Source organism: Alligator mississippiensis, chromosome 9, assembly GCF_030867095.1.
Source record: "Alligator mississippiensis isolate rAllMis1 chromosome 9, rAllMis1, whole genome shotgun sequence".
In the NCBI taxonomy this organism is placed as follows: Eukaryota; Metazoa; Chordata; order Crocodylia; family Alligatoridae; genus Alligator; species Alligator mississippiensis.
In genome coordinates, this window is record NC_081832.1 from 56279655 (window position 1) to 56423833 (window position 144179).

Genomic DNA, 144179 nt, shown 5'->3' on the forward strand with positions numbered 1-144179 from the left:
TGGCCACCAGATCAGATTTAAGCTGTTTGGGGAGTAAATAGATTTACTTTAATGTCCTCTAATTGATTTCTGTACGAGTCTCCTTCAGTTTCATTGCATGGCTCCTATTTGGCCGTGTGTTGCTCCTGGGCTCCCACCTAGCCACCACTCCCCTCATTTCTCCAGCTGCAACAGCAGACACAATCTCTGGGCTGTCCCTCCCTCCTCTGGCCAGGATGTGTGGTGTGGCACACAGCACAAAGAACTGAAAGTGAGTCAAGGAATATATGGGCATGTTGTGCAGTGGGGGGAAGCCATGAGGGAGCTAACAGGCACATCCCCATGCACCTTAGTGCCCATGTGATGCAATAATGGGGCAGGCACACAGCACAGCAGCAGGGGTACAGGCAGCCTTGTGCAGTGTTGGGAGGAGGGTGCCCAGGCAAGCATGTGGTGAATTGTAGGGGTGTGGCATATAGCCCTTGGCTGCTTAGAAGTTGGACAAACCAACTTCTAACCAACTGCTGTAGTACAAACCATATCCCCTGTTTGCTTTAGCCTGATCAGGGCCCTAATATAGGCAGGAGAGCACATATTAGGTCTGTGTAAAGCTTCGGTAGCTGATTCGATTCAGAGGAGATTTGGCCTGATTCAGGGACTGAATCTCCAAATCCAAATCGAATCAAATCAAATCAGGAGAGCAATTAAAAGCTCTGAATCAATTCAAAGCATCCAAATCAATTAAAAAAAGGTTTGGAAAAGATTCGGCCACTTCAGAGATTTGGCCATAGACTAAACAGGCAGCTGTCAGCTGGGGGAGGGAGGAGGGAAGGGGCATGAGAGAGGGAGAGAGGGATTGAGGCTAGGACAAGGTGCCCAGCCAGGATAGGGGGACACGTTACTCAGGAAGGAGGGATAGGGGGGTGTAGGATGTGGGTGCAGCAGCACTGGGAGCAGGGGCTCTGCCCTGCTGGCACTTGCTCAGCCAGAGTTGGGGGGGGGGGGGGGGGGCTGGGGGATGTGGGTGCAGCTCACTCCAGGCAGAAGGGAGCAAGCGACAGCAGGGCATAGCCCTCGCTTCCAGCATTGCTGTGCTTCCTGCGCTCTCCACACCGGCTGGCAAGCAGCAGCAAAATATAAATCCCACTCCTAGCTCTGATGTGGGCGCGGTAGCACCGGGAGTGGGAGCTATACTCTGCCACCATCCAGAGCTAGCTGTGCCTGCATCGAACCTCCGCCCCCCTTCCCATGCTGAATGGCCAAGTGGCAGCAGGGCAGAGCTCCCATGGCTGCCCCCACTGAGGCAGGGGTAGGCACAGCCAGAGGAGCCACAGGAGAAGCCCCCACGGCTTCCCTGCCTGGTCTCATCCTCTGCCCAGCCCAGCTTCCCAGCACTTTAAAAAAAAAAAAGAAAAAGATCCCTGTACTCACCAGCTCTGGCAGTGGTGTCTGGGGCCTCTGACCGCTCATGGAAGAGCCCTCCCATGCAGCATGAGGCAATGGGGGGCAGTGGGGACTGCCACCTCCACTTGGCACCCATGGGGCAGCTGCCCCATGTTACGGGTGCAGCACAGCTTGGCAGGGTGCCACACGCTGTCTGGAAGCTGGGGCGGCTCCACGTGTCAGCTGGCACCACTCAGCCCCAGCAGCCCTAACTCCCAGACACCATGCAGTGCCCTGCCGAGGTGCCAGGTCGGGGGGGGGGGGGTGTGCCCTGTGCTGTGTGGGGGGCTTTGCCACAAGCGCTCAGAGGCCCCAAGGCTGCTGCAGCTGGTGAGTGCAAGGCTTTTTTCATTTTATTTTTATTTTTTTTTTAGGGCTAGGCTGGGGTCAGGCAGGCCATGGGGCCTGGCAGGGCAGCCATTGGGACTCCTACCACAGCCCCTCCCCCCTCTCCACCCAGGGAGAGGCAGGCACAGCTGGAGGAGCTGCTGGACAACCTGCAGCCATTCGGCTGCGCCTGCCACTCCCCGGCTGACTCGAATTACCGAATCTTTCCAAAGCAGCGTTGAATCTTCTGAAGCCAATTTGGCCGTATTCATTCAGGACAGTGATCCAAATCTCCAAATTGAATCACTGTCCTCCGAATCAGCAGAATCAAATACTTCCCTATTCGCACAGGCCTAGCACACATGCCACAGCAACTTAGGGTACTTTTATCTAGCCATTGTGACAACATATCTTGCAGCACCTCTGAAGGGATCTCAGGATCTTGGTTGATAATCACTAGGCTAAAGGGAGCAAACATAGCTTGGCAGGTACCACATATGTTATTTCACAAGCTTTTTCTCCCCTACCACAGGTGAGGGTCCTGGACCTAAACCTTTCTAGGCTCAAGGCACACTATGAATAATGCTAGCTTAGTTTCACTAGTTTGTTTTTTGACCATGGAAAAGTAATAGAGCAACTGTTCAGCTGCAAAGAACGCAGGCAAATCAGAATGTTTTTAACACTATTGTTTCCTATCTGAAATCTGTGTTTATCTTGTGAGTTACATTTGCATACTTAACAGTGCTAACTGTGCAGGGAAATACATGACATTCTTGAAAGGATTTCAAGGCACCTGGGGTACCACAGCACCCTGCCTGACTCATTTTAGGTGCACCAAGCAAGTAAGGCCAATTTTGTGATTGAAGCACTCAAGTTCTATTGTACTGTAACAACAGCGGAATAAGCACTCCTGCTCTAATTCACTTTCAATTGTTCCTTTTTTCTTTGAAACTTACTTTCTGGAGTTGACTTGCTTTTTTCATAGAAAAAAGTTTGAGCAAAATTTCTGACATATGATTTTTTAGTTATAAAAGTACTCTTTTACAAATAATTAGCATAAAGTCCAGATTGTATGAATTGGGCGGGGGGGGGGAGAAGAGTCCTACTTATTAGGCACAGGTGATTTTTACTAGAGATTTTCCATCCAAATCCTCAGGTGTACAGAGAAAAGCTGTCACACTCATCTCATGCTGGTTTCACACTTTACCATTTACCTTCTACCTTACTGCTCCTTATCTACATACCATAATGCTACTCTGGCCCCTTATACCATTCACAGTGCTTCCGACAATTGCAAATGAAGGTTTGCCATAGACTCCAGCGCTGTGGCTTGATGCATCCCATTGAGAAATAAAAGCATAGTTTGAACCTTTATACAGGGTGGGTAAAATATGGCCCACGGGCCACATTCAGCCCATGGTGGGTCTTTGTCCAGGCGGCAGCAAGTCTCTAGTTCCTGCCTGGCTCAGGTACAGTCCAGCCATGGTGTGTCCTGCTGCCCCCTGGGCATGCAGTGGGGCTAGGGTGGCTCTGCATTGGGACTGCCTTTTTAGGCAGCCCATATGACAGCGGCTCCTTTCAGCTGCCGCTACCACTGCCCCTAGCCCTTCGGTACCAGCGGGGACCCATGCTGCACAGCCCTGAGCCCATGTGCAACCTGCCTGTTCTGGGCTTACCCACCCAGGCTCAGTAGCGGTGATGGATAGGGACAGAAGCTGTTGCTCAGTGTGGGAGAAAAGTGGCCCCACCCTCTTCCATTGCTAGCTGTACCTGCTGCAGCTGCCCAGAGCCAGTGCTGGGCTGCCCTGTGTGTACACTGTGGTCACTGCCACCACTGGGCTGCCCCACAAAACAGCAGTCACAACACAGAGCAGATGCAGGACAGCCCAGCCTGGCCTTGGGGAAGCTGCAACAGGAACAGGTGGCTGTGGAAGGGGGGATAGGCTACTTTTCCCCTACACTGAGCAATATTTTCTGTCCCATGCTGCTGCTGCTGAGCCTGGGCAGGTGAGCCTGGAGGAGGTGGGGAGCATATGGAGTCAGGGCTGCACATCACAGGTCCCTGCCTGTACCATGGGGCTGGGGCAGCAGTGGTGGCATCCCGAAGAAGTCAGCCACCTTGGCTGCCGAGGAAGGCAGTCCCGATGCAGAGCCATCCCAGGCCCACTGCGTGCCCAGGGGGTGGCAGAATGCATCAGAGGCAGGTGGTGTGGAGCAGGAGCAAGGTAGGCTGGGTTGAGGCTGTGCCCAGGTTCCAGCTGATCTGCTTTAGCAGAGGTGAGTCCGGAGCAGGAGCAGGAGCAGGGCCAGGCTGGAGATGTGCACTGTTGGTAGTGGTGGGGAGACGCCACAGGGCACGCGTGAGCTTTGGGCTGTTGCAGGACAAGGGTTGGTGCTGACCAGCTCAGGTGGGCACATGTGAGGGGTCCCATGCACACCCCACCATACCCACAAATGCCATAGCCCCATCCTCTCCCCCACAAACCCCACATCCCTCCCCATATGCACCCCCCCACACACAAACCCATGCACCTCGGGGGGGGGGGGGGGCACTCACTGCTATGTACACACACTCCCCATGCACACACCCCCAGCCACCATTTGCCTCCATGTACCCCATAGCCCCCCCAACCCCATACCCTCCCATTCCAACCCACATTCACACACACCCCACAACTAAACACAGCCACACGCCGCCCACAAACTCTATACACACCCACTCACACCCCCAGCCCCTCCCAAACCCCATACCCAGCCACCCACACCCTCCCAGAGTCCCCAAACTCCATACCCAACCACACCCTCCTAGAACCCCCCCAAATACACATGAGTAAGACTTCATTTTGAGCTATTGTACAATCACCTCTACATACACCACACAAAACACAAATCAGGACAAAAATATTTTTAAAAATAAAATTATATTATTAATGTTTCATATTTAGTATATAACTTGTTTGGTTTTTTTCCTGTTCCAAGATGGCAAACACCCTTCCCAAAAGGAGTACTACTGAGGGCAAGGGGAAGGACTTCTGGTGGCAAAGGCAAGGGGTTAGGGGTGGGACTTCTGGTCCCAAGGTGGTGAGCAGGGAACAGGGCACCTGTCAAGGAGCAGGGCTACCCTTGCAGCCCTCAACAACTCACCAAAACTTGTTAAGCATCCCTCCAGCCAAAATAAATCGTCTACCCCTGCTTTACATGAATGTATGACTATTTACATATCACAAGAGAAAACACATGAGTGATCATGTGGCAAAATAGTTGCAGGTACCTCAAATGTTATAATGAGGATAAAAGGGCCATGTATGAAGCAAAGGCTGGATACTGTCTTTAACTATATTGGGAAGATGAGGATATTTTGGAATTGTATTTTTTTATTTTAATGTAAAGAAATCTGGGTCTATCAGAGTTAAATTCTTACACACACACCTTCTTACATAGCTTGGCTACACAGCAGCTTTCAGTCAGATTGCAAGGTGACTTAACATAAGTAGGGAAACCAAGACAGAGGTTAAAAACTAGATCCTGGAAAAGGGACTTAGATTCTCAAAATCCCTGCCTGACTACAGCCTACTTGGAGGCACCTAAAGCTTGTAGTCACCTAAGTTCCAAAAAACTACCCAACCACCCAAACAACTCTTTACTGCACATGCCTAGCAGGTGCCTCAGTCTTAAACATGGTAAGCACCTTAGCACCCAATTCATGCCCAAGTTCCATCAAGGTTCCTCTGCCTACATGGCCTGTTAGGTCACACTGGTGGGCATCCTGCTACTAGTCATAACCAGGGATCCTGGTTTTCGGTGATAAAAAACAAAACAAAAATCAAAGTCTCTGATCATTTTAACCACAGATTTGGGGATTTTTAAATGCCACCCCCTAGTCCTGTTGGTGTCCCTCACTCCCACCCCACAGCCCTGCTTGTGGTCCCTTCCCACATCCTGTGCCCCCTAGCCCTGTTGGAGGGGGCCCCCAGCTGCCAGGGCTACAGGGTCAGGGACCCAGGTCCGCAGCCCTGGTTGCTGCAGCAGAAGCATGAGCTGGCTCCCCGCTGCTGCTGACAGTCTGCTGTAGGCTCAAGCGGGGCTGGCTCCCAGTGGCAACATACAGTCCCAGGGGGCATGGGGGACCTGCGCCCCCAGATGTGTGGGGGTGGGGGTGTGGGCAGGGTGGGTGTGCACTGCCCCCGTGCACGCAGAGGAAATGGGGCCAGGGCAGTGCAGAGCCTTCAGTGGCAGGCAGCTTTTGTGCATGGGCCTGCTGTGCCAGTCTCACACACTGTGCTCTGAAGGGCCTGAAGGGCAGCACGGTGGGGAGCACAGCGTTTGTGACCCAGGGTTTGCAGCTAGCTGGGCACTCCAGCTGGGGGAGGGAGGGTCTGCAGTGTCCCCACTCCCAGCTGCAGTGCCTGGCCAGCTGCAAACCCCCCACTCCCAGCCAGAGAGTCACCAAGCTGGGGGCTGAGGAACCTGGGGGCTGAGGCAGTGGGGAGGTTTGAAGCCAGCCAGGCACTCTGGCTGGGAGGGGGTTTGCAGCCTACCCGCTCTCAGCCAGTGCCCAGCTAGCTGCAAACCTCCCCACTCCCTCAGCTCCTGGCCAGCTTCCCCCACAGCTCTGCCCCACAACCCCCAAGCTCCACTTACCTCCAGCAAGAAGAGTGATCCTGAAGCAGCCTCCGGTAAGTGCCAGTGTCGGGCCCCACCCTTCCCCCTCCGGGCAGGGTTCGGGGTTTCCTGCCCCTTTTGCAAACAGCTTTTGTAGGCTAGAACTCCTTCTGCCAGTCTGCAGAGCTCTCTGCAAAAAGGGGGTAATCCATAGTTTTCTGTTTTTCCACGGGAAACTGAAAACCTGGATCCCTTGTCATACTGCTGACCCACACTAAATTAGGTGCAAGTTGGAAGAGAGAAGGGGAACGGAAGGGAGAACATCTTACACCTCGCTGTTCAGAGCCTTTGTGTAGAACAGAGACAACTCCAATTCAGTTTTTCTGAACTTTAACACAGACCACTAGGTTAGAGAGAAGTAGGTTTTTCTGGGATTTGGTGTTTTTATTCTTTCCCACTGAAGCTGTTCTATTTGGCCCAGAATAATCAGAGATGCATTGAGTCAAAGACTGCAAGCCTACCATAGAGATTGAGTGGTGGGTAAACACAGGAAGCAGGAAGTGGAACCCAGCTCTCCAATGACATCTTTGACTTATACATGCTCAGTGGAACAGAGCCTGGAAGGCAAATCCTCATGAGAGTGTTAGGAATACTATCAGCGGGAGCCTAAGTGCCTAACTCCATCCGTGTTGTCTAGGGAGTCAAAACAGCTAACTCAGAACTGTGGATTGGCACCTGCCAGTGAGGTGCCTCAAAAAAAGGTGACCACTGCAATTTTAAATGGTGCAGTGTCCAAGTCCTTTGTGGATCTAGCTCCTGGTAACTGTGTGAAGGTTACACCACAAGCCAGTGTCAGAACCATGAATGCCAATGAGAGCATACCATCTCCGAAATACTCCTAATGACTTCCTGGGTTGAGTACAAACAATATTATTTTAACTCAATGTATCAAGTTTTTTTTATCATAAAATATTTTCTTCAACTGTTATGTCAAAATAGTATATAGGATTGAACAAGAAGCCTATGGTTGAACTCAGGTCTCACAAACCATCTGTTAATGAGGGCATTTGTAACAAAAATTTCCCACCCCAACCAAAAGAAAAATGTACATCTATGACAGGTGTGGCGAGTATGTGCACAGGCAGAGGTTGATGGAAAGCTTGGCCTTCAAGGTTAGAGATATGCAAAGCAGGACAAGATGTTTTCTTTAGTTTAGACAGCTTCCATTTGCTTATTTTTTCTGATGACTCTGGGGGCTATGACTCACCAACTAAGTAATACTGATCTAATCCATAAGTTAACAGCTAAAATGTACTTGCAGTATAACTCATTTCACAACTGTTGTTCCCAAAACACATGAACATTTTAAGAACTGCAACCAAATTGTACTGTTTTGTGCAATCACAAAAGTACTAGAGGCAAATTATAAAAAAAGATCAACACTGATGCCAGTTCCAGCTTTATATTTATTATACTTTGGAGATAATTTACTGTGTGCATAATCAGGATTTCAGATAACAAACAAGGTTATGACAAATTCTTATGACACACCACTTTGAATTAAAGGGATATAATTTAAAGCTGACCGTTAAAATAGTTGACTTCAGCTCATTTTTCTGATTCCTAAAGGCTGAACGTATTCCAGTTTTTCTACTTGATTTTACCTCAGAATTGTCAAAACTATCTAAAGTAGTTTTCCAGGCTCTCACTGAAGAAGCTGCAGCTGATTTCCAAATATTTTTCCCCCCAAAAGCTCCAACAGTTTCAAATCTTTAGGTATGGAAGTTCCCTCTCCAACTTGTTTTCTGGATGCTGAAGGCATACAAAGTCTGGACTTCTTTACTTTTCAGGACTTATGCAAACCTTTTTAATGTAGTTATTACACCAGTGTGATGTACTTGTATTGGGTGTTTAAACAAGTCAAGCCACAGAGCTGTAGACAAACTTTTTGAAATACCTTCCCCTCTCATTTACTATTTTACTTTGACTCATAATGACCTCCTTTCAACAATTCTCCTATAAGTCTTCCAGCCTAGACAGGATTTTAAATTTCAACATTACAAACACAGTAAGAAGAGAATGAAGCAGGAAAAATGAACACCACTTTGAGCCTTTACACAATAGAAAGCAAAGGAGGGCACAACTCAATCCCCCCCCACTCCCCTTCACAGATTATCTTTAAAATGACAAATGCAGACAATGTTTTGTACAAATATATGTAGCGGCAGGAGTCCCAAAGCCTGGAACATTGTGAAAATATAAATCTCAAGCATAAAAATTGCACTAAGTAACTGCAAAAATAAAGTTTCACTTTTTTTAAACATTTTGATCAAAGCTGAAGCAAAGCAAACATTAAAACTTGAATGATTCTCACTTCATTTTAACTCACATTAGAATAACAATTTTAAAATTAAAATACTGAGTCTTTTTTGACAATAAAGATGCTGACTATGGCCTTCAATGGGGATGCTGTACGTACATACACACACACCCCCCCCCAATGGTGTGAACCCTAGGGTCAGTGTATTTCAGCAAAAAGGAAACTTACAACTGATCTGTTTTATTCTTGGTTCCAAATGTTACTGATGACCATGTTTAGCATCAGATATTAGGTTAGACTAGCACAACAGAGAGGAAAAGACTAATTTCTTCAAAACAAGGTTCATCTTTTGCCAGAGCTATTATAGGCTAACAATTCCACTAGTGCAAGACCATATTTTTTTTTTTACCTGATTAAATGAAATCTCATAAATGTCACAATTTTTAAGAACACTCATACAAAACTATTCTTTAAATTTTCCTTTTTAAAAAAGTGCCACATACCAGACTTGTACTAAAAAAGGTACAAACTAATGGAAGACTGTCTGTCTCCATCTCTTGTCAACCAGAAAAGGCCAAAGTGATTCTTTGATCCCAACTCGAAATGGCGTCCTTTGACCTATGCCCAGCATCTCTAGCCTGGAACAGTCGAGCTGAGCATTTCTTGGACGAAGAGCCCCCACTACAGGGCTATCAGTAATCTTTAAACAAAGGAAAACAAGATACAGTTACAAAATACAAACAGTGGCCTTTATGTAACAATGAACAAAGGCATACCCTCAGATTTCATGGCTGCTTCCAGATTTGGGGCAAAAGGATTTTACCAGAAAAAGCAGTGTATTACAAACGCTGTAGAGTTGGCTTAAAGTACAGATTGGGTGCTTCAGCAGGTTTTTTTGGCACTTTTATCTAAAGCTGAGTCAATCAGCTATTACATAAAAGTGCCAACAAAACACCACTAAAGCACCCAATCTATATAGATGCTGCAGAGTTGTGTCCAAGTAATGTGCTGCTGCTTCTGGGCATGTGCTGGGCTCAGTGCAGGAGCACACCAAATTTAATGCAAAATGTGGGGTTTTTTGGTTCCTCCCCCTACCCCTTCATGTCTGCAAGCAGCCCATTTCTCCAACTTCAGCTGAATTTAAAGTCCATTTTCCCCCTTGTGTAATACTATAAGAATGAGTGCGGAGGAAATAGAATGTTTACACTTTGTGAAACTTCAAGGAATGGGGCTGTATGAATGGCCTTTTATTATCATACACCTTACATGGCTCTTTTTGAACTGAGGGGGAAAGGCCTCCGCCTGTCACTCACCTAGATAAATACATATGCGCAAGTACTTAATGATCTATTAAATCTAAGGTGTCAAAGATATGGTCCACAGGCCAAATTCAGCCCTCAGAGCTGTACAATTTGTAACACGGGTCTTGGACCTACCACATAGATTGCATGTGGCACATATAGGCCCTGGCACCAGCCCCAACCCCACGTGTTGTATGCAGTATGTATAGCCAGTCTGGCATGTGCTACACATGGGGGGGGGGGGTTGGACCCAGCACTGTAAGCACTGCACACAGCATAAGGGGCTAAGTTCCAGATGTGCACTGCATGTGTAGTGTCCATGTCAGTCTGGCCTGGGGCACCAGCTTTGTTGCTGATCTGGATTGGGCCCACAGGGCTTGCACTTGTTATGTGTGGCACTGGGCTCAACCAACTACATGCACTGCACGTGGCATGGGGACCAGCATAGAGCCAGCCCCATGAACCACAGCCAATACATGGAGCCAGTCCAGCGTAAGCACATCATGCAGTGTGCACCTCATTCTAGCTCCTTGCATGAGTCCTGAACTGGGGCCAGAGCACACTGCATGCAAGGCTGGTCTGGGGTGTACTGTAAACTACATGAGGGTGTACATGCCAGACCTGGCTCCAGTGTGTGGGACTGGGCTGTTGAGCCCAGACTGTCCTGTGCCCTTCATCCAGCTCAGAGGGCCAGATGAGTTTTACACTCCTACACTAAATTAATAATTATTTACTGCTGATTTAAAAATCAAACCCTCTACTACTCTATATTTTCTTCTAAACAGTGATCAGGAAATCAGGAGTTGTGGACATATGACAAAGAGTATCTATTTAGAAGTGAAAAATACTCTCTCTCTCTTTTTTTTTTTTTTTTTAAAAGGTGGCAGAACCTGCTCTAGCCATTACAGTTCTTGAGGAGAAGCAATTTGGAAAAAAAAATCTCAGACCAACCTAGTATTGTATGTTTAACATTTCAACCTTAGTTTTATTAACACCAAATCCCTGAACTTGGGGAGTGGATTTGTACTTAACTTAGTCTAGCACTTCCAATACAACCTCAGAACTTACATGCCGAATTACTAAATTATGTATCAGTACATTTGTAGACAAGTCTAGGTATGATACTTGCCAACTTTTCCTTAGAACTTTGAGGAACAAGATTGTTTCGTTTAAGTTTGTGTTTAAAGAAGCACACTTAAATTAAATCCACTACGTCAAATACCCCTGGATAATTCTCGACATTGAAGCTCTAAAAACAGACCATTTGAAAAGCAAAAACAGTAACTTAAATATGCAGACAATACAAAGATATCTTCAAAGTTTTCAAGATGTAGGCTACCTTTAAAGAAAAACAACAAGTAAAAATGAGTTAGAGGTTTATTAATTACAAAGTGGACCTGCTCCTAAGCATTTCATGTAATCCGTGAAACTAAGGTATGCCAAATCAAGTCTATAAACTGAATTAGAAGTTGGCTAGCTATCTACTGTTTAAAATTCCAGAAGACTCGGCTATAGGCAGCTGCCTCTTAACAGTCAGAGACTTGCACAGTTGGAGGTACTGTACTTATAGGCAACTTCAGCCCTATCTTTACAAAACATGTTTGGTAAGAAATCAGAATGCAGACAGCACTTCCATGGGACAGAATATATCTGACATCCTTAGAAGGACAGTGACAACTTGAGAATTTGGGGAACTCTTGCTTTTGTGGAACTAGGACAGCTAACTTGAATACTCAGTGTACAAACAATTTTCAGTAATTCAGAACTTTCTATACCTCCATACAGACTGAACAACAGAACTTACTGGTCTCAAGTGACTGCTAGGAAGATTGAAAGCATCTGCAATAGCACATGCCATTTCATACTTGGTCATCTGTTCATTACCAGACCAGTGGAATGTTCCTTTTACTGAAGGATCCTAGGAAATAAAAACAAATCACGAGGAATGAGGCACACTTACGGAAGTAACTTTTTCAAAAGAAAATTCAGGAATAGAGACAAAAAGTATATAGGTTGACATTTCCAATGATGCTAAACTGAAAAACAAGTTATAATAACTTACTGATATAGTTCTGGAGTGACTATTACAGAGCCAGGACCCACCTAGGGACTGAACAAAAACCAACATCCTGGGAACTGATGTGGTCCTTCTAAATCTGTCAGTAGGACAGGCTAAGTCCCAACACTACACATTTGGACCCGACTTTCGAGATGCTTAGTATTTCCTACCGAGGGGACTGAGATAATTAGAAATAGTTGAATGTTAAAAGCAGGTGCATGGGCCTACAAAAGGACACCTCAGAGAAACTACATTTCTGCCAGGTTTGAAAAAAAAGTTTCTTAAGAAGAAACTAACCAAGCAGGCATGCAAGACTTGAGAAGATTCCTACATTCTGCACAAAGGTTATGCCTGCATGTTGACTGACCAACTAACCCCTTAAAGACTAGGATCAACAGAGCAAAATTTCTTATCTTCAAATACACATTTCTGGGGACAATTTTAAGCCCTATAATGCATTCCAGGGCCAATATATTTGGAATCCTACTAGGATACAGTTCCCCAGACATCTTGTTTGCTATATGGGCTTCTCAGATGGATAAATGTGGGGCGTGATCAGTGCCAAATTACTCACCCAATATCTTCTGCTCATGCCAATACATGAGCTGGCAGGTGCTTGTGCATCTGGGGAGGTTCAGTACTATTAGTTTTGTGCATGAAAGCTTGGAACACAGGGAGTACCTATTTTAGGCAAGACTGAAGTGTTTGGTTTGTTACAAAGCTCTACCTCTCAATCTTACTGTTGCTTCTACATTTCTACACTGTGCTCAGCATCACAGGCATCTTAAAGAATTACACATTTATCACAAAGTTTAATCCATGTGTTTTGAATTACCTATATATATTTTAATAATCTGTCTAATAAGAGGTGTTTACTGTATGATGAAGTTACTTGCATTTTCTCCCTTCAAACTGAAAGATGTGCAGTCATTTGAATTTCTAAGAAATATGTATCCTGCCCCTTAAGTCCTCTCTTTAAGAGTCACAACAAGCATGGTAGGTCATGAAGAGCCAGTGAGGGGGGAAGGGCCATCAACTTCCCCATCCCTTGAAGCAGCAGCTTTGGCTCTGGCAGTGGGGAGGGCAGAACAGCAGCCACTGCAGCAGCACTGAAAACAACTGTGACTATCACCTTAGTTATTTTTGTGGCAAAAAAGTAAGATTAAATTGGTGTTTAAATGGCTGCTGAACATACTTAAGTGACAAAAAAGGTACATGACATCTCTCCACTCCCTGCTAACCTCACCGCAGTGAGCCTCTGGATACTGCTTCTACACTAGGCACTTTGATTGCCTGGGTACAATCTAGAACCAAAACTTTAGATTTGGTTTCAGCACTTAACTTCCCATTATGGTAGAAGCTATTAAAAAATCCAGACAAACAAAAACAACCCTCCCCCAACAAAATTAGTCAGCCTTGTTACTAGCCTAAAGGAGGCTCGTTTTCTGAAACTCTCACCAGCATTCTCTTCTCTGCTAGCTGTCGGCAAACACTGGCTACATCCTTGACGTTAGTGGGAAATCTCTGTTGCCAATGGTCCATATTGGCCGATTTATTACTATACTGCACTTTATCAAATATAATAGTCACAGCACTCTCATCCAGCCTCTCTACCTCTCCGTATAAAATAGGAATTCTAAGCACCGCAGCACCTAAAGGGGGAAAAGAAAAAAAATCTTAAGGAAATGTAAAAAACAATTTAAAAACACTCAAGTAATCAATGTCTTGAAAGCAACCTGAAGAAAATTTAGAAGAATTATCCAAGAAAAATTAACAAGTGTTTTAAAGAGTATGGTAAATATCATATCAATATAAAACTCAAAAGAAAGTGATTGTATTAACCATGCATCTTTGCAAGTTTGTTACCGTGTCAGCCGATCAATTTTGAAATATTAAGAATTCATGTAAAAGTGAGAATTTTGTATTCAGTAAATTAGCACTGGTTAAGGTTATACCAAATTTACATTCATTGTTATTTATATTGTTGAAATATTTATCCAGGACATTTATAAACAGAGAATATTAATTTGATAAGATGAACCAAGAGCTAAAATTGCTTACAAATAAATAAAAATAAAATAAAATAAAATAAAAATAGGCAGACCTTCCAGAGAACATCTCAACTTCCTCAGGATAAGACTGAGGGGAAAAAAAAAAAAGATTCCTAGACTAGCTTCTGAAGTATTTGGAACCACAAAAATACTGATTGAAGATACCGGAGTAACAAGTATAAGCACACATTCGAAGCAATTCCTCAAATAAACAACATCAAAACTGCAAGGAGCCCTTATACAGGAGTACCATTCAGGATGTGCTGCTAACTTGCCAAAAAAAGAGAGAAACAACCCTGACAAGTTATTTCTAACTTAATTTCTACATTTTGTGCACTTATTTCATATATTTTTAAAAGACATTACTTTCCAGTAAGTACACCTAAAGAATTAAAAATCATCCAGCAAAGCTAAGTAGAAGGCTGTTATAACCAAGTGTATAGGAGATGGGTATACTAATACCTCAAATCAGAAAGCAAGCCGAAAGCCCGGTAAAAAAGGAGGTCTGATATTTGTTTATATAGGACTATCCAAAGAGTTTCAGGTTTTGGGGCTTTAACTGAAAAAGAGAATAGGGAGTCATTTTCTTACTAAAATTTGATGGGCACTAAATAGAATAAGAACTGTTTCTCACAGGGAACTATGAAAGAGGAAAAAAAAATACTACTACAGAAGGAAGCAAATATTTTAGTAAATACACGGAGTTAACTTAATTCGAGAGGCTACTCTTCCACAGTTTAAAGCCCAGGAAAATTTGAAATCATGAGTAGTTTGGGGGGAAATGGGAAGGGCCAGGAGGTAAAAGAAACAAAGACCAGAACCAAGCTAGGTTTCTTTTGGTACTGAGACAGTTACCACTTGCTTTGAATGGGTCAGTTTTTTTGTTTCTAAAAGCTTTCGAAGGCTGTGGCAGGACAGGAAGACTGAAGATTATGTATTTAACAATAAATAAATAAATAAATAAAACAAGGGAAAAAAAACCAACACATCTTGGTAGGTCTAGTATCCCTCCTAAATGAAAGTGAAAAAGTATGTAAACATTGCCAGCAAGCTAGTAGTTAATAGCACCATTTGCAATAAGCAATGTTATTGCTTAAGGAAGATTTTTTTCAGGGAAGCTTGATTGATGTCTTTTATTATAGGATCACTAAGTTAGTGACTGAAAGGATGATCTACATACTTGAAATTTATTTAGTGATTGATTGTTGCATGTTTTAAAATGCCTTTCTTGAATGCAGTGTAAATTTTAATGACATTAAAGGCTGGTGATCATTGACTGAAAGACCATAACCAAAAAGTTACAAAACCAAAGCCAAGTTTAGTTGAAGAAGGGGTCTTGCAATATACCACATGTACCTGAGTTTGGTCTGGTCTTATCTTCATTACCAGTCTAGAAAAGGGAGCAAACACCATCTTAATGAAATTCTGAGAGCACTCTGAATTGGGCAACGTTATGAATAAGATGGGTAAAAAAAAAAATGTTGAAATAAACATTCATTTAAATGAAATAAGAAATAAAACTGTTTACATTGCTTAAAAAAATAAAGTTGAGAAACTGATGTTAAAACCTAATATAATATTTGAATAAATTATTAAAAAGGTGAGTATGTGTACTACCCAAGTTTAAAAGAAAAATCAAGGCACTGAACTGGTAGAATAATTTGCTGACCTGCCAAAACATCTTCAGATAGTAATAGCTTCTTGTGGGTGGCAAAGCTATTTTCTTTATTCAGCTTTCCTCAAAAAGCAGGAAAGCTTATTTTCTTTTTACAAGCAAAAAACTGATTATAAGATCTACCAGTTCTAAAACATCAAGCAAGATGCTAAAAGGGGGAAAAAAAAAGTCAATTTTCCTCATTGCACATACCTCCTTTTTTAAACAGATTGGTTTAAATGCAACCATATGTTTATTAATGACTTTACCTAAAGTATATATTTAATTGAAAATATACAACAAATTAACTGACTTCAAGTTTCAATCCAAAAAGAACTTAAATATAAGAACTAGTAAAAAGTTTAAACCAAAAAACCCCAAAAACCACATACCATCATCCACCATTTTCTATAACTCAAAATAATGCATGTAAAAGTTAAGAATCAAATAACTGCATTAAGCTACTTAAATAACAAATCCAAATAGAGCATCAATTTCCTGACTAGCAAAACAAAATGCTACACTTAGTGTAAAAGGTATTTTCAGTACTTCTGTGTAGTTACCAGCTGGGCACCATCTTTCTTACTTGGGGAATGTTTAAAAAAAATGAACAACCCTGGTTAAAAAAAACTCTCTGTCAGTATAGAAGAGCAGCATGAGAAGTTAATATACTCATTCACAACATACTACATTCAATCTGCAGGGAAAAATGGAATGGTTCTGCGTGGGCAGAAAGATACATTAGACATTCTTAAATTTTCCTCAAACCTAGATTTTATGTTTCTGCAACTGTATTCCTCTTGTATGATCCTGGGCTATGATCCTGAGCTATGAATATAGCTATGAATTAGCTCATATGTAACATAATGAGAGAAAACACTTCTAAAATTATATTCTTACCTTCATTATTTTCTAGGACTGCCTTTTCTCCCTCTAATTTAGTTTTACCATATAGATTCAGGGGATTTGGAGCATCATGCTCTTTATAAGGTGGATTTGTTCCATCAAACACGTAGTCTGTGCTAATATAGATCAGAAAGGCTCCAACTCCAACTAGGATGGGAATGAGAGAAGAGAAGACAGAAAGAAATTAGTTCTACAGTTTCAGTTAATGGGTGAAAATTGCTACTCGTACTACCAATATTTCTCTGTACTTTAAAATATTTAATACTGTATTATTTTGGGAAGTCAACCATAAATAGAAAGACACTTATGTTGATTCAAATTCCTCATTCGGTCCCTCATTTTATCACTTCACTAATGTACGCACACAGTTTCTGGGCTGGATTGCAAGCAAGTAAAAGCAGAAATGGAGCTTGAACGTTAAGTGTTATTTAGACTTGTATCACTGTATAAAATAACGCAGAATTCTGAGGGGAAAAAAAATGAATCCATATCAGTGTCTCTTTACCTGCTTCTTTCGCTAAGTTCCCTGCAGCAGACACATTGATCTGAGAAGCAGCATCTGGTTGACTTTCTACAACATCTGGCCTTCTCTCAGCAGCACAATGCACTATCACATGAGGCTGGAAATTAAAGACTCATTTTTAGTGAGGAACAGAACTGAAAAATGGCAATTGCCCTACCCACAAGAACAAGGTTCTTTATCTCAGAAAGGGTAAATTACATCTTCATTTGGTTATGACAGTGACCTATAACAACCAAAATATTTTATTAAGACATCTTGAAGAGCTTAGTTTCCAAAAACAGTGATAGAGAATTCAGTTGTTTCCAAATTTTGTAACAAGACCTTTTAATATTCCTTGATTCCCCCCCCCCCCCCCCCCCGTCATGACCACAAATAAAATTTGCTCACAGCAAGCTATTTTGTTCTTATCACAGCATTAAAAAGATATAGAATATGGGATTCAACATCCTGTCATCTACACAAACAACAGCACGTTAAATAATATTCTTAAAAAGCTATTAATGCAAATCATTTGTGTATAACTTGTCTACTTTGCAGATCAAGCACGAAAGCTTTAAAATAATTTTCTACACTACGTCACTTATTCTAGTGTTAGCTTTAAAATATTTACCAGATTTACCTGAATCCTAAACAACTTCTAACTGACCACAATATCTCTCCCCTTCCCCCCCGACAATAATTTGATTCTGTACTTGGACAAATTATAAAATTAGTTATAGGTTTCCATTTACAGAATCTAATTAGTGGAAGGTGTCATATTGAATGAAATAGTTTGAATGTTTGTAATAGTTGCCCATTAGCTAGTTTCAGGAAGAAGACAAGATTTATCTTCTTATCTAGGCCATTGTTTTGGTCTACGTGCAAAAGGTCCTGACTTTGCTCAAAGTCTTAACTCTTGAATTTTATCTTTAGAGGCCTTTAACAAAGAGAACCTAAAAACGACCCTTAAGCTAATATCCCAAATTCCGAGAGATCAAACCCTAGGGCCTTTTGACAAGATTGGGGGGAAAAAAATAAATAAATAAATAAATAATCAATTCAGCAATATGGAAATCCCCCAAAGTAATTAGAATGGTCAAGAAAGAAACTGATTACCAAGCAAAAGAATCTGTTGAGTAAGATCCAAGTCCAAATTTGGGAGTAGTGACAGGTTTGGGTAGGAGGGGCCCAGGACGGCAACTCACTCAATAAAAACTGTAACCTACTGTCCCAATTTGGAGGTAAACTCACTTGCAGAAAAACGAAGGAAGAATCGCAAGTGTAGGCCGGATCAGACTGATCACCCGAACCACCCTCCCTGTGAACACGGATCTCTTAGTTCACACTGAAGCTGCAGAGCGCCCGAAAAGGACTGAAGGAAGGGGACTTAGTCCTATCACTGCTGAGGCCAGCCCATTGAATCGTATTGCTGAGGCGAGCCCATTGAACCATACTACTGAGGCCAACCCATTAAATTGTACTACTGAGGAATGAAACCATATTTAGGTGTTTGGCTTCTCGGAATTCTAGGATTGTAAGTATATTATAAAAAATAATAGTATTGATTCAAATTTAACTTTTAGTTGTAACTGTAGTTGTTTTTGTAATACTAATTCTTATAGCATTGTTTGGGAAGGAAGTGCATTCAGAGCATTGTTTCTGATATATATAATTATTGTGTTCTTAATGTTTGTGGTATTTCTTAAAGCTAAGCAGTGTTATATGCGTAGCAAAGAATTTTAAAATAAAAATTGTGTTGTATGAATTAAGAGTACAATCATTGTGAAATCGTGCAATCAACTAACTACTCCCCCAGCCAGTGCATCAAAACGAATCAGTAAATTGTGTGGGATCTTCTCTATTCCATAACCCGCTAGAGACAGAAGGTTGTCTTAAAATTTGTCCCTCCGACTGCTGTGGCAGAGAAAGCAGTGGCAGTAGGTGAGGGGTCCTAAGATTAAAGCCAAAGCTAAGCCACCACCTGCCCTGGGCTGATGCTCAAATCCAGGGGAAGCCTGCCTCCTCCTCCTCCCCCACCCAGTCCCCTCTCCACATATTGGGAAGGGGAGGGAGGGGGGGGAACAACCCTAGTCTTAGACTTGAGTAAGTACAGTATTCTTTGGAGGCTAGGTTGAGAAACACTTTGTCTTGAAACAACAATATTTCTACAGTGAAAGAAATAAGGATTATATACAGTAAATTTTTTGACAGACAGTTATTCTTGTTATTCTATTATTGGTTATTCAGTTATTCTGATGCAAGCTATCCCCTCCTGTTTGCTGTGTATGAGGCTGCCAGGAAACATCACGCAAAGGACTTGGAACAAGGTGCCATCAGTATACCGACACCTGACTCGCACCCTACAGTCTCAGTTCCTCTCCAGTACCTGGTGGCAGTTGAGGACTAGATACAAGTGAACCAATTGAAGCTGAATCCAGACAACTTCTGTGGTTATGATGGTGAGCAGACTACTTGCCTAGGGTGGGCTTTGGGACACTTATTGATGACATTCACTCTCTTCTCACTCTGGTTTGCAGCCTTAGGCCGATACTGGATCCTCTGTAGGATTTGGACCTTCAGGTGGTTCTGGCAGCATCTAGGAGTGCCTTTTACCAATTCCACCTGGTGATAAGACTGTGAACCTCTTTCAGACTCAGATCTGGCCAGCATCCTCCATGCTTTTGTAAAGTCAAGGCCAGACTATTTGCAAAGTACTCTACATAGGGCTGCCCTCAAATGATTGCCTGAAAACTGCAACTGGTGCAGAATGCGACAGGGTGAGGGTGGGTCACCAGCACATTAACTCATGTTCCAGTCTCTACTGACTCCTAGTACCTTTACATGAACAATTCAGAAGTACCAGTTTTGATGTACAAGGCCCTAAATAGTCTGGGTCCTACGTACCTAAGGGACTACCTACTTCCTTATGCCCCACTGCAATCCCAAAGATCAGCAGGGAACAACTGGCTATTGGTACCACTAGTGTGCCATGCTCATTATCTCCATGTGTATTAACTTGTTATCCATTTTCCTTATAAACTTATATATTAGAAAAAACCTGCTGTTAACTACTGTATGCTATAGCTATTATGAGAACATACACATATGCATACAAAGAGTACCCTACCAGTTGAAGCAGAGAAGAAACTACACTATCTTCCAAAGCTCTGTCAGAGAATGGCTTTGTGCATCATGGAAGCCAAACAACACATACAAAAGCAACCAGAAAGCTAATTTCATTGCTAAAGGATACATATGGTGACACAGCACTACATCTACTGCTTCTTCTGGGACGCGCACTCACCTGAAAATCCTGGATGATGACATGAACTGCATCAGAGTCCAGAAGATTAACCTGTTCAAACTTGGGCCGAGCTCTTCTGTATCCACAACCAACCGCATGCCAGCTGTTTTCATTAAACTCTTTATACACAGCTCTGCCGAGAAGTCCAGTAGCACCCGTAATCAGAACACGCCTATTGGGAATGTCAACATCCTCCTAGGGAAATAAAGAATGGACATTTACTTTTGCCTCTTTCTATCCATCTTTTAAAAAAGAAATATTTGCACGTAATCACAATCAGTACTACTATATTAATCTTTACAAACATCTATGCTATCTATCCTGGTTGTTTTCAAAAGTTTATGTATCAAGTGACAGATAAAGATCTGCAAACTTTGGCAACATGGACATTTTAAAAATATTCGGAACTAAAATGCTGTTCCATATACAGTAAAAGTTCCATTAACTGGCACCTTACAAGCCGGCATGCTCTATTAACTGGCATGCCAGCTTGTAAGGTGAAGTGAAACCCAAAGTGCCCACTGCAGTACTTCCGGTTTCTCTGAGCCCCTGGCCCGGGGGCATAACAGGGTGCATGGGGCCCGCCTCCCCGTCCCGTGGGGCCTACAGGAGGGGCAGCGACACCTGTTCAGGACACTCAATTAACCGACATATTTTGTTATCCGGCATCCCCCATTCCCTGGGGATGCCAGATAAGAGCTTTTATGTATCATCATTCAAGGATCTGAAATACCAAACTCAAACAGGAAACTTGCATAAGTTTCCAGAAGTGAGTAGAAAGTAACAGAAATGAAACACTATGGATGGAGATTCATAAACAAATCAGAATTAGTAGCTCCAACTGTTCAACAGGTATGGATGAGTGAGGGATCCTTTTGAAGATGCAGCCCTTGGTGTTCTATTGAAGTAACTGTGAACTAAAATACTGTCTACATTTCAAAGTTCTACAAGCAGAGCTATATTGGGTAGAAGTGTGAAAAAACCACACCTTGCACCTAACTCAAGTGTGCTGGCAAAACGCTGAGCTCTTCCATTTGACCTTTCTGCTCAAAGTTTTTTCTCTAACTTTGGTGACAGAAAGACTCCTGTCACCTCAGCTGCATCAATACCCAGCCTCTGCTGTGGTAGATGTAACGGCAGCAACTACATGGTATAGATTAAGGCTTAGGGCCAAATCCTAAAATGAGCTCATCGGCTGCCTCAGAATCCATAAAGGCTTCCAGTGACTATGAAGGGACTCTGCATGGTTCTTGTACTTAAGAGGTTATTGTTTTAAACAAGTATCTGCCCAACTTTACAAGTTGCAAAATGCACTAGAAAAAAAAAGAATAGTTATTCAACCTAGTCAACCATATAAGACTCTAGTTGCCTACATGGAATGCTACATCTCAGTTTGGGCACAACTTACTTCAGTGCTTGAGAAGATTATCTACAGACAAGTTTACGTAAAATTATGTACGATTAACGACATAGAAACTATTCTCTCATGTCAAGCACTAAGGTTACAGAACCCAAGATTAAAATTGTAGCCTCAGTTTTCTGTTTCCAACCTGAACACCAAACAGGACTGAGGTCCAATGGAAGGAGTGGTGTGAAGAGACTCCATTGTGAGATATACACAAAAGTGGGCAGAATTTGGGTTGCACAAAACATTGTAACTCTGGAATTTCCTACTGTTAGAATACAGAACTTTACAACCCAAGAAATGTCCTTTAAAGTATTTGGATAGACAACTTCTGAGGATCTATTATTTTTTAAGGAAAAATGATGAAAAAGAAAATTGATAGGCAACCCTAATAACTTCTTTCAAGCATCACCATCAGCATTAAATGAATCCTAAACTCTGCTACCACTAACTACTATATCTGATGGCAGCAAGATCTAAACATCTTGAAAGAAATGGGCAGCAGAGCGTGGGAAGCAGACATCTAAGCAGCAGCCTATCAATCGGTCTCCTCCACTGCCAACCCAGAGACATATGAGGCTCTTGCTCTATGTTCTCCTGTTTCAAGAATGGGTTAAATTCTTGGTTGTTAGGGATGAAGCCCAGTCTGGGTTCCTCATAATAGAGCTGTTCCATACTATTAGTCCTATTTTGGCATCATTCTGTTCCACTTGGCCTCAGATATCGAGGTCACTTACTATGCATCAAGATGCCAATTTTTTGGTGAAGAACTGAAGTGAATAAATAGCAATTTTTACCAGGCTCGCTCTCAGAAGTTCCAATCAGAGTTTCATACGGCTAAGTAGAGGCATTTCTGTACCCAGAAGGGGATTCTCCGTCAAATACCAGATGCCTGCTACAATAAACTAAGTTGAGTGCTTTTCAAAAAGTTCACAAGAAACTTAGGTGATAGGCAACCTCCTAAATAATACGATTTGCAACTAGTCCAATTATAGTTTGGTATGCTCAAATTCAGTGAGACAACTGGATGATGTTCAAAGAAGCACTCTGGATTTACAAATCAAATACTGAATTTCAATTTCAATTTGACTTGGAAATTGAAAACACATTACCATAAAAATAAGGTGAAACCTCAACAAAACTAAAATTTAACAGAAAGAGCAATTTATTGTCTCTTGGTCTTTCTGACACAAATGACTAAGCAACTTTGTAACTAGGAAGGGCAGTAGGCATTTCCTATTGATTCAAAACAAAAATCACAGTAAAGTTAAAAAAAAAAAAAAGCTAATAATGGCCTCTCCCACAATAACGGTTACTTTACTTTTCTACATACATAGAATGCCAACCAGATGCAATGTCTGCTTTTTAAAACTGTTGGAGCTGCTGCTATACATGGCTTTGTGCCTATCAGCAGCAGCATAACTACTTTCTAGAGCATTCTCTAGAGTAACAACAGAATTAATACAACTCATCAATTTTTCCATTTCTTTAGAAACTGACTACAGCTGCTATGTTTATGGCGTGGTCTCAGCAAATGTTGCGTGTTCCACTTCCCTTGTTCTTCAAGGAACAAATCCTACTTGGCCATGCATTTTTCTAGCTTTGGGGGCATTCACAGATCTGTCATTCTGAAGTCTTACAGGAAGGGAGTTTTTCTCTGTATGATGCAACATAAGACAGCATGCACATATTCTAAAGCTTACATGCTGCGACACCCGAAGACCCAAGTTGGTATGAAAATCAGCTTCACTACTGCCAGGAACTCTAGATGTGCTTCACAATTCAGAAGTCAGTCAGTTGCATTTGAACACATGAACCTGAAGTTATTAAGAAGTTCCATTGCCAACTAATTTAAAAAAAATACAAATTGCTCAGGCTGTCAGATGAAGATAGGATTCATTCTGCCAGAAGTTCAATGCTCACTAAGGATAAAAGAAAAAAAAAAAAAAAAAAGAAGATGTTTAGAAGCCCAAACTTTAAAAAAAAAAAAAAACCCACCAAAAAAACTCCTTTAAATCAGAGGCTTCTCTTTGATTAGAAGAGTGAACAAATAAGGATACTAAAAACCCTGAGAAACAAAATGAGACATAACACTACTTTCTTTAGATATCACTTGAATGCAAAATAAGTAGAATCATGTTTTTTCAAAGATGAGACATAGCACATTTCAAGGTTAAAACTAAAACAGAAATGTTTACCTAGATTCAATCCAACTATCTAGACCAAATAAGAACAAAGAATTTGACAGCATGAACCAAGCTGAAATCAGATGAACGTTAGAACCCTATAAAGTTTCGATATTAATCTGACTTGGCACTGATAACATACAGCAATTAGATGTGCATTTACCATATAGCATGATGGGAAAAGGCTGGTGCTACATTGTACTTTGATGTCTCAGAACAAGGAAGTCATTTAAGATTATTGATACAAAGTGTTATTCAGCTCTTAGACTCAAAGACAGCAAGTTACCAGAAATTCAGAGATGAATTTAGAGAAGAACCAATCATGAGAAGGCTGTCAGACATGAATCCTGGTGAAAGACGGAACAAATAATAGGAAGTTTAGGTTGGATATTAGGATGAACTCTCTCACTAGGAGGGTAGTAAAACACTGGAACAGATTACCCAGAGAGGTGGTGACATCTGTCTTCGGAGGTTTTCAAAACTCAGCTAGACAAAGCTTTGGCTGGGATGATCTAGTGATGATCCTGCTTTGAGCAGGAGGTTGAACTACGTGACCTCCGTCCCTTCCACCCCTACTTTTCTATGATTCTATGAATGTGTCTAAACACAAACTGAAGGGAGTTTTGACCACATTTATTTAGAAAGATCCAAGAACATATCTATCAGCATGCCAGTACTATGCAGAATTTAAAGACAGGTCCCCCTGTAACGGATAATGCAAGCCCTGCAGCAAAACTAACACAAACCAAATCAGTTTATGCTGAATCAACAAGAAAAAAACACCCACATCTTCAGTATAAGACAGTCACACAGGCCTAGGTGGACTTTTAAAGCTGGGAAGAGGCCTGCATGGAGAGCACTGTAGTTTGCAAAGCCTTGAAACTGGAGAAGATAAGCACACAGCGAGGTCCAAAATACTCAGTGGAGTCAGACCCAAGGAAGAGATCTCGCCAGGGCCGCTACCCAGCAGGGCCGGGTGGAGGAGGAGCAAAACTGCTCAGCTGCTCCTCACCCTCGGGGGAGCGAGCACGAGTCAGACAACCCCGGTGCGCTCGGCGAAGCGCCCGCGGCCCGACACGGCCGCAGACACGAGCGGAGCCGCCAGACGTCAAGTGTCCGCGCAGCTGAGAAGGAACAAGAGCCGCGACACGGGGGTGAAGCCAGGCTCCAGCCAGGGCCCTGCCCCCCACACCCTGGGGGGGGGGGTGCTCTCGGTCCCCGGGCGCTGCCCAGCGCCGGCTCCGGCCCAGGGGCCCGCGGGGAAACTTCCCCGCAGACTAAGCAGTCCCCGCCCCGCCGCGCCGCGCACCTCCACCAGCTCGCAGCGCCCCGGCACAAAGCGGATCTTCAGCTCCTTCTCCCGGCCAACCATCCCCGCCGGCCTCGACCCGCTCCGCCGCTTCCCTCGGGCCGCGGCCGAGCGCTTCCGATCGCCCCTCAGCGCGGCTGCTGATTGGCTGCGCCGCCGCCAGACGCTGAGCGGACGTGCGGCCCCGCAGTTTCCTTCCGCCACCTCATTGGCTCCCGCCCCGCTGGCGCAAGTGCATGCGCATAACTCCTTGCTCCGCTCGACTTAAAAACATCGCCACGCGCTGGGTGATGCAGCGGCTTAAAAGGGCAGCGGCGGCTTCTGATTGGCCAGCTCCGATGAGCCGATCTGTCTCCGCCCACCGCTTCCCCCTGAGGCGTCGTTGGCTGGTGCTAGCTCGGGTCGGGGATGGGCGGGGCAGAGCCAGCTCCTCCCCATCGCGAGTCTCGGCCCCGCCCCTGCGAGATCACGTGACCCCGCCCCGCCTCCCTCAGCTCCGCCCCTGGCCCGGGCGGTGACACCAGCCTGCGGGTAGAGCCGCGCCCTCCGCCCCCGATCCAAATGTTGGCCCCCGGGGGAGTTGCTGCCTGAGCCTCCCTGCACCTTGCCCAGGTGTGTCCTGGTGGGGCTGGGCAAGGTGGCACAAGGCCCGTTCCCCATGAGAGTGGTTCCAGACCTCCCCTCCTCCCCCCTTGCACACACACACACACACACACACACACACACACACACACGTACGTACGTAGCTGTGCATATGGGTACGCATACACATGTATAGGTACACACTTGCAATACACAGATGCACACATGAAAGGTGCAGACCAGGGTGGGCAACTGTCCGTACAGGCAAGTGGAGGCCGCTGTAAGAAAAAGGGCAAAACCTGCCTGCCTGCCTGTAAAATGGAGCGTCTGTAGAAGCGAGCGAGCTGGAGCCTGATTGAAGATCCCTGTGCAGAAAGAAGCTGGAGTCAAGTCTGAAGGCAGCAGAGTAGTGCCAGTGGTGCCTGTGCAGGGAGCGTTTTCTCAGGGATTTCTAGCCACTGGGAACTTGGATAGCTCCCTCTGTCCCCAGCCACGTGCTCCTGCTGCATCCCTATAACTGCTGGGCTGCAGGGAGATGCACAGTAGTCCTTTTGGGGTCTGTGCCAGGATCGGGGCAGGGCGGGAGTGGAGTGGGTTGGAGGCTCAGGCTGGGGGTGGGTTGGGGGCCAGCAGGGTGTGGGCAAAATGGCAGAGCTGGCCAGCAGCTGGACTCTGTTGCCCAGCAGCCCCTTCCCATGTCACTCTGGCTGGTTTCCATGGAGACCCCAGCAGAGACCAGCGCTGGCAGGACCCAGGGCTGTGCAGGGAGCTGCTCGGTGGCCTGAGCTAGGATCTTGCAGTGGTGACAGTGTGGCCCAGGGCTGGGGCACAGCTGCAATCTGCTGTGTGCACACCCCTGCCTAGGCCATGCATCAGTGGACTGCAGCTCTGCCCCTGCTGTCACCAGAGCAGCTCCCTGCCAGCGCTGCTGCAGCTGGTTTCCATGGAAATCCTGGCCCCACACTGTCGTGGCACCACAGCTGCTGGGGTCTATATGGAAACTAGCCACAGCAGGAGCTGCTGGGAAATGGAGTCTGGTGTGGAATGTGGTCAGGAGGGATCAGGGTTTGGGATGAGTATGGGACCCCAGGTAGGAGCAGCACAGCATAAAATTGATGCTGTGGTCCAGCGGGGTTATCCCCCCCCTCAAATATATATTTTTAATGGTAATCTGCAAACTTTTTGCTGACAACCAAAACTTTATTATGTAGAGGGAACCTGGCCCTTGTTCAGGGCCTGGTAGCAGGGTTATATTTTCATTATATAAAACATACACCAGTTAAAAATGGTGTTACTAAGATGTTCGCAGATTGTCAGTAAAAAAAAAAAAAAAAAAATCTTGGATTGGCAACCCGGCCAGGGACTGTGGGCCTTTACAGTGGTGCTGATTAAGCATGTGATGACAAGGTGGCATGATGGTCTATGAGAAATTCTGAAATTTGTTAAAGGTCTGCTTTTCCTACTTTTGGGAACCTCTGTTATTAGCAGTTACAGGGTGCCCAGTTTTAGCAAGACCCAAGTTCATTAAAGCTTTCATTATCTAACCATATTATTTAGCATTAGACAATACTTCAATGTGCTGTTTCCTCACAGCATTGTGGAGCTATTTTCAGGCAATATTTCATGCATGTCTAACAGAAGAAATATTTTCTAATATCAAGATTCTTTGTAAGTGAATGTCTCTAAAAATCATGGTACACAAAATACTTCTGCTTTGGCTAGCTAGCATTGTACTTAGGTAGCTAGCATTGAATGCAACTGTATTCCCATTGTAAGTTAAAAGTATTTTTAAATGTAGCTGAAATAATTTAATTCAATGTCTATGCATAAATATTTAAACTGAGTGAATTTCACTAACTATTTTTAATTACTAATATTAAATATATTAAGGTTAGAACACAAAATAATCAGAAAATACCAAACTAATGTTGTCTGGACAACCTGTTTTCTGTCTCAGTATCTGTGCAAATGATATTCATTAGCTACACAATAATCTTTATCCCTTGCAGGATCTTTATCTTATTAAGTACAGGGGAAGAGTATTTCATGAATCAGGTAGTCATTTTTTAATAGAAAGTATCTGTTTCTGATGGCAATAAGCTGCTTAAATTTCAAACACAGATTGTCTGCCAACAGTTCCAATGAACTATATATGCTGTTCAGTTGCATTTAGGGTTGATATTAATTAGCAGTAGGCGGGGGGGGGGGGAGGGTTAGTATAGTTGGAGCCAAAGAAGAAAAACATAGTAACAATTTTTCTTTACAAAATAAGAGAGAATAAAATTACCCTGATAAGTTAAAATAACCCCCTAGCACAGGACAGTTCAGTCAGTGGCTTGTGGGCCACATGTGGCCCTTGGGCTCCTGCAGCTGCCTTTCCCACTGCTGTGCAGTGTGGGAGGACCTGGGTGAGAGGCCACATGCAGAGGTCTGTGCAACCTTCCTATGGCAGGGGAGGATCCATGGACTGGTTTTCAGAGGGGACTGTGTGCCACCACCAGTGCTACCTGTGTCATGCAGGGAGAATCCCAAAGGGCTGGGCAGTATGGCAGTACACAGCAGATGCCATGTACAATCCCTGGCCACATGTAAACCGGGAGCCCTATTTTAGCCTATCACTGTTTCTGCTTAAGTAGTGGGAGCAATCTTGTCAACTCCAAGTATTCCAAAAATCATGAATCAGTCCACACAAAATTCAGGAGAAACACCTCTCAAAACCCACAAAATTTAAATACACATACATATTTAGGGCAGACTTGAGTTCCATTTTAAAGCTTTCTTCTGCAGTCACCAGGGCCAGGAACATTTTTTTTTGGAAAGATGTCTATCTTAAAAAAATTAAAAATTCTAAAATCTGGAGTTATAAGAAATCACTTAACTATCGTGGGACTTACTACAATTGAGAGAAGTCAGCAACGCTTCATAGATCCAGCCTCAGGACTGTTTACTGGTAATAAATTAAATACATTTGTTTCCAGTGCAGAAGAATGAGAAGAAAATATCAGCTGAAGTTTAATCACTCTCAGGAATAGGTGATTCTGAAGCCTGTTCTTCAGGGATGAAATAGGAAGTCTGATTTTGAATGTTGTTATCTTTGGATTACACTGAATGATCTCTCTGCACACAAGATTTAAATGGTTGTTTTTCAAGCACAGACAGGGGTTGAGGGCTCTCCCAGTCAGGACAATGAATTCTGTGGATTTCAAATATGTATCCCACTTTGTTTTGCCAAATACACCTGTTTAATCACCAGAGATCTGGGTTTTCCATTCCCCACAGAAAAAACCAAGAAAACCACAGATTTCCCATTTTTATCAGAGAAACCCATGGATTTCCCCTTTTAGCAGAGAAACTCATGGATTTCCCCCTTTTGGAAAGAGGTCTTCAGGCTGGCTGAGTTCCAGCCTGCAAGAGCTGATTGCAAAAAGGGTGGGAAAGCCCCAGCCCTGCCTGGAGGGAGATGGAGAGGGGGAAGAGCAGGGCCTGAGGCTTTTAGTCCCAGGTCTTGGATCAGGCTCACTCCCCTTCTGGAGCCTGTGAAGTGGTAAGTGGGGCTTACAAGGGGTTGGGGGGGTTGTTGGGCAGGGCTTGGGGGGGAAGCTGGTGGGTGGCTGAGGAGTGGAGAGGTTTGCAGCCAGCTGGGAGCGGGGATTTTACAGCCAGCTGGGTGTGGGGGTTTTGCACACCCCCCAGCTCCAGCTGGAGTGCCTAGCTGGCTGCAACCCCCCCCCGCTGCTGGCTGGAGTGCCAGGCCAGCTGCACGTGGGACCTGAGTGGTACTAACAGCCCGACCGGGCTCAGCTCCTCCATATGTAGCTTCCCTGAAGGGCCGATAGCATGACTTGTGTGCAGCCGGCCAAGTGGCCATTTCCACATCTTTCCGCAACACCTCCCTGATCCCTCAGCCCCCAGCCAGTTCCCCACGGGAGTGTGCCCAGTGTCCACACACACACGGACTTACAGATGCATACACACATGTACACATAGCTGTGCACACAGGTATGCATACACATGTATACATGCACAGGTGCACACTTGCAATACACAGATGTACACACGAAAGAGGGATCTGGGGGGGTGGGCTTTAATTTTAATCACAGATTTTGGGGGTTTTATCAGAGAATTTGTGATTTTTTATCAGAGAAAACCAGGATCCCTGTATCACATTATAAGATTGCTAAGTACAAATTCTATAGGCAATACAGATTCTGCCCATAGAACTGGAAAGGGTAATGATGCCTCCACTTCTATCCTTGTATTTTGGCTAGTTTTTTTTTTCCTACTCATAAACAAAGCTATTTTTAAACATTAGACTGCAGTAATCTGTTATCTCAAGCAAAGGTAACCTCAACGAACAGTAACTAGGGATAATGGATCTGAGCCTACAGAAGGACTAAATTCTTTCAATTCTCAGCGTTGTTAAATGTTGCTCAACATCTAAGAAACAACTATAATCTCCTTGACATGCAAAACTATACAAACCAAGTTAAGTAAGTGGCAGGTATTCCTATATTTTGCAATTCTGAAAGTTACCTTCAGGATTACACAGCCCGTCAAGCACTTTGAATAAAATCTACTTCAAGATATATTCTACAAAAAACAGCAAAAATCTGCCAAACCTTTTAATCATTTACCAGCATTTTGTTCTAGTGTAAAGCGACCACCACTCTTGGATTTTCTGCAAAAGTCTACAGTTTGAAGAGAATCATTCCAGATCTAAACCAGATAGTACTCTCTCAGGGCATTTCAATCCTGCAGTTGTATGGACCCTGAAACTTATAAACACTTATCAATTTCATAGCTGCCATCAATAGTAAAGGAATCAGAATTCGTGGCTGAGGTGATATCTTTTATTAGACCAACTAGATACTTGTAAATATATATATTTGCAAGCTTTCAAGCATAGGGACCCTTCATCAGGTGTAGGAGTTTGCAAAGATTGTAAAAGTTCTCTTAGGTAAATATGAAAAGTGTAAGTAGTAAAGAGTACTTGTGGGTTACCTTGCATTCAGGCAGCTTTACCCACAAACTAATTAGATCTGCCTCTCAGTGCAGCCACGATAAACATAATCAGAAGTGGTGGAAATTACGGCTGATTCCAGAGGCCTGTAGAGAATTTGAGACTGTCCCAGATTTTGCTCCCTAAATGTTGGTCACTATATTCAGATATGTATGACCTATTTTATTAATCTCTAGGCTTGGTTGTATCACTTACTTTGCCATCATTAAGCAAAGACAAATTGGCATTTTCAGGGTGCAGAATTTTCCATATGAGACGATGGGCAGCTTTTTGAGAAAGCATATTTGGTAAAATTACATAATTGTACAGCAACCACATGACACACACAAAAAAGACCAACCACACTGATCTTGCAAAAACTCATTCACATGCTTTACTTTACTACTACTAAAGTTAGTAAGTCTAAGCATATACATTGCAGGACTTAGGCTAAGACATTTTTTGGCTACATTCAGGCAAATCATGGTTTTCATCTCCCAAAATTACTACAGCTTATCTAACAATGCTGCTGGTCTGATGAAAACTAAAGAGGAAAACATTACTGATATTTTTGGATCAAAGAAATAAGGATAGACAGAAAAAAGAAGGAAAACAAAAATTTGAACTGCAATATTCAGGTAAACATAATTAGAAGAAATTCTAATGCTAATTCTATAACATGAACAGATGCAGGGATCTCTTCTTACAGGAGGACACTGACATTTACAAGAAAACAATATATGCATAAAAATAATATCAAGTTTTTCTAACGTCAGTTTCTTCCTCATAACTGCTAATTTATTTATTCCTTTACTAAAAGGAAAAGTCACAAAATGCTGTTTCTTTAAATTCATTTATATTTAAAGCGATAATAAGGACTGTTGATAAAAGACAGTTCTGAAACTTCTATGAAGCCTCTTCTGTATGATGGGAGATAAAAGATAGTAGAAGGCAACAAGGTTTTAGTGCCTGTCTCTTTTTACAAATCAGATGAAGTTATATTTTCCCTACAGTTAAGAAAAAAAAAAAAAAGGTTTAAACACTGATTTTTGAAGACCAAAACCTGAAATTGAACATTTTCTAACTTATAGACATACAGGAAAAAGTAACACATTAATACTAAATGGAGTGTAAAGCTAGTATCTACTGTATTATACTTAGAAGCAATTGTACTACCAACACACTTCATTGACTCTGGATTTGTATTTTATAATTGAACTTTAAAAAAAACAGGAAGAGGAAATATCTTTAAATCATATTTTATAATTTTCACTGAAATTCAGTAGCTTTTATGTATATCTATCTAGCCTACATTTCTTACTCAGTGTACATCAGTATACGCATGCTTCCATCTTGATAGTGTAATTGGTTGAATATCAGAGTCTGTGGAGTAGCAATTCAATTACAGTCCATATTAAAACAAGTTAAAGACTTTTAACTCAAAGATGCATCAAACAGGATACAGGTTATCGATTTACTATTTCAATTTATCTTGGGTACTGGCAAACAGTGCAATTAAAAAAGCCCCCCTTCTCTCTCCCTCTTCCTTGCCTCTCACCCCCAAGGCTTCAGTAATAAATGAAAGTATTCTATTGACCTTCTTAATAAATATTCAGAACCTTACCTGCTCCATTTCCACCAGCATTTCAGGCATTGCCTCAAACTACAAAAGAAACAAATAAATTAACAGGCTTGGAAATTCTCAGTTCTGCAGAATGCTGGCTCTCCTTTGTCTTGTCTTTGCCTGCAGAGAGCACATGGATAGGAAGAAGTAATAGCTCTGTTGACCTTTGAAATCAAAATGCTAATATGAGCCCAGATCACGTGTGTGACAGTCAGCCTGCTGAGAAATACTGCTCATAAGCTTAAGATACCCAATAAGAACTTGAATTTTGATTTCATGACAGTCGATGCAAGCTAGCACAACCATTTATGTGCACAGAAAATATTAAAGGAAATAGCTTTCTGTTGTGATCCTATGCAATTTTCCTTTTGTAGGTGGTTACCTAGTTTGGTCAAATAGTAGACTCATGTCGCTCTTGTCTTAAATGTAACTGTAAATGAGTGCCTACCTACCTACCTACCTGCCTGCCTACCTACCTACCATAGATTTAACTAGATGCACATGTCAAAACATATATTACTTTTTAGATGTATATTTATATTAATACATTTGCATATGCTACAGTAATTGATTCCCATTACCTTTACAAAATTATTTAAAATATAAATCAACTGCTGACATTTGAGGATTTCCTAATTTATTATGTTCCTAACCTATTATTTTGAAGATCTATGGAATAGTTACCTCTTTAAAAAAAAAAAAAAAAAAAAAAAGAAGAGCCCATGCTACTACCAGCAGGGTTAGGCCAGGTGGATTCCTATGTCCCACAGCTACAGGGAGGGTGCTAGGAGAGGGTTCTTTAAGAGCCTGGTCTGCCAGCGCCCTCAACTAAGCTTTTACAGCCCAGTCTTCCCTAGCCATCAACACAGTCCAAGAATTTCCCTATTCTTCAACACTAACACTTACATTGGCTCAAGCAACTCCAACAGCCTCAGAGACAGCCAAAGGCAGGAGACCCCTAGCAGCATAACCACATGGTCTGGCTGTAAGAGGATGACAGAGCAAAGTGGGAAGCCAGGAATAACCCAGGGAGAAAGGAAAAGATGCAGAGGTGGTCACAAAACACAGAAGCACAGGCCAGGAAGAGAACCACATCAGAAAGAAAGAATAAAAGGCAGGCAGAGGGAAAATGGAAAGGGAAGGGCAGAAATTGGGCTGAAACACCAGAAGGGGAAGACACAGGACTTGGGAGCAAGAGGAGGCAATGAAGGAGGAAATGACAGACCAAGCAGGGGGCTAACTTAAGACGGCGGCCGGGGTGGTGTTAATAACCAGAGAACAACAGGTTGGGGAGAAGTGCAGCAGGAACAGGAATGACTGTGTAACCCGGGTGGTACACAGAGATGTAACCCTTCTCCAGTTGAAGGGATCAGAGTGGGTGCCAGAGCACCGTGGGAGGAGTAGCTGCCTAGGGTGCACAGCTTTCTTCCTATTCCCTGTAGAGTAGAGCCAGGATGCCAGTTAGGACTGAACAATATACCCTTTAACGAGGGGGACAGGGTTTAGGACATAACATAGATACAAGGGGGTATAGTGTACCCGGGGGGACAGGTGAACTTGGCAATGGTTAGGCATACTCATTCAACTGATAGGTTGCCAAAAAATGAGATGCAAGTTAACAAAATGAGATGCAGGTTAACAAAATAAGAGATGTAGGTACCCCAGAGGATGGGAGAAAAGGGATGAGGAACCCACCTCCCCAGTGGGGATTCCCTCTCCCCGACCAGTCACTCCTGAGTGGCCTTGACCCAGAACTCCTCTCCCAGGTGTGGATTCCTTCAATCAACTTACCCCTCAATTGCCTTACCTAGGAATTGAATCCAGGTCTTGTGTGTGGTAGGAGGGGATTCCACCCCTAAAGCCATAGAAGCCTAAACTGCCAGCTGCAGCTCAGGCTTTTGTCCTTCAGGGAGCCTCCCAGCATCAGCCATACACCCCACTGATCTATGCATGGGGAAGCTGCCCTTGCAGCTCCCAGCCAGGATCTTTGTGTGCCACGCTGCGCGTCGGGACCAACACCCTGCCGCTTCAGGACTCTTCTGGGGCAACTGCTCTGCCCCAGCTGGTCAGCTCTACCAGGTCTTCTTACATCCTTCCTCCGTCCCGCGTCGGACTGGTCTCTTTTTCCTTGAAGCCAGGCGTACTGCCCTTTTATCCTCTGGAGGCCCCCAACCCAAGCTTTCAAACGGACCAAACCAAAAGCAGGGGTTGGGGTCTAGAACCAGGTCCAGTTCGTTGCCGTGCCCCAGGCAGGGGTGGGGGGAAACAAAAAGGGGGAAGGGCAAATTTCGTTCAGCTTTCAGGGGCACCGCTGGTAAGTCTGTCACAAGTGAACACAGAAGGGACGTGGTGGAATGACAGGACAGAGGTACAAGAGCCAAAGTGGAAAGTGAAGGACCAGGGGACTCCAAGCGATTAGGTAGGATAGACCTGAGGGGACAAAGCAGGCAAAGAAAACCACTGAGAAGGGTCAGACTGAGCCAAAGGGTAAAGGAAGAGGCAGAGAATAGACAGGGAGCTACTAAACCAGGTGACTACAGAGCAAGTGAGTAAGTGAATTAAAGCCTACCAGATGACAGAACCATTGAAAAGAAGGCTGAACGAAGGCTTGACAGACAAAAGGAAGAAGAGATCAGAAAAAAGGCAGAAACCAAGACCAGGGTTGGAAGAAGGAACTGGGTACAACTAACCAACGGTGGGAGAAGGTTGTGAAGCTGTTGGCTACAAAGGACCAACTCACGGGATCATAATAAATTCTAGATCATTGAATGGGATGTGAAGTTATCCATAAAATCATAAATGCAAACTTCCAGTTATGGGTGATACTGGTCACTTTAGCACACACACACTCACTCATTCAAACCCATGTAGTATAGTGTGTAGTGGCTGCTGTAGTGATTGTGGGCACTGGTGTCAGTATATCTACCTATGCGAGACCCTGGAGTCTGCTGTTGGTGGTCAGCTTCCTTCAAGGTGATGTCTTCTCCAGAAGGGGGTCACCTGCTTGTCCTTCTGTCTTGGTAGGTCAGGTGCTGGATGAGAGGGTAACACTTCACTGCCTTTTATTCCTTTCTGGCAGACTTGTGTAATCCCCAGCATCATCTTGGCTACCCAATCTGGAGGTCGCTGTCCCACGTGGGTCTTGAGTAGTACCTGACAGCTCTTAGTCACAGGGGTCTCTGCTTGCTGGTACCTGAAGTTTTGGGAGTCCACGCTTGACTTAATGGTTGTATTGTCATGGGTTACAGGAATAGTCCATAGGGTGAGTGCTCAGTTCCAAGAACCAGTTCTTTGGCTTGATTAGCTTAAAAATGGAATTCCTCTGGCTAGGCTATTGTCCACTGATGATCATTCACTCAACAGATTTTATCACTTTACAATTACAATTTCAATGAAGTTTTAACAATGGTCCAGGGTGTAACTTCATTCTACAGGGAGTACATTCCTTAAGAATTTAAAAGTATAAAATACAAAATGCCACGGTAAAGACGAGACAGATGAAATATAGAAATGCACTGAAAGAAATATATAAAAATGCAATGTGAGGTAGTGAGCATCAAAGGCTACGGGGGACAGTATATTTACAGTCTTTGCAGTGGATATTTTAGTTTTGTTTTCTTTAGTGACACTGAGCTTAATTGATATGTAGATGTAGTTTCTAGGTTCCTCCTACAGAAAGCCACTTAAGCTTTCTGGCTTGCTCTGAGCCTTGCCACACCCATGCAATGAGTGTGCTAGGTCTCTGCCACTACTTAGAAGGAAAAGTAATGCACAAAATGAGGGGTGCAGACAAAAAGGGGCTTGTTATATCCATATCCAGAAGGGAAACGTAGAAAGGGGGCTTTCTGCTACAAAGCAAGGTAAAGGGGGACAACAGACCCCAAACTTAGCTTTACTCATATCAGGTAACCAAGCCAGATTCCCCCAGGAGAATCCTTAAATTATACCCAACCAAGTCAAGCCCCACACCAGAACCAAGTCACACCCAGCAAGGTAGGAATATCCACCTAATCCAAGGCCACAAAAGGGAGGAAGAGGCCAAGACTAGAAACAAGATAGGACCAGGGGCTGACACAAAGAAGGACTATACAGGCAAGAAGGGAGAAGTGAGGCATGAAGTCCCAGGGAGGGGGGCAGGGGGGAAGGAAACAGCAAAAGGAGGTTTATGAGACAGGACTGGTAGATTAATGCACCAAAAGGACCAAAGCAGGGCAGCAGTCTTTGGGCAGAGATCAGGAAACAGAGATTGAGAAGCAGAGTGGGACAGGGAGGAAGAGGCATGGCATAACAAGGGTCAGGGTGGCCCGAGAACAATGGGGATGCCACGTGCATTGCCAGGCAGCTGGGAGAGCAGCTCCCACAGGTAAGTCTGGGTGCAGGGGAGGAAATCGAGGTCCCCATAGGGAGGAAGGGAGTGAGTTGGGCAGGGTAGGTCTGGGGCTGAGGGGATTGGGGCCCAGGGCTGGACTGCATGGCCACAGGGCCCCAGTGGGGAGCAGAATAGGGCTGCAGGTAGCTCGGCCAGGGTAGGGCTGGTTCCCTGACACCGAGTGCTCTCCCAGGCTTGGGAAGGGACTTGTGTCCCCCAGATCTGTGTGCAGGGTGGGAGCCGGCTGCCTGTTGCAGGCTCAGGCTCCCCACCCTGCTGCCCTCTCCTGGAGCCTCTGCAGGCCAGTGGGTGCAACCCAGCACTACAGGGCAGAATGGGGCCACGTGGGGAGCTCCTTGCTGTTGTGAGCTCTGCACTACTGTGGCAAGGCATCTGGCAGCAGCGAGAGGCACAGCTCCATGCTGCTACCACACAGGCAGGGGACACTTCGCCACAGCTGGAGCCGTGATGCAGTTGCTAGCCAGGCTCCACATGGCAGGATTGCCACTGCTGCAGCCCCAGGAGGCCCTCAAGCCCCAGGAGGCCTAGTACTGGCCCCAGCCTCCCCTACCCACTAGGGGTAACTTGCTGCGTACCAGAGCGCGTGTGGCCCAGGCTTTCCCTGGGGAAACTAGCACAAGGTACACCACCCCTAGTTGTCCCCAGGGAACCAAACATCCATGGCTGTGTAGACACAGCTTTTAAGTGCCAATAACAGATTGTCTTCTGTTCTATTTTTTTCTTTGAGTAGACAAGAAGTAGATGTTAATATTTATTCCTTTTGAATGGACCCTCTGTTCCTCCTTTCCATCGATGTTACAGAAGATGTTGAATGCTTCCCCTTTTTTTGAACCAGTATTAACCTTAATATTCTAAATTCCAATAGCCAGAAAGGTCATAGCAGGAGTGGAAGAAGCTAGAGGGGCTCCCACGGGCAACAAAGTCTTGATGACTGGATCACTGCAAGGGGCAGAGCTGCACTACTGCTGCAAGGCAAGGCGGAATTGTTCTGCTCTGCTCTGTCTGTCCATCCATCAATATTTGCACATAGCTCCTTCTCATGACAGATCTTCAAATCAAGCTCATAGTTACTTAGATTTTTTTAATGGACAACAATTTTATAAATGTATATATTTTTACAGACTTAATGGAAAAATGTTTTAGCCCTTTTATTTTTTTTAAGCAGGCTATCCATATATTTATGGACAGTTGGCAACCCTGTACTAAGTGAAGTCCAGATTGCACAGAAAGAGGATAGGTTGTGGAATATACATATACACAAACTGTCTTAAAAAGCATCTGACAATGCAAGTTAAAAGGAGACTCTTTCAACTGATAATCTACATGTATTTCACTTGTGAAGACTCTATAATCATTACCAGGGATAGGGAAACACAGCCCAGGTTTAATATGAAAGCTCAACTGCATCTTAGAAAGCAGACTTGCATGTTGTGAAATCACATCTATAAGGAAAGCTGAAAGACTGAAAACACTAAATCACAGGATTTCTCCCTCTGTGTCAAAAGCCACTCAAAACAAATGTTTTCATTGATAAGAATTTGAGAGAACTGGGCTTGAAGCACAGAAGATGGTTTTCTTCAAACACATTGTCCAAATCCAGATGCAGATCTCTTAGGCTAGGAACAGACATTGCATTTGTCCATGGACAAGCTCTGCCCATGTTTCTCCTGCAACAGAAATATCTCGGAATTAGCACATACACATCACCCTTCTAGTCAGGGTTTAGTGAACTGCTGAGTGCACTGCCACTTTTCTGCCATTGATTCAATGATGCCATTCCAGCATAATTTTTCAGACACACTTTGCCATGTCTTTGGATACACTGTTAGTATTTCTTATCCCACAAACCGTTTTAGTATGTCCACTGTCCTGGGATAAAATAGTTGATCCTAAGATAAATATTTACCATGTTTGTAGATTTATTGGAGATAGTAAAGAATGTGAACATATTTAATATTTTTCATTCTAAGGATAGTGAGCTGCTAGTTGTTAGATGAGCATTTATTAGATTAACAAATAAGTTTACTCATTTAACGGAAGCAAAACAACATACCCATGCTGAAGAGCAGCTTGTTCATCTTCTAAAATTTCATGTTAGATGTTATTGTTTACGGAAGTTTTTAATTGTTAATTAAAATATAATCTCACTAACCTTGGAAGCAACCGTCTGGACCAATTACAAATCAAGAAGCTACTTCCCTCTAAGCTTCTTTAGCAAGCGTGGCATTAGTAACCAAGGTTAATGGTGATCTCTGGATTGAAGTTTAATAAGATGTTCAACACTAATGTCTAGAATCCTGTGCCGATAGCAGTTTTGTAACATAAGCATCACACTGCTCGTTTAGATTTGAGGCAACCAAATCTGATGCCACGCCTCCCTCCTCCCTGTCCTGATGAATTATAATATAATAAAAGCCATGGCACTTCCGGCTGTGTGTCTGTCTGTCTGTAATGCTCCAGTCCAACTGGACATGTGCAGCTCGGAGCCTTATTAACAAATAGACAGACAAGTAAAGGCAGTGGGGCATGGGCACTCCTAATACTGGGGGGGACACCAGCGGCTGATCACTGACCAGGGGGCCAGTCAGAGGGTGGGGGAGAAGGGGAAAGAGCCATGGTGGGGGCAGGGAGAGGGCTGGCACTGGGCACGGATCAGGCTTGGGGCCAGGGTCTGCTGCACCCGTACTGCTGCCCCTTCCCCTGCGCCAGCGGTCACTGCCTGGCACCAGTGTCCACTGCCCCTCAGCCCTGCACTGGCCCCAGCCCTGCACCACCCAGGGAGGCCCAGGACTGGAGCTGGGCCAGCCTCAGCTGTGCTGCCGGACCAAAGGAGACGGAGCCCCCAGGATCCCCACCCTGCCCAAGTTGTCCCCAGGAAGAGACCAGCGGCTCCTGCAGAATCACAGTGCCAGGGAGCCAAGGGGGGCACACGTCGTCGTCCCTCCCCCCGAACTTTGCACAGGGCAAGGGCATGCTGCAGATGCGAAGTGAGCTGGGCTCTGCCTGCTCTGAGCAGGATGCAGCCTTTGAAAGTGGCGTGCCGCCATGTGCATCCTGTCGCTGGGCAAGCCGGGCAGTGAGGCACATGGAGCTGTGCCACGCTGCTTTTGAAGGCTGCAGCGAGGCACAGAGCAGGCAGAGCCCAGCTCATCTCACAGCTGCAGCCTGCCCTTGCCCCATGCAAAGATCGGGGGGAGGGGGCAGGGGGATGGGGCATGTGCCCTCCTTGGCTCCCTGGCACCACCACTTTGCAGGAGTCACTGGACTCCTCTTGTCACACAACCCAACCTGGCCCAGCCGGGGCTCCGTTCACTGTGAATCTCCCTGCTTGCAGGCATGTGCCATGGGAATCTCCTTGCAGAGGATTCTCACAAATTATGTCTAGCTCACTGTCATGCATTGATTCAGGGCATGTCTGCCTGCTGGGGGTTCCTCAATTGACAGGTGGGTGCCCCGAGTCAGGGCACAGCAGCGAAATGCACAAGCCTCAGGAATCCTCTGCAGGGGCATTTCTCGGACAAATGTCTGCAAGCAGGCCACAGCAGTGTGCTTATAACAGGATTCCTGTGGTATGCAATAAGCCAGGGGCGGGCAATTATTTTGAGTGGAGGGATGCTTACTAAGTTTTGGCAAGCCATCAAGGGCCTCATGACAGGCAGCCAGATGCAGATAAATATTACATTTTCTAAATTTTTAGGGGCCCCATGGGCCAGATAAAATGGCCTGGCAGGCTGCATCCAGCCTGTGAGCCGCATTTTGCCCACCCCTGCAATAAGCAAACTGACCAACCTTGGATCACAGGACCATTCTAGGACACTTGGAGCATAACATGGTGCCAGGACATCTGTTCCAACTTATGCCACCATAAAAGTTTATGGCAGCTTCCGGTTGCACCCTTACATAACCCAAATCTGATATTGCCACCCCCTCCCTGTTCGATTCACTGCATCTACCCCAAGCACTAGAAGAGGTTATGAAGTGAAATGGGAGACTTTTACTAAACTGTGCAGCATTAAGAGAAAATTACATCATGCCAAGAGATTTATCCCAACCTGGTTACCTGTGACCTGACTAATTAGATCTGTAACTCAAAGGCAAAGTTTCTTGTATTTCTGTCATTCCTTTACAAGATAGCATACGACCCAAACTAAGCATTTACGTCAGGAGTGAACTCAAGGAGAGTTTGCCAAAGAGGCAGCCAAAGGAAGAGGTGCATCCCTATTAAACAACAGCCTAATAACTAAAGCACTCATACAGAAAGACACCCCAGTTTAATATACTTTTTGGCCTGGAGGCAGGGTTCAAACATGCTTTTTCAAACTCTCAGCAATGTATTCTACTTACAGGCTAGGTCAGGTGGTAGTATATTGAGTCCACACCTTCTCATTGCAGTTATGCCCCTATGCAGATGAGATTGATGAGGCTGCAAACAACAAGACTATGATCCAGCGATTTAGATGTCCATCAATTGGCAATGGCTAGAAAATGGTATTTAGAGGTTTGCTTTTGAAAATTGGCTTGTATGTAAAAGTAGATATGCATTTGAACAATGGTTCAGGACAATGACAAGGGTTAATTGATTTCTAAAAGCCTGTTTGTGATAAAGTTCTTTCAAGGCCCACTGTGCAACACAGGCAAGCAGACATATGGGCTGGGAAACTGAAGACATGTACCACAGTGTTCCATAACAGCCATAAGGGACTCTGCCACATTGGCCAGGCCCTTAAGATTTCCAGTTTTGGTAGATGTATCAGATAAGGAGAAACCAATAAAGCCCAAATTAGGATGTGTGCATGTGATGGATTTGTGAAATAAAGGAATATGTTGACAGGACAGAATGTGAACAGTATGACAACCACAGACACACCAATCAATGATGCCTAGGAGATGGAGTCAAAGGAGAGAAATAATACAAAAGGAAGGATTTCACAGCAGCAAAGGGTCCCCCCCAAGAGGAGAACCCGAGGCCACCACGGACAGAGGGCACACCGCCATCCCATCTCACTCTCTCACCCCAGTGATGGTGAGCCTTCAACCTCCAGGCTGCTAACATCTGACATTCAAGAGAGAATCTCAGAGTGAAGCTCATGTACTGGCCAGATGTATCTTGCCTACGTGAATCCTGGGACTGGTAAACATAGAATTGTTTGCATTATTCTTATCTGCTATCACTGTATGTCAATAGAATTGGGACGCGTGGTTGGTCTTAAGATTTTGGGTCTACCTGGAACAAGGTATCTGGGTCATAAATCTAGTGCCAACAGTTGGAAGAAAGTAGTCCTAGATTCCAATCCCTGCTCTCAGTGCCATTTATGCTGTTTAGCCAATACGTGTAATATCTAACAGTCCTGGGATCAGGGACTCCCCTCACCACTGCACTGGAGCATCAGTCTGTCAGGCTTTCTTTCTGGGCCTATGAATCTTGCACTCTAGGATGCAGCATTACAGGGCCCCACAACACATTGCATCTATAAGTGTTAAGAGGCCAAGGTGTCATCATATAGAATATTTTTATGGCTTGTTTGTATGGCATCTTCAATTGAAGGTCTGGCATGTCTGTGGATTACCTTGGGATCCTGAATCACCTCTGGTGTGGCCTTGAGGATGAAAAATGAGCTGCAGATACCCAGCTTTCAAATGGCCAGTGCAGTGGGAGACTGGGATCGTGATCTTGACTTCCCACTGCACAGTCAAGTATAAAGTACCTGACTGGGATCTGATATCGGTTCCCAAGAAACATGTGTCCTGCCATGAACACGTGGCACAGCAGGAGGCACAAGTGTTGGGATCAGATCCCAGGGCACCTTTAAATTAACATGTGCCAGGGGACTGATTCAACAGGAAAGGTGGAGAGTGCCTCTAGCCTGGTGGTTGGGTTATTCTCTTGGGAAATGGAAGATATGGATTTGACGTTAAATCCAGGTCTTTCTCTGTGGGCAAATGCTTAGGCAAGAATAGGGCATTCTTGAGCTTAGGGCAAGGAAAAGTTCATGCAAAATACTCGCTGATCGTTGTACTGTTAGTATTTTTTTCTACTTGTGGTTGATCTAAGACTTCAGACCGATTCATTTTAAAATATTTTATTTAATGAAAATATAGCAAAAGCTTACAGCTCAAGTTATTTAAGCCTCAAATTACCTTTTCATAGTTTCATATAAGAAGTTTTATAGAATGAGATCTTTACACACATTCCCTTTAAAATCTTCCATCCAATAAAGAGAGACTCCTCCTTTATGTTCTTTCCCACTCCAAGTCATATGTTTAAAAATTGAAGGGGTATATATCATTTATGACAGTTAAAGACTGGAGAGTTTAACATTTGTGCACGATGACCGATGTCTTTTGAGAAAGAAACCATGTCCTCTGAGAGACGGGAATACAGACAAGCCAAAGAAGATTTCCCCACCCTCACCTGTTTGTACTGAACTTGACCAGAAAGACCTCTTTAAAAAGATCAACGTCTGAAAATCTTGTCCTAAAAATGCTAGTTAGGTGGTCTTTTTTGTTGATGTGGATCACACTAGAAACTGTCCAGTGATCAACTGTGCAACTTGATTTTGCATCTGTTCTTTGTTTTAGGAGTCACATGTGAAACAAGACACGCAAACAGAATACCTGGACAGTTAAACAGCTGACACACCAAGCCCAAGCCCATTTTGGATCAAAACAAGCTATGCTTATTTCATTTACTACAGTTGTTACCTTTTTAAACCACCTGTTCTTCTGCAGGGCCATATATTCCACCTTACACTGTTAAACACAACAAGAAAAAGTACTTAAGCAGTTTAGGCTGACTTGACACCACCCTGTTCCACACAGTGAAGAGGTAGCTGACCAGGGAATCTTTGAAGTACGTAATTATCCACAGCCTTAGATGTGCCAGGGTATAACCTAGCATACATGGTTAGTTTAAACTCTAACACTTGATTTTTATTTTAAAATAAAGTCTTGGTTAAGCTGTTTTGTAAGTGTTCATATTTGACCCAACATACAAATTCCATTTTTCACCACTTCATAGCATGATTGCTTGAATCTTCACTGTAACATCTAAGTTTCCTGGCAAGTATACAGATTTAACTTCTATTGCTGTTACCTGCAACAGAGAAGCTGCAATGAGCACTTGCGTTTAAACACTGTTCACCACAGAACTCACTTAACTTTACAACTCGGTATTCTATGCCATTACTGAATTCTGATAAGTTTGAGTTGCCATTTCACCTCAAACACAGAAGGCAGTTAATATAAAACCTCCAAAGTCTTGTTTTGGCTAAATTCAAGACAAAGTTCCATACAACCATCAACTGAAAACTCACACTCACCTTCCTTAAAAGGAGTTTTGGGAGCAATATTTTCCTTGCTATCATGCTGGAAAGCTTTAGAAGGATCAAAACGCTTGATGCCCTGTATTGCATGTAGTTGGTCTTGAAGATCTTTGTGAGCTTGTTTTTCCTTAGCTACTTGTGTACGCAAGTTTGAAACCTCCTGAAATAGCAAACATGAATACTTTAAAAGGTCTAGAAATGCATGCGGGGACATCCAAGTTTGTAATAGTATGAAAGTTAGGATGCTACAGAACACTAAACTTTATGGTACCTGGAAACTTTAATGAATTATTTGCATCCAACAAGGGTGTAGCAGCTTAACGTACCATGGTTGGTTTTTCTTGCCAAAATAAAAATTTTGGGGAGGTTCTAGTATTTTACAACACTTGCTAAGTAAATGCAATTATTCTACAAGAGTATGTAGGGACACATTTATACTAGAGGCCAAGCTGAAATATTTTTTATTGAAAGTCCATTAACTCAAAGTAGAGAAGTCTCTGGGTTAAAGGAATTTATTCCAAATATAGTAAAGCCCACTCAAGTAGAACTTAACTTTATGTTAACAAACTGATGTGGAAGTTTTAGGATGCTGAAGTCTACAACAATAGTGACATACTGGTTTGCAGGAATCAATGTTATGCTTACTGGGCGCTTATCAAACATGAAAGCTGACGAACCTGTTTAAGTTGGATATTTTCATTTTTTAGTTTCATAACATGCTTGATTTTCTGCTTTTGATTCTGATGGCCCAGTAGTTTAGCATATGAATCACTTAGTTTGTTTAGTTCTTCTTGGGCTGCACCATGTTCATTCAGGAGGGCATTCTTCTCTGCCTCAAATGCATCTAGCTGTTGCTGAAATAAAGTTGGAGTGAAAGATCTTACAGTAAGTGAACTCAACATATTGCTGCTTCAGTTTTAGTTAGAGAATAGTTAGCCTTTCCTCTTAAACTGCAACTTAGTTAAGAAACCCATGATTAGGTAAGGGATACTTAGCTGCTTAAATTGTAACATAAGTATTTAGTTAGGAAAGTACAGGTTTCCCCTCGGTTTATGCAGTACATGTGCTCCTGGAAAACTGCATAAATCAAATTTGCATAAAGGGAACCCAGTTTATAATGTAAGAAATAGGGATACATTCCTACGATGGTAAGGGAGGGAGTAAGGTTGGGACTGGGGAAGGGGTGGGGGGAGGGGTGCGGCACAGCTTGTGTCCCACTCCCAGGGCTGCAGCAGGGAGCAAAGCAGAGGGAAATGTAAGTGGGTACGGAGTGCAGGGTGCAGCTATTACTGCTACATGCACCCCAGGAGGGCTGCAGGCTGGGGGGCTGCACCAGGCTCTTACTGGGGGGCACCTGCCCCCAGATGTGCACACAGGACTAGGAACAGGCTGCTGCTGCAGGTGGGGGCCAGCAGCAGCACCGGGCTCTTCCCATTGTTTGGGGCGGGCAGCAGCACTGGGAGTGGGGCTGCTACTACCCCAAGATTCGCCATAGCCCCCATCAACCTGCCCTTCCTGTGCCGCTGCCGTGTGCTGGGAAGAGTGCGGTGCTGCCAACCCCAGCCTGCAGCAGATCTGAGGGCACACACCCCTGGGGAGAGCCTGGCACAGCGCCCCCAGCCTGCAGCCCTCTGGGGGTGCTTGTAGCAGTAAGAGCTGCGCCCCCTTCCCTATCCTGCATCCACTTACAGTTCCTTCCACTTCGCTCCCTGCTGTAGCCCAGGGCCTCCACTTTTCCCCACTCACTCCAGCCCCTGCTGCAGCAGCCCCAGGAGCAGCGGACGCCAGCTACCTGCAGACACTGGGCTGCACCATGCCAAATCCCCTGGGGCCCTGCTTGTCCCCACTCACCCCAGCTCCTGCTGCAGCAAACCCAGGAGCAGCGACACCACCTGCCTGCACTACGGTATGGTGCAGCCTAGGAGCTGGGTTGGAACCCCAGGGGGGTTCAGGGCATGGTGCACGCCAGCAGCTGCAGGCAGCTGGCATCAGCTGCTCCCAGAGCAGCTGCAGGAGAAGCAGGGTGAGTGGGGCCCTGGCCCCAGGGCCCTTTCCCCTCCACCCACAGACTTACCTGCTTGTGGGGAGGGGCACCTATGCTGATTGCATAAATGCGAATTTACCTCACATATAACAAATTTTAAGTATAAAACGAGTCACTGCATAAGAGCGAATTTGCATATACAGAACCCGCATAAAATCAAGGGAAACCTGTATTATGCCAGTTGAAAGTGACTTAGCATCTTAATAGTTGACTTACACAATGATGCAAGACCTCCAAGTTTCAAATACTGTTTTGCACCACACCAAGGAAGGGACTAACCTGAAAAGGTTTGGTTTTATTATGCAAGTCTTCATAGAGAGTACGCCAAGTTTGTATCTCTTCTTTCAAGCCAGCTGCCACATTTTCATCTATAGTTTTCCTGAATAAAGATACACAAGGGAATTGTACTTTTGCAGTTAATAGTATTCTGGCTGAGCTTCCCTATAATGAGTCTAGTTTTAGGTGTATTACTATAAACTTATTTGAAACAGGATTTACCTTGATCTCTCCACTTCAAGCTGTTTCTTTAACTCTTCAGTTTGTTCTTCCATTTTCTCCTGAAGGTTAGTTATCTGTGCATTGTACAATTCATTAGCTTTCTTTATTTCTGCTTCTTTTAAGGCCAACTTTGTCTGAGCATCTAGAAGCATTCTGGGAAGGAGAAAATGATAATGAACTACTGTCAGATTGTCTTGCTGTCTCCTGACTTGACAGCATTTACTAAAAGAGTTGTCTGAACGTTTACACTAGCAGCATTGTCCGAGTAAGCAGAGTACATGAGAGTTCAGGGATACAGTTAGTTCACTCTACACTCTTTATTGCAATAATAATTCAGGCAGTGTCTCTTTAAGGAGAGAACAAGCAATATAATTCCAGAAACTTTACTTTAAAAGTTTACAAGAAGGAATGTTCAGCTCAGTTAGCTTTTAACTGAAGATAGTTCTTTTTGTCTAGTAGTTGTCCAACATTTTAATCTGATATTAGAACCAGAAATTGCTACCTACTCTGTGGGCCTCAACAAATAGCTAGCCAACTTGGACAGAAAAAGCGTAATTGAGTTTTTTATACAAGACAATACTAACATTTTGTTCTTAAAAATCCTTAAATAAAGCCAGCAGGAATTGCTTTAACCTCCATGAAATGCTAAAGTTGACTCCCAAATTCATACTAGTTTGTTATATTTTAACATGAACTCATTGACATATCACCTCAACACACTGGTGCATGCAGTGTCCGTTCTGGCCACTCTGGGATCCGTGCTGCATACAACTGCTGCTCTAGCTAGCCCAGGACCCACACTAAGCATGATGTCTGCAAGCCCCATGCACCCAGGGGCTCAGACTGAAGACGCATGCAGTGCAGTCCCGAACCAACTAGGGGTTGCCACATGCAGCACAGATCAGGTAGTGTAGGATGAGGGCACCTGGTCCCAATTCGGCCTGTGGGCTGGCCCTGCACTGCTCAGTTTGACACCCCTAGCTTAAATGTAGCCTGATCTCAAGTCTTAAACACCCTGAGGCTTAAGTTGCCTTAAGACCTCAAACTGCAGAAGTTGGATTAATAAAATCATGCTGCTATTTTAAAAGTTCTAAGAAGAGGTGACAGCAGGATTACAAGTGCCCAGTTCTGCATAGCCAGTAGAAAGGAAAGTAGATTTCACCTGCCCTCTATTTCCGTGTTCAGCTTAAGACCCCTGGGGAATTCAGCATGAAAAAACACCCCACCTAGTGCACGCATGAACACACACACATGGCTCTCACAACAGTGGAGATGCACAGTGAGATCTCATTGCAGACCACACCCCAAATCCAGGATGCTCCAGAGGCCCCAGGAAAGCTGAGAACTAGGTAGCAATTTATCTCACCAGATGATGTGGAAGTTCCTAGCAATGACAGAAGCCTTCTGCTAATTTCTGCCAAAAGTAATTTGGGATGGTTGTTTATATTTCTGAACCAAACTTCAAGGTTGTTTTCCATTCTCTTGGCCAGTGATCCAGATGTAGTCTGCAACACTGTCCAGGTTGTGTCTGTTGGAAGCTCTGTCTCCAGCAGGTGGATTCTCTATGTCCTTTAAGAGTTGTTGTACTTTAATGATCTATTTGATGGTTGCATTCTAATACTGGCTGTTAAGATGTACATAGTTATCACATCTATTTGGTTCAGTAGGTGTCTGATACTTTTCATTGTACAATTAAGTTGTATGGGAGTCTAGCTGTGGCCAGAGTTTTAACTAACTTGGGGCAAACTGCTTGTTGCTTGTTTGTGAGGTGGCAGTTAAATGCTTGTGATGCCTCCAAGAAAAAGGCCCACTGATCAAGTTATGGAGGGATTTTTAAACTATTGGAAGAGTGTTTATGACTCAACTGGACTGACTGATTTCCCCATAAGTTCAGACAGTCTTATGGGTTCTGCATGAAGACATTTTCAGATTCCACGGGGGTCTACCCTCCAACTTCACAGCACAAAATATGTGAGAGCTGTCCAACTTCTGAGCTACAGGGGTCACATGCTACATAGGCCCCCTGGCTCCTCACTGGCTGCACCAACCTGCCCTGAGGGGCAGAGGCTGGGACTGGAAGCAGGCAGAGAGAGTGGAAACCCAGAGATCCAGGCTGCAGCAAAAGGAAGAGGGACAGAGGGGGAAAATGGTGCCAAGGGGATGCATGCAGGTGGTAAATTAACTCCTTGCAGGCTGCATACAGCCCACCATGAGGCCTGCATTACAGCATCATTATTTGTGGTTCTTGTTAAGAACAGAAAGCCATAAATACATCATATGTACCTTCTTCAGTTTAAGGAGTATTCAGCTCCATACCTTGCATATTCTTCCTTGGCTTTATCTTTAGCACGTTCTATCTCCTGTAGTTGTTGTTGGGTATCTTGACCTATTGTCTCCAGTTCAGCTACTTTCTCCTGCAGAGATATATTCTCCAGCCGGAGACCAGATATTTCTTCAGCCATAGATAACTTGTAACTAGAATGAAAGCAGAATTGCAGTAAGCATGTTACTTGAGTCACAGCCCATATTTTACAGTGTTCAAATCTGTTGAGGATATTAAAAATCCACCATGGGTTTATTTGCTACAGTTTTGATACAAGATGTTTTTGAGATACAAGATACTGTTAGAGCTAACAGACTGTTAGAGTTGTAGTAGGCAAGATAGGCAATTATCAGTCCTGTAGAAAAACAGAACCCTAAGGCTTGGTCCACAATTATTTCCGGCAGGAATTAGCAGAAGGTCAAGAATTAAATTAACAGTATCTTCTGTATTGAGCTATTGCTGCTGTCAAATTTTATTTCTTCTAAGAGCTGAATGTTGGCTAGAAGACCTTTTGAAAAAGAATCTTCCCACCCCCCATGCACACCAACGTCCTATTTTTTCCAATTCTCTTTAAGTGCTTTAGGTAAGATTTAATCTTTGATGGTAGCATGCACAATGAAACAAGTCTAATTTATCATGCGTAATTGCATGCTGGACTAATATGTGTTTAGTTGCTGCCTACAATTAATACATTGGCATAAAAGTTCTTATCCTACAACTTAAACCCACGAGCATGTTCTTGTCCTCACTATCTTATAAAGTTTTAAGATGACAGTTTGACTGTATATTAAATCATCTTAAAATACTTTGCAACATAAGCAAGTTTCATCTTGCTACTAGTACTATATTTACTCAAATATAAAACAAGGTTTTTTCTACCAATCAGCATGGGGAAAAAAGCCCTCATCTTACATTTGCATACAAGAAAGCCTCCTCATAATACATTGTCTATCATTAAACTGCTGCCAGAGGCCGTACGTGCTCAATAATGGAAGCCAATTATGAACTTTATCCTCCTGGTTACGGGTGACGAGCACAGGAGGAAAAGATGTATTGAAGAGGTAAACGGAAGACTGAGGAGTTGGGGGACATCGAAGTTCACCGGGAGGACAGGCAGACAACCATCAGAACAAACCCAGGAGGGGACAAGCACATAATCAGTAAGTTAGGAAACAACTGAACTTACCCCTACCCCAGCCCAAAGACAGGACTCTCCTAAGCATACAAAGAAGCCTAGGGCTTCCAATTGCAGGCTCAGCTGCCTGTACACTACAGCCAGGAGCATGGGGAACAGGCAGGAGCAACTGGCCCTCCTGCTAAGCAACAACAAATATGATCTCAGCGATAACGGACTTGGTGGGACTCCACCTATGACTGGACCACAGGTGCACATGGCTATACCTTGCACAGGAGGGATCATGCAGAAAGGAAGGGCAGGGGTGTAGCTGTCTATGTCAAGGAGCAGTACACTTCCCTACTAGCTGACACAGGCACCCAAGGAAGGCAACTTGAAATCCTCTGGGTTAGAATACGGGGAGAATGTGGTGAACGGGATATCACTGTAGGAGTCTAACACAGACCTCCTAACCAGGAGGAAGAGCTTGACCATGAATTCTCTAGGGAACTAACAGAGGCTGCACACACACAGTGCATGGCTGTCATGGGTGATATCAATCACCCTGACATCTCATGGGAGGAGCATTCTGATCAGTTGTGCAGCTTCCTCACCTGCATTGATGAGCTCTGACTCAAGAAGTCCACAGGCCTAGCCAATAATACTTGACACGAGGCAAGGCACTGATAGATCTGGCCAAAGGGGATTATCTAATTAGCAACCTGAGGATTGAAGGGAAGCTTGGTGACAGTGATCACAAATTGATCACCTTCCTTATCCATCACAAAAGCTGGCAATGTAGAAATCTTTGACTTTACAAAAGTTGACTTTCACAAGCTCAGGAGGTTGGTTGTCGAGGCCCAGATAGATCATGATCTGACAGGGAAGGGTGTCCAAGAAGAGTGGTTGCTCCTTAAGGACACGATTCTAAAAGCACAAGGGAAGTCCATTCCGGCTCACAGGAAAGGTAGTAAAAAAGGACTGGGAAACTCCCTTGGCTAAATAGGGAATTCATGGACCTCCTCAATCTTAAAAGAAAACCCTATAAGGGATGGAAGACAGGAAATACCTCTAAGGAAGATTATGTGTCACTGGCCTGCACCTGTAGGGAGCGAACCAGAAAAGCTAAGGCCGATACCAAGCTCAGACTGGCTACAGGAATCAAGGACAATAAAAAAGTCCTTCAGATACACAGGACATCAAAAGAAAAATAAGGGCAACACTGGACTCCTGCTAAATCAAATGGGGCAGCTGACAACCGATACCCAGGATAAAGCTAATCTCCTCAGTGGTTATTTTGTGTCGGTTTTCCATCAGCCCAAGGGGGTCACCCTGCCTGACAGGACACAGGACTACGAGAGTATGGGTGACCACACACCTACATTTAGTGACCTTGTGGGGGAACACCTTAGGAGGCTGAACATCTGTAGCATCCTTAGCGGGCCCTGATGGAATGCACAGAAGAGTGCTAAAAGAACTGGCCGACATCATAGCTTGACCATTGGCACAGATATTTGATAACTCGTGGCACTCAGGAGAGGTTCCTGAAGACTGGAAGAGAGCCAACGTGGTGCCTATCTTCAAGGAAGGAAGGAAGGAAGATCCAGGGAACTACAGGCCAAATCAGTTTGACCTCAATCCCTGGTAAGACCTGGGAAAAAAATTATCAAAGAATCCATCAACAACAGGCTGACAGAAGGAGCCGTTCTGAGACAGCCAACACGGCTTTGTTTTGGGTAGGTCATGCCTGACCAGCCACATCTTCTTCTATGACCAGGTGACATGTCACCTAGATGCAAGGGGGGGGGGGGGGGGAGTGTTAGAGTTTGATGTCATTTACTTGGATTTCACAAAGGCCTTTGACTTGGTCTCTCATGATGTCCTCATGGCAAAACTGAGGCCTTGACAACCTTATGGTCCAATGGCTGTAGGATTCTATTACAGACCTCCTAAACAGAAGGAAGAGCTCAACCATGAATTCTCTAGGGAACTAACAGAGGCTGCACACTCTCGGTGCATGGCTGTCACGGGTGATTTCAATCGCCCTGACATCTCATGGGAGCATTCTGATCAGTTGTGCAGCTTCCTCACCTGCATTGATGAGCTCTGACTCAAGAAGCCCACAGGCCTGGCTAATGATACTTGACACGAGGCAAGGCACTGCTAGATCTGGCAAAAGGGGATGATCTAGTGAGCAACCTGAGGATTGAAGGGAAGCTCGGTGACAGTGATCACAAATTGATCACCTTCCTTATCCATCACAAACGCTGGCGATGTAGAAATCCTTGATTTTAGGAAAGCTGACTTTCACAAGCTCAGGAGGTTGGTTGTGCCTTGAGAACCTTATGGTCCAATGGCTCGGGAAGTGGCTCCGTGGTCAGACCCAGAGAGTGATTTTTGATGGAACCAAGTCAGCATAGCATATGGTGACCGGTGGCATCCCTCAGGGTTCAATACTCAGACCTTTATTGCATCCAACTCTGGGCTCCACAGTTTAAAAAGGACGTGGAGAAGCTCGAGAGTTTAGAGGAGAGCTACATACATAATAAGAGGCCAAGAGAGCAGGCCACATGAGGAGAGGCTGAGAGGCACAGGTGTACATCAGGACCTGGGAGAACGTCTGTTCACCAGAGCTCCCCTATGGAAAACAAGGTCCAACGGTCACAAACTGCTGGAAGACTGTTTTAGACTGGACATAAGGAAGAATTTACCATCCGAGTCTCCACCAGAAGTGGTGCAAGCACCTACTCTGGACACATTCAAGATGTGTTTGGATGATTATCTGGCTGGGGTCCTCTGACCCCAGCTGACTTTCTGTCCTTGGGCAGGCTGCTGGACCAGATGATCTCATGAGGTCCCTTCCAGCTCTAATGTCTATGAAATCTATGAATGTACCCCACACTGAGCATGTCTGTAAAACACACACGCCATTCTGGGCAAACATACTGATGGGAACCTACCACGAGGATAGGTTAGTACAGTCCATCTGAGTAAGATATTGTATCCATTGTGCTCAGTCCCCTCAACAATGATTTTTTCAACTGTTAGCGAACCACTGCAATGAATACTTAACTTTCTCTTCACTCCCACAGCCAAGCAGCACATTTCAATCTCACTTCCAATGGTTTCTGTTTCTTCATCAGCCTTAAATGCCTGGCAAACATTACCAAATGTATCTAGATAAGAAGCTCTGTTGCCCCATGTGTCTGCCTCTGGCATGTTTATGGATTATTATAAACCTACGATCTGTGAAGCGGAGACAGACCAGGTGGTCCCACACCTCATCTGCATATACATTTTTGAAAGATTCCAGGATGTGTGACACGAACACCCAATTCCAGGCATGGGCTGCAGCAGAAAGAAGTTGGGAGAGGTGGCAAGGGGGTAGGCAGAGCGGAGGAGGGCAAGAATGGGCCACCTGACCCCACAGATTGAATTTTCTCTGCTGTAGTAATGGGAGGGGGCAAATTCAAGGCAAGCTTCAATATATAGTTTCTATGCCTGGAAAAATCACAACACATTTATAAGTTTTCCATATAGAGAATGTAGTTATTGGGAGGGTTTGTCCTATTTCTGAGTAAATACAGTGTTTGCATCTTCAGGTGAAACCAACAGTTTCCCCTATAAGCCAGAGCATGTCAGAACATTCTTCATGAGCATCATCACAATGGAATAACAAGATACATGCCACTAACAGTTTATGTTAACTTCTAAATAAGGTATGATTTGAATAAGAGAGCAACATATTTTGTTTCAAACTACACAGGAAACACGAGACTTTCAAGTACCTTTCAAATTCAGCAATATTCTCCCCAAGTTTACGAAGTGTGTTGCTGTGCTCTTCTTGCATCTGTCTCATGGCACTGATATGCAGGTCATTGATTCTCTGAAGCTCAACATTCTTCCTGAAAAGAGAATTTAACATTCTGTTCTGGAGTCTAAGCTGTACTGGCTATAGGAAAAGGCTTGCTCTTTTAGCTTTCTCTTATAACTCATCCAAACCAAGTTTTATCTATCTGTATATATTGGCACCAAATTTCATGAGTGCAAGCAACATGAAACATTCTAGCAGTTTTGACTTAAGTTTCCTTAGCTACTGTTTTAAATTTCTAGTCTGTAGGATGTGATTCTTTTTACACTGGAGTAGAGTGTTTGTGGTAAAAAAAAACCCCTTACTGACAAGTCTTAGCTATGATCATCCAACTCAACTTGGCTTAAACTCATTCCAGACTTTTCCCCGCCACAAAACTCTACATACAAAAACAGATTTTAGGAGCTAAATCTAGCTCATTAGACATGTTAAGTTGTATACGTTTGTGTACAGAACCTTAGCTTTGGTTCTCTGCCATTATTTTTCTTCCCCCAAAATAACTTGGGTCTGACAGTTCAATTTATACCTATTCAATTTCCAGTCTAGAAACCAATGGCAAAGAGTAAAACTAATTAATGGCTTAACATTTTCCCTGTAAATAAATATAGTTTGATTTAGTAAGCATCATGGTATCCCTCCTATATATTAGGAAAGTAAGGTTTTAGTGATCTACTTAGATCTTGTTTACCCATTGCTCCATCAGGTTGAGTGTTTGACCACATTTATACGCTCACTTTCCAAAAGCTTAGTTTAGTATTTCTATTTCTCTGATTAAAAGCAGTTAAGAGTTACTATTTTCACATACCCTCTGAGTTTTGCTTGTATCTGTGCTAGCTCTTCAGCTCTGGATTTGCATTCTTGTTCCAGTTGTTTTACCATTTTTTCAGCCTTTTCATCCTTAGCATGCAGTTTATCCAGCTCATTCACTGCTTCTTCTAATTCTTTTTCTAGGAGTCGTCGCTCATTTATCGCCTCCTCTTGAAACTCAAGCAACTTCTGGTGCATAGAAGCAGCACACTCCTGCAGGAACAGAGTACATAATCGTAGGATCTACCAGTTTCTTACTAAGCAAAATGTATCCATCCACATTATCTTTCATGCAAAGATAAGCTCTTATCCTAAACATAGACAAACTGACAGCTAACTATTCTGCTATAATTATGATACTGTAACACCTCCAGAGAGGTGCAACACCTCCAATGTTTCTAGAATAAGTATGATTCCCTTCCAAGTTAGCTATGCCACTATAGATATGCTGGCTAGTTTTCCATACGTAGACAAACTCTAAGTTGCCAGTATATTTGTCCTATGTTTTAAGTTTAACCACCAGAGGAATTCAGTGCCTTCCATTAGATGAGATCAGATCCTTATGTGGTCTACCTTCTCTTGTTGCAGCTGAGAACAAGTGTCCTCCTGTTTCTGTTGCAGCTTTTGGTGTTCTTGCTCCTCTAGACTCAGTTTCTCTCTCAAGCTTTCTATTTCAGCATTCATACTTTGCTCTTTTTCTTGGTTCTCAGTGAAGAGTTTCTCTATGGAAAATAAGTTATCAATATATCAATCTTAGAGAAATAAGGATTTGTGCCCTATATGCCTCTGTTAGTGCAGTCTTGAGGTTCTGGAGGGACCCTGTAGCCAGGTACTAGTTTCCTGCACTGTCCCGCTTCTTGTTTCAAGAAGCAGACTTAGTCTCTCACAGGATGATTCCTCATTCCCACAAGCCTCAGATCAACCTCCCCTTACATCAGATTCCACAGCTGGAACAGGGGAATCCTTTCCATGTCCAAGAGGACTCCCTTTGGGGTCATTCCAATGTCTGGGTCCCCTCTACAATAGAGGCACATCAGAAATATCCCTTGTTTCAAGATTATACGTTGCCATGGGCAAGCCGTAAGACAACAGAACAGCAAAAGGATATATTACAGAGAGGGAAAAAATTGCCATTTCCCCCCCCCTTAATCATTGTTTTTTTTCATTCTGCCTTCAAACTAAGTGGTAACATGTCCCACCTTCTTTCCAGACTACTGCAGTCCTTTAGAGCAGTGGTTCCCAACCTTTTTTTTCCCCAAGACCCACTGCTGGGAGAGGAGTGCAGCGGCAGTAGCCCGGGGATGGGAGAGCTCCCAGCATGGCTCGTCTTTTGCGTGCGGCACCACTGGCATTGCCCCTGCAACCCTCATCTGGGTCACAACCCGTGGTTGGGAACCGTTTGCTTTGGTCTTCTCAGCATTTCTACAGATCAGCTTCCCTACTGACTCTACCAGCTCTAAGCCAGGGGCCTGGACTCCCCCCACAAGGCAGAAGAAAATCCAAAGACATCCCTTGTCTAATAGCATCCCTCATACCTAAGAGATTCCGCCTAAGGACCTCCAAGTCACCCTTCTTGCTTCCTTCTCCCCCCCACTTCCAATCAGTATTGTTCTATCTTCTGAGGAAGTTTCTAAAGGATTTGAGGATTCTCTCTTGCCTGTGGATTCTGGAATTCCTCTGGAACGTCTGACCCCCTGAAATATATGGGGCTCATGTTTCTCAATGCACTTGCTACTTGCCCTAGATTGAATTAAAAAAAGTTGCATTTGAAAGCTTGCATAAAATCTGTCCCAACCATGCAGTTGGTCCAATAAAAGATAAATCACTTACAAAAATCCTTTCCTCTCTCTTCTCCTTATAGGCAGATACTGCCAATATTTTGGTTGCTTAACGCAACAATACACTTTTACATGCATTGTCTGGGAGGGGCTATTGCTCTTGTTCTTATTCAAACGATTGGCCAATGATACTTAATTGCATCCCTTGTTCATTAGGCATGCACGCCACAGATCTTTTGACATGTAAATAACTAACTGTCAGCAGTGGTAGCAATTCCTCAAACATTTTTCTAGTAATTAGGGAAGGCACTTGCCAAACTGTAGATGACTGAGGAAACTGAGCTGAGATCCACCTGTTTGGCTACAGAAGTGGCAAATAGCACTAGGATCTACTCCTTCCTCCTGGAATTGTCAGATCACAGCTCTTTCCCTTTGTCTCATTTATCTGCTTCTACAGCGAGTTCTCTCAAAATGATCAATACTTTGTCTTACATTACAGCACCACCGAGGGGGATTCAGTGCTTGAGTCTCCCAGGTACTGATGTTAATATAGTGTTTCTTCAGATTATGCCTTCAAAGTGTCCCTGAATCTCCTCTCTTGCCCATCTCTATAGCAGTGAGCTGGCTATAACTTCTTGATTAAGCTGATACAACTGCAACAATGGATATGCGTGGCATAACCTAACCCATACAATGGTATGAATTTTACAAGTGAATACAGCTTTTTTTTTAAATCTAAAGATAAAAGACCAAGCACAAAGTTAGTTAAATCAAAATTGGACCAAATATCTCAGCAGGAAAGAGCCCCCAAATCATTTCTGCATTTGAAGGGAGTTTGTGACACTCTCCCATCATGGTAGATTTAAAACTACTTTCCCCTACCTGAGCTAAATGAGCCTTTTCTCATCTGAAAATTCCTTTACCCTAAGTTTGAGAAGACAATGTTTATCATTAATGATAAGCAATAAGGAAGCTTAAAGATACTATGAAAATCTGCCTCAGAAGATACAGTGATATATGGGAATGAGGAATTCTGAAAATGCTGTGTACTGTGTTGTTGCTTAGAGAACGAGTCTCAAACCAGCAGCTACCAGATCAGAATTCTGGTAGACTGGGAACACTTAATTTGTGTGGAATGAAGAGCAACTCCATAGCTACCCATCCTTCCTCCAGCAATCCTTCCTTGCATTTTATCTCCTGCCAAGGGAATATATTAGTTCTTGATAAAGAATGAGTACTCATTGGAATCAGGTTTTATGTTCAGACTTGAACGTAAAATACTTTTTTTTTTAAAAAAAAAGAAGCATTAGAAGCTCACCACATACGCTCTAGTTAATTATGATGTGCAAGAAACTGATGCCCCAGCTCACAACATAATCAAACTAAAATACCTTTTTCTTGTTCAAGCAGCTGGCATCTTGCACCTACTTCTCTACTGAGTTTAGACAACTCCTCCTCTCTGGCTTTAAGGGAATCCTTTAGGATTACAGTTTCCTGGTCCTTCTGCAGTAGTATCTTCTCCATATGGACAACATCTAGTTTGTACTTCTCTACCTCTTCTGCAATAATGCTGTAGGAGAAAATCCAGATGTCTATCACCAACGCATTTTAAAAAAATATTGTTTACGTACCGGCACAATATGCAACAGGACGGATTAATTTAAATCAGAACTAGCAGTTGAACTAGGATTTAGATTAAAAACCCTGTCAGTTGATTTCAATCAATTTTAATCTTGTTTTTATATTTGCATTTTGGTTATTTTCCTCAGGACATTTTTAATTTGGTAACTTTTAAGACATGCTGACTTATAATTATATGTATTAGCTATAATGTAGTAGTATATCATGTTAAAACACATTACTATTATACACATTTATTTAAAGCAGTTATATAGTTGAATACTTATTCAGATCCTTATTTTACATTTGTATTATGTTCAAAATGGCAGCTGATTCATTTCTTAGTTCTATAGAATTCGCTTGTGATTTGTGCCAAGACATTTGGAAGGAACTGAAATTCAGTTAAAATTAATTCACATCTTTAAGTTTTCAGTTGCCTTAAATGTATTCAGTAAGAAAGATATCCAGAAAATTTAAATCAAGCTGCAGTTAAGGCTCCTTATGATTTCAATTAATTGTTTCTATACTTCAAGACTTGTTTTAGAACCAACAGGGCTCATCTTCTCACTGCATTTTTATTCAGAGACTAAAAAGAAAAACAGGTCTTTATTTTTTCAGTCATGACTAACCTAGTGGAAGCAAAATATTCTCTTTTCACTCTGTATGCAGAAGAGGCTACTGCAGGAGTTGATTTGCTTGAAACAAATTTGGATCAAGTATTTGGTTACTGATTTTTGTTAGTTGTTTCTTGACTTAACAACAAATAGCACATTTTAAATAGCTAAGCCATAATATAGGTTGTCATAAAGAAACAACATTATTTCAAATGAAACCAAACTGATTTGTATCCAACTTGTTTTGTACTATGATGCTACACCTGTTAGTCCAACTAACTAAGCTATAGAGTTGATACCTCCCTCATTCCCCACCCCAGGGAAGAAGAATCACAGGTTTTACAGCATTCCTCTACACCAAGTTGTGTGGCAGCACTGAGTTATACCCCTCCTCCAACGAGATTAGATCCATCTCAGATTTACATCTGAGCGCCTTTGTTGCTTCCAAAACTCATACCGTTAGCTCTTAAATAAGGGTCATGAAAATGGGATGGTTTCTCAGCAGATGAAGTTTCCTTGACCTAGACACCAAACTCTTTCTAGCATATGAAGGAAACTAAATAATTTCTGCATAAGAGAAGAAACCTTGCTTAACTCGAAATATTTCAACACGTTTAAAGTTCACAAAACTAAAGAAAAGGACTAAACTTTCTATACAATTATTTGATGATCCTTTCTTATGGAAGGGAAACATATGCTTATTTTTTGTGCAAGTTAATCCATTTACAAATAAAATTAAACATTTAGTCTCAAGTCTTTAAATGATGCTTAAATTTTGTTGATATTTTACTTGTCCAGCCAGACTCTAAGCCACGTAGGTTTATTACCTGAGTTCTGTAATATATTCCAAGAGTTTCTCAGTATCAGACTTTTCTTCTATCTTCTCTTTCTCAGAGGCAGATCTGAAATAAATGTAGATAGTGTACATGTATGACAGCTGTCAAATATTTAGGAGCAGCTCAAAGCTCAAGACAACTTAAGACTAGAGCATTTTCTACCTATGTATTTCTAATATTATGGTAGCCAGAAGGTCTCAAACCAGACTACATCTACAAGGACACCAAAACTGGCACGCATTCAGAATGTGTTGGGAGTGACAGAATTTCTTTCCTCAAAGTCAGGCAATTCTCAGAATGCCTGTGTACATTCCCCATTTTACTGGAATGGCGGCATAGGGTACAATCAAACAATTCACGCGAAATTGCAAAGAAACCAATAGCTCAGCCACATATTGAACTTAGGGTTGGAAGGAACATCAAGAGGTCATCTAGTCCAACCCCCTGCTCAAAGCAGGACCATCCCCAACTAGATCATCCTAGCCAAAGCTTCGTCAAGCTGGGTCTTAAAAGCCCCCAAAGATAGAGATTCCCTTACCTCTCTGGATAACCTGTTCCAGTGTTTACTACCTTCCTAATAAGACATTCTTCCTAATATCCAACCTAAACTTTCCTTGCTGCAACTTGAAATCTCTAGTTTGGGTCCAGTGCCTAACAAAATTAAGCCATCACTCCTATGTAACCACACATGCTAAGCTTGCTTTAACTCCTGCTGTTAGACAAAGGGCTACCTACTATATATATGTATGTATGTATGTATGTATGTGTGTGTGTGTATACACACACACACACACACACACATATATATATAGTAGGTAGCCCTTTGTCTAACAGCAGGAGTCTATACACACACACATATATAGTAGGTAGCCCTTTGTCTAACAGCAGGAGTCTACACACACACGCACACAAAATTACTAGCCCAATACCTCCCTCTGTCAACTAAAGGTAATCTCTCTCTATGTGTGAGAGAGAGCGTGAGCGAGCGAGCCTTTAGTTGACAGAGAAAGTTATTGTGCTAGTAAAGGAAAGGATGCTTTATTTGATATGAGTTGGAAGACATGGTATATAGGATAGCTTGTCCTTTAACAAAAAAAAAAAAAAAAAAAAAAAATCAAGATAAAAGGGACAGCAACTATCAATTACCAGTATGTAAAAATATACCTACTATTAAAATTAGGCCCACCCTGAATTGGTAGGGGTGCACAGGCAGAGATTTTCAGAGCCAATACCGATAGCCTATTTTTAAGGAGTCATATTGTCTGATACCAATATGATTTCTGATAGCCAGCCCGGCAGCGTGGAGAGCTGCCTCCAGCTGGTAAGTCTGGTATGGTGGAAGGGGAGGAGGGAGGGAGGGTGTGGGGCTGGGGCAAGTGCTGCCCACCCAGGGCAGGTGCAGCATGGAGCTGCAGCACATCCAGCACTCACTCAGCAGCTCTCAGCACTTGTCTGGGAGGGTGTGGGGGTGCATGTGCTCCTGGATCTGCGCAGGGCGGGCTGGTGCTAACCCAAGCTCTTCCCAGCAGGGTGGGGCTACGGAGAATTTGTGGCTGCAGCCCCTTCTCCCCCCCGTAACCCTTTCCCAGTGCAGCCCCCACTCCCCACCAGGAAGAGCTTGGCACAGCCCCAGCCCATCCCGTGAAGATCTGGGGAAACATACCTGCCAGATGAGTGGCAGAAGCCGCCAGACCAGCGGCTCCCAGATGAGCAGTACGCAGCAGCGGAAGCTGGCCCCATCCTCCCGGCGCCCCCCAAACCATGGCTCTGTGCTGCACCCGCCCGGGCAGTGCTTTCCCCAGTCCCTGCCCCACATCCTCCCTCATTGTGGGGGCCTTGATCTGCCCGCTAGCCCCTTCCCTCCTCCCTCCCCTTCCACCACACCAGACTTACCAGCTGGAGGCAGCTCTCCAAGCTGCCAGGCTGTGTTCCTCGCCACCTGTGTTATGCTGCGGCTGTGTGCATGCACGGGCCATTTATCAATGATAATTTGCCTGGTCTGATATGGCTGATTTCTGATATAGTAAGTTTTCTTTATATCGGTGCTGATCCGATATCGGACCAATGTATCGGTGCACCTCTATGAGTTTGTACAACTACTCTTTTGGTATTAAGGTAATACAATTACTAGCAACTAGTCAAACTCCCTGGTTCGAGTATCTTTTCTTCCCCTGAGCAATTTCTGAATGCTAATTTATTGCCATATCACAGTCCTACCATTAAGCATAAGAAACAGCAATCTGAGTGAAATCTGAAGATAATTATATTTTTTAATACTTACAGCTTTTCTTTCAACTGTGCTACTTTTCCTTTAGACTGCTCTAGATTCTTCTGGGCTGTCTGTAGCTTCATTTCCATGTCTTCCTGCTTTGCAAGTACATTCTTTAAAAAGTGAAAACAAAAACAATTACAATTGATTAATAAATGTAAAGGAATTTACAGTGTAAAATGTAACCAGCAAGTTACATTACTCAGGTACAGTAGAAGCTTATCTAGCTCACACCAAATGCAATTCATCATTATTCAGAATTTAACACTAATGAGAACTGCCTATAGTTGTGCCAAAGTAGGACTTCTAACTCAAAATGCCTATGAAGCATCAGGCATCCATTAACAGTTCCTGCAACATATGGAAAAAGTGACAAAAAAAACCTGTCAAACCACTAGGCACCACTTATTCTGGGAAGGAGCTAAATACAAAGAAAATCTAAGCCTCTGCACTACTGGGATTCCATTTTTGCTTCTGGTATAGATTGCATTGCAAATCTTAGGAAGCTACTTAAACTGGGTAGTTTTACATTTCTGTATAGAAGAGAGTAGGAAACCTCCTCCTGCAAGGGAGTTAGAAAAGCCTATCATGCTCAAGTAATTTGTAATTCATTTAGTCTACAGGTCACCCTGTTTTTTTGTTCCAAGAGAGATCAGTGTCAGCCATTTCATTACTGTAACTTACCTTATTCTTTGCATCCATTTTGGTCCTGAGTTTCATTAACTCCATGCAAAGGCTGCTCATTTTCTTCTGTGTACCATCTTCTGAGAACTTGATTAGAGATAATAGGGAAGTGTTTAAGTTAAAATTAAAACAAATTTACATGTTCGTTTATTACAGTCTTCTTCTGCATGAAGTCCCTGGTACTGACGTTCCACTAAGAGAATAGGTACATTTCTTGCTCCTAGTTTCATAGTTGGTAGGGTCGGAAGAGACCCGAGCAGATCATCAAGTCCGAATCCCTGCCATGGCAGGAAAGGAGTACTGGGGTCAAACTAGCTTTTTCCAAAGCTGCAAGTGAAGAACAGCACATAGTACAATTGCTTTAAAGGGCAAGCCATGAGCAAACGGCTACATGGCTATAAACTTTGATAGTATTTCTCATTTAAGTCATGCAATGTAATGAGAGAGTTCTATGAAAGTTTTTATATTTAACCAAGTCCATTTTTCATACTGAACTTAGAGAGGAGTATATCACCTTTTGAGGTCTCTTCGAGCCTTACTTCCCCATGATTTTAGCTAGCCTGCATTGCTGGCATGGACCTTGCTGTTAAACCTGAAGCAATAAATTCAGAGTATTCCTAAAACTAGAGTCAACACAGCAAGTAATCAATCCTGATGAGTGACTTTCATTATAGTCAGCAACATTTTTGACTGGATTGCCAAAAACATCTCAGCCTCCACCCATGCCTTGACTGGGCATGCCAGAGGCAGGCAGTGAGGGAGCCAAGGGGTCTGGTCCTCATTGCTGATGGCAGATGCATACACACCTACCTGCAAGCTGGCAGCAAGGGAGGGGCTGGGGTTGTGCTGCCACAGGCCCTTCCAGGCCATGCATCCCAAGGTACACGTGTGCAGTCACTGGTGCCACAGAGGTGGTACTATGGCTCTGGACTCTGGTGCAGCTATCTGAAGCCTTCTCACTACCTGCTGTAGCTGCCCAGAGCCTGGGAGGCTGCAAAACAGATGCACTAGGCTCCAGAAACCAGGCTGGGCTCCATGGTGGCAGCTGCACACGTGCCTTGGGCCACACAGGCAGGAAAGGGCCCGGGGCACACTTAACAGTACTATTGTGTGGTACCCTACTGCATCCTCAAAAGGATCAAGGCAGCCCAGGGTCCCGTGGCACCCTGATTGAGAACCACTGGTTTAGAAGTGGGTGAAAATCCTAGCTCCATAAATCCTGAAGTGTAGGGCAACTTTCTCAAGTAATTTCAGCGGAGCCAGGATTTCATTTGCTACTTTGTAACCTTATACCTGCCTTCCCTCATCTCTACTTCATGATGAACTCTGCCAGCCTGCTGAAGAAGAAAGTATTCTTAAAAGCATTCATCAGATGTCTCATTTTTTGGAATGCAGACTTGTTATACACCTGCCCCACAGGCTCAAAACAAACACATTGATGTAATAACACCTAAACTACCCCAACCTTGTAACTGGGATTAAGGTACATGAGAAAAACAAGGACAAGTGAGTGAGCGAGCACAACAGAAATGTTAAGTTAATTTTGTTAGTCTGCATTAAGCTCCCTTTAAATGTGTAAAACGTTGCTGCAAAGGGGAGGAGTTAAAATTGTTCATGTGCAATGGGAATAGGACAAGTAGCAATGGTGTTAAAAATTGCCAGAAGGAAGATTTAGGTTGTTATCATGAAGTCCTCTCCAAGATAGTTAAGAACTTAAAAAGATTACCTATAGAGGAGAAAGTTAGATAAGCAACCTCCACAAATATTTTAGTAGAGCTGATCTTGCCTAACTACAAAACAAAAGACTAGATGACCAAGGTCCTTTCTAGGCCTTTGTTTTATTTTGTTGAAGTTATTAAAATTCCTACTGTGTTGCCATATAGTAGCACAGATGAGCACACTCCATTCATACAGATGTATGCTTCCGTTTGTGAACTCTTCCACCTTCTACTCCCCATCTAAGAGATAAGGCCCACATGCAGAAGAGACTCAAACATATTAACAATGCTTGTGATATAGATACAGATTCCTGGCACAGGAAGTTATTAAATCTAAACAACAGTCCCATACAAACAAGCAGCTACTCAGTGGTGATGCGTAGGGAGGTGCACGTGCACCTCCTGACAGCCAGTGCTCCCTGTTTAGGTGACGGACAGGGGAGGACAGAAGGAAGAGCTGGTGCCCCCCTGCGAGCACTGGCTGGGGAGTGGGGGTGCCAGGAGAAGTGCTGTTGGTGGGAAGCATGAGCAGTGTGCCTGGTGGGTGCAATCGGCTGCAGAGGGATCCCACCCCCCATCGCTGACTGGCTGCTGCAGGGGCACGTGGTCCCCTGACTCAGGAAGCACCAGTCACCCATGCAGCTACTTATTCTACTTACTTTTGATTTTAGTAGTTCATTGGTTCTTGTTAACTCAAGAAGTTGCTTTTCAAGCGAAGCAACATTAGCCAAGAGAGATGTTTTCTCGCGGACTGCAACAGTCAATTTTGCTTCAATCTTTGTGAGATCCTCCTCTAGAGTCAGAAGCTTTTTATCCTGCTCTCCACGTTCTTTCACTAATCCACGAATCTAAAATGAGTTATTTCTTAGTTATTTTTTCCACAGTTAATATTTCCAGTTATGCTTGTTCTGTTCTCATTATCCCCCAAGATGTATTTGTTTTTACTGTTAGAAAGATCAGGTAATGGACACAAAGCTGAAGGCACTTCACTTGTCTTTAAACTCAATAGATTTTATATCCTTAACACTTCAGTAGCTTGGTTTTCACTATCCAGATTGTGAAATTTATTTCACCTAGTAAAAATGTAGTTAGTCTTGGCTCAAAACCTACAGCGTGGGCCAAAATGCACTTCTGGAGCAAGCGGTAGGAGGATATTCTTTGCTAACCTGACCCCCGGCTCATAACGTTTCAGATAGACCCTGATGTTAATGGGAAATGTTTTATTGCTCCCAGCCTTACCAAATAATTCTGAAGGGATCTCAAGCTTCAGCAAGTGAATAGTACATAGACTAGAAGCCTTTGAGTTCTCTAGAAAGAAGAGATTTCAGCATGGGATTCATTTTCATTTATATGAAAGGCTAGTTAGCGTTCAGTTGATTTGCCCCACGAGTAGTTTTTACTCAGAGTTGGTAAACATTTGCTCAGGAAATTATATACAGCAATTCATCAACTACTTTGAATTTAAATCAGACGTGACAATAAATAAGAGGTCTGTCGGTAGTTTTTGTTTCTTACACGGCATTTCATTAACGAATACACACATTATGCTCCCTCCCACCACATTCCCTCTTAAGTTATTTGTTCATACCTCTCTCTCTAGCATCTTCTGCTTTCTCTGCTCTTTCAAAAGGGCAGCCTTCTTTGTAGACTTCAGGACTCCACTAACTGGCTTTGGAAAACAAGGTAAGTTTGAGAGGATATTTGAAATGAGCTTCATGATGCACAAGGAAATTTCTGCAAGGAATTTAACACAGAAACTAAAAACATTGAAGTACTAACTTTCCTAAAGACACCATTGAAGTAATTAACCTGTAAAGCCTTTTGCCACAATATCATTAGGCCAAAAGGACAAGGAACTATTAAATAGGATAGCATGCAGGAGAACATCTAGTATTATACTACAGAGAAAAGCATTTGACAATTACAAATCTTCATCTTTGAGCAACCAAAATTAAGCACAGACCATTTTAAATTCAGGTAGATTTTTCCATTGCAAGGTTTTTTGGACATTGCTCAAAATAAACTATTAGGGGTAAATGTGAAAAATGGCAAGCACGAACCAGCATAAAATAAATAAAATTCCTTATGACTGTTGATTCATGCATCATATAGAAAGCCTAAAGCTCCAGTCTTGTTTTCAAAACTTTCCCTGTGCCAAAAACACTTAATTTACTAGCTCAAGTTTAAAAAAAACCCCTGCACTTAAAATCACCTATTCTCTCCCCTGTGGCATAGCAATTTGGTTTACACGAATGGATGTGAACACGCATAACAGACTGTTATAAATGTTGTTTAAATTGCAAGTGTACAGTTGTACAAACCAGTTTAGAACACATTAAGCTTGCCTGAATGTTTCAAAAGTACACATGGATTTTCAGGTATTATTTTGAACTGATCCTTTGAACTGGTCCACTGTTTTGTGCAGAAATGAAGCTTTGTGGTGACTAGTTTCTGCTCAATCCTCCAGGCATTCCACACTGTACCCCTAAACCTTGCATGGCAACTGGCTGCTCAGGAATGCAGCCAGAACTCTACAGACCCAACCTCTATTGACTACTCCTGACCACAGTATCGCAGACTGATCTTGGGAAGAGGAACCTGAAGGAAGCCATTTCCAAGCATTTGGAAAAGAAGGTGATTAGGAACAGTCAGCATGGATTCACCAAGGGCAAGTCATACCTGACCAATCTGACTGACTTTTATGACAGATGACTGGCTCTGTGGATGTGATACACCTTGACTTTAGCAAGGCTTCTGATACAGTCTCTCACAACATTCTCTCAAACAAGCTAAGGAAACATGGGTTGGATGAATGGATTGTAAGGTGGATAGAAAATGGTTGAATCATTGGGCTCATAGGATAGCAGTCAGTGGCTTGATGTCTAGTTGGTAGTCAGTATCAAGTGCCCCAGGGGTCGGTTCTGTGGCTGGTTTTGTTCAATATCTTCATCAATGACCTGGAGATGGCAGTGAACCTCAGCAAGTTTTCAGACTACGCCAAGCTGGAAACTTAGTAAATAAAGCTGGGCTAGGATTCAGAGAGACCTTGACAAAGTTGAAGATTGGACAAAAAGAAATCTGATGAGGATCATTAAAGACAAGTGTAAAGTCCTGCACACAGGACAGAACAATCTCATGCACTGCTACAGGCTAGGCAATGAACTGACTAAGCAGCAGTTGTACAGAAAAGGACCTGGGGGTTTCAGTGGACAATAAGCTGAATATGAGTCAATAGGGTGCCCTTGTCACAAAGAAGCCTAACTGCATACTAGGCTACATTAATAGCATTGCCAGCAGATCAAGGGAAGTGGTTCTCTTCCTGTATTTGGCACTGCCGAGGCCACATCTGGAGACCTGTGTCCAGTTTTGGGTCCCCCCACTACAGAAAGGATGTAGACAAATTAGAAAGAGTTCAGCAGAGGATAATAAAAATGGTTAGGGGCTGAGGCACATGACTTATGAAGAGAGGCTGAGGGAACTGGGCTTATTTAGAGGCTGAGGGAACTGGAGAAGAGAAAGACTGGGGTGGGATTTCATAGCAGCCTTCAACAACCTGAAAGTTGGTTCCAAAAAAGATGGAGCTAGACTATTCTCAGTAGTGGCAGATGACAGAACAAGGAGCAGCAAGGGACAGTTAGATTAGATCTTTGGGAAAAAAAAACAACCTCTCACTAGGAAGGTAATAAAACACTGGAACAGGTTACCCGGAGAGGTTGCAGACACTCCATCCTTGGAGGTTTTTAAAACCTGGCTAGACATATCTTTGGCTGGGATGATCTAGTTGGAGATGGTCCTGCTTTGAGCAAGGGGGTTGGAGGTCCCCTCCAAACTAAATTGTCTATGATTCTATTCCTAGACCTATGCTTCTAGGGGCACAGAGGCTAGGTATTCTGAGACACCCCACACACTAAAGAGAAGCAGCACCTGAACTGCTGTTCATTGCCTGCTCCTTCCCAAGAAGAAGCATGCAGCTCTCCAGCTCCAGTCACCCACTTACTCAGGCAACAGTGCAAATAGTGGCATAGAACAGGGGTTCCCAAACTGTGGTACACATACCCCTGGTGATATGCAAGACATCTCTGGGGGGTACATGGGAAAAATTGCGTAATAGATTTAATTTTCATTAAAATAATAATTAACATTTAAGGGATTAAAACATATGCTGGTAGGGGTATGCAGGCAGTTGGCAAATCTGGAAGGGGGTACACAATAAGAAAGTTTGGGAACCTTTGGCATAGCAAATAGAATCTTACCACTGTTCCAAGAGAAAGGAACTTTCTTCTATGTGTGGGAGAAGGCATATTTTCACTGTTCAAATTCTGTTGATTTTCCATTGTCCCTGAACAGAAAGTTTTATCAAATTAGATTAGAAGCAAACCATTGGGGGGGGGGAGGGGAAAGGACATATTTTTTGAGTTCATCCACCTCAAATCCCAAGTCTACTTATTTTTACTAGTCTACATTCAGCAAGTGCATACACCAGCCTTATACGTCTGGGCACTACAAGAATCAGATCGGTCCTTCCAACAGGTAGTCCATTCTAAAAGTGTTGTTTTATTTTTCCCTGTCCATACTCACACACTGCTACACTGCAATGAGGTGATAACTTCAAAAGAAAAACAATTACTGCAAACACATTACACTAAGGGGTGGTGGAGGCAGGGTGGGAAGAAATCAGTGAAGCAGATGCATGAAAAGCCACCAGGGAAAGAGATACAAAGAAGCATACTTTCAAATTGTCAGCAGCCCTCTAATAATCAGCAATCATCATGGAGTAAAAAGCAAAACACTGAAAAATCTCAAAACACTAAAAAAAGGAAAGCAGCAGCATTTGAGCACCTACAATTTCTGTTTTGCAAGATCTCCAAAACTTCCAAAGCTTGCCAAGTGTCAAGCCATGGCACTGCTTACCTTTCTGTTTTCTGAAGTGGGATTTGTCAGAGATCATAGGGCCTTTTACAGCATCTGAGGAATCGACTTCATGGGACCCTAGCAATGGGATGCAAGTTAAAAAAATGACAGTGATGTTTGGCACAGCAGAGAACACTGGAATAACCTGACAGGGAGAGAATTAAGTTTGTGGATGGGTTGCCACAATGAACAAATGTATTCAGTGCCCCTTCGGGTGCCTGTAGATGTGCGGAGATGCTGCTTTTACTGTGCTGGAATTACTCCAGCAGCCTCCACGTCTTGCGTATCCACCATCTCCGTGCATCAAAATGGCCCGAATGAGCTTTAGTTAGAGCCACTGGTGCTATTTTGAAGTGCAGGATACTGAATACATCAGATGCTGTGGGTGCTTTAGAGTGGCTCTTGAAGCTGCTCTAATTAAAATGTCATGTGTCCCCCCCGCCCGTGTCAAGTTCATCCTGTTGAAAAATTTTCCTCTCTTGCGAGAGCAAGGCACAAATAAAAGAACACAGGCAAGTCACAGCATCACAGAGAAGCGGGGCTGGAAGAGACCTCCAGAGATCATCTAGTCCAGTGTTTCTCAGCCCGTGGGTCGTGGCCCAAAAGCAGGTCGGAAGAACATATGAAAAGGTTGCGAAGAAACTTTTAAAGGAGAATCCATTTTTAAGGAGAGAAACGTGGGAAGCTGCAGCTTTTCCCTTACAGGCTGGCACTGTTGCAGCCTTCAAGAGGCTGCTGCCCACGCCCCCACATACACTCCCCCACACTGGGGGTTTGGGACAGCGGGTCAGGGCTGGCCACTGAGGTTTACAAATAGCACTGGATAGGTTGAGAACCATCGAGCTAGTCCAACTAGCCCGATCATCCCCATCCAACCTGCCCCTACAACTACACGTTAAACTCTAGGGGTGCCGTGTTGTGGGGCGGCAGCAGCGAGGCTGCGCCGGGCAGTGCTTGGGGGTCACGAGGAGGAGCTGAAGGAGGCGGAGCGGGTCCGGCCCCGACGACTGGGGAGCACGTTACAACGCCACCGTCCCCCGGCACGGAGGAGCGGACGGATCTGAAATCAACCCGGGCAGCGCCGCGCCCCCTGCCAGGAAGGGGGAGACGGGTACAGTGAAATAAAAGGAAAAAAGAACCGGAGGAAAGCAAACCCCGCCCGGCTCCCCCAGTTTTGCAGGCGGCCGCGCTCACCCCGCGGGCAAGGCAAGCGCCGGCAGGCGGGACTCACCCGCGGTGTCGTTGAAGCGCCGCAGCGGCGCCTTGGGGAAGGACATGACAGCCCCGCAGCAGAGCGCGGCGCACCTGAGCCACCGCCGACCCCGGCGCCGGATTCAAAGTGCCTAACCGCTCTCCCAGCAAACCCCGGCGCCCAATCACAGCGCTCGACCTGTGAGCCGCTCGGCCAATCGCCGCTCCTTCCTGCCGCCGGCTGGAGCACGCACAGGAAACCACCCGGAAGTTGGGGCTTAGCGCCGTTGTGCGCCTGCGCGTCTGGCCACTTCCGGTGTCAGGGGGCGGCCGCGCGGGGTTGGATGTCGGCTCCCTTCGAGGAGCGCAGCGGGGTGGTGCCCTGCGCCACGCCCTGGGGCTGCTGGTACCAGACGCTGGAGGAGGTGTTCATCGAGGTGCAGGTGCCACCGGGCACGCGGGCCAAGGACGTGCGGTGCTGCCTGCAGAGCCAGCGCCTGGCGCTCTCCGTGCAGGGCCAGGACGTGCTCCAGGTACCGCGGGCCCGCGACGGAGGGAGGCCCCGTGGGAGACGCCCCGGCGGTAGGGTTGCCAACTCTCCAGGTTTGCCCTCGCGTCTCCGGGAACGAGATACAAATCTTCAGGAGGCTGCTGAGAGTCACCCTGGAGATCAATGATAGGGCATTCATTCAGATAAATATTCAATGTTGAATCTGATTTTATACAGTATCCCAGTGGGTTTTTGAAATGTAATAGTAACATGCGCTTGCCTTACTGGTGTGAAGTCTGTGCACTGTAATCAGTAGCTGATATACACAAGCACATGGGCACGTTCGCATTGTCACGGGCGCGTTGATGTTCAGAAACCTCTCGGAATGAATTCAAACAGAGTTGACAACCGTACGGGGTCGGTGTAGGCTCCCGAAGAGCTCCACAGGCTCCGTCGCACCACGCCACACAGCTTCCCAGACAGCAGCTGTAGGATCTGTGTGGGGAGAGGGGGAACCCCCTCCTGGCCACACGGGCCCATACTGTGGCACTGTACTCGGGCAGGGGGTGCCTTGGGAGCGAGCAGCCTTCACGAAGCTCCGGAGGCCGCAGCGCTCTGGCCCCGGCCTCAGTAAGCGCTGCTTGGAGTGGAGGGAAACAGCCTGGGCTGACTTGTGCCAGAAACAGGGTTGAACCCCTCCCCACCGGACTTATGAAAAACAAAGATAGAGAAACCTTACTGGGAAGAAGTATGTGACCTGGGTGTAGCTGCCTCCCTTCTGTTCAGTTGGCAACAACCCTGCAAGCGCTGAAGGGCCCGTGAAGCATTACTCACTCCAGATGAGGCCCGTGCGCTGACCCACTGTTGTAGGCGCCCAGTAGAGCACAGCCGGTATAGGGCTTTATGAACTAAGTGTTAACACTGTATCATTTGCTTCTCCTTCTGAAGTGTCTGTACTGTGCTAGCCTGCTAAATGTTTCAAGTAGGATATGTAGGCAAAGTCCCTCTCTTTAAGCGCTTAACTATAAGAAGGGTATTGTTATAAAAAAAGCATTGTAAAATATTAGGCAGGCAAGGTACTTTGGGTAAATCTGATGTCTTTTATTAGACCAACTCAGATAGTTGGAAAAATTCTTCTTTGCAAGCTTTCGGGTACAGTTATCCTTCATCAGGCAGAGGAAGCGTCTGCAGATGGTCTGTGTTCTTCCTGGATAGAGTGGTAAAGCAGCCAGAGGCCAGTAGGTATGCAAGAAAGCCAGTCAATTAAAATGTAAATTGGGTTGGTCAGTGGGTAAGAGACAGGTGGGGGGGAGGGGAATGAATGTAGCTGTAGTCAAAGGATGGGGAGGTGGGAAGGGAATGAGAATAGCTGGTAAAAAGTAGAGGGTTTACCTGGAGAGTTGAATGTTAGGCAGGTTATAATGTGTCAAATCCAATGTCTGTATTTAATCCATGATTTTTTTTGTATCCAGTAAGTTGATGAAGTGAAGTTTGTAGGCTCATCTGTGAAAGGTGTTTTGTAAATTCCCTTTGAGAATTAGAACTGAGATTGGAGAGAGAATAGTTTTCTTGTGAGAAGTGGGCACCCACAGGTAATTGATATTCTTTTTTTTGACAGATTTTCGGTGTGCATTCGTTTTGGTGCACAGTTGTTGTTTGGTTTCTCCTACATATTTTCCATCAGGGCATTTAGTGCACTGGATGAGATATATAACATTTCCGGAGGTACGGGTCTAAGATCCTGGAATGTTGATGGTTCTATTGTGACATGTAGTAGTTGTGGGGGTGGTGGAGATGCGTTGGCAGGTTTTACATTTCTTGTCATGGCATGGTGTGGATCCGTTCACCATGTTTTGGGTCATAGGAAGTTTGCTTCTGGTGATGAGGTTGGCAAGGTTTGGTGCTTGTTTAAATGATAGAACGGGTGGTTCTGGGAAGATCACTTTAAGAATAGGGTCTCCTTCTAGTATGGGTTGCAATTGTTTGAGAATTTTCCATATAGGTTCCAGGGAGGAATGATATGTCATAACCAGTGGTGTGTGATTTATGGGGAGTACTGCAGCAGTTCTTCATGTGGTATCCGGATGGCTCTTTCAAAAGTACAGTCTATCTCTCTGGAGGAGTGTCTTTGTTATGTGAAAGCCTTTTGAGATGTGTGAGGTGAGGATCACAGGTGTTCTCAGTGCAAATTTGGTGGTATCGGAGAGCTTGGCTGTATATTACAGCTTTCTTGGTATGTTTAGGGTGATTAATGGTTCAGTGCAGTCCGTGGGTTTCTTGTATATGGTGGTCTGTATTTTTCCATTTTGGATAGTGACCATCATGTCTCAAAAGGAAATGCTGGTATTGGAGTATTCCAGAGAGAGCCTGATGGAGGGGAGATGATTATTGAATTTCTGATGAAAAAATCAATTGCAAGTTTTCAGTCCAAATGATAAAGATGTCATCAATATATCTTAAGTATAGCAAGGGTTTGATGGTGCAGTCCTTGAGGAATTCTTCTTCTAGGTAGTTCATGAAAAGGTTGGCATACTGTGGGGACATTTTGGTACCCATAGCTGTGCTACGGTCTGGAGGAAGTGTTGGTTATTGAAAGTGAAGTTGTTGTGTATGAGGATGAAGTGTATAAATTGAAAAATATCTTTGAGTCTGTACTCTGAGTTGTAATCTTGCTCTTGTAGATATGGAAGGCAGGCATTGTGTCCTGATTTTTAGTTGCTATTAACTATTTTAGCAATTACTAATAGCAACACTCAAACTGTAGCAACACTCAAATTTTGATACAGCATAAATCAATGACTGTTTTCCTCTGAAAGCAGACTTGCTTTTTTCTTGGTATTTTTCATTAGCATTAAAAATTGTATCAGTTTTATGTAACGTTATAATTCTTTTTCAGGGTAAACTCTTTGACTCTACAATAGCTGATGAAGGGACATGGACATTAGGTACGAATATGCTTAAAATGAAATATTGAAAAGAGACATTTTTTGTTTGCATCTCACTGTATTTTAAAAATCTGGCTTTGAAAAACAGGCACATACTTTTATTTTTTGTTCTGCTTTCTTCAATAGTGTATTTTTCAGCTGTGACATAAGATTGGCATGTAATTTAACAAAAAATGATGAAATGTAAAATACAGTTAGTCTGACTCTCCCTGTGCAAAAGTGCTTAATACACATTATGCCAAACTAATGGGAATTAACTAGTCTGTTGATAGGAAGATCAGGAGTCACATGCTGTGGAGGAGAGAGCTTGTAATTGACTTAGATAAAATAACTTAATCTTGTACTTGTATGAAGCATGAGTTGTACACCTAAATGTATAGATTGAGGCTGAAAGAGAAATCCCTGGAAAAATTGGGTTCGAATTCTCTAGTGGAATAACTGTTAATTTAAAAAATAACCAGCACGGTTTATTTATATACAGCAAAAGCTTTGTTATCCGGCACCATGGGGAATGGGGGGTGCCGGATAACAAAATATTCCAGTTAACTGAGAGGCCCAAACAGGTGTCTTTGCCTGTTTGGGCCGCCGCCCTTCCCGCCACATCACAGACCCTCCCGCCGCATTGCTGACCTTCCCACAGGCCCCGAGGGACAGTGAGGGCGGCCCCCATGCAAGCTACTATGCCCCAGGCCATGGGGGCTTGGCAAAACCAGAAGTGCCATGGTGGGCACTTCCGGTTTCGCTTTTACGTTACAAGCCAGCATGCCGGCTTGTAAGGTGCCGGTTAAGGCAGCTTTTACTGTACTGGCATAATAATTAGTCTGGGAAAAGTTTCTTCAAGAAACATGGGGCATATAATTACTGTTTTTCTTGTTGGTTTCTCACTCATCCTTTACCACAGTGTAATGCTTTATCCTCAACCACAGTAGTTCTTTAACTGCTGTTGCTTGTGATGGAGATGGGAAGTTACAAGATATAAATTCCCTCTTTAAAGAGTTAGGATATGCTTGTAGGACTTGGTTCTAGTGGTGAACAGCAGATGCCCCACAAGAATTCATCTTAACTTGAAATTGTTGAGTTTTCGAATTGCATTATGCAATTTATTATTGCATTCTATAAGATTTTCAGGAATGTCTTCAGGAGGCATGTTTCGAGACCCTTCTTCTAACTACTTGTTTTCGGGTGTGGAGAATGAACCTCCTAATCCAAAACCAGTACTGATTCATAGAATCATAGGGGAAGGGACCCCGAAGAATTTTCTACCAGGTCAAAGGCTTTCATGGTTTAGTATCTTAGAATTTAGATGTAAAGGAGATACCATGTGTACCGTAATCTAAGCAACTTTGAGTTTAAAATAACCTGCTGCCAATAATTAGCTTCTAACACGGGAAATGCATTAATGTGTTATAATTTTCCATGTATAGAATCTGATTATTGGAAAATCAACTTAAATTCATCTCCTTTCTCCCCCCAACCCCTGGTTGCTGCAGTGAGGCAGGCAGGCAGGTGATGGGGTAGCCTGTGTCAGGGGAGTGAAGTGGCCTGTACCCTGCCCCCCTGACTGCTGCTTACCTTCAGTCATAGCCCTAGCCCCTGCTTTAGCCCCTACCCAGTCAGGCAGCAGCAGCTGTCCTAGACCCAGGGTCAGGGACAGAGCCAGAGCCATGGTGGAAGCTTGTCTTGCCACAACTACTGCTGCTTAGACAGATTGGGGCTAGAACCAGAGTGTGATCCATGACCCCCAGCCAGAGCTAGGCCAGAGCCATGACCAAGGGTAGCTGCATGTGGAAGGGGGATAGAGGCAGTGTGGGGGGCAGGCAAGGGCCAGGGTGGTAGTTGCTTGAACCCTAAGCCCAGGTTGGAGTCAGAGCCACAGCAGTCACCTGTTGCCCTGCTTTGTACTCTAATCCAAGACCAGCAGTTTCCCCTCTGCCCCATCCCATGTTGAAAATTGAGAGAAGGAAGTCCTTGGATTTGTGTAAATGTGATGCTGCATCAGTAAGCCCATTCCCTGCCAGTATGTGATTTCTGTGCAGTACATGCATTTTGTAGTACTATACCCATTAATCTAGTTCTAAGTAGGGTCTCGGGTGGTGTGGGCTTTAAGGCGCAAAATTGACAGCCCAAGAGGTCACAAATTTGAGGCCATTGCTGAAGGCTTATAGCGCATGCAGCCTGTCAGATTCTAATGAAATCTGCAAATTCTGTTAAATACTTTGTCACAAGAACACGAAAAAGAAAAGGTCCTAAATGTCCCAGGCAGTCCTCTACGTCAAGTTGCTTTCCCCTGTAATTGACTTGGCTGTACAGAAGTCTTTCCCTACTGACATTCAGCTGCATCCTTTTCTTAACTTAATTTTATCACACTATTTTACATCTGTTCCATCCAAAATAACTTCTTGCCATCCTTTTTGTTAGCCATATTCAAGGCTCTTACCATGGGGTTTTTTTTGTACAAATGAATTATTTCACAGAAGTGATGGTTATTTCTATTTTTCTCTTTCAAAGAGGACAGGAAATTAATACGTATTATTCTAACCAAGACTAATCGAGATGCTGGCAATTGTTGGGCTTCTCTGTTAGAAAATGAGTATGCTGCTGATCCTTGGGTACAAGACCAGATGCAAAGGAAACTTACGCTGGAGAGATTCCAAAAAGAGGCAAGTCAGAAGATAAAAATGACTGCTTTATTTGTTTGTATGCAAGTTATGGAGAGTCCCTGTTCCCCCGAGCACTGCCACGAGTAACAAGGAGTAACGGCCACAAGTTGGCTAAGAGTAGGTTCAGGCTAGACATCAGGAAACACTACTTCAGTCAGGGTGGCTAGGATCTAGAACCAAATTCCAAGGGAAGTGGTGCTCACTCCTACCCTGGGGGTGTTCAAAAGGAGGCTAGATAATCACCTAGTTGGGGTCATTTGACCCCAGCATCCTTTCCTACCCACAGCAGGGGGTTGGTCTTGATGATCTGCTCAGGTCCCTTCCAACCCTACCAACTATGAAACTATGGCCAGGAAAAGTAGGAGAGATTCTTTTGTTGTCCAGTTACATTCCTTTGGGAAACGAGTTGTTTTAGCTCAATCACGTTAGTCTTTCTATGTGAAAACCTAAAAAAAACCCTTAAAAAAAGCCCCCAAAACCCTCCTATTAGGATTTCAAAAGCTGTTGTTTTTGGTCAATAGTATATAACTGGCTTAGGTTCTTTGGGGTTTAGTGTTAGCAAACATTGCTGTTAACTAACTGTAGAACCAGGATGGTCAACCTGTGGCATGTGTGCCACAAGTGGCACAGGCAGCTGCTGTGTTTGCCTGTCTGACACTTGAGCCCCAGGCTCTTAGAGATGGTGTTGGACAGCAGCACTGAGAGCCAGATTAACCTTCCCCTTGCCCAGCAGCTGCTACCGAACTTGGGGATTTGTACCCTGGCTTCCTATATACAACAGCAATCATAGTAGCAGCATTCTGCCCCCACTGTATTCTGCAGGGTCTTGTGGAAGCTTTCTGGCACCCCAGGTTACAATTCTATCAAGTTTGCCTTTGGATGGGGGGGAGATCAAAGGAGCACTATCAGAGGGTTGGGGGAAAGGGCCTTAAGTTGTGGCATGTCTACCAAAATGGTTGGCCACCATTGCTGTAGGAGAATAGAGCCTATAAAAGTAAACAGTGTGCTGGTCTCCAGACATACCTGTATTTAAAGATTTATTTCTTCCAAATCAAGCTGCTATGCCTACATTAATACAGGGTATATAGTAAAAGCTACCAGTTTTCCAAATGGTAAAACCTCAGCTGCAATGACTTCCGTTTGTTTTTTTGAGCAGATCTAATACTAAAATCCTTTTCAACATAGTGACATCTACATATGACATTTAACCATCTTTTTGTAGTAGCATTAGTAATTTGTGGTAGCAGAGTTGTCGGATTAGAGTTTATTGGTTAACTGCTATGTCAGAAAATATCTGCATAATTCTTTTTACTGAAAATAAAATGCTTTTTAATTACAAAAAAAAAGTTATTTAGGACTGCAGGAGCTTATCTTTTCAGATAAGTGATTTAAAGGAATACTATAAAATTCAAAATGTACTTAAGTTTACATCCATTCTCTGAATTTTACATATTTTCTTGATGTAGAGATCTAGCTGCCTTCTAAACTAAGGCTTTCTAATACTGCAAACTAATTTTAGTGATAAGCTGTCTAGCCACTACCAATCCCAGCATGCTTTTAGTTTATAATTGCTTATGCATGTGTGTACATTTTTGTCTCTTCTTTCTCCCTGAAGAATTGAAACTGCTAACTTTCAAAAACTGTTGTCAGTTTGGAAGAGTGTTGGAAACTTTCATCTACGTACTCATTGAATATTAACCCTTTTACAATTTTTTTCTTCCCCAAATATAGAACCCTGGATTTGACTTCAGTGGAGCAGAAATTTCTGGCAACTACAGCAAAGGAGGACCAGACTTCTCTAGCCTTGAAAATTAAATTATTACTTTCAACTGGGTTTAATGGTACCTGAGAGAATTCATTTTAAACTGAAGGGTTTGTAGCTAATGAAGACTTCATTTATCTACCCAGTGGAATGTGCCTGAAGCAGTTAGTCTCTAATGTGCTACCCTGCCTTGCTTTCTGCCAAATGGATAGACAGTTCCTTTCAGTGGGGTCTAGGCAAACAGCAAATGGTAAAAGGGTTCCTGTTGACTTGTGCTAACTTGCTAAGAAGAAAATAACGTGCACACTTGACAAGCATATTATTTTAAATGACATAAACAGAAATATTTTTAGAGAAGTGCTCCATCTTAAATTGGAGTCACTGTTATCAGGAAACCACTCTTATGAATGCGAGTTTTCAACAGCTACTATTTTCTTTTCAAGAATAAATTCCACTGGTAAACCGCTTAGCTGTGTGTTCCATAACTAACTTCAAAAAGTATGTTTGTGGCTCTTGCTGGGTAAGCAGCCAGCTGATAAGTTAAGAAGTTTGATTGTAAAGCTGGTGGCAGAATGAAGAGTATTACTCCAGGCTGTAGAAATTCAGATTTGACATTCTATTCAAGTGTCATATATCACCAAGGGATGAGTATGATGGCATCATGACTTGAGTAGAAGTACGTTTAGATATGCTTACTGTCTATATATTGTGTGTGTGAAGATGATATCTGAAAGGGTAGAACACTGAGAGAGATGGCCACACTTAAGCTGTTAACTTGTGTATCTTACTGAATAACATGCCTGTGTGTAAGACAACTAATGTGCACTCATAAATTTTTGTACACAATCTGAATTAAAAAATATAAATTTGTAATGATAAGTTTGTGCTGTTGTTCAGTGTAATCCCCAGGCAAATTATGTATTTTCAGGACCCAGTCTGGTAAGTTGACTGTTATAATGCCCATTGGGTACATATAGACTATCCACTTCTAAGGGTAGAAGGTAGAGAGGCCTACTTAAGTTGTACCATGTTTTAAATATTAACAAATAGACTGTTATTTTCCAGGTAGAGTCTCTGCCAGCAGTTTATCCATTTAACCAGATTAAAAATGGTTAGTAATCCATTTAACATGGGGCAATGAAAAGAAGGAACATGGTTTCAAGCAGATAAATCTAATGGGGGGAGGGGAGGAGTGAAATAACAGTAATGCAGAAGGTGAGAATTAGTTCCAGCAAGTATGGTTGAGTATAACATGGTGCTGTATTTTATTGACCCCTAGTTAGTAACAGGATTCAGTACACTCTATTGGTAACAGAATGATGTTGGCAATCTGTAGCCTGTAGCTAATATTCCTAAGCAGTCAGTAAGTATAGTGTTATAGTCTTAGTTTTGGGGTGGATAGAACTAATGAAAGTACATTATTAAAATTTTAAAGGTAATTCTTTTAAAATTCACACAAAAGAAACATACTGTATTTAATAGAAAATAAGGCTATTTTCCATTTAATTGGTGGGGGCAGGGGCAGGTAGTTTATGTGGTTGTGATATTGGAGCTGCTGTCGTGTCCCCTCCTCCCCCCCCCCCCTTACCTCCAGTAGTGCCATTTGCCTGTTAGTAGCTTCAGCTCCAACCCAGCTTGGGGCACAGAGCATGTGCTGCCTTCATCCTGTGCCCAGCCATGTAACTCTGATCCAGTTCCATGGCTAGAGCTGGAGTTGCCAATGCCACTGCTGTGGCTGGAGCCCTGACTGAGGGTAATGGCAACAGTGGGGGAGGGGTTGCAGGATCACAGGGTGCAAGATGTTGGGCAGGGGGGCATATGCTGGGGGTGCAGACAGCAGGAGGCAAGTAGTGTGTGTGTGTGGGGGGGGGGAACAGGTGGGAGGGGGCTGGGGTCAGACTGTTTTACTCCCTTTCCCACTCTACTACTGTTCATCTCCTTCCCATTGCTTTTCCTGCTCCAGCAACGAGGGGAATGAATTTGACTAATAGTTTCTAATAACTAGATTTAGTACATAGAAAATTATAACACCTATACATTTCCAGCTGTGGAATCTAATTAGGAGAGGGGTAGTCTTAAATTCAAAAGTCATCTTGGATTTGTGTATGGTATTTGAATGGTACAAGATGCAGATATTTAGCAGCAATGTGGCTTTTCTTATAATTCTAGTTAGTTATGTCCTACCTAATATAGAGAAATCCTTTTAAAAGGAGAAAGGGCTATACTATTCCATACCTGGTTATATCAAGTCAGTCTCTACCTTAACTTATTTCCCAGATAAGCACAAGATGGACTTACGATGATGCTTGATAAAGTGCAGTTGATAGTGTATACCTATGCACTTTCATTGGAGTTCAAATGCTTTCTTTCCAATTGCCTTTCAGAGGGAAAGCCAAGGGTAATACGAGCTTTCAGGGTAGATGCATAGTTAACCAGCAATATAAGATCTAGACAGCTGCATTGGTGATCAAATTCCCTTCTCTGTGGGATAGGGTAAAAATACTTGATCACTACTTTGGAAGGCTACTAACAGCTGTAAAAGCATCAGAAAGGGCATGTTGTGGAAATTTTTTGGGGTCTGAGCTCAGGATCTGTTCATTTAATCAAGGCCACCTTGTTGCAAGCACCTTAAGGTTCACAGCTGTTCTAAGTCAGTCATTTTACTAATCATAGAAACAGGCGCATGCACAAAGCTTTCTATTACATTCAGTGATTGCCCTATGAAAGTAGTTGAATACCATGTAAGACTAGGGGGACAAATTTAAAAGATTCTTTACTTTCAGAGGGTTCATGAGTGCCAGTATGTCCTGCTCCAGATATTTCTCTCTGCTGCATTCACATGCAAAAAGAGCTGGTGTAGTGCAGCAACTTAATTCTAGATGGCAGAATAAAGACTGCAAAGATCACATAAAGTACTGGCTTTATCTTGCTTATATTTTTGCATAGTGTAGGAGATGCATTTTAGTAGGCCTAAGATCTGGATTTCTTACCTAAATGTAATCTCATTTAGCTTTTCTGTCTTATAAAACATAGCTACATTTCACTGAGCTCTTTATGTACAGGTTCCCCTCACTTTGTGGGTTCTGCATGTGCAAATATCTTATAGAATGACCCTTTTTATACCAAAAATTTGTTATATGCAAGGTTAACTCACTTTTATGGGATCAGTGTAGTGGAAGCCCACAGTCAACTGCTTTGTGCAGGGCATTATGGGAGTGGTGCACACCAAAATATAGTCTCCTGTGGGGAATAGTGTTCATCCCTAATTGTAACACATTTCTGTTCTTGCCATCCTCATGATAGTGCCCTGTGATTGTGTGTACTGTCTGCTGTTGGCGAGTACCAAAATTGTTTTGCAAAAGTGGTAGAAATGAGTCTGTAGAGTTGAAGTCTTGGAACATATTCCTATTAGCTACATTGTAAATTGGATTCCCTTTATGCAAGTTTGCATTATACAGTTTTCCAGGAATGCATGTACAGCTTAAAGCAAGAGAAGCCTGAACTGTATAGTCAAGAAGAAAGATATAGTCAAGACAACTGCATCTCAATAAAATTTATTGAAAAGGTACATTTCTTAGCGTGGCATAACTGCACTTTTGTTAAGGTTTGCACAGTACACTTTCAGAGTTATTTCCATACAAAGTTGTCTTCTTTCAAAAGTCAGTCAGTAGGTAATACAATGCACAGATAGCATTGTTAACAACAATGTTCACTGCAGTCATCTCAAGTTCACATTAAAATAAAATGCTCTGCTTTTCCTGTACAGTTTTGGTTGAATGTGTTCTGTTAAAGGTTCTACTGTAGTTTTAGACTGAGGATATGGTTTAGAGAAAGAAGAATAGATACTGGTGCACCAGCCCCACTCCTAGTCCTATGATATGCTCTGATCTTCACAAGCTTTCTCTTCACTATCCATCAATTCATATTGCACTCAGTGTTAGTGATCTACAAAAAAGGTCTTTTTTCACAGTACTCAGATCACTATATCAGGTTCAGCTGTTCACATGTTACAAAACACCAGAGTTGTTCATTTTTCTTCATGTTAAAGCCAGACATACCTCAACATTCTGTATGTAAAATGTCTTGGCACAAGGCTTTTGTTAAACGAAGAGTACAGCTTTATTCTTCATTTAAGGTAGTATATGCTATTCAAACTGATAGTTACAGATATAGATGCAGTTTCTTAGTTCAGTAGCTAGAGGTAAGGTTTGTTCCAAATACACCCACTTCCACAAAAAAAAAAAAAATAAATAAAAATAATAATAATAATAATAAAATTGCACCTCTGAAATACCAGAATACACCTCCCTCTTGATTGGCTGACTGTAAGAAATGCTTATCTTGTGTGATAAGAAAAAAAATGCTGTATCCAGGTTAGGATTTAAGCTTTACACTCAAAAACAGTAATACAATTAGTGCCAACTGATCAACTGCACAGGGTCTGAAACCGATTAGTCATCCCTGTTAAGTTACAGTTCTCTTTTGGTGCGACTGCCAAGGAAGAATAGTTGGGGCCTCAAGAAAGACCTTAGCATAAGGTTCCCTAAAGTAGTAAACTCTCATGTATCTATGCACCGCAAATCTCCACCATAAATTCAGTGCATCACACTTTTAGAAAGTGATTGTAAGAATTACAAACTATAGCTATAATGAGACTACCCACTTGCACACTTGAATGAAGCATTTGGCTTGTCTGTCATTTTGCACCCTTTGATCTTCAGTAAGTAAGTACACTGAACTTACAGTAGTTTCCCCAGTGACCTTCAAATCCTAGAGGACAATGCTACAAGATACTGCACATGTAAGTAAGTTAAGTCTTCCAAGTAGGAGGTTTAAGTAGAGGAGCATCACTTTGACAGAATTAACTGCATCCAGTTACAGTAAACCCTGGTTAGACTATGTAAGTTTATCTATGAGTTGAATACCAACTAGTAAGAGGTTATTAAATGCTTTAAAATTAACATGGTACCTTACTCTCAAGTACAACTGAGGTGCAGATTTTAGTCTTATCCTTCAGGACTATTTTACTACTCACATTACTCTTGTAAATTCTACATTAAGAGTACCTTTGCTGGAAAAAACAAAAACAAAAAAACAACCCTCTTTAGTCCAGGATATTGGACAACTGAAATATGCAGAAATCTAAGAATTGAACTCCTGATGTTAAGAGCCATGGTGATTCAGGTATTGGTTCTCAATTTTACAAGTGAACTCTAAACTAGTCACTTGTAAGAAATGGTCATCTTTCCATCTTAAGATTCCTGTAGAGAATGAGACACAATTGAAAAAGCCATTACATATAATGAATTATGGGGTCTTAAAACAAGCTGGGAAGGGGGAGAAAAGAGGAGGATGGCACAGGACTTGAGAATCCTACCTATCCTGCTTCCCCAAACTACCAGTTGAGGTATGACAGTATAGGTGGAAGAGCCAGTTACCTTACTATTATGTACAGATTATGATCTGAGTGTAGTGGATGTTCTTGTTTCGAGATAGGTTTCAGCTGCTAATACCATGCTTAAGATTCACACTCAAGTAAGCTGTTAAAAGTTGCTCCCCATCCCAAAAGTTAAAAAACAAAAAACCACAAAACAACAACTTTGAGCCTTTAGCAGTTTACTGTTTATAAAAACAAACTAAATAGGATCTCTTGGTCATGGAGTCTAGCTCCATGCTATCACAGCAGAAAGCATGCAGCTGTTCCAGAATGACTGACATATGCCATTTTGCTAAAACCAGATAATATTCAATGACTATACAAACTGTTAAAAACAGTCACTTTATGTGACAGTTTGGAGTCTTGTATAGCCAGCATGTTTAATTGTAATGATGCACAAGCAATAAAGGTAAGTCATATCGATGTCAGAATGTCGCACTACAATTTGGGTGGTATAATACTCCTTACTACCTAGATTGTTACTGGCCTGAAAAAAAAATTTGCATTTGAAAGTTGTAAAAAACAAACAAAGAAACAATTTCTCATTCTTTGGCCTCTAGGCACACTAGGAACATCTAGTTTGTTGGACTAGAACAAGAGGACCTGCATTCACTGCCTGCAGGACAGGCTGTTAACCTGCAGTTCAAGTTTTAATTCTTAAAGGTAAACTGGTATATTGACCTGTTACTGAAATAGATATGCACCTTTCATTTCAGTTTCCTTGTATAGGAAAAAGTGAACCAAGGTGACAGCATGGCTGGTTTGTAGAGTTCCTGCTCTAGCTATACTCACTTGGGTTCTACTGTTAGCTCCACTCACCTATGTTCCACTGTTTTGTGTAGAGTGGGGCACAAGTGTCTGAATTAGTGCATTCTAGGTACAGAAGCATTATGTGCAGGAAGTGGTACTGTGGTTTTGTATCACATGCTGCCTTGAGTGGACAGGTAGTTTCTTTGCAAGTTTAGGCTTGAGACGGTCTAAAGATATAGCAGCCTGCTTATGAAAAGAGCCTGAAAGGCCATTTAAAAAAAAAGTGTTTAGAGGAAATGAGAACTCATTCATTTGAAAACCAAGTTGAGTACCTAAGCTGTCTGAAACATTAAAGAGAAACCCCCAAAGTCATAAAAAGCATAACTGCCAAGAAAAGTTGGTTACAAATTAATTACTTGAAAATCTAAGTCTGAGAGTATTTAAGGAAAAAAAAGAAAAAAGTTACCTATTAGGAGCCAGTTTCTGGGATGGTGGGGAGGTGTGTTATTCTGTCATAGCTATGCTTTAGTTGCCGTGCTGTACGTCCTGATACAATCCATTTTAACTTCTGGACATTTGGTTTGCAACATTTGCTTGAAGAATATTCTGTAAGGCACTTTAATACCAATTCCTTCCAAAAAGCCAGATCTCTGTCACTTATCTAAACAAAGTGAGACTACAATTAATCAAGTACTTAAGTCACAGTTAGTGATATAACTGTATACTCTCAAGCTAATAAGGGCCTTACACACTACAGACCAATAGACACACTAGGGGAAGAAATAGGATATACTTTGGTACTGCGGACTGTTAAAAGCACTTTATTTTTTTTTGAAGGCCCCCTTAATTGGAAGTTTTGCATGAAACTACTAAGAGCTAGATATCAGTAACATAACCCATTTAGCTAGACTTGAAGCTAGAGAAACTTGTGCAGGCTAGGGCTCAAGTGTGTTAGTCCAGGATTAGACATCCCATTTTTAATGTCTTTTAGGACCATCCAGTGTCAAGACCAAGATTATTTTAAGGAACTAGTGCAGTTTTTTCCTGCTTTATTTGGATTTGTAATGTTCTATGCCTCTAACAAAAGAGGTTCTTGGGTGTGATTAGTGGATACCAAATAAGCTTAAAGAAATGGCAAAGCTGACAAGACATCTTTCTCTTGTCTTCATTTAGACAAAAGTGTTTCCATGGTTATTATTTTATGACTTGGATGAAAGGATTCGTGTCATCTGACTGCTTTAGGAACTTTTCAAATGAATTGCTGAAATCCCTCCATCAAGGACTGTCTGTACTATAGATTCTTTAGAACAGAGCTGTTAAGTTATCTTTATGTAAATTTGTTGAGACTGTTTGTCATCTTCGCTTAATATAGTAAACCTTACCTTGGAATGGGTCTGAAGGCACTTTAACACCTCTATCAACTCAAGTAATTTTTTTTCTTCGATCTCCAGGGCCATTATAGATAATGCCAAAACAGAAGGCTGAGGGGACAGAAAATAATTAAATTAATTCTGAAGACTGAAGCTTAGCAGGATCAGTTAAGTCAGTATGGGTACAAGCATTAGCAAGACATACCTTGGCTTTAGAGAACATTATTCGGCAGTGACATGCTTTAAGCTGGGCTTCCAGTCTCTCAAAATTAAGGTATTTACTCCTGTAAGAAGGTTGAGTTGGTTTAGTTTTATGCAGCATAAAGTGTCCTTTCTAGTTGCGTAGATTAAATAAAGACAGTTGAATCTTTAGAAGTTTGCAAAGTTTGCTAAGGTGTTGTATATCTAAAAGTATTTTCTTAGGCAACATTTAAAAACTCAATTTCTAGGAGTCTGAAACCTTTTCTCTTGGACTGAAAAGAAACTGGTATGCAGTGTCACTTTAAAATTAGGTGGCAAAGTATTTAAACTGTATATGTTCTGTACATTTTCTGTTTGGAACAGGAAGGCAATGGGTATGGATTATTTTGAAGTTTAAACATTATAGTTGAAGTTGGGGGGAGCAAGTCTATTAAAAAACAGCGATTCACCTGAGCCACGGTTTACTGCTGCAATTTAAAAGTTATTTTAAGGTTTCCTAGCCTGTTCCATTGAAAAAAGTCTGGATTGTCCCATTTGTCCAAGCAGCTATTTCATCCTTTACCTTTCACAGCTTAAGTTCCCATGAATGAGTGAATAATAGATCTGTAGAAACTGAAAAGCTGTTGTAGCTTTGACTTTCCAAGATAGCTTCTCCAATACAATTTTTTCCATTCTCATCATATCAGAAACAGTGAACCTATACTGGCTTATTCGAATCAAGTCAGTAGCCAAAGGAACATTTCTTTCCTCTTCTGTTGCTTTCACAGCCAAGTAGAAACAGCTCAGTCCAACACAGCCTAAGTGTTTAGGCTGTACCTGGGAGTGGAGGGAAAAAGCCACACTCAATTTCACATACTGTAGCTAAACCTTAAAAATTTCACACAAAAGACTAGATGTCCAAAGTTGTACTTTTTCACCTTGCTTTCCAAAGACAGTAAGGCATTCAGAAGACATCATAACATTGTATTTGCTTCATTTTCCTAAATTACTAGGCTTTGCCATACCAACTTTGATGAAAGGATCAGGTCAGTCCAGTGCTCTTCAAGAGTTTTGGCAGAGTCAGATATTTTGGAGGAAGATTTAAGAAGTTGTTTTGCGGAGACTTATGGAATGGAATAATGGAAGAAGTTTACTCCAGTGCAAATTATCACATGCCTGGAAGTGTAGATTTAATTGAGATGATTGGGAGGTGAAGCACAGTTTAAAGGTGTTTCAAGAATTTAAAGAGACTTAAATACAGAAAGCATTTAAGTCTAAATCTTCCAACCTCTTTCTGGTTTAGAAATATGCAGGTTTTGTGATATGCTAAACCAGCTCAAGTGCAAGTTTTAAGATTCTGCTTTCCTCTCATCTATTACAGCACTATGGCATCCCTGATTAGTGATTCATAAATTTAAAGGAGAGGTGACTTCTTTTAGCATAATAAGATTCAGGCTAGTTTGTGCTAGCCGTTATTGGTTGGGTATGTGGGAAAGAAGGGATGGGTGTACCCTGAACTCACATCTAGAAAATGCCTTATGTCACCCAAGGTCTCAACCAGTACTTTACAGATTTAAAGTATTATAGCATATTCCACTTAAGTGCATTTGATAAATGTGTAATAATGTCAATCCCAATCCATTATCTACCATTTATCTGCATATCAAATTAAGTACATAAACCACTGGAGTGCATAGGAACTCTTGGTGCTGCCGCCCACTTTGCAACTTAACTGTAGAAGTGCAGAGTTTATGAAACTGGCTAAGGCCTGATCATTTCAGGGCTGCCATTAGAGGCTCGGAGGCAGTGGTGCTCAACCTGCTTGTCCGCTAGGGCCAGATGAGCAGTGCCTAGTCCCTCCACAGGCCAGAGCCATCCAGTGGACCCAGTCCAGAGCCCAGGACATACGTGGCAGGGCCCCATCTAGCCACACACGGGCATAGGGCCAGCTCAGCTCTGATCCAACTGTATAGGGCCAGAGGGCTTGGCCTAGCCTCAACCCAGTTGGGGAGAGGAGGGAAGGGGGCATGACCTGACCTCAAACCCAGCTCCACTGAGAGCAGAGGGAAGGGATGGCATGGCCCTGAACCAGCACCCTAGGGGCAGGGGACACAGCCTGGCTGGGCAGAGGAAACGCACGGGCCGGCCCTACTGAAGGAGAAGCGGGTGGTTGGGGGGGGGGGGTGACCTCTCTGCAAGGGAGGCGCCCCCAGGAGCCCTACCTTCATCCTGGCCAGGAAGCGGTCGAGGCAGTTGACAGCCAAGGAGAAGGTGTCGGGGCGGAGGCCGAAGAACTGGGTGAGGCTGAGCAGGTCCTTCACCTCGAAGTCGCGCAGGCGGGCGCTCACGCGCAGCCCCGTGTCGTGGGCGCCCTCGACGAGGCGCAGGCCGGGCGCCTTGGGCTGTCCCCGCACCTCCTGCTCCAGCAGCGCCGCCAGCTGCGCCAGCAGCGCCCCCGCCTCGGCGCCCGCCGCCGGCTCGATCATCTGCGGGGACGCGCGCCCGTCAGCGACCCCGGGGCTGCCCCGCCGCCGCCTCACCACCCGGCCCGCAGACAAGCCCAGACTTGTCCTGGGCTCGGCCACCCGGCTCCCCACCGCCCTTACCTCCACCCCGGGGCCGGCAGGGCCCCGCGACGATCCAGGACCGCGGTCGCCGCCCGCAGGGACACCGACATGGGCGCGGCCGGGCCGAGGCAGACCCCCTGCGGCCTTTATATAGTATGGGAGGGGCGACTCCCGCCTCCGGCTTCCTCTGGTTGGCTGCTTTGCCAGTAATGGAGCTGCTATCCAGCCAATCGCAGCCAGCGAGGCGGGAGGTGCCGCGGGCGGTAGCCCCGCCCTGCCAGGCCCTTTGAGCTTCCCGCGAGCGGTGTGTCCGCGCGGCGCCTCCGCGTGTTTTGTCAGCTGCCCCCCGCCCCGCCGCAGGAGGTGCCGGGTCTCGCGCCTCGTGCATCTGCAAGACCTCCCTCCGGTTGTCCTGGCAGCCTTGGAGACAAGTCCTGGTTGAAACCTCTGCCTTTGCGGAGCGGGGCGCGAGCTGATTGAGTCCGCGCGCCCCGAGAGCAGTCATCAAGGCTCACTGTCAAGCTCCGAGGAGATACACGTTTCCGTGGCTTTATGCGGTACGTGCGTTCCTGCAAAGCGGCACATAGCTCAAATTGGGATAAGGAGAACCCACTTTACAATGTAACAAATAGGGATACATACAAAAAGCTAGAAGGCTTGGTTCCAAAATGATACCTTTTATTAGACCAACTGCGAAATTGCAAGAAACTGTCCTTTTCTGCAAGCTTTCGGGATCAAAGTCCCTTCATCAGGCTGTGGGAAAAATATAGATGGTACAAGATGGTAAAAAGTCCCTATAACAAATAGGGCTACGTTCCAAGACCCCAACTGTACTGAACCCCAGACCCATTTCTACCACTTTTACAAGGTAATTTTGGTACTCACCAACAGCAGACAGTGCACACAAGCACAGGGTGGTGGTGAGAGTTTAGTTGGTGGGAAGAGAGGGTGGTGAAGGCTTCATTGATGGACCAGGGAGAGAGAGGGGTAGGAGATAAGCTAGCGGGACGCTTTGAGGCCATTATGGGGATGGCAACCACAGAAACATGTCGCAGACAATGAGCAAGGTGCACAGATCCACACAGGAGACTATATTTTGGTGCATGTCACTCCCACAATGCACTGAACAAAGTAGCTGACTGCGGGCTTCCACCACACCAATCACATAAGAGTGAATTTACCTCATATAATGAATTTTTGGTACAAAGGGTCATCGCATAAGAGCAAATTCGCACATACAGAACCCACATAAAGCGAGGGAAACCTGTACCGAGCAGAGTTCCCCAGGGCTCTGAGCCAAGGACGGTCCAGTATCTTCATTAATGATCCAGAGGATGGAGCTAAGTGTACAATGCAGATGATATCACAGTGGATGGGGCAGTGGACAGGCTGGAGGGTAGGATTAAAGATCCAAATTGCCTTGAATATTGGAGCAAGGATCTGAAATAAGTACCATGACATTTATTAAACAAAAAATGCAGAACACTTGCACTTAGGAAGGGACAGTCAAATTGATGAACGCAAAATGGGGAACAACGAACTAGGCTGAAGAAAAGGACTTGGATCTTATGCTGAATATGAACCACCAATGTAATACTCTGAATAACAACATCACCTGCAAGTCCTAGATAATGATTCTTCTACTCTATTCAGTGCTGGTGATGCCTCCTATGGAGTACTGTGTCCAGAATGGGGCACAAGACACGGACAATTTCCATTTGGAAGGATAATTTGAAAGGGTCTAGAGGAAATTAACTGAAATGACTAGAGGCCTAAAAAGCATGCCATAGGAGGAATGGCTGGAAGAATTTTTAGTCTAGAAAAATAAGAGACAGTGAGTTTTCAGACGTCTATAACAACTTTTTTTGTATTTGAAGAAAAATGGTGGTGTTCACAGGAAACAGGACAATATTTTTAAATTGCAATCAGAGCCATTTAGTTGAGGCATTATGAAAAATTTTCCAACTATGGGGGTGGTTAGGGCTAGGGAAGGTAAGAAAGGCTGTGGAAGTTCCATCATTTGAAGATTTAAATGCAGGTTAGACACATATTTAGTTTGTTTTATAGTAAACAGAGGTGATCTTGCCCAAAGGAAGAGGAGTGGTTAAATAACACCTCTTTTCAGTCCTATTTTTCTATAAATTCTCCTCTCGATTTCAGCCATGGATCCTGTGATGAACATTAAGGGATCCTTTTTGCCCAAGTCTTTCCTGCTTTCCCAACCTTTCTATCTTCCTTATATTATTCCATTCATAACTTCTCTCAATGTGAACTTCTAATGCTTTCCATCAAGACGTGGCAGTTTCCCACTTGAGATCAAAGTTTGCAGAGGCTGCTTCTTTTATAGCAGCTATTTTTAATTTGCTGTTTTTATCACTGTTATGGAAGTAATTAGGCTATTCATTGACCCTTTCCAGGTTGGTGAAGGCGTAGGGACAATGCACTTCTATAAAAGCCTGACAAAGACTAAAAAGAAGTACATTAGAAGAAGCATTGATTTCCATCTTACAGGAAATTTAGAATTTTGCACTGTGATATATAACTGCCTAAACCTATGCTGGGCACTTTTTATTCTTTTTAATATGGAAAAAGTACTTGGAGAGTATCATAGAAAATTAGGGTTAGAAAGGATCTCAGGAGGTCATCTAGTCCTCTTTCTTTGGCAGTTTCTCACAGTTGAAAATGATTGTCTTATCTGTTGGTCCAAAGATGCCTGCTGAGTCCAATCTGGGATAGACTGGGATAGACTTTGCTGCAACTCAGGCATGTATTTCTGTGTGGGGTGGGTGGCTCCAGAAACTAGATTCAGTCTGTGACTGGCTTTTTCTGCTGCTCCCATTTTTCCATCTCCTCTTGTGATAAGGTTTCAAAGTACTGAGATCCTTGCAACAGACTCTTCATCCATTTGGGACAGTCCTGGGTGATAGTCCCCCACGAGTTGATGTCAATGTTGCGTTATGTTCAGTTGGTCTTGAGGACTTCCCTGAAGTGTTTCTCTGCCCTCCTCTTGAGCATGTGCCTTGACTAAGCTGGGAGAATTAAACTTGCTTCAGGAGTCTGGAGTTAGACATCTGGATGATGTGGCCAGCTCAGCAAAGTTGATGCTGGATGATTATAGCCTTAATCCTCAGGGTGCTTGTGAGGGGATGCTAATGTTGGTCCATTTATCTCCCCACTGGATTCAATAGGCAGAAGGACCTTCAATAGGCAGTGTTGATGCTACTTCTCCAATGATTTGAGACGTCTCCTGTATGTTGTCCATATTTCAGCTCCATACAGTAATGTGGGGATTGCAACTGCTTGATAAAACACGAGCTTGGTTTTGGATCTGATGTCATGACTTTTGAACATCCATTTCCTCAGGCATCCAAAGACTGCACTTGCACATTTGAGGCAATGTTGGATTTCTTCGTCATCTAGTCAAACGTTCTGCTCAAAGCACGATCATCCCCACCTATCTTATTCCAGCCAAGGCTTTGTCTAGCTTGGGCTTAAAAATCTCCAAGGACGGAGATTTTACAACCTTTCTGAACAGCCTGTTCCAGTGGTTTACTACTCTCCTAGTCAGAAAGTTTTTCCTAACCCAGGGGTGGGCAAAATACCTCTTGTGGATCAGATCCAGCCTGCCAACTGATTGAATCCAGCCACAGGGGGGTGCCCACTAGGTGAATGTATCCAGCCCACAGGTGGGCACTAGCTCTGGCAGCAGTGGTGACTTGTAGGGGGTGCACGAGGGTGCATGTGCACCCTCTGAGAGCACTGGTGCACCCCCTGACAGCCCACTTAGGTGACGGGTGGGGAGATAGATGAGATGCCCCCTCCCCCACCCCCGAGAGCTGGTGCCCACCCTGAGAGCGCTGGCTGGGCAGTGGGGGCTCCAGGAGAAGTGATCCCCATGGTCCCCCCCCATAGTCAATCGTGCCGACCCAGAAATGCTGTACTGCTGGTACTTTTGGGTTGGCACAGCATTTCTGGGTTGGTGCGATCAGCTGCTTCAGGGGAAGCCCCCTGGTCAGCACGATCAGCCGCGGTGGGACTCCACCCCTGGTCGGCGCAATTGGCAGCAGGGGACCTTGCACCCCAGTTGCTGACTGTCCACCCCCTCCCCCTCCCCCGACTCAAGAGGCACCAGTTGCCCATGTTTGGGGATCGGACTCGATGAGGGGGGTCGGACTCGATGATCTATTGAGGTCCCTTCCGACCCTAACATCTAACATCTATGTTTGGCAGCTGTGTAGTGTTGGGCTGCTGGGGCTGCTTCCAGCATGCCAGATGCTCTCTTCCTTGGGCCTGAGGCTGCCACTAGTGCAGAGTAGAAGCATGAACCCACTCACACCTGTAATACACCCCACCCCCAGCCCCACACGCCCACAGTCCCGACTTGGAAGCTTTCAGTCACATCTACAGATACCCAAACACAGCTGGCAGCTTCCAGGTTGGGTCTCCAGGCACAGTGCTGAGGGGGTGGGAAGGGGTCGTGTGCTACAGCTGCAGCAGGTTCAGGCTTCTGCAGTGGTTACAGTCCATGGCTGTAGCACACCTGAACCCACACCAGGAGCCCCGATCTGGAAGCAGCCAGTCATATTTAGGCAGCTGTGGCCTTCAACAAATCACCAAATTCATTAAGCATCTTGCCAAATAATTTCCCACCTCTGATCTAACCTACATTTTTCTTGCTACAACATGAACCCATTGTTCCTTGTTCTGTCATCTTCCACCACTGAGAACAGTCTAGTTCCATCCTCTTTGGAACCACCATTCAGGTACTTGAAGGCTGCTATTAAATCTTTCCTCAGCCTTCTCTTTTCCAGACTAAATAAGCCCAGTTCTCTCAGCTTCTCATAAGTCATGTGCCCCAGGTCCCTAACCATTTTTGTTGCCCTCCACTGGACTCTCTAATTTGTCTATACCCTTTCTATAGTGGGGGGCCCAGAACTGGACATAGTACTCTAGATGTGGCTTTATCATTGCTGAATAGAGGGGAAAAATCATTTCCCACAATCTGCTGGCAATGCTCCTACCAATGCAGCCCAGTGTGCCACTAGCTTTCTTGGCAACTGTTGGCTTATATTCAGCTTATTGTCCACTGTAACCCCCAGATCGTCTTCTGCAGAGCTGCTGCTTATCCAGTCAGTCCCAAGCCTGTACTAATGCATAGGATTGTTCTGTTCTAAGTGAGGATTTTGCACTTGTCCTTATTGAACCTTATGACATTTCTTTTGATCCAATCCTCTAAGTTGTTGCAGTCTCTCTGAATCCTAGCCCTGCCCTCCAGTGTATGTTCTGTTCCCCCCAGCTTGGTGTCATCTGCAAATTTGCACTCCATTTCATCTTCCAGGTTGTTGATGAAGATATTGAACAAAAACTGGCCCCAGAACTATCCCCTGGGGCATTCCACTTGTAGATACTAACTGCCAATTGAACATCAAGTCATTGATTGCCGTCATTGGGTGTGACCATCCAGTCAGTTTTCTGTCCACCTTAACATCCATTCATCCAACCTGTACTTCCTTAGCTTGCTTGCAAGAATATTGTGGGAGACTATCAAAATCTTTGCTAAATCAAGGTACATAACGTCCACTGCTCTCCCTGCATGCACAGAGCCAGTCATTCCATCACAGAAAGCAATCAGGTTGGTCAGACATGACCTGCCCTTGGTGAATCTGTGCTGACTGTTTCTACTCATCTTCTTTTCATCCCAGTGCTTGGAAATGAATTACTTGAGGATCTGCTCCATGATCTTTCTGTGGACTAAGGCTGACCATTCTGTAGTTTCCTGGATCCTCCTCCTTCCCTTTGAAAATGGGCACTATATTTGCCCTTTTCCAGTCATCTGAGACCTCTCCCAATCACCTTGAGTTTTCAAAGATAATGGCCAGTGGCTATGCAGTCACATTGGCCAACTCCCTCAGCACCCTAGGGTGCATCCTATCCTGCCCCATAGACTAACACACATCCACATTTTCTAAATAGTTCCTAACCTGTTCATTCACCACTGTTGGCAGCTCACCTCCTCCCCAAATTGTGCTGCCAGGTGCAGTAGTCTGGGAGCTATCCTTGCCTATGAAACTGAGGTGAAAAAAGCATTGAGTACTTTAGCCATTTCTGCATCATCTGTTACTAGGTTGCCTCCTCCATTCAGTAAGGGACCCACACTTTCCTTGATCTTTCTCTTGTTGCTGACATACTTGTAGAAACCCTTCTTGTTACCTTCACATCCCTTACTAGCTGCAACTCAAATAGTGCTTTGGCCTTCCTGATTTCATCCCTGCATGCCTAAGTAATACTGGAATACTCCTGCCTAGTTGTTTGTCCAAGTCTCCACTTCTTGTTTGCTTCCTTTTTATGTTTTTGCTCACTGAAGAGTTCCCTGCTAAGCCAAGCTGGTCTTCTGTCATACTCACTAGTCTTTCTGAGCAGCGGGATGGTTTGTTTCTGCATCCTTAGTACAGTGTCTTTACAATACAGCCAGCTTACCTGTACTCCTTTCCCTCTCAGACTGACCTCCCAGGGGATCCCACCCATCAGTTACCTGAGACCTGTGTGGTGAAGGGAGAGACTTCCCATTTCATAAGGAGAAACTTTTAAACCATTGAACTGGAATGATGTCTGAAAAATATTACACAGCAAGAACCTTTTAATTCTGTTCTGTCCATGGGCACATAGGCTTACACACCTGTCTTCATACACATAAGCAAAGCAATGTATTTGCACTTGCATCTAGCTCAATATCTGCAAGGTAAACAAGTGAACATGTAATCAAACACAGAACACAATTAGGGTGTATACAGACATTGAGGGAGATTACAGGGAGGGTAGAGCAAGTTAAAAAAAGGCCACCTGATCTAAGATAAGTCAGGATGAGGGGGGCTAGTAGGGCATCTTGGGAGGATTGGGGGGGCACTGGTGAACACTGGTAAAACCAGCACCAGGAGTGGCTTGTGGGATGGGGCATTTGGTGGGCTTGGGAGACTAGCTGGTCTGCAGGGGCAGGGGTTGTCCATCTGGGGGCAGGGCGATAGGGAGTGGGGGGATTAATCCAGTACTAGGGGGACAGGTAAGAAAAGTGCAGCTCCAGGGCTGTGGCTAGTGGCTGGGCTGTCCCAGCCCGATTAGATTGGTTTAAAAATGGCCAATCCAATCCAAGTTCAATGTACCTCAGAGGTAGGGTTAATTTATGTAATCCATGCTGGCACACTAAGGCTGGGTAATGAGCCGGATTTTGGGTCCTCATGGTGCCAGTAGCCCTGGGAGCCCCTCAGGCAGCTACTGACTGAAGTGTCCCATGGAGAGGTGTCATTCACCCTCACTACCCAGGAAGTCACTCTAAACCTGATGAATACGTTACTCATTATTATACACAACAAATTTAAATAACACAAAAATAAAATAAAAAAAATATGTAAAAACAATAGTTAATAACAAAACTAAGAATTTGGATAAAAATTCCAGCTACAAATTAGGTGGATAATTCCAACACACTGGGTGGTCCCACTTGTGGTAAACAACCTAAATAATTAAACTAAATAAATAAACCTAAATAAATACGCCTTGTTATAACCATTTAAAACAGTTTCCCCCATAACCCCTCCTGGTCACAGTCCATTTCCCATAGCAGTAAAAAGCAACACAGCTATAACTGTGATCACCACTAGATGTCTTAGACGAGGCTTCTCATCCAGGGAAAAGTGGGCTCTTTTAATCAGTCCTGGTAAATCAGTGGAACAGCCAATGAACAGAAAAAGCTGCTGCAGATGAAGGGCTCCATTTGTTTCCTTTACTGGCAGATTATTCTCTTAAGCAGTTGCCTTCTGAAAATACACTTACTGCAAACATATGTGATTAGGTGTCCTCTTACCCTCCATGCTTGTTTGTTTTCTCTGAGCCCACTCCCTCTCAGGGCTGCCTACACCTCCCAACACATCCACCTGCAGACAGGGGCTTCCCTCTGCAGGTATCTGATTCTGTGGCTTGAGCTGTTCCCAACTTGGATTTTACCACAGCATCCTAGCCAGACACAACCCACAGCCCAGTCATTAACTCGCTAAGAGCTCTGCTGCTTCTCCCAGCCCTAGCGAGGCTACCAGCCTTGCTTACCAGCCCCTCCCTACACTTTCCCTGGCACCTATGTCCCTGGTTGCACAACTCTGAACCCAGTGGGGAAACAGCTTCTCACGGGATGACACAGGCTCTCCCCTGTCCTGATGCTCTGCTCTCCAGGCAAGTTTCAGCACGGTCTCTCCTGGCTTGGGCTGAGTCTGCCCCTTCCTCCAGGGCTGGAGTCTACTCCTCTTCCCCCTTTTATGAGTTTTTATGGCTCAGTAGCAGCCAATCAGAGCCCTTGGTTTTCAATGCAGGCTCTTATTAAACACTCTAATAAGAAGTATGCATTGTGCACCGCATACCCTCCTGTCTGGTAAGGGTTATGTACCTTCTGAAAAATTTTGCTGCCCCTTTCTTGCAGAGCTCTTAAGCACAGATCACCCACTCGGCTTGCAGCCAGGTGAACTTTGTAGCTATTACACTTTGGTAGTCCATTTTAGATCAATCTAACTGTCCTGAATGTCTGTACAATTTGCACTTAGTTTGACCTAACTGGTGTAAGGTCTGCACTTGGGTGAACTAAATTAGATCAGGTGGCCATTTTTAATGCAATCTGACCTCCTGCTAATCTACCCAAATGTCTGTACCTAGCCTCAGAGGTCAACTGAACTTGTCTGGTCTCACCAGACTAGACCCTGTGCAGAATTGGGGTGGGGATGGTGGAATGGAGGGGGAATGCAGAGGGTGGCCAGAGGCATATCTGAAGCTCCAGGTGCTGATCAGGACCTAGGGGGAGAAAACAGGGGAACTCAGTCCTGGCAGCTGCAGGTTTCAACTACACCAATGTGGGAAGGAGACAAGAGCTGGAGCCAGGGCAGCTCTAGGTTCCCAGTAACTATTAGGGATGGTGTCCCCCAGATGAGAAACTAAGTCTCACCTGCCCATCCCAGGTGTTGCTAAATGCCATGCCGAGCAAAGACATAACACCATAATTTGGGGATAGAGGGGTGTCCCCTGTCCTTACCCCCCGCTTCTTTCCCCCATGCACTTAGATGCCAGGACTCGAGAGCCTTCATGATGTCACTGCCTAACTCCTAGCCCCTTTCCACTGAGCCCAAGCCTGTAGCTGCTGGGGTAGCATTGTAGCTGAACCCATTATAGCGCCCCCCAGCCACGGTTCCACCCCCCCCCGACCCTTAATCAATACCCAGGGATCATGCCTTTCTTGCCCACCCTGTTATGTTACTAACTAGATTGGTAATAGCCACCTCCTAAGTACACATGACAGTTTCCATTACTTGTGGAAACCTCTAACTTATCGTTGGAGAGGACCTAAGAGGTGCCTGGGTGCATGGTCTTTAGCTATGGGATCTGAACATGACTTTGGGAAGAAGGAGCCATTCAACAGGAATACATTTTAAATTACTTTAGTTCTGGGAGTGGAGTCAGAGAACAGTCTGAATGCAAGGTCCAGGAGTTAAAAGATGAATAGAACTGGTAATCCTACAAGTCTGCATTACAAATAAAAACTATTTTATGATGGTTGGGAGGAAATGGATGTCTGGAGACAGGGTAGGAAGGTCCAAGGTAAGAGGAAATAAATTTGCAATGCAACTTCTGAAAAACCTACATGCCAGTCATATAAAACTTCTTTATTCCAGAAAGCCTTATACCGTATGGGCACATCCACACATGCAAGCACGTATGCTAGCAGCAGCTCAGATAGAAGCGGTGCAAATTTGAGCTGGGGCTTCTTGCTTCAGCTCACGTGCTTGGACATGCACTTTAGTGTGGAGCAAATTGTGCCACTTGGGGCAAAGTAACCCTGCCTGGCTCCTCCCCAATCTTCAGCCAGGGAGAGCTAGAGCCTGGGGCCAGCACCTGTGCTGTCCCCAGCAGTATAAAAAGCTACCCTGGCAAGTAGCTCAGGGCTACTAGCTCACAGGAGCTTCTGGGGCCCAGCAAATTGGTACCTGGGGACACTACCCCTTGTGCCAGCTGGAGTGCTGAAGCAGCCCTGAGAGTTCCCTGCACCTTCTACCCACTGCAGCAGTCTGGCAGCAGGGGTGCTGCCTAGCTCTGACCAGCTGTGCCAGACCCAGACGGGGACTGCATAGCCAGTGGAGGCATCTGCCCCTCTGGGCCAGCTGCCAGTAGGATGTGGTTGCAGGGTTGGCCTCTGTGCGGCACTACTGCCATGTGTGCCCCCTGCCCAGGCATCTGGGCAGCTATCACCTGAAAGATGTTCCGGGTGTGGTGGCCTGCTTTGAACTATCAAAACATGTCCTCCTGGCCCCATTTGGCCAGGAGGTCAGCCACAGCCAGCTGGGTCCAAGGTGCCAGCTCTAAGCATGCAGGGTCCTGCAACTGGCTTCCCTATCAGGAATTCTGGTGTTCCCTATTGGAAAACTGAAAAATCCCTGATAAAAAAATCCCGAAGTCACTCTGTAAAATACCCACAAATCCATGTTCCTCTACAAGTAAAACAAAAAATCATTATAAAGAGAGATTAAAAGTGAGACAGAGACAGCAATCAGTTGGACAATGTTTTATTGATATATCTTACAGTGTTAAAGCAAGTCTCTTATCATAATAAAAAAGTGAACTCTAAATACGTTTCATGCATTCATGAATATGTATTTTGCTTCCCTCCCACAGGGCAATGGCCCCCACACAAGGGGTTCAGCCCCCCAACAGGGTGTTCAGCCCCTACACAAAGGGTTCGCCCCCCCCCAACAGGGGGTTCAGCCTCCACACAAGGGCTACAGCCCTCCAACAGGGGATTCAGCCCCCACACAAGGGCTATGGCACCCCAACAGGGGGTTCAGCCCCCGAACAAGGGGTTTGGCCCCCCCAACAAGGGGTTCAGCCACCACACAAGTGCTATGGACCCCCAACAGGGGATGCAGCCCCCACACAAGGGGTTCAGCCCCCCAACAGGGGCAAAATGGCCCCCACAGTGGCTACCACCTCCCTGCAAGGCCCACATGCCCCACCCCAGCCCCCCAATTGCTGCCCCACCTGGCCCCATCCCCCACCAGCTGCTGCAGCCCCCCAATGGCTACCCCACCCAGCCTCACCCCCCAACTTGTACCCCCAGGCCCCTATGGCCTCCCCCAATAACTCCAGGCACTGTCACCTAAAAAAAAAACCCAGAAAAAAAACAAAAAACAAATGGAAAAAAGAAAGCCTCTGCTTACCTTAGAAGCAGGGGTGGGGCGGGGGGGCTCCAGGGCCTCCTGCCAGAGCCCCCCCTGCTCCAGGCAGCACAGGACAGCAGGGGGGCATCAGGGTCTGGGCTGGGGCCACTGGGGCTGTCACCCTGCCCCGCAGTGTGCAGGCGGGGCCCCAGTCAGCCTGATGGCAGCCAGACTGCTGGTAAGTGCCAGGGGTTTTTTTGGTTTTGTTTGTTTTTAAACTATGGGGGAGGGACAGGGATTGGGGGGGCTTTGGGGGTTGGGGTAGCTTGGGCCAGCCAGGGCAGGGGTCAGGGGCCTCGGGAGGGCTGGTGGGGAGGGGGCCAGCCAGGGCAGGGGTTGGGGGGGGGGCTGGAGGAGTGGACGGGGCATGCAGTGTCCCTCCCATGGTCCCCTTCCCCCTCCTCCAGCCCCCCCTCCCCAACCCCTTGCTCATTGGCACTGGAACCCTGATGCTGAAACACACAGCCTGGCTGTCCACGTGTTTCAGCACCAGGGTGAGGGGCGAACCACTGAGATGCTGTGGCAGCCGGAGCATCTCCATGGAGGACCCAGCCTCCAGTTGCCTCAAGGCACAGTCCGGGAGTGTGCCCTGCTTTGCTTTTTTAAACTTCGATGTTTTTAGACCCCTGGATATCCAATGCGGAGAACATTTTTTCATTCCTGCACGTGCCTGTTGCCCCACCTCAAAGGGGTTTGAGGTGAGGGAAGAGGGACGTGCACGCTCGTCTGGATGCGCCCTACATGAGTAGTTCAACTAAAAATATACTTATATAGGAAACTTTGCAGGAGTAAGTAAATTATATATTATTCTTACTATTTATGCACTAGATTTTATGTTTTACTCTCATGCTCTTTTAAAATTTTACCTGAATGAAGAAAAAAGGTCCTGGAAATGTTTGTCAATTAAATTGAAGGATCTTTATTAACTACTTTAATTGCAATTTTGTAGAAATACAACCTTATGACCTGGTTTGTGAGTGACAGCTGAGTCAGAGTGAAGTCAGAGACCTATTCACTTCAGGGTCATATGTTATTTATACGCAGTGCTTAATTTTAGTTAATGGTTTAGTTGTAATTTAAAGAGATGCCATTGGAAGGTCATCACCACTTTAGGTAATATTGATTACAACTCATTTGCAAACTGGGATACACACATACATGGCAATATCATTTTGAAAGTACTTACATATATTGATATTATCATGTTATGTCTCAGCTTGTACTCAGACAAAGTTAAAAGACATTAGTAACTTAGATTGCCTCGTTTTTGTAAACTGAAGTTTACTTACAACATTTAAAAATACATAACAAGCAATTTACAACTTACGAGTGCATTGTTGGACTGAGCCTGAAGTAAAAACCAGGTCTCCTATGTCCTGAACAAATGTTTTAACTAATAGCCTGTTGTGCAAAATGTGCATACTTTCACAGATCGGATAGGATCACATCAGAGCATAGATGACTAGGTAGCTGTTATGTATCATTTCTAAGTATGCAAAGTAGCCCAAGTTAGTAATTTTTCAGGCCAAAATGGAAATATGTAAGGAATATAGATGCCTTAGTGATTTTATGGCTGCTGAATGAGGTGGAATAGGATTACTTTTAATGACTTTGATGCCTAAAATCTGTAAAAGTCCTACTTGGATGTCTCAGAGGTGGAGTAGGACCTGGACCTTTATTTTCTCAGAGAGTTTTATTAGAAGAACAAAGTAAAGCAAACAATACAGCTTCCATTATCTTTCTAGAGGAGTAAGTTAGCAAGTGTTTTCCATTTGATTATATATATATATATATATATATATATATATATATAGATAGATATAGATATATATATATCTATATCTATATATATCGGGTAAGTAGGTTTGTTTTTGTATCTTACAGTAAGCTGTAGTTGCTTGTTATATACTTTAAAATATTCATAGGACCATAGGAATGGAAAGGGCCTCACAAGGTCATCTAGTTGTAAGTAAACATCACTGCAGCTATGCCGTTTATACATTTTCTATTAAATTGTCATTGGATAAACTGATATGTGCAGAGAACTGATGCCAGAACTCAAGGGTCTCACTTTTTCATGGCAGTGACCACCTCACCACAGAGCACAGAGCTAGACTTTTGTTTGCTTTCTTTCTCAAGCCATAGAAATTTTGTTTCTGGCTGCCCAATGTCAAGAGGAGTAGTGAAGGATATATAGCCTTGCCTAATCTGGGTGTTAGGCCAGTCCTAGAAAATAGAATTGCAGGTTCAATTAAACCCAAATCTCCCATGTCTTGAGCAGATGGATTACTGGGCAAAAAAAAGGTAAACTACCATTCTTTTCTCGTTTGCTTCGCATTGAAGTAATGTGAAGTAATTGTATGTACACTTGACATCTCCATCATATCAAGGTCCAGCTCAATCCTGATGCCTAAGGCTAAGTACAGGCTTTAAACAAGCCCATGGCAGAAGTGCTCTAATTTCAAGCTTTATTCTAAGTGCCCATGGTTAGGTTGAGAACAAGCAGAACACACATTAGTCCTTGTGGTGCTGGGGTGGAGGGAGCTCAGAGCCTGCCTGCATGGCCCAAGACCAGTAGGTAGCAGGGACTCTTGCATGCTTCCCAGCAAGCCCTGTGGGCTCCGCAGGCTGCAGAAGACTCCCAAGTGGAGCCAAATGGCCAAGCCACCCCTGATTGGCTGGTGGAGATGTCCCGGCCACCCACGTGGATCTGATGTGGCAATGGCTCATTATGGTCATGAGCCATCAGCCAGCTATCCGGTGCATGCCCGCTCAGTGCGCCCTGCACCTGCTAATTGTGTGTGCATGTCCTGGGTGCCTAAGTTCTGTGTTTGCTGAATGCCTAGGTTCTCTGTGTGGATACTCTGTATATGTGTGCCTGTCCCAGATGTCTGTAATCTGCATGTGCATGAGCACACACTTGTGTGTGTATGCGTGTATGTGTCCCAGAAGCCTGTATTCCCCCTGTAACAGGGCCCCTACTCCCCCTGTAATAAGACAGCCCTGGCCTAATCCACCTCCTTCACCACCCTCTTTCTACACTTGTTCCTCTGCTACCTTGCTGTGTATTTACTGGTGTTTCCTTTCCCTAGTAGAGGTCCCTTCCCTCTTTCCCCTTGCTCCTTCTTCATCTCAGTCCTCTCTCTCTGTCTGCACCCCAGTGGTGACTCTAGAGCCAAACCCACCAGAAGCAGGGACCTGGAGCAAGGTGGCCACCAGGTCCAGATGCAGGCAGAGCCAGAGAACCCAGGCAGAGGAAATTGCAACAAGATGGTCACTGCATCCAAATACAGGCAAAACCTGATGTTCCAGGGAGAGGAAGTAGAGAAGTCATGTGGCCCAGTGAGCTCTGTATAAGCCCATGCCTCAGGCCAGAGAGGCAACCTAGCTGTGGAAGCTACTGGGGATGGAGCTCTTTGTGAGAGGCATGAGGACTGGAGTCCAGACTGCAGAGAAGACTTGAGGCAACCTCAAGTGAAGGGAAGCTGGGAGCCTGCATAGGAAGCAAGTTAAGTACCCTGGGTGCTTTCTGTTTTGGCTTTTGTTTTTCTATGTGGAGCACACCACCAAAGGGTGTGGTGATCCCGTATGGGACATCCTTTCGAACTGGGACTGGTCCTTGCATGTTTGGGGGTTTCATCTCTCCCTTTCCCCCTGGAGGTCAGGGTTGTGGCTACAGGGGTAAAGGAGGCCATGGAAAAAGGGTGACTGAGTGGGTCACCCCAGGCTTGAAATTGTGTTGGGTGGAACGTGAGGCCACAGAGTGAGACTACTACGTGTTCTGTGGCCACAGGACACTGAACTTGACTGAATTGTGAGACTGCAGGGGGCAGGGGTTCCTTAGCTGTTGACATACTGGATATTGCAGGTGCTGATACCTGAGGTCATGGGGAGTGACTGGAGCTGAGCTAGGAGCTTGTGGCTCTGAACAGTGGGCCCTGGGATAGAAGGCTCAGTGAAAGTACAATTAGGATGAGGCAGAGGGGGAGCCTTGGACCAGACAGGGCCTCTTTTCCAAAAGCATGATTTACCTTCTAGATAATCTCCCATGCCTTGATGTTAAAATTAACATGTTGGGCAAGACTACTGGATAGGGGAGAGGACGGAGGGTGTAGGTGCCAGTAGTAGACCCCTAGAGGTGGGTACCATATAGCAGCACTTGCAAGTAGCCTACACTATACCCCTTCCCCCACCCAGGGCTGAAGCCCTGGCTAAGTAACTCCTCCCCCACCTGGACTGAGCCCTTCCTATATGAGCATGACATGGGGGATGAGTGGGGTGCTGCAGAGCTCCATGGGTTGCTGTGTTGCCTAAGTTTTGAATTACACTGAGCCAGCCTGTAAATAGTTAAATATGTTGTATATAGTTGGAACATGTGCAGTTACTGTAGCGTCTGGAAGCTTCCAGAAGGAGTGAACTCCTGACCTGCTGGCTCGATTTACCAATTTAGGCATGCCCAGCAGAGAGACTTGACTCGTGGGATGGGTGTGTCTTTTCTGAAGCAAAGGGGAGTGACACGGTGCAATTGACAGATGAATGTAGAGAGGGGTCCAAATGATATGATTGGTTTTGACATGACTGACACTGAGCGATAGGCCCTTTGCTTCAGAGGGTTGGCTGTTGAGAATGGGGTGATTGTGGCATATACAAATCTAGAACGTTAGTGTGTGAATGAGGGAGTGTGGGTACATGCGAGGATTTTGTGAGGGTCTGCCTGTGCGGTATTGCTGTGTTGTATCTTTGAGTGTGAAAGAGTTTGTGTGGTAGACACTGCGGTTCTTGAATGTGTTTGGTTCCGTTGAGTTATTTGATTCAACCTTGTGAGTGGACATAGATTGTGAGTTTCAGTGAGGCTGGTAGTTCACCCCATGGAGGGAGCAAGACACCATCCACTATAGCCCAATCTCTCACATTGGTTTCCTGGACTCTTCCTGTTTTCACCTGACTTGGTTTGGCTTCCTCTTGACTCTGGATACCAGACTGACTTTGATTTCACTTCCTGTTCATCACTTTAATATTGGTAAAGTATAAACTGTATTTGTGTGTTTCCTGTGGCTGTATTTGTTAAATTATTGTTGCTGTTATTGTCTCTTACCTCTGTAAATATTCCCTGTTATTTTCTCAAAAAATCTCTGTTCATATTTTTAACTTTTACATCCAATTCCCTGTATGTATCAATAATAACATCCTAACAAATGTATGAACCAAGGTGTATAAAATGTGAAAAGAACTATTGTTCAGGGCTACTCCTCGTGTTCAAAGACTGGGTGTCTGTTGAGGGAGCCCACCCAAAGCTTTCTCCATTCTAAATAAAGCTGTTGCGAGCAATGTGTGCAAGTAGCATTTGCTCCCTGCTTGCTCTAGCTAATGAGTAACAGGACCCATGAGCAATTGGATCGTCCTCTCCCTAGTCATTGGGCACCACATGGAGTGGGGTATAACACTCACTACAGCTGGGAAGCCCCATGGGTTGCCAGTGGAATGCAGCCTACCATGAGTTGTGATGGGATCTGGTACAGATGTTCATTACAGTGCTCTAACCTACAGTACTGAAGTCTGATACCATATCAATCCATGGTTATCTTTAGGGACCTACTTAAATCACCACAAAAAATCACCCCCCAAAAATGTCATTTCCCACAAATCTGCACAGAATTGCCTGGGAGGGGGGGGAAGCTTACCAGAATACACAAAGTGTGGCAATTTCTGCAGTCATAAAGAAGGTGGTTTGAGAGAGAGCTACTGAGAACCTGAGCTGGTGACACAGACTCAGTGAAGGCACCAGTCAATAAAGCAAAAGGATTTTAGCACCATTTTTTAAGAAGCTAAATGCAATACTGCAGTCTGAAAATAAGTGATTGGTCTCTAGGCCAAGCAGCGGTGAGAGGAGGATCACCATGAAAAGACCTTGAAATCAACTCTGCATGCTGCAATTTGGATAGATCCCTAGTTATCTTACAGTGGGATCTGCCATTTTTACAGTGCTCTGTGCCCTCACCATCTGTTTGGTTACGGCTGTAGATCACTTTCTGAATGTTTACTTCAATAAGTGTGACTTCTGTACCTGACCTAAGGCTGTAATATGTATTCCTATTTTAAATCTCTGGGTTTCAGGTGCTTGCATACCTGATGATGCTAATATTGCTTGGCACTCCACAGCACCTTTAAAAGGAACCCAGGCAGGAAATCACTGGTCTAAACCTTAGTGTACACTCCCATAGTTAAACTGAAACACACAATTCTGTCCGCAAAATGAGTAACAGGGCTATGATTCTTTTAAAGATGGGTCCTTTAATATCCAGGCACAACACCTTAGTCAAAGCCCTATGATACTGCAACAAGCAGATATGAAGATACTTTGAGGATTTGAGGAGATTTAAATTCAAACAAACAAACAAACAAACAAACAAACAAATAAAAAGTCACAAAATAATGGAGAACTGAGGGAAATTTTCTGGGTATGTTTATACCACAATCAGCAAGTATGACTAGAGCAGAGAGGCATATTGACCAAGTGTAATCCAACTAGGTTGGATAACCACAGTGAAGACACAGTAGTACAAACTTATCTATTTGAGCTGGCTAGAATAAAAGTACCTCAGATGTTGTAGAATGTGCTGTAATTCCTACTCTGCTCACAGCACGAACATGTTTGTAGAAGCAAAGCAATCAAAATGATGATAGTTCCTTTGTATCAGCTCTCCTCTGTCCTCCATTTCCTCCTACTACAACAAAATGTGAGGGCAGTAGACATGGTGTGCCCTAGAATATGGGGTTCCTGTGAGCATGTTAGGAGGCAAAGGTGTAAAAATTGAATTCTGGCTATAGTTAGTGCTGTATACTTTAAAAAAAAAAAAAAGCTTTATATGCTTTCCAGAGTCGCAATTGAGCCCAACACACTTAGATGTACCTAAGTAATTCTTAATTCATTAAAAAACAACCTGCACACTAGGTTATTTCCAGCAGTTTTATTTACTAATCTTTGCAATAATCTGAATACCCAATCACTTTTTCCCCTTTCCCATTTTCTAAACTTGCCTAAATTCCCAGCAGCTTGTTGCTATACAATGAGGCCATCAGCTCTGGCTTATGAATCTATCTAGAGATGCATTAGTCTATTGTTTAGAGCTTTCTAGATTAAACTTCTTCATTTAATAACATTCCTGCAACACAGACAAATTTAAACTTTGTTGCTAATTGGAGAGCACTAGTCACAAGTTGTAGATACAGATCTCTGCACACCTCTGTCTCCTGTTAATGGGGCACTGGGCTTTGTGGCTAGGGACAGATTAAAAAAGCCTGAGCCTGAATTGATTCAGTCTTTGCAGGTTAGTCTAACCTGGCTAGGATGAACCAGTTTGTAACTAGAAAGACATTCCCTCTGGACTAAGGACATTCAGGTACATGAATTTCCTTAGTACATGCAGTGGCTCAAGCTAGAAGCTGGGGGGTGCTAGAGCAGCTCTAGCTTCCCTTGCACAGTGCTGAGCTAAGGGGGTGAGGGGTGTCCAGGCAGGATGCTTTGATTAGGGAGGTCTGCCTGCACCATCCCAGGCTTTTCCCTGATGACCGCCCAAGGGGCGGAAGTGTTGCCAGACCCCAGGATGGCTAGCACTCTGAGGCAAGGGGTGGGGTGTGCAGTGTATGCATCTGTTGATGATACGGATCTTTTCAATATCCCTCCCTGCTTCTTTATACTGTCTGCAAAATACTGACAGCAAGCAAGCCAGCAAGGGGCTGATAACAGTGTTTATCACTGCATCAGCAAAACAATAGCCTCTCTCCATTAGTTCAAACTCTTATTAAACAGCTTACCAGCTGACCTGTTGATTAGCTCCAAAAAGCCCTAAGTGGTCACTGTTCTGCCTGCCTGTCCCAGGGGAATTGGAGACACACACACACACACACACACACACACACACACACACACACACACACACACACACACACCCCTCTTGGCATTTGCTAGCATACCATATGCTAGCGTCTGTGGGACTGGGGTCCATACTGTGGCAGATGGGAGGGAGGAAGGGGGGAATTCCTGTTTGAGCAGTGAGGGGTGGGGGATAGGTAGGGGAAAGCCAGACAGACCCTGCTGTGCCTGCAGTCTCTGCTGGAGCTGCAGGCAGGGAGCAGAGGGGAGGGGCAAGCCCTGCTGTGCAGCAGAGGGACCCACCTATCCCAGAGAGCATACTGGGATCCTGGGGGTGTCTGGTTTATTTTAATAAAATAAATGTCCCAGACCAGCAAGGGGTCTGGGACAGACATTGTATAAACCAGTTTGACCTAAATCAGTTAAGTCTGATACTACATTCAATCAGGGTTATCTCAAACTGGTTTCAGCAATTTTCAGACTGGTTTATGCGCACTGAAGATCTGTTACAGGTTTAAACCAGTGTCTGATCACTTAAACTGATTTATGTGTAATGTTTGTCCCTAGCCATGTAAGTACAATTAAAAGCTTGGATCAAAACACATTAAAACTTGTGGCAGAGGTGATATATTTTATTAGACCAACTAGGTATTTTAAAAAAAATAGAATATTTGCAAGCTTTTGGGCATCTTTCATTTCTACCTACATGAACTTAGCACCTCAGAACAGCTGGTAACAGACACTCAGAAAAAAACTGAACTTCTGAATGCCCACTTTGCTTTGGTATTTCACCGGACCAAGGGGAAAGACAAGTAAGATAAGGATCACAGGGGGCATGATGGCAATGATTGCCTTCCCACTGCGGATGCTGAGTTGGTGCAAAACCAACTAGAAAAGCTAGACATTTGTAAGTCAGCAGGACCAGATGTACTTCACCCGAGAGTGCTGATGGAGCTGGCTGAGGTCATTGCAGAACCCCTGGCAAAACTCTTTCAGAAAACATGGCACATGGGAAATCCCTGAGGATTGGAAGACGGCCAATATTGTGCCCATCTTCAAGAAGAGGAAGAGCGAGGACCCAGGCAACTATAGACCAATCAGCCTAACCTTCATTCCAGGGAAAAGTCCTGGAAAAACTCATTAAAGAATCTATGTGTGATATGCTCGTTGAGGGTAAGATTCTGAATGACAGTCAGCATGGCTTCATCACAGGTAGGTCTTGTCTTACCAATCTCATCTCCTTCTATGAATGGGTGTCTCACCACCTGAATACAGGAGAGAAGGTCAACATTATATACTTAGACTTCCAAAAGGCTTTTGATTTAGTATCCCATGATATCCTTGTAGAAAAAATGGAAGATTGTGGGCTTAACTGCTCAATAGTTCAGTGGGTGGAAAACCGGCTGCATGGTAGGACCCAGAGAGTTCTCATGAACGGATCTGTGTCATCCTGGCAAGAAGTGGCTGGTGGTGTCCCTCAGGAGTCCGTGCTTGGACCGGTGCTTTTCAACATCTTTATTAATGATTTAGATGTTGGGGTGAAAGGCTTGCTGGCCAAGTTTGCAGATGACATCAAGTTATGTGGGAACATGGTCATGCCATAAGATAGGTTGTAGATACAGGTGGACCTGGACAGGCTAGAGAGTTGGGTGGACCAGAACCAGATGAAGTTCAACACTCAGAAGTGTAAGTTGCCCCATCTGGGGGCAAACAATCCCCACCATACCTACGGGTTCGGTGGTGACAATTTGACTTGCACCATGGCTGAAAGTTACCTAGGGGTAGTGATTGACCATCACGTGAACATAAGCCAGCACTGCGATGCTGTGGCCAGCAGGGTAAACAACATGCTGGCATGCATTAACTGTTGCATCTCATGCAAAACTAAGGAAGTGATACTCCCACTGTGCTCTGCACTGGTGAGGACCGCAGTTGGAGTACTGCATCCAGTTCTGGGTGCTGTACTTCAACAAAGACATGGAAAAACTTGAGAGGGTCCAGAGAAGAGCCACCCATATGATCAGAGACTTGCAAGACAAGCCATACGAGGAGAGGCTGAGGGACTTGGACCTCCAGCCTGCAGAAGAGAAGGCTGAGGGGGAATTTGGTAACAGCTTACTGCTATATCAAGGGAGTACATCAAGAATTCGGTGAACAGCTGTTCACCAGGGCATGCATGGGGAAAAGCAGGAGCAATGGATACAAACTCCTGGAAGGTCGCTTCAGGCTCAATTCCAAGAAAACTCCTTCACAGTCAAGGTGTCCAGGCTGTGGAATAAACTCCCTCCAGTGGTGGTGCAGTCATCTATCCTGGAAATCTTCAAAAGGAGACTGGACTGTCACCGCACTGGGGTCACTTGACCCCAGTTGTATTTTACTGCCTAGTGCAGGGGGACTGGACCCAATTATCTACAAGGTCTCTTCCAGCCCCTAACAGTCTATGAATCTATGAAACTTACAATGTTTGCAGTTTTCTATGCCTGATGAAGGGTGCTTGTTCCTGAAAGCTTACAAATAAAGACATTTGTTTGCAAATATCTAGCTGGTCTAATAAAACATATCATCTCTGCCACAAGTTTTGATTTCTTTTGCCTCTAGACCAATATGTCTACAACTTGGATAACTGGATCAAAACGTTGCATCTCTGCATTTATTTAAAGAGCTCATGTCAGCAAAAACGGTTGTCTTTTTGCAACAACAAATACACATACAGGAAAAAATGAACTTAATATGGACTAATTATAACATGATTATGGGCAAATATTACAGAGGATGACTGCATTATATCATTTTCAAATATAGACAGGTCAGAGGCTGTAGTTTAAAGGTCTGATCATGGGATATGCTGTAAATTTCATGAGACATTTATCTTAATGGTCACTGAAATAATGGAAATCTAAGGTCCTTAACACCATGAAGAATCAGACTTTGAGAAGTTACAGACAATATGTAGCAAGCTGAAGAAAAAGATCCTTCAATCAACTGTACAAGAAAATTGTGTTGCTGATGGTAAAATTCTTAGTAGCTTGGCTTTCTCAATTGGCGCATCCCCTTCACTAAGGGGAATTTGCCATACCTACTGATAGACACAGTAGATTAGGAGATCAAAAAGCTTTGTTTTCTTTATCTCAAGAAAGATTTCTGTTATCTGTAATCTGAAGATTATATGCCTTTCCCACACTCACAGAAGCTCTGTCCCTATTCCTAGGTTTTTCAGTGCAGTCCCAGAGATTCATACCTGCAGTGTATTTTTAAACTTGTTCTGCTGTGCTTTTTGCTGTCACCATTTTATCCGTTCCTGTGATTCAGCACCTTTCCAAGCAGCGTTACCTGGGAGATGAAGCAGCAGCAAAGGAAAAACAAATGGAGATGAAGGAAACCGAATACTAGGAGAAGGCAGAAGAGATGTGAAAGGAAACCAGCAAAAAATAGGGAAAGTAAAGAGACAGGAAAGGTTAACAAAGAAATAGAAGTGAAAGGGGGAAAGAGTGCAAAAGATAAAACGAAGCTAAGAGTATTTTGTCTGGTTCTCAAATCACTTCCAGTTATTTAAAAAAAAAAACAGTTCTAAATGTTTTTTAATTCCCAGTTTCTAAACATAAAAATTCTCTCTCTGCCATCTTTACAATCTATATAAAGGCGTGACAGTGGGTTCAACATCAATATTAGAGACCTTCATTTCTTCCACACTTGCAGGATTGATTATGCAAATGCTATGCATAAAGCTAAACACAGTACCTATGTGTTTGCAGTCTCAGGTAAGAAAGCAACCATATGTGAATTTTCTACAAAAAGCATTGAGATTTCCGGAAACTTTCAAAATATTTCATATATACTATAAAATAAATCTCAGTTTTCTCACTTCTTCTTCCCTTTTCTCCCTAACATTTTTCACTAGAGAACAAAAAAATCAGAGTATTTTCACAGACAAAGGAAACAAACAAATCAAAATTAAATTTTACATGAAACAGTTCCAAGTGATTGTTCTGAAAAAAAACACCATCAAAAAATGAAACATTTTTAAATGTAATTGAAATATTTTAAAGACTGTTGTGCAAGATGCTTTTCCCCTAGTTCTACCACTAGGAAATTTGCTGCTACAACAGAGGATGAGCAGAAAAACTGGTATTAGGCTTTAATCCTGAAAACTCCTACACATGTCTAATTTTAACTAAGAACAGCTTCATTGATTGTATGTAGAAACTTGTACTTAGATACTGTCATATTCATACCTTGAAATACACTGCAACCCACAGAATTACCAGAACACAGCTAAACAAAGGTAATTGACTTTTTATTACTTGAATTATGCAAACATGATATAATGGTAGGAGGTATACTCTTAAGGCAATCCATTCCAACCTGATATATTCTTGCATTGTATTTCTAGATTCCACTAAACATTGTAATAAAATGCTGTTCTCTTTGTAGGAATATCTTTTTCCTGGTATGTCTTTAAAGGAGCCTGATTCTTAACATTTTGTAGAGGTAGTCTGTTCTAAAGTTATTGCGGCAATTTTCAAGGTGAATATTTTCACAAGGATATGTTAGAATTATATAGAATTATGTGAAATGTTATTTTTTTCCTCTAGGACTGGATTGTAAAAATCTTTAGACGGGTATAGGAATTGTTAATATTTCATAATAAAAAGAAATAACATGCTCTAAAGCCCTGCGTAATATCTTTGACTCTGTCTTCCTATATTTCTCACCTCTTTGACTTCATGTATCTTATCTTTCAGGAGCAACAGACAAGGCAGTCTTTAAATTATTTACACAGCTGACAAAAAATTATACTTGAGCACTTTCTTACCCAATCAAAGTAAATGGTTTCTGTTTCGTTGGTGAGCCAAGTTATGTGTTATCCCTCAGTTGTCTAATTTTTCTTGGCTGAATGTGGTTTGCATAATAATAGCTATTTCTTAATGGTACACTATGCAAAATACTGTAGCTTGCAGTTATAAGTCACTGTGCAGTGATTGGCTGTGACTGAAGTACTTGAACGTGATTTAGACCATACCTTCTGTTGTTAAGTAACAAAGCTGTGCTGATCAAGGCTAAGGATTTTTATAGGAAACAAACTGTGAGGCTGAAACTAATTATTAGCAGAGGATATAGTTACTACTGAGTTAACAGGGTCCATTACAGTATCTGGAGCTATGCTTCTGGTCAAGAGCAGAAAAATGTCCTTTTATTCTAAAATGCTTTTATTTTTAGAGGATATTCTCCCACAGTGAGTTCAAAATTGCGTCAGGGAGGAACTTTCAAAAAGGAGCAAAGTAGGTACAGCTAAGCTTGTTTTTATTTCATTTTAGAAAGAGATGGGGAAAGAGGAGGAAAGGAAGAGGAACTGTAGGCCTTGAGAGGTCCTCTGTGGAACCCCAAAGGCTGTTGTGCTTCCATTGTCACTCAGAACTTCCTTGACCAACATTAGAAAAAAATGGTGCTAGGGAATTTGACTAAATATATAGTGTAAAACCAATAATTCTTCTCATAATCTCCAAACTTCAGAAATAACTTTTATGTTGTAATGCCACATCCTCACAGTTGTGTCTAATTGCTCAGATCCATTTTGGCTCTGCTACTAGTATTATCAAAATCCATAGTTGTCTTTAAAGGACAGTTTTGAGAGTATTGTAGTGTTGCCTTGTTAAAATAATTGGCAAATATGATGGTTTTATTTCTTATTTTCCTTTACTTTAAACACAAGTGCTACCTGTTTTGGAGAACTGCTGTCATTTCATCTGAAAGGGGGAAGGGGGAAGTTACCTTAATAAAGGAACCCAACTCTATGTACAATGAAGTAGGCAAGAGTTCCACTGTCTGCAGTGAAATACAGCTTTAGATATGTCACCAGTAGTCCCTATTTCCCCCAGTCCAACAGGTTAGTGGAAAATGGTACCAAAATACTAAAACACCAATACTAAAATGTGGCTAAAAAGTAACATGCTGATTTGCGCGTAATACCGTCAGGATGTTAGTGTACCTGCAGAATAGCCCCCATATTCTAGGAGGTTATTGCTCCAGACAGATGCATACTACAGAAAAATAAAACATTTTCCAAATCCCAGAAGAGAATGATGTATGTGGTACTGAGTCATCTCTTTTACTTAAGGAGGTCTCAGAGGGGCAATAACCATGGCAAGTTAAAGTTTGTGAGCTTTGTTGGGTCAACTTATGTAGCAGGAAGAGATCAGAAACAAGCTTTCAGACCGTCAAGTGCCCTTCAGCAGGTCTGAGGAAGAAGCAATCAAATTCAGGCTAAGTATATGTTAAAACAGTCACTCCCACTTTGACTTAATTAAGTTAGCTAATTAAACCACCTGAAAGAACTGGACAGTCACCACCTGTGGAGCGAAGAGGAGTTAGCAAAGGGGAGATAAACTGTAATGAATCAAAGTCAGTGGTTGAATCCATGCTTTTTTTCTTTTGTCTGGTAAAGCTATGAATCTTTCTTCTCAAATCTATCTTCCCTTGAGGAAAAAAAACCTATGAGACTTGAAATGTAGTGGTTATTTTGTGAAAAAGTCTTTCTTAGTGATGATAGGACACTTCTGTCCTTGTTATTTTTTCCTGTCTGAGTCTGCTATCAGAAGTAGTGGTAGCTTGGTTTTCCTGAACCTGCATGCAGCATGTCAAGACAGTGGAGCCCCAAGGCATGGCATGACCAAAACTAATGGACTGTGCTGCCATGTAAACAGGTGGAAAAGCAAAAATGTTGCAGCATATTTTTGGAATATTTTTGGTGAGTAGACTTTTTCCTGAAATGCTGTATTATGTTATTTTTGATTATTAGCAGTTGTGTTGGGCTGGGGAAGGCAAAATATGCAAACCCCAGATTTAAAACTTTCATAAGAGCTAGTTGCATCCAGTTGCCTTGTGTGGAGGTTCACATGAGGCAATACTGACCAGTTAAAACTCAGAAACTGAAGCAGACATCTGTCAGAGTCTTGGTCTCTGATTGATGCCTGAACAACAGATTTCTCCTCTCTTGATAGTGAATCTGATGCCCTTTCAATGCATTTCTGTACCTGATTGTTCAGAAAATTGTTTAATCTAGACTACATATATGCCTTCACTTTTCTCATTTAATGCTACTAACCAGATAAATCTATTTGAACAAAGTAATTTGGTGGTGGTGTTATACCTGTTCACCTGCCAAAATTGTTTTCTTTTCTTAGTTTTCCTGACTCCTTTCCAGGCTGTGTTTACTTCTGTGTCACACTTTAAATCTCAGTACAGTGTGACAGAATTGTCAATACATTGCCTAACTTCTCGAATTTTGTCTTGGAGGCATTCTAATTTAGACTACGATTGTATTCATACTCCTTCCATTACAGACCCGAAGAAGTATTGTTATCTTTCAGCATCCTGTAGGTCTCAAATTAATGCACATCCTTTGAAATAGTTTTCATGTTGAAGCAAAGTATGCAATTTAACTTGGGAAAGCATCTTTGATAGCAAGTGAGATTTCTGCTTAGCAATAAACAGCACATGTTTACCTTTTTGCCACCAACATTAAATCAGTAGCTGTAGCAACATGAACCTTTACTTATGGTAGCTGGGAACAGAAACAAACTCTATTTCAGGAGATGAATGTAATAGAAATTGAAGTGACATCCTTAAGTTTCTAATATTTTTCTAAATATTGTGACTTTTGCAAAAATGTTTTTTACATAAGACCAGGAACGGACATAGAGGTAGTCATAGTTAGCTAAGTTTCCTATGTTTTGCCTTCATGGTTCCATTGGCTAAACATTTGGCTTCTGTCATGTGCATCTTGTTAAAGGGCTTGTGAGTAACACTTGGCCACATGTAGCTCTCTGCAAGCACAGGATCAACTCGGGAACAGAGTCAGGGGTTGAGAATGGCATCATGGAGAATCATACCCTCTTGTAGCCCTTGGGGTTGAGGGAAGAATGATCTGAGAGAATGGCAAATATGTTTTCCACATCCTCTAAGCCCTTTGACAGTGATTTAAAGGGACCTCTGTGTGAAGACATCAAATAATTAGGGACCTATTTAACTTTTAAATTCACAGAAATCACAAAATCTGTGACTGTCTGCAAAATCGACTTAAAAAAAAATTAATAAAAATAAAATCCTGGCTCCCCAGTGGGAGCCAGTGGTCCTTGTTGCCTTGCAGCCCACCTGGAAGAGGAAGACACCAGCTGGTGGGATGGCAGAAGGGCAGTCAGCAGCCAAGAAGTCAACTTCCTCCTCATCCCTCCTCCCTCTTGGGGCCTCTCCACCAACCAGTGGTGAGGGGTGCGGCCATCGGGAAATGCCTGTGAAAGTGGCTCTTTGTGCTGCAACCAACCTGTGAAAATTCCTTTGTCTGGATGCAAATTAAGTACGTCCCTAACTGTGACCCCTCTGTAGTCTCACTTTGTTGCTGAGGGTAAGTAAAGAACCAGTAGGGTTGGCTTGTTTATTTGTTTCGTTCCCCTTGCTGGGTCAATGTTCTTCACATTTAATTCAGAAGAACCTAGAGTTTTTTCCCTCTTTGTCAGTAGTTTTGAGTACAGTATGTGCTGTAGCTTTCTTAGTGAAAGGGTGACATTCTTGTTTCCCTACAATATTTTATTCATTACTACAGAGGAGAATTGCAAACAGCTACTGAGGTTTCAGTTCTCATACAGTCAAAAAATAAGAAATGTGTCCAAAAAAAATCATGCTGTGCCATACTGTTACATAAAGCTAAATCTGCAGGCATTTGGTGTTCTATGAGAAATACCAGATCTCCATACTCATCATTAAGCCCATGCAGATTCAAATACAAATAAACCTGCTTATATTTTTGGCACATTTTGATCAGCACCTATATTGAGAGGATCTTTTCACTAGCAAAGCATTTTTAATCTGCCATGTTGTCTTTGTACAAAGTACTAGTGGTAACTTTTGAAGGCACAGATATCTTAAAACACACGTAACTCTTTGCTCGTTGCAAGGTGTTTTATGTGTTCAGAGCAATGTACTGCGTTCGTGGCTACATTTCCAAAATTTGCATACCTCTGTTCCAAGTGAATTTGCATGCCTCAGTTTTGAGATGCCTGCTCTTAAAACACTGTCTGGCCCAGTTATCAGGAATGCTATGTACCAGCAGGTCTTGTTGATGTAAGTCTCAGACAGTACCATAATGGGGTAGGTGAAGGGGGCACCCACCCCAGGTGCAGATTTAGCAGGGGTGTCAGGATAGTGGCCACTAGGGAGCCTGTACCATGGTGGGGATTTAAACTGCTGTGTGGGGAGTCTGTGTTGTTGCATCAAGAACAGTAACCTGAGCCTGGCACAGCAGCAGAAGGTAGGTAACTGCAGACAGAGTGCAGTGACCCATGCCTAGCAGGAGCAGCAGCCTTGAGCCTTTGCTGGGTTGCCTGTCAGGATGAGTCCCCAGCTGAAGTAAGACCTTTTCAGACTCCTCTCCCCTTCCATCACTTTGCTCCATCCAGAGTGCCAAAACAGTCAGCCTTTGGCAGTAGTGTAACTAAGGCAGGGCAACTGGAGCAGTAGTCCTGGGTGCCAACTTTTGGGGTTGAGGAATGGAAAAATACATTTCTGACAGGTGGCAGCTGCTAACTGGGGGAGCCTTGGTGCCCCGAGTTTTTGCCCACTGTGATACCACTTTCCCCAAGGAGAAAACATAGGTAGCCCTGGAATAGCTCCCTATTCCAGGATATCTCCATCCTGCTGCCCTTATACTAGACCCTGCAGACACGGAGAAGGAGTCTCTGCCAGCCCCCAGGTAGACACCCCATTTCTGGTCTGAGAAGAAATCATAGGTCCTCCTTTCCATGGAGAGAATCAGCCTGGAATGTCACCTGCCTAAAAGTCACTCCTTCCACAGGCAACCAGTAAAGAGACAAACAGCAAAAGGATTTATTATAAAAACAGAACAAGTATAAGAAATCTTACGTTTGCCAGAGATATAATAGAAACAAAAGACAACACCAGAACATTGAGCTGTTCTTATCTTCCACCTTAAAACCAAAGATGCAGTCTCTACCCAGATTCACTGGGCTAAATGCAGCTCCTGCCTCTACTTGTCAGGGCTTCCTGCATTTTGCTCTCACCTTGCTTTACTCAACCTCCTTGGGCACTTATACATGTGCTTCAGTTGGGGGGAGGGGAAGGGGGGGAGGAGGTACTTTAATTAGAGTGACTCTTGGAACCTTTCTAATTAAAGTAGTTGGAGTGTCACATATATTTGGGTCTCTGAGCTGAAAAATGGCAGCAGGGACGCTTGAACTAAAGCTCATTGAACACATTTCAGTTAAAGCAGCCCCAACACCACTGTTTTACAGGTATTTAATTTAATGCACTGTAATTACAGCACATTAATGAATATGTAGATGCACCCACAGAGTGCATGTGTAAATACCTTCTTGGGGCTGGCTTACTGTGCTGTGCAGGAAGTCTAAATAGCATTAATTACACATGTAAATTCACCAACACCGGCCCAAGGCCATAGTCTAAACAGACTAGAAGTGAGAAGGAAACTGAGCATCATGGTGATTTGACTTGCCCAAGATCATATGGCAGTTACTGATAGAGTTGAGCGTAGCCAGGTTTCTTGATTCCTGTTCACAAACTGTTGTTATCCCTTCCTTTTGCCATTGCTTGGAATGCCTAACATGTTCTCTCTGCAACAAAAGTTATTTCTCTAACTAACAAACTTCCTGGCACTTCCACTGAAGGTGTTGATTCCCTGTGCAGTCACTGTCTAAACAAGCCACACTGATTTCTTAGTACATCTATTTATATTTTCTTCACTTCTTATATTTACATGCCACATTCAGAATCATACTCATCTGCACTCTCCTTTGAGCATATACTGCCATTAGTCTCATTCTACCTACCTCTTGGAGGGGTCATCACCATTTTACTGGTAGGAAAGCTGGAAAAGTCAGGTGACTTGCACAAGACACTTCAAGGATAAGGATGCACAGGATGGTCATAATTATTTTAGAGAAATCTGGGACAGAGAGAAATTATTGGGGCGGGGGGGGGGGGATGCACATTCATGGGCACACACACACACATGCATGCCCAGAGTGTGTGGCAGTGGGCAGAGCCAGACAGAGCAGGTGTCAGAAACTCCGTGGCTTTGTCACCAGAGCTGGATCTGAGGCCAGGATGTGCTGGGGAGTGTGGTGCTCTCTTACTGGAGCTGGGGCACGGTGCTATCTGTGCATTGCATGGGCTCTGTCTAACATAGCTCAGGCCCCATCTTGGCACCTACAGCTGCATCCTGGCTTTGTGCCTCTGGGCTGGGTGGGCACAGCCAGCCCTGGCCTCGCAAACTCCCCCCAGTTAGGGCAGGGCATGGGAGGGCCAGGTTGGGCTCTGTGCATGGGGTCTGCAATGCAGCTGGCTTGGCCTGGCCCTGGGGCTCACAGCCAGGATGCACCTGCAGGTGCTGGGATGGGGCCAGAGGTGCGAGTTGCCATGAGGCAGGCAGAAGCCACATAGCACTCCCAGCCTGGATGATGCCCTGGTCCCAGCCCCAGCTGCTGTCTTGGCTCCAGTGACAAAGGCACCATGCTCCCCATGGAGTCCCAACACCTGCTCCAGCCCTGCCCGCTGCCACACCCCCACCCACTCTGCCCATTGCCAAACATGCACACATGCATGCATCTCGTGACTCCCAGGTTCCCACCAATCTGGAACTTTTTGCTTAAATTTTCTCTAATGGCGGGACACTGAGACAGCCAGTCCAAGACATATGGTCATCCTAAGCACGCTGAACATCTTATTCTAGATCATATAGCCTTCTTAATGGTGAACTTCTCCAAAAAGTTCTTGTTCAGTTCTTCTGTAAGGAAGGAAACTCTACAGTGCAATTAGATGGTTGATCAGATTTTGGCAATAGATGTGCAATAAAAATGGCAGCTATGTATTTTTTCACTCTGTTAAAATGTGTTCTTCAGTGACTGTGAAATAGAAACAAAACTATTACGTTTGCTGTCTGTATCTTTTGAAGGCAACAGTTGCCCTGATGATTTCATAAATAAGGCACTGTAGGTTACCATTGTTACTTCTTGTTTTCTCCATCACCTTCACAACTCGTGAATCACTTCTCTTGAGGTGAAGGGGAAGCTGTTCGCAAGCACATTCTCTGTCAAAGTCTTGTCAAGCAATCTTAAAGATTAGTGCTTAAACTTCAGATCTTCTACAAGAGTTATCACTGTGGATTTAGTGAGCAAGTGGGGATTGAAGAACCACAAGTCTCTTGTACAATTTAATCAAATCTATATACTAATTAGAAATTGGAAATAAATAGTGGCAGGGTTGTTAATCCTTGAAGCCCAAGTCCAAATAATTGTGGTGTTGGGACCTTGCAGAGCTTTCCACTCAGTATTGATGTACTGCCCGATCCCACCTATTGTCTGAAAATTACGTATAAAAACCACAGACTCAAGGGTAAGTTTCAAAACAACTGGACTATATTGTTAAAGAGGTAAGGCAAACAGTAGGATAATGACCCATATATACAATAGCAGACAATACTACAACAATGTGAGGGATAACCACAGAGACAACAAACAGAGAGCAAATAGCCTCTCTGACCACACAGTGGCTCCGCAGAAACTGGCAGCTCGGTGTGAAGCTCTCGCTGCAGTTCCTCTCGGGGAACTGAGCACTTCAAGGATCAAAGGGGTGGGTAATACTTTACCATCAGCAGAGATGATGGGGCTTGATGGTCACCTGGACTGATATCCTATCAATCAGCAATGCTTCCTCCTTGGAGCAGCACTTAATCTGCTAGGACACCAATCATCTCGCTCTACCAATCAACAGTCAAAACCCACTACATAAACCAAACAATTCTCTCTCAAATTCCCTCACAGATGCACCAGTTCAACCAAAGGGCTGCATTTGCACCTCCACAGACTTAACCCCCTCAAGTGAACCCACTCATCCATCCTCTCTCAGGTGCAAGCTCCTTTTTAATTTCACAAGTCACTCCACTACCGATCATTTACCGGTCAATCACGCTCTCTCAAGAGGCCTATCAATCATTTGTCAATCACCATGTATACCAATCACTATTCTTCACACCTCAGAACTAATGTATCCATACTGACAGCCTCACACTCGCTTTGACTGGAAAATGATTATACAACTAATATCTAAATTGTGTATGCTCCTTCACTCTAGTTAGGTCAACACCTTATTGAAGTTGAAAGGTGAGCTCTCTCTAGAATCTTCCTAGCATCACCTCCCCTGAGCATGTGCAAAACTACTCTCTTCACTTAACCAACCATTACTGAAACAAACATCTGTGGTCTGGAGCCAGGGAGGAGAGCTAAACACCCCTTCCCCTGCTCAAACTTACTGCTGGCTGCAATTGTGGACTACAAATCCAAAGGCACCTGGATGCAGGAAGAGGAAGTGATGAGCAATCTTGCAGAGTCCTGGTGCTGTAATTCTGGACTGCAAATCCCAGAGACCTCCAGGGCAGCAAGAAGAGGAAGTGAGCACATAGCTAGAGAGCTGTGCTCTAGTGCCCCCCAGCTTCTGGTCTGAGCCACTGCAGGCATGTGGCTGCATTTCCTGAATGAAAGGTAAATGTCTGTTCATTTCCGTTTCAATTTAATATGTGCAGTTTAGATGAACCTGCAAAGACTGAATTGATTCAGCCTCAGGGTTTTTGACTGTCTGTACTTCTTGTGGTAGAAGTACCTTATTATCACTCTCATTTCATTTCAGTATGTATAAAAGAAAGAAAATCTTCACCTGTTCGGGATAAATCTAGCATGCTTATAACATGAGTGAGCCCTTAAAGCAAATAATAAAATGGGACAGACTGCACCATGCAGAACATAATATCTAGCTGGTATTTCATAAAGAGTGGCCGCCTTAATCTCCAAATCGTTGAGCTATATCCACATAAGCTGAGTGACCCTAGCTATTACTGTCTGGCATTGATGGGATGCCTCTATTGTGTGGCAGCTAAACAAGTGTTCAACGTAAATAAGTACTTTCATTAGTGGAGGTAACAGCCACTGATCTCGGTCATGCCCTGTAGCAACCTTAATGACTTTTTGAGCAGTTTCTATGCTCCCAATCATTCAGGAATACTCTTGCTAACTTGCAGCATACTGACAGGTAGCTATGAATCATTGTAGATGTGGTTATCTGACACTGATTTAAAAAGCCTCCATAATGTAAGCTTAAAAAGCTTCTAAAAGCCATGGCGAAACAAGCAATTTAACTATCAGCTGGGAATGCCCTCTTTTCTTTCCTCTGGTAAAGGCTGTCATCACAGGTATTTATTGTTCCATCATCACACAAGGAAGGAGATGAGGATGCTGCTTTTTGTTCCTTCATTGTCATTGTTCTTATGGCCCTCTCTGAAACACAAAGGAGACTGGTAATCAGTGAACACTTTGCAGAGCTGTCTCCATGACTTCTCTTTCCTGTCACTTCCTATATGCAGGTTATGAAAAATGCATTGCATGCTGAGGTGAATTTTCAGAGCAGTTCTTTGGGATAAGCAAGAGGATTAATTGCACAGCTCTTAATGGGAGTTTCACCCTTGATTGCCAGTACTCATTGCTAGTAAAGGCTCACCATTGTGACCAATGCTTGCTTATGTAAGCTCAGTGCAAAATGCTTTGGGTTTTTGTTTGCAATTCCTACATTTAAAATGTTTGGATTGCATTTCAAATGAGCCTGCCCCAGTCACTGAACAAATAAAGTGCTCTGTGCCTCAGTGAATATAGATTCTATGTAATAATTTCTGCCTACCTTGCAGTGGTGTTGCAAGGCTCACTCTTACTTTGAGATCATCTGTGGGTGCAGTCCGAAACCAGCACTGAGAAATATCTAATGACCAGGGAGATGTGTTCCCAACAGCTGATAGGTAAAATGCATCCCTTGAACTTCTCCTTCTCTGGCATTTTGTTGTTCTTACTGTAGATGGCAGCATGGTACTAACATTTAGGTGTAGCCAGTTCTCTGAACTCTCCATCTAAATTTAGGCAGAATGATCCGCAGAAGAGTTTAATAAAGGTTGCTCTCTTGTTCTTTTTTCTCTCATGCAGTTTTGACATCCACCTCTTTGGACTTGTTCCATAAATTGTGGCAATAAAGGATTCTGATGATGTTAAAATGGAATCTAAAGGTATGTGGCAAAGACTTTAATTAAGCCCACTGGCAATTGTCTTCTGACTCAAGAGTTTATGAATCTATAAGGTGTTTCCATTATTTTTAATAGATTGTTAACACTTGGTAGATCTCAAGGGTCTCACAAGTGCTTTTGCTTGGATGCTTGACTAATACTGAGTGTCCCAGAGCACACAAGAACACACAGTATTTTGGAACTGCACTATCCTTTTGGCTCTCAAAATAATGGATGTTGCTAACTGACTGACTTTATGGAAATCTATTATTTATTAACATTCTTTTTTACTTACTTGCCACAGTGAAATAGCTGGTATTCACAGCAGGTCACACAGATCTCTCCATGTTTCAACTATTGTAGAATTAAGTGCATAATACAGGGTTTTGAGTTTTACTCTGAGGCACAGGGCACTGGTCGCTGTCTGAGGCAGATTTCTAACCAAGGTAAAATGCTGCAATATTCAAGTAAGAAAGTTCCCATGAAATAAAATATTCTTTCCAAAACCTCAAAAAAACCCCAACAAAATATGATAGGCAATTCAGTTGCTGTTGTAGAATACTGATGATCATTGTAAAACTAAATTGTCCCAAATAGTGGCATTGGAAGGCACAGTGTTTTGGACGAATTGTGTTTCTTTAAAGGAAAGGTAATGTCGTGATAGACCAGATCCTGCTCTCCAATGAGAAATAATTTTCCTTTTGACATAAGTGGAAGCAGCTTCAAATCAAAATACACATGATGATGTGAAAACTGAATTCTAGTCCCTCTCTGTGTTCAATACTATTATGCTTGTTTCCTAGCCATGGGATTACTGCAAGTATTTTTTTTTTTTTGCCTGATTGCAAAGGAGAGAAGTATGCATTACAGCTTGGGTTTCTAGCCCACCTGTGTTTATATAAGAAATGGAATGAAAGGTTTAAAGAGTATCTATTTTCCTGACAAAAACATACTTTTCAAGTGCAGCAAAGGTAATGGTTTGGGGGAAGGAGCAGATTTTCTCCTAGTGTACTGTTGAGCATACAGAGTGAGACAAATTGTGCAGTGTCTATTTCTCTCTTTATCCTTCACGTTCTCAGGATAACCTACTTTTCTTGCTCTAGCATTTCCTTGGAGATTTCTACTTTCTGTGAAAACACCAAAGTCTGCAGTATCTAGTAGAAAGCAGGCCAATCAATATTTGTGTTTGATGAAAAGAAGCAAGTTCTTTAAAGTGCATCTCTGAGGAGGATGCTACCAAAAGGTCCTCATACCTGTATCTTCTCTCTGGTATATATCTATTTGTTTTTGAAGGGGTAAGATGCTATGTATGTTCTGTGCTGAAACGGATCTTTCCTATGACTATATCTGCATTGAATTATGTAAAATCACATTCAACTAATTTTAGAACTCCATGGGAAGTAACCTAGTAATGCTGTATTGCTTAAAGGCAGGTGGGTTGAGGGGGAGAGTGTATGGAAGGCTGAGGATGAGAAGCCAAATCATAAGTGTCAGCTGAATAACCCTAAAGTTTGAGGTACATTTTAAAGAGGGTTATTACACTAAACCTCTTTTTACAGTGTATTTGCTCTTTTACTATTTTAATCCCACAGCCTACCACATATGAACAGCAGCTCTCAGAGTCTCTTGAGAACTACTTAAACTAGGAGTTGGCAATTATTTCAACTGGAGGGCCGCTTAAAGAGTTTTGGTGAGCTGTTGAGGGCTGCACACAAAAAATTAATGGTGAAGATTATAATTTTCACAAACTATAGATAAAACAAAAATCATAAGCTAAAAATCTACGACAAAATATTTTAATTTTATTTAAAAAAATATTTGTTCTCCTGATTTTATGTGGGGGGTAGTAGCGTATATAGATGCAATTTGCATAATAGCTCAAAACAAAGTCTCTGTCTCTCAAGGGAACCAAAACCAGCCAGCAGGAGACGCAGCCAAGGGAAGAGCCCTGCTACTGCCCAGCCCACCTCCCCCCCGCCCTGATTCACAAGGGAGCTTCTGCCTCAGCCTGTACCCCAACATGCCCCTCAAGAGCCTCCTACAGCCCAAATCTTCCTGTCCTCTCCCCCTTCCTATTTATACTTGCCCCCAAAGTCTGGCAAAGCCCAGAAGCCCCGTAACAGTCTTCCCTAGCTCCCCTCAAGGGCCTGCACCCACCCACAGCCCAGGAATCCCCCTTCCCTTAGGAGGAGATCCAGCTTCAGGAAATGGGGGGCAGCTTCACCTGGGTAGATAGGATGGGAGCTGTGCTGGGTGCAGCTGGGAGGTGGCATGTGACTGGGCTGGGTCACGGCACTCTACTTGGAGGTGGGAGTGGGGCTGAGACTTGGGTTCACCTGCAAGGAGACACTGGGGAAACTCTGCTGCCTCTGGCCACAGGAGTGGAGTGCCTACCACACAGTCCTAGCACCCAAGGCAGCTTCTGCTAGCTCTAAGCTGCAGGCAGGAGGGGTGTTGCAAGCCCAGCCCAAGTAGGAGCACTGGGGCTAAGCATGGCTCACCCAGAGCCTGCTGCATAGAGCCAGGCTGGCAGGAGGGCAAGGCTGCTTCTGCCTACTGCCCCCTGTAGCACCAGTAGAAGCCGGAACCAGAGCCACCATCTGTGCTGCCCACCCACGGGCTGGACAGAATCACCTGGCTGGTGGGATATGGCCCGTGAGCTGTAAGCTGCCCTGATTTAGACTGTAAGTTCTCTGAGGCAAAGGCCATTTTAATCTTGTGCTGAGAGGTGTACAAACTTGATTATGGCCTGTGAGTTCTAATGACTAGTCACTAATTTTTAGGATTTGATTAGTTTTATGCAGAGGCATTGATATGGAGGTATGGACAAGAAAACAGACTGGTAGCCCCTGAACAAACATCAGCTAAAGCAAACACTATGGGAGGATATCAACATTATATCCTAGCTACCAAATCTGATCTTTGCCTCTTTTTCTCTGTAAGCTGGACAGTGGCAATACTGTGATGTTATAGTAGAACTGGCTGAATCTAAACCAGGGGTGGGCAATTATTTAGGCTAGAGGGCCACTTATCTTCCCCCCCACCACTTACCTGAATTTCCCTGTCCCATGGAGGGAGGCAGGAACAGCCCCAGAGTCCCAGACCAGAAGACTCTGCTAGGCATGGTGAAAGCAGTGCCGAACAGAGGTGAATAATCACTTCCCTTGATCTGCTAGTAATGCTCCTACCACGTCCTCTTGGTCTGGTGATCTATAGCACAAAGCCACCACAACATCACCCTCGTTGCTCTCCCCTCTAACCTTAACCCAGAGACTTTTCAACAGGCCAGTCCCCAGTTTCATACTGGAGCACCAAGCAATTATATGGCTCTTTTACATAAAGTACAACTTCTCTTCTTCCTTGCCTGTCCTTCCTGAACAGTTTGGAGGACTGGAGCGATCACCCGCAGTCCTCCCCTGTCTCCAATCCCCTGCTTCTTATCTAAATTTCCCTCTCCTGCAGAGGGAGGCAGGAACAGCCCCAGGTTCCCAAGCCAGAAGCCTCTGCTAGACTTCAAATCAGTGCCCAAACTATAATTTATCTCCTTGAACTTCATGAATTTCCCTATTGCAAAGTGATGTTGCACTGACCTCTGTTTGCATGAAACTTTGTGATTTTTTTTTTTAAAGTCAATACTATTTCCTATACGAAATAAGTTTTTCCAAGTACAGACACATATTAGGGAGATGTTAAGAATGCTTTAAACTGGTAAGTGACTGATGCAGACTTTAAAGTAAAATCTCAGCAATCTCAAGCTTTGAAGCAATAAGCCAAAGAAATTTTAATGATGGAATTAAAATGTTAATACAGCCCAATTTTTCTATGGACTAGAAGTGAAATCCTGGCATCATCATAGTCAATAGTGTTGCCTTCAGTGGATCCAGACTTTCACCCATTCTTGCTTAATACAATATATTTACTTTTGAGAATGATTTCCCCGAAGTAAGATTAATACAAAGATGGCACCATTATTAATGGAAGCATTCCTGAAATGGATAGGCTGCAAAATGCTGAAAAAGATTTCACATGAATTGTAGAATGATAGAAAATTAGGGTTGGGAGGGACCTCAGCAGGTAATCTATTCCAACCCCCTGCTCGGAGCAGGACCATCCCCAACTAGATCATCCCATCCAAAGCTTTTTCTAGCTGGGTCTTAAAAACCTCCAAGGATGGAGTTTCCACCACCTCATTGGGTAACCTGTTCCAGTGTTTTACTACCCTCCTAGTAAGAAAATGCTTCCTAATATCTAACCAAACTTCCCTTGCTGCAACAGGAAACTGTTGCTCCTTGTTCTGTCATCTGCCACCACTGACAACAGTCTAGCTCCATCCTCTTTTGAATTCCCCTTCAGGTAGTTGAAGGTTGATATTAAATCCCATCTGTCTCCCTCCTCTCTAGACTAAATAAACCCAGTTCTCTCACCCCCTCATAAGTCATGTCTTCCAGGCCCCTCACAATTTTTGTTGCCCTCCAGTGGGCCATCACAAATTTGTCCACATCCTTTCTTTAGTGGGGGGCCCAAAACTGAACACAGGACTCCAGATGTGGCCTCACCAGTGCTGAATAGAAAGGAATAATCACTTCCTTTGACCTGCTGGCAACACTCCTACCAGTGCAGCCCAGTATGCCATTAGCCTTCTTTGCAACAAGGACACACTGCTGGCTCATATTCAGCTTATTGTCCACTGTAATCCTCAGATCCTGTTCTGCAGAGCTGTTGCCCAGCCAGTCAACCCCTCGACTGTACCGATGCATGGGATTGTTCTAGCCTAAGTTCAGGACTTTGCATTTGTCCTTGTTGAAGCTCATGATATTTTGTTTGGCCCATTGATCCAATTTGTCTAGGCCACTCTGAATCCTACTCCTACCCTCCAGCATATCTGCTACTCCACCCAGCTTGGTGTCATCTGCAAACTTCCTGAGGGTGCACTGTATGCCGTCTTCCAGGTTGTTGATGAAGACATTGAACAAAACCAGCTCCAGGTCCAACCCCTGGGGCACTCCACTTGATACCAGCTCTCAATTAGATATCAAGCCATTGATTACTACTCTTTGAACATGATGATCCAGCCAGTTTTCTATTCACCTTACAGTCCATTCATCCAGCCCCTACTTCCTTAGTTCACCTGTGGGAATATTGTAGGAAATTGTATCAAAAGCCTTGTTAAAATCAAGGTACACTACATCCATTGGTCTCCTTTCATCCAGAGAGCCAGTCACGTCATCCTAGCAGGCAATCAAGTTGGTCAGGTATGACTTGCCCTTGGTGAATCCTTGCTGACTTCCTAATCATCTTCTCCTCCAGGTGCTTAGAAATGGATTACTTGAGGATCTGCTTCAGGGACTGAGGTGAGACTGACTGGTCTATAGTCCTCTGAATCCTCCCTTTTCCATTCCTTACAAATGGGCACTATGTTTGCCATTTTCCAATCATCCAGGACCTTTCCTAATCATCATGAGTTTTCAAAGATGATGGCCAATGGCTCTTCAATCTCATCAGCCAACTCCCTCAGCACCCTCAGGTGCATCCTGTCCAGCCCCATGGACTTGTATATGTCCAGCTTTTTTAGATAATTCCTAACCTGTTCTTTTGCCAATGTTGGCTACTTGCCTCCTCACCAAACTGTGCTGCCTGATGTGGTAGTTGACCTTTCCTGTGAAGATTGAGGCAAAAAAGGAATTGAGCACTAGGCTTTTCGCATCCTCTGTCCTAATGTTGCTTCCCACATTCAGTAAGGGACCTACACTTTTCCTGATCCTCCTCTAGCTACTGACATACTTGTAGAAACCCTTCTTGTTTCCCTTCATGTACTTTGCTAGCTGCAGTTCCAGTTGTGCTTTGGCCTTCCTGTCTTCATCTCTGCATGCCTGAGCAATGGTCCTATACTCCTCCCTATTTATTTGGCTGAGTTTGCACTTCTTAAAAGTTTCCTTTTTGTGACTTAGTTTACTAAAAGTGTTCCCTGTTAAGCCAAGCTGGTCTTCTGCCATACTTGCTAGTCTTCCTTCACATCGGGATGTTAGGTTAGCAGGCTAAGGGGTATCAGGGAGGCAGAGGATGAAATTGATGGCTATTTCCTTTCCCTGCAGGACCAGGCACCTAAGGAAGAAGCAGCCCAGAGAATGCCCTCCACAGCAGAGTGGCAGACGGTCACATCCAGGACCGGAGCTGCTTGCAGCAAACAGGTACCAGTTCCTCCAGTCCAACTGGAGAACAGGTACGAGGCCCTGGCAACCCTGCAGGAGATGGAAGGGGAGGAGGAAACCCTTGGGCAGGAAGAAACACCACATTCTTCATGCTCCGAACAGGTCAAGAGATCCAAGCGGACCCAGAGGAGGAGGCGACGAGTGCTCGTCATAGGCGACTCCATCCTGAGAGGTACGGAAGGGCCCATCTGTCGCCAGGACCCTTCAACATGAGAGGTATACTGCCTGCCCGGAGCAAAGATTCGGGATGTGAAGGAGGTAATCTAGGCCAGGATCAAGCCCACTGATTACTACCCCATGGTCCTAGTCCATGTGGGTACTAATGATGCGGCCAGGAGAACCCCCCAATTCACCTAATCAGGAGAACCCCACCAATTTATTCCATGTTTGTGAGCAGAAGGTGAAGAAGAGCATGGCCACTCCAGCACTTGCACCAGGAAGTTGTCCCTAACACTCTCCAAAAACTTCCTGGATTGCTTACATGCTGCTGTATTGCCTTCCCAGCAGATATCAGGGTGATTGAAGTCCCCCATGTGAACCAGGGCTTGTGATTGGGCAACTTCCGCTAGTTGTTTGAAGACAATCTCATCCACCACTTGCTCTTGGTCTGGTGGTCTATAGCAGACACCCACCACAACATCACCCTTGTTGCTCTCCCCTCTAACCTTAGCCCAGACTTTCACACTGGAGGGCAAGCTGATCTTCACTTTCACACTGGAACACTGAGCAGTCATATGGCTCTTTGGCATAAAGTACAACTTCTCCTCCTCTTCTTCCTTGCCTGTCCTTCCTGAACAGTTTGTACCCATCCATGACTGCTCCAGTCATGCGAGCTCCCACTAACTCTGTTTTCCCAAGTCTAATATAATAAAAGGCTTAGTTTGTGTGTGTCTGTCCATAACAATTTTGGGCAACTGCACATGTGCTGCTGAGGAGGCAGGTGACAATTGACTGTGTGGCCTGGGCTGTGTGGGTCCAAGTTTGAGCTACTGCCAGTGAAGTTTGTGGCAGTGGAAAACATGCCCTGGCTGCCCTAGCAGTGGGGCTTCCCCATGCCTCTCAGTCTGAGGGTGAAGTGGAGGGATCAACGTGGTGGCACTGCCCGACCCTGATGACCCCCAGAACAGCCAGCAGACAGGGGGAAGTAGTGGGCAAGAAGGGGAGGTGGGGGGAGGCAGGCAGACGCAGGCCAGGCAGACATAGAGCAGAGCAGGGCAGGGTGGGGTAGGGCAGGGAAGGGGGAGTGGGTAGAGCATAGTTGGATCTGGAGCACTGGGACGGGGGTGCGGAGCGGGGCCAGACGCAGCAGGAGGAGAGTGGGGCCAGACATGACAGGGGTGATGGGGGTGGAGTGGGGCAGGACCTGGAGGGGTGGGGGTGGAGTGGGGCTGGACCTGGAGTGGCAGGAAGTGGGGAGCATGGGGCCCCATCCCTACCTCCCCCCCATCATTCCTGATGGGCAAAAATTTTAATCACATTGTAGTTCCATGACTTTGCAAGGACTTTCAATTCTTCCTGTTTGTTTCCCAGGGTCTGTGCATTCGTGTACAGAGCGGTGGCAAAAATTGTATTTGACAGGAGATGCCCATTTTCAAAATATTAAATCCACTGATACTTGGACATTGGCTAACCACAACTGCTTCACTATACTGTTGCTCTTGCAAACGTCCAAGCAGGAATCTTGATTTGGATCAGGATGCAAAAAGGAGAAATTGTTGGGAGAAAATGCAATACGTTTGGAACTGCACACTGTCTGTCACTGGGAAACAGCAACGCTTTGCCAAAGCTTTCAGTATTGGCAGATAATTTTACATGTATAAAATATGGAATTCCCATAGGGTTTGATCTTTTGTTTGGTAGTATTGGATCTTCTGTGTAGAAATACCATAATCTGGCCCTGACTATAGGTATTAAGTCTAATAATAAGGGCTTTCAGGATGGAGTCTGGTGAGTGTTTTGGTGGGAATCAGGCCTTTTATAGACATGCTTTGGGAGGTGGCGGGGGTTCTTTAATTAGCACTGCTCTGAGAGCCATGCTAATTAAAGTGCCTAGAGTGTCACGTGTATCAGTGCATATGAGCTTTAATTTAAAGTGACCCACCACCACTTTTCAGCACAGGAATGATGTTACACATAATGCTGGAGTCTGCTGGAGCACGATAATTACCATGCTGCAGCAGACTCAATTAATCAAGTCTGCTCTGACATGCTGTAATTAGTGTGTCCGAGCAGCCTCCCTGCATGTGTATAGGAGCCCCGGATTCTTTGGGTCAGTTGTGAAGATCTGTTTTCAATGAGTTCTTAAAAGTGAACAGAATCTGACTACAGGGAACTTGGTTACTAGAGAACATCTGACGCTTTTCAGTTGGTCGCACTGGTTGAGAATTGACAGAAGGAGTCATGGCTGTGTTGGGAAGGACAGTTGTTTAATTCTAGGCAGTTGGAAATACACAAGTAGCTGGAAAGTAGTAACTGCATTTTCTGCTTTTCCACAGAATCAGAATCTGACAAGAGTCTCCTTCAGCAATAGTTTGACAAGGTAACAGGTATTTCAGAAGCGTATACAAGTTTCCAGCTCAGTTATGGCTTTCTGATTTTTCAAATAACCTTAACTTCAGTTTTCTTTGCAATAGCCAAAAGTTGTGGGACTAGAAGATCTTTGCTGTGATTACAGAACAAAAACAAACAGTAAAGTTAATTTGTACTTCTGGCCACTATTTAGCTAACATGAAAGGTGTGAAGTAGTTTTTCTCTGGGTGATAGCAGCAGAACTATGTTGTTGTAATGGGATTGTCAGCTCTACTTCACCTTTTTAGTGAGATTAGGGTCAGGGAAAGCTTTCTACATTGCATGGCTCTGAATCAACCTTTTTTCTCTAACACAGCTTGGTTGTGTTGCTTTGGAGTATCATGTTGGTTCAGCATATAAAGGAAATATTTAAATCCCATATCCACTTATTGACACTGATCTTGTGGATCTTTGCATCCTTCATGTACATTAATCTAAAAGCATAAATTGTGGTTGTCTGGGATATAGCAAATAGATCCATCCCACATTTTAAAACATGTCAATAATATTTAGAAGTTTTAGTTAAAAGCCCTCAATAATCCCTTCCTTCCTTTCACTATTTTATAGCAAAAATAGAAAATGTTATCCTCCTGATTCTGTCTTCAAGACCACTGTTCATTTATTGCTGAGATGCAGCCTTACATCAATAACAAGGACCTGGATTTCAGTTGCTGTTGATCAAAAAAAAAAAATAAAACTGACTGCTGTCTGAAAGAACTTGCCTGACAATAGGTGCCAATTTTTTTTCTTTAAATTTAGAGCTACCACTCTATTTTGAAATCAGTGGGAGTCACCTGCAGGCACACTAGAGGGCAAAGTTTAGTCCCAATACAGGCATTCATTTTCTCTTCTCTCATGTGTTTTGCTATTGATTTTTAATATGCTTTCCCCATTGTCCCTAAGGCTTACCTTCAAAACTTCATTGAAATTTATTTTATTAAAACACCTTTGTAGTGTGCGGAGGTTTTTAGTAAGATGAATCAAGAGAGGAGGACTGGTGAGTCTCAAAGAGAAACTTGACAAGCTATTGGAGATTTGGAAGGACACAATCTTCCCATGAGTAGTCAACAGTTCCAGAAAACTCCATGGAAAATGGTGCAGGAGACTAGAAGAAATCCAGGTTCAGGTTTCTTTTCACATAGACTAGAACAATTGAGAGTGTACACTTGCCTTCTCTTCCAGTTTGTTCCCTTAGACTGCTACCGGACATTTAAAGGTGTTAACACATCTGTAAATAGCCATTTTGATCAGTCCTTATGATGGCCTTGGTATTGATTTTATTCAGCAAAAACAAACATTTGTTCACATTTGGGAGGGAAGGAGGGAGAGATTTAGTTTCCAATTTTATTCTACAGCTCTTAAAAATGACAAAAAAAGGTTCTTAAAACCATAAATCAATCTGTTGCTGTTTTGAGATTCCTTTATAATTGCCAGTGAATACAGACTCAAGTAGTTGAAGTGTTCACAGATGCAGGATATCAGAAATAAAGATTAAAGTAAATGAGATCTCATGAATATGCATTTTATTTCCAGTTAGAAATACTTGTATGAGTTAAAACGCAAAATTTTATATTGCAAATGAAATGGTCTCTACAGTGTTTTTTCACCCATCATTTGCAGTAGGCTTTTGGCCTTTTCTATGCACTTGAAATCATTTGCCTCAGATGAAATTAGGTTGTTTGTTTTAAGTTGTTTTTACTTTTAAAAAAACATACTGCTGAAAATAGATTAAGGGAAGTCCCATAAAAAAGAAACAACAACAATGGGCTATATATTAGGCCTGTGTGACTAGAGAAGTATTCTATTCAGATTGGGATTTGGCCAATTTAGAGGACAGTGATTTGATCTGGTGATTTGATTCACTGTCTTCATTTGATTTGGTCAAATCAGAATCAGAGATTTGGAGCTGATTTGGAGATTTGGATCAGCTGGGGAGAGACAGGCACAGCCAGGCGGCTGCAGGTTCTCCCACAGCTCCTCTGGCTGTGCCTGCCTCTCCCTGGGCAGGGGGAGCCACAGGAGAACCCCCATGGCTGCCTTGCCCAGTCCCATCCCCCCCCCCCGCCCGCACTTTTAAGGGGGGAAAAAAAAGCCCTACACTCACTCTGGCAGCAGCTATCAGGGCTTGTGGCAGAGCCCCCTCACACAGTGGGTGGCAGTGGGAATTGGCCCCCTGCCTGACACCCTTGCAGCAGCTGCTCCTTAGTGCAGGTGCAGCATGGCTTGGCAGGGTGCCATGTACTGTGTGGGAGCTGGGACCACTGGGGCTGAGTGGTGTTGGGCTCCAGCTGACAGATGGAGCTGCCCCAGCTCCAAGACAGCATGCGGCACCCTGCTGAGCCATGCTGCAACCCACATGATGTGACAGCTGCTGCGCCAATGCCAGGTGGGGGGGGGTGGTCCCCACTGCCCTGTGCTGCATGGGGGGGCTCTGCCATGAGTCCTGGTTGCCACTGCTAGTGTCAGGGGGCTGGGGCTGAGGCTGGGCAGGTCGGCCATGGGGACTTCTTCCACAGCGGCTCTGGCACTGCCTGCCTCTGTCTGCTCTGGGGGACCCATGGGAGAAGCCCCCCGTGGCTGCCCTGCCTGGCCCCATCCCCTGCCCAGCTCCTGGCACTTAAAAAATCCCCACATTCACTGGCTGCAGCATCAGTGATTGGGGCTTTTGTGGGCTTGTGGCAGAGCCCCCGCATGCAGCGCGGGGCAGTGGGGAGCAGCAGGAATCGCCCCACCCCCCTGCTTGGCACCCACGCAGCAGCTCCCCCAAGGGGCCAGGCAGGGTGGCTATGGGGGCTTCTCCCACAGCTTGCCCTACCCAGGAAGAGGCAGGCACAGCCGGAGGAGCTGCGGGAGAACCTGCAGCCACCCCGCTATGCCTGCGTTTCACTGGCGGATTTGAATCTCTGAATCTCTCTGAGTCTTTTCCAAATTGATTGGGCAGCTTTGGATTCAATTCGGACCTTTTAGTAGTCTCCCAATTCAATTAGAAGATTTGCCCGGCAAATTGGGCCAAATGGCCTTTGAATCAAATCAACAACTGAAGCTTTGCACAGTCCTACTAAATATTTCATTGGTTTAAAACTACATGGAAGCTGATCATCCCTCCTGTCATATCTTTCTATGTCTAATTCCAGGACTGTTATTCCATGAGTAATCCTAGGGAAAACAAATGCATTTCAAATATAAAGGAATCCTTGGAATTTGTTGTTGTGGATAAGGGTGAAATGCCTGTTGGTAACTGTTATCGGATTGGCGGGGTACCTCCTGTTCCTCTGGTTCTCATCTGCCATACCTTAGATCTTATGAGGGGAGGAAAGAGATTAATGAGTTGTTAATTGATACCCGCCAAATGATTACTCCTCACCCATTATGTAATTTTAAGTATTTTATTTCTTCTTTTCTTCTTTCTTTTATAGAGGACTGGATGGGTGGCAGCAGCTTGTCCAAGCTGTCCCTGAGATCACCCCTGGGCTCAAAAGAGGATCCCTGGTGGTGAAATCTCTAAGGTAAGTGTTGGCTGGTGCTTTACAGGCTAATGGCTGTGGCTGTAGTCAGTATACATGGTGGCTTCTGCTCTACGCTGGCTGCCCTTATGGAGGGTGTTCCCATCTGCCTTTCTCTGTACGGGTCACTCACAGTAACCCCCTGCTGTCCCAGTCATTTTCCATGCAAAATAATAAGGGGAAAAAAAAGATCAAAGGGGCCTTTCTTTGCCCCTGTCTCGGCTTCCTGCTGCCAATTAACTCATTAGCGGCTTGTTACGGGTGCCGCCCAGTCTCTCTTTCTGTGCTTTGTGCCAGTGTGACCCAGGGAATCTTCCCACCATCGGGGTTGCGGAACTTGGACCCGGCTCCCCTTTCCCCTTGAGCTATGGGCTGATGGACAGCGTCCCTTCCAGGGTCTCATCTTGCGACCCCCTTTTACTTTAGCACTACCCAGCCGCATCCTAGCATGAAACTGTGGCTCATCCCAGCGTGGAGGCTTGGCTTTTTCCAGACTCACCGCAACTCCTGTAGGCTCATGGTAAGTAGTTGTTGCCCTGTGAGGTCAGGCCAACTCTCAGGATCTCAATATTGCACTGTTAGACAGGAGGGTGTGACACAATTGCACATATACAAACACACAAATCAATTAGGTGCATACACACACATACTACCAGCTCAGGCACATACACATCCAAACCAGCCTAACCACATGCATACCTATCACCAGTTCAAGCACATACACTATACACCCCAAAAGTTAGACCCAGATCACTAATTCATATATCATGCACACAATGACATATATTACACACACACACACTCACCAGTTCACACACACACACAACCCACCTACACATACACACAGGTAAGTTCCTAACTTGGATGGTACAGCGTGTATGTGTGTGCTTGGGGTACCTGGGATACTTGGAGGAAGGTTAAGGTGAGAGAGAGAGAGTTAAAGTGTAGGGAGTGAAAGTTGCCAGAAATGGGATTAGAGCTGCTGGACTACAGAGAAGCTGGCTGAGGAACCAAGGCTTGGGTTTACTTAAGGTAGACTGGGGCTGGAAACTGAGGCAGACAATTGAGATATTGGCGGGGGGCAGATAAGTGGTGGCAAGGCCTCCCAAGCTGCCCCTTGGGTAGTGTGCCCGGTGAGCATTGAGAAGCTGCATGCACTCAGAGGAAATGTTATTATGGGTGCTGTGCAGCACCCCCAATTGCTGCTCTCCACCATACCTTGTGGTACCCACATTCTGGGCAAATGTCCTGTCCCCCCCTTAGTCCAGAGGTATGTGTGTCCTCTTTCATTTGTGCAATGTGCCTGACCACAGCCTGGTTTTCTCTGGTTTGCCTTACCACCCCCCTAAGGCAGAAACCTGGTTGCTCAGGGGAAAAGGAAAAGGCAGAGGGGAAAACACAGTGGCAAAGAAGCAGGGGGTTTGGAGGTAGAGAGGAGCTCAGGACAGGTGTTGGAGGTGGCAGTGAGCCAGAAGCAGGACAGGGAGAAATGAGACAGAAGTTAGAGGGGTGAGGAGCAGAGATTGGAGCAGGGTCAAACCATAGTAAAGCAAAACCCAACTTAGGGGTCCAAATAACAGTTTTATTAAACAGACACGCTACACAGCCCCATGAAGTTATTGGTTCACACACACACACACACACACACAATGGTAGCAGAAGAAAGAGACTCAGTGGAAGGGCTGGAGTCCAGGTGGGGAAGAGAAGCAGAGTCCAAGTCCTTGGTTGAAGAATGGGTGTGGGGGGGGGGGGGTGACAGCTACCTATCTAGGCTGGAAAGGTGTCCTTGTCCAGTAGGTGTTGTCCAGAGGAGGGTCACCGGCAGGGCCTCTGGGTGGATAGGTTGTGTGGCATGGTGCTGGTCCAGATGGAGAGGGTGTCCCACTGGGTCTGTCTTCATTGCCTCTTTTTATAGGGGCAGACCTTGTGTGACCCTAGTGACAGGAGGCATGCCCAGGCAAGGGTCAGCCCCTGGTGTACTGAGCCTGTGTGCTCCATGCAGGGATGTGCAGTTTCGGGTGTCTGTAATGGTGGGGTACAATGGTGGAGTTGCTGGTTCTGCAGGATCTTTTGTCTATCAAATGCTGGGTTCTTGTCTCTGTTCCTGGGTGAGGTCCGTGGTTCCTGGATGAATCAATGCAAGGTGATGGCCTGGTCATTACAGGCCATTCAGGAGAGGTTCAGTAGAGGCCTGCTACCATTGTATTTCAATCATTCCCAACCACTCTCACTCATCCGGGAACCAATTTACATGGGAGGGGTACGTGACTCATACAGTTGTGACACAGGAGATGCCCGGGCAGAGGACATAAGATGGAGACTTGACATACAAAATGGAAACTTGACATTACTTTGGTTCATTTAGAAACACAGGGCTAAACCATACAATATCCATATGAAACAATAAAAATCAATACAAACCTAATAATAATACAATATAAAACAGTGGATATCCAAAACCAAAAGCTTGCTACCAAAATAAAAATGTTAAAGCTTATCCTAAGTCTGAGCTTGCTTATGCTTGTCTATAGGGAATAGAGAGGGAGAGAAAGAAAAGCCAGAAATAATTGAGGAAGGGAAGGGAATGCATATCTATATCTAGATATGTATTAAAAAAGAAAAATTGGGGGTTTTGCTACATAGTGAGTGGGGGTTTCCTGGCCCTAAGCTCCATGGTTCCTCGGTCTCTACTCTTAACTCGTGTCTCAGATCTCTCCACCGGATCCTTTGTCTCAGGAGTCTCAAGCAGCTCCTCTCCTCTCCATGGTGCCTGATAGCATTTCCATTAGGACTTCCCCTTCTTTTATTCTTGGAGATTGTGTCCTATTGGCTGCCTGAGCGGGGGTGGGGATTCCTTCCTCAGCTGTCTGGAATTTTCCCCAAGTAACAGGGTTCCTAACAGGGACCCTGTTACAGTAACCTCTAAGGAAGGGTTCCCACAAGCTTCAGGGATTTCAGAATGAAACTGTAACCCTTTTGCCAGGCACCAGATGGCAGCAACAAAGGCTGAGTTCACCTCGGGGGTTTTACACAAATTGATTATTTTGGCTTGAGCCCCTATCCAAAAACCTGGGAAAAGAATTTGTGCCTAGAAGTTCCATTGTGAAAAAATTTCCCCGCTCACAAGCAATATTAAATGATAAGGCCACATCCAGATGAGGGTGGCCATGCAGTGTGCAGCACATACCCTATGTTCACCCGTTCTCCATGTTACATGAGAGCAGTGTGGGTTTTCTTGGGCTTTTTTACCTCTGGATATTTGTCATTCATTTTATACATATTTTGACACATTTTTCATTGTTTTTGAATTTTTACACCAATATTTTTAAAAATAATTTATTCTTATTTTATTCTTACTCTTTTTATTCCTATCTTTATTTTTAATCTCATCTTATTTTTTTATTTTCCTATTTCTAGGTCATCAAGTAAATTTTATTTCGTGTGTAAATCCACTTTTTTATTATTATTTTGCTCAAACAACCACTCCTATAAAAAGGGTGCTGAAATTCTCTGAGTGCTTATAATATACACACAGGTCTGCACCCCGTGGTGCACTAATTGCAACTCCATTAATGCGCCTCCTGCATTGTCTGACAGGGAGTTACAATCCTGGAAGATACCTGGAATCCCCCCACCCTTATGCATCCACATTCCTGCATGCACATTCCTGCACTGTTGGGGGTCATTGTTTTGTTTAGTGTTTTCCTTGTATCCACAGACAGCACTTGCCATGTCTCTGTTTGGGTCTCCATTCCCATAGTTCCTCAAGTCCCAGTTTCCTCAGCCTCTTCCTCATGTTCCGCTCACAATTCCACATACCAACCATCCAAGCTCCCTCCTCAGGCTAACAAGAGACCCTGGCCTTCTGACTGGACATATCCCGGCCTTCTCCCCTGATGGGTTTTTAGTTGTTAGTGCTGTTGCTTCTGAAGGAAATTAGGGAGTGGGCATTGTGTTCCTGCACTATTTCAATTCTGCTTCAGTTACTGACAATAAAATAAATGCTTTGGTGAATTTAAAATGAATTTCCATCCATGTCTGTCTGTTGTAATGAGAAGGGTTGTAGAGGCATGGGTTGTGAGGGGGGTGGTAAGGCAAACCAGAGAAAACCAGGCTGTGGTCAGGCACATTGCACAAATGAAAGAGGACACACATACCTCTGGACTAAGGGGGGGACAGGACATTTGCCCAGAATGTGGGTACCACAAGGTATGGTGGAGAGCAGCAATTGGGGGTGCTGCACAGCACCCATAATAACATTTCCTCTGAGTGCATGCAGCTTCTCAATGCTCACCGGGCACACTACCCAAGGGGCAGCTTGGGAGGCCATGGGCTTTCAAGGCCCGGGCTTTTACTACTGCAACAAGAAAGAAGGAACAGCAGCCAAACCAAAGCTGGGTGGTGGTGGGCTGGCCCAGAACGTTGTTAATGCGGGGAGCAGTAATTAGGTGGGCGCCGCACAGCACCTGCACCAGGTTCTTTCTTTTAGTGAAGGTCCAGTTGGACATAGACCTACGTGCCCCAGTCCACTTCCATATTCCCCTGAATGTCGGACATCTTGGATCAATAAGGGGTATCCCAGGGAGCTGCCCACTCAATTTATAGGTCTTGAGGTGGTAGGGTCAAGGGAAGTTCACCCCACTCCCATCCTGTTGTTGCTGGGCAAAGTTTGGACATCAGACATACTGGCACCAGGCCAGGTCAAGGCAGGGAGGGGGGAATCTGCACTAGTGGCAACTTTGTATCTTATGGACATACTTGTTCTGCATGTCTTTTAGCCCTGCTAGGTCTTTTAACCCTGTGTATGCCATGGCACAGTAGCAGGCTACGCATTGGGCAATATACTGAGAGTTAGGCCCTTGATGGGAGCCCGTAGGCTCCCTGTCTGGGTATGGCACAACACTAAGCTATCCAGTGACCCATGTATCAAGACACCACTCCCAGCAGGACACGGTATGAACTGGTGAGCGTTTCGGACATAGCCAGTAAGGGAATGAATGCTGGCAGAACTCACCCGCTATTCATAAAGCGGGCGCGCTTAAGGCTCATGTGGGTGCTCAGAACTCTGCTTGTTGGGTTTATATAAAGCTAGTGAATGAATTAATGTTGTTAGGGGGACAATTACACCACAGCCCGTTGAAAAGGGATGTTTTAGAGGTGCAGGGTGGAGGGGAGCAGGGCCTCCTCACGGCGGTGGCCAGGAAGTCTGGGGATTTTTGCTGGGCACACAACAGCTGTGCTCCGCAACTGTTGCACATTTTGGTGTCAATTAGCGGTGACTGTTGCAAGTTTTGGCACCAGTTAGCAGCTTACCCCTGGTGTCCTACACACAAACATCTGCAAATTCTAGCAACACTTGGTGGACAAGGGGGCTCACTACAAAAACACTGTAGTGACACTCAATGGACAAAAGGGCTCACCACATATTCAGTAAGTTACCATGTACACATGGCAGATTGATGGCTGCCCCATTCCAAGTTGCATCATTGCAAACTAAATAACATTGGGGTGGGGATTAGTGAATAATGACTAAACTCATTTAAATCACCAAGAACTTGTGTATGTGTAGAGTGCGATACTATTAAGCCACACAAAAGGGCAATTTTTGTCAAGTGTACAAGTGCCCTGTCATGGCGGGGTCCTCACGGAGGGCCGTGATCTCCTTGAGGCCCTCTCACCACGCTACTTCGGCCCAAGGGCACCCTCCATTCTCGCCCGCCACGTCTTGATGGAATATGTAATAGGGAGGCTGCCTTGTTTCCTCGGGCACGTAAGCTCCTGGACCCCTCGTGGGTCTCCCCGTACAATGGGCGCTACCCAAGCACCCCAGCCTTATGGGCTATGCGTGGCTCCTACCTCCCCTGATACCACACCCCAAGCCTCGCAGATGTAATAGACGTTGTTGGGTCTGTCTCTCTCGTGCCCAGCCTCCCACTGGGCCTCCCCTGATGGTACGGTCCCACTCAGGGACTCCCTAGCAGGCCCCGGCCCTTCCCTGGCCAACTGCACGGATACCCTCTCTGACCCCGGCTCACCGCGCTGCTACTCCCTGCCTTCTCGGGGCAACCGCAGCGCCCTGCCTCGGTCTGAGGGGTGTTGCCGCACTAGCCTGCGGCCGGGCTCGCTATGCTCGTCTCGGGCTCCTCCATAAATTGCCCCGCTTTAGGGCTCCTCCATAAATCGCCCCTCCCTGGGGCTAGGGTCAATGCTCCCCCACAAGTGATGCCCTTGCTAGCATCTGCTGCGCCCATCCTGGGCTCCCTGATCTGGCGCTCCCCTTCCTCGGGGCTTGCCATGCCCCCACGGGGCTTCCCAATCAAATCGCCCCTCTCCCTGGGGCTGGGGTCTATGTACCCCGCACGCAATCCGGGGTCTCAGTCCCCCATCTGCAACCTACTGGTTGCGCCCGCAACCCACTGGCCGCGCTTCTCACCGCCAGTGGCTCACGCACTGGTGTGCGAGCTGTGCCTTCCCTGGTGCTATGAAAATAATGCGCCCTCTTGGCTCTAGGGCACCCCACACTCTCTGGGTCCCTGTGATTGAGGCCTCCTCCAACCCCTACAGCCTCACCCAAGCCTCCAGGTGTAATAACAGAGCCAAACAAACTCAAGCCTCCTGGCTGTAATGCAAACATAAAGCCCCCTGACTAAACCTTTAGTGCCCATCCTCTCAGGGCTATCATGAGCTGTACTTGCAAGTCATGCGCCTTTCCATATCTCGGCTGAGGGAGCTCCTACCTCTCCAGCTGCTGGCAGAGAACTGCCAGTCTGGCTTCGGCCCTGGGCTTTATAAGGACCAGGCCCTGCCCCCTCCTGGCCAGCTGGCTCCCCTTAGTTGCTCCAGCAACCCGCAGCTGTGCTCCATTGGCTCTGCCAGGGTTCTCTCCCTGGCAGTTTCTCCTCTCTAGGAGCAGGCACTAAGGTGCCCTGCGACACACCCAAAGAGAAGGTTTCACACTGGTACAGTAGCAACAGGTTACATAACAAAATAGGAGAGGAATGGAGATTTGTCATTCCAGCTCTTTGAAATGACTGGAAACTGGTTGAAATATGCAATTCATTGTTCATACATAAAGTTGATTTTTTTCAAGAATGCTCTTGAATAGAACAGGTTTTTTCCCCCTGAAATTAACATTTCCAATTTCCCAGATCATTTCAGCCCCTCCAAATCTTTTTCAAAGTTAAATTTCCACCTACCAAGGTTCATTTGCAAATCTGAATTGTGAATAACTTCCTTTGCAGTTTTCATTTCCCTTTCTCTGTCTGTGCCTACCAGTAGGTTGGAGCAAAGCTAAAAACAATCTGTTCAAATAAAATTTACCCTTACAGTCCATCCTGTAATTTCAAACTATTGCTGAAATATGAAGAATTTTAGGTAAGTATGCAAAAGCATGTACTGGGTGAGGTATTTTTTGGTCTAAATCTTGTTGTTCCTAATTATTCCTTACTCAGGCAGAAGTCTCATTAGCTTGAATAGGCATTTTGCCTGAAGGACTTCAGCATTTGGGTTTCTGGTGTTAATGACTTTATATGTTAAAAAATAAATGTAACAAAATACAGGGGAGAGGGAAGGTGAGTTGTACTTGCTGTAAAAATGTGAACAATTAACCTATGTAGGAACTGGACTACTTTGTCTAACAGTATATACTTCTGGGTTTTAAAGTAAGGAGTTATTACTTGAGGAAACTTGTTTCTGACTTCAAAACATGATGACTCTCTTTTAGATAGGGGTCTGCAAATGCTGCTAATGACTAATGTATGTGAAAGACAAAGACAAATCCTTTTGAAAATATGTATGCAATTTATAGTGATCTCATTTTATGTATTTTTATCTTTATAGGTGAAATTCAGACCTGATGTAAACTATTTTGTGATGCATCAAAAAGTCCTTTTACTGTAATGCCTAGATCTAGTAAAGGTTAAATACTTGCTTTTGCCAACAGTTAATGGAATTTCATTTTGATCTTTCTGTGGCAATAAACTGACTTTGTGCTGATTGGTCCCATGCCTGGGCTCAAAATCTTCTGGTGAGCCCTGGTGGGCAACTCTGGTGCTTTCATTGAAATAGCACCCTCTTACATAATGTTTAAACTGTGGCCGCAGGAGTCTAAGAGGTGGCAGCCATGTTCTCTGTCCCTATGGGAACATAGATTTGAAGGAGGCCTCCTGGACCATTGTGCCTATTTTCTTCCATTTGTAGGCAACCTTTAAATGAAGGAATACTCAAAATAGCCACTTCAAACCCTCACCTACAATCAGAAGGAACAATATATAAAATGCTGGTAACACTCCATAATATGCCATAGATAGAATAAAATATGAGGGCACTGTCGATACCCTGCCAATGTAATGACAGGAAGGTAGGTAGTTAATATATTCTAAGATTCTATAAAAAGGACTGCACATCCCAAAGGATCCCTATAGTAGGTGCTATACCTGTACTTTCCTATGAGACATTGATCCCAAGGAAAAAAAAAATCCTTTCTGACTCAAAATATGGCAGTTGGTCTAACCCTGAGCAAAACACCAAGACCCTCTTGCAAGGAACCTCTGGGTTTCATAGATTCATAGATTGTAAGGGGCTGGAAGGGACCTTGGCAGATCATTGGGTCCAGCCCCCTGCACCAAGCAGGAAAAATAACTGAGGGTCAGGTGACCCCAGCAAGGTGACTGTCTAGTCTCCTCTTGAAGATTTCCATGGTAGGTGATTGCACCACCTCCAAAGAGAGCTTATTCCACAGTCTGGACACCCTGACTGAAGCAGAAGAATCACCTCCTTGGTTTGGCTGGAGATGCATCGATTGATGCATGCCAGAGTATTATTTGCCCTACTGGCTACAGCATCACACTGCCAGCTCATTTTCATACCATGGTCTATTATTACCCCCAGGTCCCTTTTATTTGTGGTGCTAGTTAGTTTGGTGACACCGAGCCTGTAGGTGTGTTGGGGGTT

The 144179-nt window shown here is 44.2% G+C and overlaps 4 protein-coding genes across 6 annotated transcripts; 1 reads left to right on the top strand and 3 right to left on the bottom strand.

Moving 5' to 3' along the window:
• Window positions 1-7799: 7799 nt before the first annotated feature.
• MAT2B (methionine adenosyltransferase 2 non-catalytic beta subunit) lies at window positions 7800-32656 on the bottom strand. Of its 2 annotated transcripts, none has more exons than XM_019478573.2 (7): window positions 32554-32656; window positions 20449-20643; window positions 17148-17262; window positions 16637-16789; window positions 13490-13683; window positions 11777-11890; window positions 7800-9371 (listed from the first exon to the last, which is right to left on the bottom strand). In XM_019478573.2, exons 1-7 carry the CDS (start codon window positions 32581-32583, stop codon window positions 9201-9203), a joined length of 972 nt encoding a protein of 323 aa, XP_019334118.1. In that variant the 5' UTR covers window positions 32584-32656; the 3' UTR covers window positions 7800-9200. The 2 variants fall into 2 exon arrangements, with proteins under 2 accessions (XP_019334118.1, XP_006276629.1); XM_006276567.4 differs by lacking the exon at window positions 32554-32656 and adding an exon at window positions 25349-25696.
• A 10351-nt stretch (window positions 32657-43007) lies between these two features.
• On the bottom strand, window positions 43008-70765 carry HMMR (hyaluronan mediated motility receptor). Of its 2 annotated transcripts, XM_006276568.4 has the most exons (18): window positions 70584-70765; window positions 69353-69430; window positions 68695-68780; window positions 66030-66110; window positions 65101-65289; window positions 62724-62810; window positions 62052-62152; window positions 59762-59836; window positions 58092-58270; window positions 55496-55644; window positions 54921-55135; window positions 54033-54149; window positions 49124-49282; window positions 46808-46960; window positions 46589-46688; window positions 44943-45119; window positions 44263-44425; window positions 43008-44036 (listed from the first exon to the last, which is right to left on the bottom strand). In XM_006276568.4, exons 1-18 carry the CDS (start codon window positions 70627-70629, stop codon window positions 44017-44019), a joined length of 2175 nt encoding a protein of 724 aa, XP_006276630.1. In that variant the 5' UTR covers window positions 70630-70765; the 3' UTR covers window positions 43008-44016. The 2 variants fall into 2 exon arrangements, with proteins under 2 accessions (XP_006276630.1, XP_019334179.1); XM_019478634.1 differs by lacking the exons at window positions 69353-69430; window positions 70584-70765 and having other exon boundaries at window positions 66030-66175; window positions 68695-68773.
• A 76-nt stretch (window positions 70766-70841) lies between these two features.
• Window positions 70842-79279, top strand: NUDCD2 (NudC domain containing 2). Its single transcript, XM_019478636.2, has 4 exons — window positions 70842-71076; window positions 73930-73978; window positions 76487-76638; window positions 78370-79279. The coding sequence occupies exons 1-4, from the start codon at window positions 70888-70890 to the stop codon at window positions 78451-78453; spliced, it is 474 nt and encodes a 157-aa protein (XP_019334181.1). The 5' UTR covers window positions 70842-70887; the 3' UTR covers window positions 78454-79279.
• Window positions 79280-81938: 2659 nt separating this feature from the next.
• On the bottom strand, window positions 81939-88854 carry CCNG1 (cyclin G1). Its single transcript, XM_006276570.4, has 7 exons — window positions 88744-88854; window positions 88360-88623; window positions 86721-86974; window positions 86163-86241; window positions 85970-86068; window positions 85054-85248; window positions 81939-83661 (listed from the first exon to the last, which is right to left on the bottom strand). Exons 2-6 carry the CDS (start codon window positions 88621-88623, stop codon window positions 85057-85059), a joined length of 888 nt encoding a protein of 295 aa, XP_006276632.1. The 5' UTR covers window positions 88744-88854; the 3' UTR covers window positions 81939-83661; window positions 85054-85056.
• Between the last annotated feature and the right edge of the window lie 55325 nt (window positions 88855-144179).

Bases quoted from the DNA above. Each gene is read 5' to 3' on its own strand.
- MAT2B (XM_006276567.4), bottom strand. From the start codon at position 25,411: ATGGTTGGCCGGGAGAAGGAGCTGAAGATCCGCTTTGTGCCGGGGCGC. The intron at 13,684-16,636 runs GTAAGAATATAA...TTCCCCCTTTAG, and splicing joins AGTCCTAGAAAATAATGAAG to GTGCTGCGGTGCTTAGAATT. The intron at 11,891-13,489 runs GTGAGAGTTTCA...TTTATTTCCTAG, and splicing joins TAGCAGAGAAGAGAATGCTG to GATCCTTCAGTAAAAGGAAC.
- HMMR (XM_006276568.4), bottom strand. From the start codon at position 70,629: ATGTCCTTCCCCAAGGCGCCGCTGCGGCGCTTCAACGACACCGCGG. The intron at 62,811-65,100 runs GTAAGTAGAATA...TCTCTAATCAAG, and splicing joins ATGAACTACTAAAATCAAAA to TTCTCAGAAGATGGTACACA. The intron at 55,645-58,091 runs GTATTTTAGTTT...TATTTTCCATAG, and splicing joins GCTGCTTGAACAAGAAAAAG to AGAAACTCTTCACTGAGAAC.
- NUDCD2 (XM_019478636.2), top strand. From the start codon at position 70,888: ATGTCGGCTCCCTTCGAGGAGCGCAGCGGGGTGGTGCCCTGCGCCACG. The intron at 71,077-73,929 runs GTACCGCGGGCC...ATTCTTTTTCAG, and splicing joins AGGGCCAGGACGTGCTCCAG to GGTAAACTCTTTGACTCTAC. The intron at 76,639-78,369 runs GCAAGTCAGAAG...CCCCAAATATAG, and splicing joins TGGAGAGATTCCAAAAAGAG to AACCCTGGATTTGACTTCAG.
- CCNG1 (XM_006276570.4), bottom strand. From the start codon at position 88,623: ATGATCGAGCCGGCGGCGGGCGCCGAGGCGGGGGCGCTGCTGGCGCAG. The intron at 86,242-86,720 runs GTAAAGGATGAA...ACCTTCTTACAG, and splicing joins GGGAACTTAAGCTGTGAAAG to GAGTAAATACCTTAATTTTG. The intron at 85,249-85,969 runs GTAAGGTTTACT...CACTTTGTTTAG, and splicing joins GCCTTCAGACCCATTCCAAG to ATAAGTGACAGAGATCTGGC.